A 128,144-nucleotide genomic window follows, 5' to 3' on the forward strand; every position below is an offset into this window, starting at 1 on the left:
ACAAAATACTTTTTTTGAGCATAGACGTAAATATTTTGCCAAATCGCAAAAACAAAAATATGGATATTCTTTAATTGCGGACGTAAGTATCACATCAAACCGCAAAAACAAAATACTAATATTCTTGCTAATTGCAAACGTAGGCATTTTGTCGAACCACCAAAAAAAAATATGGTTATTCTTTCTTATTGTAGACATAAAGGTTACGCTAAATCGCGAAAACAAAATATAATTATTCTCTTTGATTGTGTACGTAGTGGTTATGCTAAATCGCAAAAATATGGATATTCTTTCTTATTACAGACGTCACCCACAATTCCAGCAAACATAAACACATGAAACTGGGGAGCTGGGACATTATGATAAAAAGTCTCGTTGCCCTGCTCGTACCTTATCGCAAGCCATCCATCAACTATCTGCACGTGGGTCCCTAAATCCAGATCTGTCACTACGATCACCAAACCAGTAGTGCCGTCACGCTGTTAGGGTTCCTTATCCCGTCTCTACATCGGTTGTACCACCACCAGCTTATCAATCGATGTAACTCATATATGCCATCACTTGGCCATTTTCGGTTTCTTGTTTGACCCAATTTGTTGGATCCTTAATCTTTACATCTCATTACCGAGACACTAAATGATCCTCGAAAATACTTATCATTTGATCCTAACTCTTTAACCAGGCCATGTCACATCAGATTAATCATCCATGATTCGATCATCCTTGATAACCATAGTTATCCTATCATATCTTTCATGAATCCATAGTCATAGTTACCAAGTCAACCTTATACCCATATCATCGGTTCCTAACTTCAATAGCTCGATCATTGTACTAGCTTCTATCAGGATTTTACTATTCACCAAGAATAGTAATCGTATACTAGAATAGTTTATGTTCGTGAATAGTACACCAAGTAAGTTCCCAGGAAAGAGAGGTGGGTCACAAATGGACACACTTAAATACCAAGTCTTTCCTTAGCCAGAACTTGCCTAGACATGCACTTCCACTACTCAACACTGAAATCTAGTAACCACTAAGCCTTCAACCGACAATTCCTGAATCTCCTAAATAGGGGTTTCGTCTTACGAACCCTTGTCTCTTTTCCCTAAGCCTCTACTTGGGGTTCCTACTAACTGGTTCCATCAATACCGGATACCCTTAAGTCTCCAAATAGGGTTTAACTCTGATATCAACTATATCCGAGTCACTTAGGGCTTCCAATAATCTTAAGCTCTGATACCAACTGTAACACCCCGCTTTTCTGGGCGCGTTATAAATTGGGACAATTCCGGGACAATAAATTTTTTTTCTTCCAAGCACTAAAACTGAACCATATCATTCCTCGAATCCGTTCCAGAATTTCCATACATTAATCTCGAAAGAGAATCATTATACACATCAAATGTGGAAGCAAAGATCGAAACCTGATATCTTAATATTAATCATAAATAAATTCAACATTCCTCAAAACGTTCAGGATTCAAAGTAGCAGAACTTAAATATAGGGGTTACGTAACATACATTTCATACACTCTGCTAAATGCCATTTCATGCCTCATTTATCCTTGTATCTGCTACAATCTCCACCTGGAACGTTTGAATATTGCAGGGGGCAAAGCCCAAGTTAGATGATGAATCATCTAAGTAAAGGTACATAATGCTATATCATGTGTGTATGCAATCTCTTTCATCGTAGGTGTCAACTGCACCCCTCATGCTACCTACCATTTTTGCGGCCCCCTCTTTCGAAGCTGAGGTGCATGGGTGCACCCTTGGTAAAGCAGCGGTGCCAGTTCGTACTCCCTACGGCCACAAATGCACGTGATCGATGATATCAACGTGTATTTATGCATTTCATAGTCATGTATGCAGTCTACGTGATGGATATATATCAGGGCATGTCAATATGATGAAAACATTTTTGAGGAAGTACCACTCACCTTCTCAATCTTATCGAGCTACCTCGAAATTCGTGCATCGTCTCAATTTGCGCACATCGCCTCGATTTGCGTGCCAACCTCAAAATTCGCACAAGCTACTTCAATTCAAGCCTCAAAGCATCCTAATCACCATATTTATTTAAATAAACATTAAAACCTATTTTTTCATAATTTCCCCTGCTGCATGCGCTGCCATGTGCGCGCATGGCCGAGCTCCACCGGTCTTCCTTCCAACGCCCGTCGGCCGCCGCGATCGTCCTTGCCGGACCTCGGCGTTGCACGCACCAGCCGTTAGCTGCCGCTTGCGGCCGCGACTGGTTGCTGGTTTGGCCCAACTGCCTGCGGCCATGGCCGCACCAGCTCCCTTCGGCCATCTCTGAGCCTCTACTAGCACGCCTCATGCGCGTCTGGCCCCAGCTCGCAGCTCCGCCTTGCACTCAAGCTGCCATGGCAGCCCCTGCTCCACTCGAACTTGCGGCCATGGCCACTTGAAGTTTGCGGCTATGGCCGCTTGTTGCTTTGAAGCAGCCACCGATTGGCCTCCCTCTCACTTGCAACTCTCTCTCTCTCGGCTCTCCTCTTGGTGCTTCTCAATCAACCAAATCCCCTGCCTATTTATAGGCAGTCATTGCTTGCTCTCCAATGGCGTGTATGTATATATATATACATCACATTAATTGCACAATCTCACAAATTCGGCTACCATATCCCTTAAATCCAGCTGCAACTATCCTCCGCAAATCCGGCTGCCATTATCTTCCAATTTGTAGCCCAAAATTGTGGCCATTAAAGTTTCACAAAATCTGGCCATCACGCGCACTGCTATGCCACTTATATATACAACTATAATTATATACTACATATATATAGAAAATTGCATATTAATCCTTAATTTTCTCATAATATCACTAGGAAAATTCTTTTATTACAATTATGCCCTTAAACCTCAAATTAATTTGCATTACAATACTAAAAATTCACAGTTAATAATTTAAATTTTACTCGATATAGACGATTTTGCCTTTGCGTCCTCACCGGGCTATCGATTGATCCCAAAACCACTGAAAGGTTGATCCTTACGCAAAATCGGAGCCCCCTTAGGGTTCCGTTGATTTTTTGAGAGCCTCCTACAAATAGAGAAAAATAAAAGTCCTATTACCCTCCTTATAACCCGACAACAAGGAAGATAACAAACCCATTGCCTCGCACATGGCCTAGCAAAGAGGAGACAATGAAGCCCATTGCCTAGCCTATAGCCTAGCAACGAGGGAAATACAAAAGTCTCGTTGCTCTGCTCATAGCCTGACAACGAGCAAAACAAAAATGTTGTTGTCCCGCTTATGTCTCGATAACAAGGAGAAAGGTAGGCTCGTTGTCATGCTCAAGATAGCCCGACAAAGCAGTAAACACCCAAGGCTCGTTGTCTCGCTACTAGCCCGACAATGCGGTAAACACAACAAACCTGTTGTTTGCTAACAGCTCGGTAACACGACAAACACAACAAACCCATTATCCCACGTATATCCCAACAACGAGAAGGTATAAAATTATTGTCCCGTGAGTAGCTCAATAGCGACAAGGCATAATATCCGTTGCCTTAGGAGCGAGATACACCGTTTCTTCTAGTGATTGAATGATATAATATCTATTGTCCCATATAAAGCTCGACAACAAAGAGATGTCATATCCGTCGTAGCATAATATATGTTGTCCCACAAGAAGCTCGATAGCAAAGAGACGTCATATCCGTAGTCTCGCAAGTTCGTCCGCATGTTCACTATAATAACTGTGATACTGTCCGTTGGCCACGTATCCCCGACACAAGCAACAAGATAATCAATATACTTTTCCCTTTACCTTAGAGTCATAGGCAAGGGTGAGAAGCAATTGTTGTTTCATGGATAAAAACCCATTAAAAGACAAAAGAGAAAAAAAAAAAAAAAAACCCGAGAGCCCAAAATATTATTTTTGGGCTAAAAAGTGTAAATTTTTCATACGTCGGGGGGTCCCGCACAAACTCATAAACTAGATAATCCTAACATTAAAAAATCTCTCTGAATATTCCAAGAAAATGATAGATAATTATCCATAAAAAAATTCTAATTCTAAGATGATTTTGGAATATTAGAATAAACAATCATTCATAAGAAATTCTATTCACTAAGGGGCAAAATAAACATCATCTATAAAAGATAGATGTCATCTATGTCAATCCTGATTTCAATCAAATTAGGATTAATTAAGATGGGTATTATTTACAAGAATCCTAATCTTAGTCTACTTAGGATTAGTTCATATCCCCGTATAAATAGGCATGCACTCATTCATCAATAGTACATCTCTAATACTGGTTTTAATATAACTTTCATAATTTTCAATCTCTGACTTACGTATCGGAGTGTTCTTAGGGGAATCTCTCTGCGCTTTTTTATTATTTTACTTTTTGTAAATTTATGCGACTTGATGACGACGTTTTCATTTAAACAAATTTATTATTGTATCTACGTAACAATAATAATAATAATAAGTTATTATTATTATTATTATTGAATGGTTGAGCCAATTCATAAAGTTTACATAAAATTAAAAACGTGGCATCACGTGCATAAATTTAAAATGTAATTATCACATCAGTGCAGTCTGCAGCCCATGGTAGAGGAAGGCCGACTCTAGATGGTTGGTTGAGCCCAATTTATTCAATCTAATTGGGCCTTACAAGAATACTGAACATGAGATTGAGAGCCCAAGCTTCAGCCCGTCCATAGGTCTCGAGTCACCTCCATTTATATAAAATAAATTTTGATTTTATAAAATCAAATATATACTTGAATTTTTATAAGTACAGTAATTATATAACACTGTCAAATTAATTTTTTTTTAGTAATCCCATCACTTTTAAATAAATAATTAATCAAAATATCTTATAATTTTGATAACATTAACATGCACCTCCCCTTCACTAACCTCATTGGGCGAGTACTGAAGAGGAAGAAGATGTGACAAGAGATAAAGGAGGAGAATGGGAATTGGAATTGGAATTGGAATTGAACCATATGCTAAACCAAAAGAGGAGAGGGAGAGAGCAAAAGATAGATAATTGAGAAAAGAACCTTATTAGCGACCAAATTATTATACCATAACAACCCTCCATTAATATGGCCTTTTGCCCTACATCTAAACAAACAAAAAAGCTACAATTTTTTAAATAACAAAGACCTATCTGTAATGAACATATCCCATCAAATTAGTTTTTTTAACATTTGGAAGAAGGGGTTCGTTTTGATTTTATCAATTCAATTCAAACCCACCGCTAGAGCTAGCTAGTTCAAGATATCTTTCTATCATCCAAATTCGATGCAAACACCCTGAACGGATGGAAGCACCAACGAACTTCCCAACTTCCAACTCTTCTTCTTTCCCAAACATAAAGCAAAGTGCGTATGTACTGTACATCTTAACCACAAATACAATCACTCATTCATTAAGTTTAGTTATGCAGTAGAGAGAAAGAAAAGAGAAAAGAGAAAAGAGGCCATACAACAACAACAACAACAGCACAGAAAGGAGGAAGAAGAAGAAGAAGAAGGAGAGGGGGCCTCCACAGCCAGCCATTTACATTGGGAATTACAGTCATCGCATTTGCCAAACACCCCCCAAATCCCGGGGGAAATGACCTACTCACTCACTCCAACTCCATGTTTCCAACTCACCAAAGTTATGACTTTAAAATAAATTAAAGAAATAAACCAAAGAAAAAGACTAAAACATTAGAAAAACCCAAGAAAATAAAATTAAAACAATTAGCACTAACGCCCCTAAGACTAATCATCATTCAGACCCCTACCGGTGTGGCCACCGCCGGTTTCACCTTCGGCGGCCGCCCTCTCCCTCTCTTTACTCCGGTCAGCGGTGCTGTCGAATCGCTGCCACCAGCAGGAGTCGTAGTCTTGGCCTTCTTCGGTGGCCTCCCACGAGGGCGCCCAGTACTAATACCCGAAGTCGAAGTAGGTGACTTTGTCGGCGGTGGAGGAGCTGCAGGGTCTCTGGGCTTGGGAGGGCGGCCTCTGGGCCTCGGCGACGAAACCGCCGTGTCAGGCGGCTGCGGATCCTTGGGCTTCGGCGGACGGCCCCGGCCGCGGCGCGGTGGCCCATCAGGGTCAGGCTTCATGTAGTTGTTCTTGACCACGAGGAGCTGACCACTCTGCTTCATCTTGTTCAAATGGTGAGACAACAGCGTGGAGTGCGCCGGCGGGAGTTCGCCGTAGGTGGCCTCGATGTGCTTCGAGATGGAGGACTTGTTCGAGCCATTCTTGTCGTTGAGTGCTTCGATCGCAGCCAAAATCATCTGCAAAACCCCATCCACCAAAATCAGCGACTTCAACCCCAACTAAGCCAAACCCTAGCGGGGTCTTGGAAGAAAGAAAGCGAGAATTGAAAAGAAAACAAATTCCCAGAAAAATGCGTAAGCAGCACATACGTAATCGCCCACAAGCGGCAAGGATTCGGACTCAGAAAGCACAAAAGTAACAAGTAACACACTAACACTGGTAATCAACAAATTAAACACAGCTCAAATTAAACAAGCAACACGCAAAAACAGCAGGTGTAGAAATGACGGGGGAAAGCAAATTCCAAGAAAATCACTCAAAACTGCAGCTCAAATTAAGCTCGATCCTGTGAAAAAGAAAAACACTGCTCCTGCTTGGAACCGCATTCATATGTTTACCTCTGGGTACTGGGGCAAAGAGGCAGGTTGAGCTGGGGGGTTAGTGGACTCTTCAGCGGCCATGTCGGATAGAATCGGACAGACACAGATACAGAGAAGGAAGCCTGGGTCTGGTGGAGGAACAAAAGGGATTCGATTGATTCAATTTCTTTCAGACGCACAAGGGTTAATGGAGGATGGATGATGGCTGATGGATGGGATATAGCGAAAAAGAGAAGATTGTAGGTGATCTAACGGCTAGGGGTTATTCGTTGCTGCTGGTGATCGACGGCTGTATTTGCTCATTTCTCCGTCAAACACGGATCGATGACGTGACATAAATTATTATTATTATTATTGCATTATTACTACCAGTGTATAAATAAATATTTTATCTTCCTGAAATTACCACAGTATCCCCAGCAGCATTTGAAGCTAATTTCGATGATAGGGTCTTTACAGGAGACTTACAGGGCGTTGAAAAAATCATCTTGCCCTTTCCTTTTTCTCTCTTCCCTCTCTCACTTTTCCCTTGCTAACGATTTTACCCTTCCCTCCCCTCTCTTCTCTCTCTCCCGATCCCCTCCAGCAACCAGGCTCTTGCTGTCGCCGCCGACCGTTGCTGCCTCCTCGCCCTCGCCGCTGCCCCCTCGCCGACCGCCGCGGGCCGCCACCGTTTGAGTTATCCAATTTATCGCTACTTCAGTTTAGATCTAAAATATCTTCAATTTATCGCGATAATATCGCCCTGTAACCCAATTTGTAGAAGTCTCCATGTACAAATTAGCATGACCCGCCAAGTATTTATTAAGCCCCATCCGTCCATATTCTCACCTTTTTGTCGTTCAGTTGCTAGATTGGCATCTGCTTATAAGGTCAAGCGGCAGATCCAGATCCGAAAGTTACACCAAAAATCTTCCCCCAATTCTTCAGGTATGATTGCTTTTTGGCACTCTTCCTGGCTTCCATCCTTCTTGTTGTTTCTTTGGAACTTAATGGCCTACGTGTTAGAGAATGACAGTGCTACAAAATTTCTTTAGGAATTGGATTGTTCTATTTGATTTTAATTTTTTTTTTTGATAGAATGTTCAAAATCAAATCTCTCTCTAGGTGGCAAAGTCAACCATAAGGTTGGCACGGATAAGAGGGAACCATATGGATCTTCTGATGAAGAAGAGTTCGAAGTAAGCACTCATAATTTGCTCCAACATCAATAGGACCATATTTGTACCTTGCTTCTGGCAGTTTCAGTAATTTATGCAAATTCTTATCTATTTATGTTTACCATTTATTACTTACGGAAGTCTATTCTATGTTTCTGAAGGGAACTGTTCAGGCGGATTTTGCTTTCTTTGATCCAAAATCTGATGACTTCCACGGGGTGAAGGGTCTGCTGATGACATACCTTGATCATCAGGAATGGGATATAAGTGGTTTTGCGGACCTAATATTAAGCCAAACAACAGTAGGGACAATCATTAAAATAGAGGAAGATGATACACCATACTCTGTCGTTACCGCTCTTAACTTGGGAAGATATAAGGCAAACAACATATTCTCTTAAAAGTTTACATGTTATTGCTTCTTAGTTGCTTAACATGTCTATAAATTTGTGTAATGGCTAGTACGTGCCAATTTTACTTCAGAGAGTTGCATTTGTACCTTATATGAAGGAGCATAAAAGTCTCTACATAAGTTAAATGACACTTTCTTCCCCTTAAACGTCTAGCATGTCTTTGACATGTAGTCAATGTTAGGCTTCTGTTTGGAACATCCATGATCCATCATCCCACTTGTACATATTCAAATAGCATGGGTTTTTTTTACCAGGATCATAAATGTATTAAGGAACTCACAGACTTCTTGCTTAAAGCATGCAAGGACAAGGATATACTCGGTAACTTGAGATCCTTCTTCAAAGAGCAAATGCAGAATGTCGGGCTTTTGGTCTCTCAGCGTGTTGTCAATCTCCCTCCCCAGCTCCTGCCACCTCTTTATGATGCGCTCTTTGATGAAATCTCATGGGCGACAGAAGATGAGGTTAGTTAAGAAACTGTGCCAATGGGTGAACTTGACAGAAAATCTCCCGCTTCCCCCTCCGCCCCCATCCCCTTCTCTCTCTCTCTCTCTCTCCCTCCCTCCCTCCCTCATGTTTACTTGCTGTAATTTTATCAAAAAACTTATGTATTATTCTCCCTCTTCTTATAGCGGACGGAGGAGCTCAGGAGGTCCTTTTGCTTAAAGCACTATCTATTGCTAACTAGAATCTATGAGGTGCTTAAATGGGAATTTACCTGTTATCATTTTGATTTATAATTGCTTCCCGTATGATATGTTAGCTTCAACATTTTCCCCTTTTTTCTTTCTTTTCTGTTTCATTATTCAATCTACAGCATATGAATGGTGGAAAAAAAAAAGGCAGCAGTAAGGAGGCTACAATATTTATTAAGGCAGAGGATGAAATCTTTTACCAGGTACTTAGGGTTGTTTTTTAAGCATGTGCGTGGGTTTTCCTGGTCCACTGAATTTGTAACTTACCCACAATTACGCTCCTGATTGTGTCTTCAAATAATTTCAGCTCAGTTCCTGGTCCTTTAAGTTCCCATTGCGCATTGAGCAACTTGCAAACGAAGAGGTATTTTCCAGTTGATGGCATTAGTGTTATTAAAGCAACTATTATGATTCTACAATTACAATTTTTTTTAGTTTGTATAATATTTACTCTTTGTGTGACTCATTGAATGCACCATGAATCAAACTAGGCATGAATTCTTTTGCATCAAATTGGCATCTTTATTATTCTATTTTGTTTACTTTTAGATGCTCAATTTTTCTGAGCATGTGAGATTTTTGCATCTTTATTTTGGACAAGGGCAACAAGAAATTGTTCAAATCAACAAGTGTAAGTCAAAATTATGGGAAATTATTTCCTTATATTTAGAATGCATATCAGGCCAGCCAAGTGGTGGCTTGCTCAAGCATGTTCGAACTTTATATGTTCACTTTGTGAGTCAATATCAAAGGGCATTTAATGAGTAAATCAGAGTCAAACTTGAGTGGCATAGTTATTGTACGTGCTTAGTTGTAAGCTTAGCTTGCTGAGTTTGAGAAGAGCTCAAAAAGTTGATAAGCTCAAGGCAGGTCAAACATGGGATTATATAGATAAATGTGGCTTGGCTTGTTTAGATAATGAATTATGTCCAACTTAGACAATCTGAACAGCTCTGAAGCTCCAATAGCTTGCCTTATTCTTTGCATTTATTGTTCCAAGTCATTGCTGGAAAAATGGAATTAGTATAACTGTACTTGCAGCTGAAGAATTACAGGTTGATGGGTTTAGTCATGGTTGTTGAAGCAGAGAAGATTTCAATGTTCCGACAACAGTTGCATTCTTTGATAAGTGAATCGTGATGATACTAGAAGATGCACTGTCTCATCAATGAAGTGTGTTTGCTTCCGACATTTCTCAAATAATATAACAAGTAGAGCTGATCGTTGTTTTTTAGCTCACCTGTTACCTAATAGGGAAATCCTCATTAGAAAATCTTTTGTGATGTTGGTGGCACAAGTGCATTAATCTTATTCAAGACCTGCCAGTTCTTTGTGGGCGTTTTAGTAGTAATCACCAGCTATGGTTGTTATTTGTATTGGACCTCAGTGAGTAGCTACATAGACTTAAAGAGTTAATTTTATTGAACTTAATGCTAGAAATTTTGTTTTCCTATTGTGTTAAAAGAGCATTGTTTCATACACACTTATGCCTCGTTCTTCAGAGTTGGCCACTTGTTCTCTATAACTCCTGCCATTTCAAATCTCAAGCTTGTATCTGTGTTGTAATCTGGACATCTTCTGTAATGTAGTGCATGGCCAACTAATATGACTAGTTGAACGGATGCCATACTACTAATAATTTGGCCAATCCAATTCATTATCTGTGCATGGCTACTAAAAAGAAAATCAAAATATTGAACCCCTGACCTTAGGAAGGTTAGGGGTTGGTGTTTTACGAATTTCAATTTTAAATTTATTTTTAATTTTGTGCTTTAAGTGTTTATTTTAATATTATTGAAAATATTTTTTTTTGTCTGTAATACTTTTTTATATTTTTAAAATTTTAAACATATTTATAATCAAAATGACTTTTTATTGTTTGAGTTTTTTTTTTTAATAAAATTTTTATATTTTTAAAAATATAAAAATAAATATATTTTTACTATTTTAAAAAATTAAAAACAAAAAACGACTATTTAGACTGTTTTTGGTTGTCTGTGCATGGCTATTTAGGCAAAATTTCAGTAACACTCCTAGTATTTAGAACCTTTGGAACAACCAATTCCAAGGATGATGAATACCCAATCCAATCATGGAAATGAAACAAACTCTTTGCCCATTTCCAGAGGTTGCTAGAAAAGAATCTTTGGTATTTTTAGAGATTTCCATTCAAGATCCTCCACCAATAAAACTAGTATAAGATGGTATCCCAATCTCTTTCAATGCAATACATGATAAGCACATGTATGCGTCCAATTAATAGTATGGTATGTAATGTAGGCAATTATTGCTGGCATCAAGATTCCTAACTTAAATCTCAGTCATGCTTGCAATGGAATAGCCTAGAGTTCTCGGGCACGATTCAAAAAAGGTGCTTAGGACCATAGCTGAAACTACCCCAAAAAAAGGGCTAGATCATCCCTTAATAAAGCTAATCAAGAATTTCTTGACACGCAAAAACCACGTGTAAAACAGATTGTGTGAACAGGTTGTTGTTAACTTTTGCATACTAGTAATTGCATTGGGAGAGGGCACAAGCTCAAAATGGTATCCTCAAATACCGACCCAACCCGCCATAAAACCCAATCAAACAAACACTCCAAAGCAGACGCAGACAGAATGCTCCAAAACTGAAGCAACAAGGTACTTCACAATCATTATAACGTTCGTTCCAATGGGACTTAGCAGCATCAAAATTAAACTAAATCCAACAAATTTACAAAGGACTAGGTCCAAGGAAAACCATGCTCAGCATAAGATTGGTAGGATTTTTTCTATGTAGGAGAACATTCCTAATCATCATCAGCAGCAGCAGCAGCAGAAGCTACTGTCTCAACCTTTGTTTCCTTTTCCTCCGTACACTTTCCATCCTGCCAAACACAAAAAACACGAGGCCAACTTAAACCGCATCTGTGTAATTAAAAAAAGTAAAAAGAACAACTAAACAGATACTAATTTCAAAACATTTAAGCCATCATCCACCATCAAAGAACTTACATCTGCTGCACCTTGAGCGTTGTTCTCAGACTGTAAGGCCTTCTTATATTCCTCCTTGAGCTCTGCAGCTCTATCCATGTAAGGCTTTTCTCCTAACAAACGAATAGAGATAGAAGGGGTCAGAACAGTTGCAGCAAACAAAGGATCTTCTTGGCTCAGAAAATAATGCGACACTGGCACTCACCTCATCCGTCATAGACTTCCACTTCTCACCGCCTTCCTTGGCAACCTAATTTCAAACCAGAAAGATTAAGCCCCCTCCATTGACATTCAACAAACCCCATTAAAAGAAGAAAGTTTAAGAACTCAAATGGTACCTACCATCGAAACACTCTTGCAATCTGGGTTTGCTTCCTTGTAAGTTTTCCTAAATTCATCCCTGAAGCATAACATTTGATTTATCAGCATGAAAATGCGAAAGAATTCTAACAAAGGGAGGCATTTTATAATCTTACATGAAGAGGAAGAAAGCAGTTGGAGGACGTTTGGGAGCATTCGGATCTTTGCCCTTCTTTTCCTTCTTGGCTTTCTTTGGATTTGGCTCAGCAGTAGATTTTGCTCTTTTTCTGGACAAGCATTTTGGTTTAGCCAAACACTAACGCAAATTCCGCTATTTGTTTCCAAGAAGAAATCGGAAAAATACAGCCCCAATACCCACATCATAGGCGCACTCAGCGAGACAGATCATTAACATTAAGGACATACAGGAAAGGAGGAAAAGATGGGGAGGGGGGAGAAGAGAGAGGAAGTAATGCTTACTTTTCAGGTGCTACCGAATCAGATTGTTTTTCTTGATCTGCCATTTGTGTATCTGTATTAAGCATCATCAACATATAAAATACCAATTACATGATGTATCATGGGGACACAATAAGAGCAACGGAGGGAGGAAAAACAGAGTGGATTAAAAAGCCAATCATAAGTAAACGACAGTTTATGAGATATGGGTTCTTACCTAAAGTCCTCCGAATTTGAGCCTCCATTTGACAGTCATGCCAATCGATCAAAACGACGGGCACCTGTTTGTTGCACTTTTCACTGCGAAAAAGAAACCCTAAACCAATCACTATTATATGCACAGAGAGAGAGAGCGAGGGGGGGGGCATTGGTTTGATGGGGAATTACCAGGAAGTGAAAGCGCTGCCATCGCGGGCGCGCTTGAGCGTAGCATCGGAGACTTGGACCCTCTTGGTGTTGCGGCCTCTGGCTCTGGTTGCACTGCTGTTGTTCTCCTTCTTCCCTCTTCCTTCTCCCCCCATTTCCTCCCAATTCCAACCCAGCAAAGTTTGAAGAAAGAGAAGCAATCAATCACACGACGAGACGAGACGAGAGACGAAGATGAATTTGAGGCGGCAGCCAAGTGCCAAGCCCTAAGCATATAAATTGAAGAATTGCGAAAAACGAAACTTGTACATTTGGCGCCCCGCCCATGTTTTATCGACGGCGGGAAAATCAATCTTAAAAACATCAAAACTAAAAAAGAGGGAAAATCGTACTCACCGCCCCACTTTCATGCGGATTGCTGACGTGTCTCTCGTTTTGATGGGCCTGGGCCATGGGCCTTTGATAGCCCAGCCCAAGCTCATGCCCAAGCCCAAACCGTTTCTCCCATTATATTATATCCTTTGACATTATTTGCTAGATAAAAGTAGATAATTAGGGAGCAAATAAGATCATCTACAAAACCAGAGTATCAAGCTTGAGGATACTTGAACGGGCAACATTTTGAAACCAGGATTGGGATAATGGAATCAATTAAGATTTATTTTTTATTTAAGAATAAATGTCTGATAATTTAAATTTAAAAATAAAAAATAATAAAACCATAATCGATTTTTAAATTCTATCACCTTTGACCTTCCCCAAAAAATAATATATAAATAACTTATCAATTTCCATAAAAATAATATATAAATAACTTTCATTATCCTCTTGTTTCTCTCCTACTCCTTTTCTTTTCTGTCGGTGGTAGAGAAGAAGGTGAACTGCTAGCAAGAGCGACAAACCCAAAGAGTTCGCCAATAGAAACAAAAAATTCGGGATTTCAATGTGAACAAATTGTTTCAGGCAATTGAAGATATCAACAATCAAAAGCATAAATCAGCAAGAAGAAATTGAACAAACTACACCATAGATAGCCACAAATGTTGAAGATCAGCGACTTCAACACCGTAGGAACAAGGCTTTTTCACTTTTGGCCTTCAGACAGCTCTGCTCTTTTTGCATCTCTTTTTGCATCTTCATGGTAACACCTAAAGTAGTCAGTCATACACTGAGAATATGATGTCTACGCGGCATTTACCAATGAAATCAGTTAGTTCTTCGCTAAGCTGAGGGGAGGAGGAACCATGTTTAAAGCCTTCAATAAGAAAGCAAAAATGAAAGCATCTTCTTGGAGCTTCTCAAACCTGCATCAATAAAAAGGCCGCATTGATCAAAACAAGCATCTACTCACAAACTACTGTAGAGTATGCTATTTATTTTGCTTTTTTCCTTTTTGTAAAATTACACTAACCACTGTTACTGTCGGAAGATAAGGTTTTTCTCAGGTTTTATCAAGTTTATCCGATGGATTGTGTCTTATTAGTTTATCCTTCATTTGTTGGTTATTCTTATGTGGTAGTTATGGTCTATAGTGGATTGAGTCTTGGTCTTTTATCTATTTGTTTAGTTTCAGATTAGTGGGTTCGATAGTGTGTCCTATTTTTAAGGAAGGATTAACCCCCAAAACTATATATATTGAGTTCTATTTTGCTGAGAATGAGAGAGGTTTTTCTTGCTAAAGTCTTATCATGGTAATAGAGCTGTACTCAATTATTTTCCTGGAAACTAATTTTGCCATCCTCAATGTTCAGCCTTGCAAGATCGAACTCTAAACCCATTTTTTTACTCGAGAGATCAAGCGAGATCTATCTAGAAACCATGTCTAACGCAACAGAATCTAGTGGTGCATCTTAGGCACCAATTACAGTAGCTGTTAACGAAGAAAATAAAGGTACAAATCTAATAAGAGAATTACAAAATATCCAAGCAGCCTATAGGCTAAATGGTAAGAATTATCTGAAATGGTCTTAGCTGGTTCGTAAGTTCTTGAAAGGAAGAGGCAAGCTGAGCCATTTGCTCAACACTGGACCTAAAAAAGGGGATCCTATATTTGAAGCTTGGGATGAAGAACTCTATGGAAATGTCTTGGCTATGGAATTCGATGCTTCCGGAAATAAGTGACATTGTTATGCTTCTAAGCATAGCTCAAGAAATTTGAGATGCTGTCAAATAGACTTGCTCTAAAATTCGAGAGTCTAGATTTATGAGATTAAAACAAAAATCTCAGCCACAAAACAAGGAAGCTGATCAATCACTGAATACTCCAATCTCTTGCAAACTTCATGGTAGGATATAGATCATTATTAGTGTATCAAAATAACTTGCAGTGAGGATGCAACCCTTCTAAAAAGGTTTGTAGAAAAGAACAGGATTTATGAATTCCTTACTGGTTTAAATATTGAGTTTGATGCAATGAGGGTACAGATACTTGGGAAAGAAGACTTGTCATCCCTAAAACATATGCGACAAACACTTAGGAATCTAGGAAAAGGGATTCTCTAGAATCACTAACTGAATTAAACAAGAAAGAAATTGCAAAATTGAAACAGTTACTTGGATTCCTAGAGAAACCAACTAGATCAAGTACTTGTACCTTAACCTTTTCAGGTATTTCTTCCTACTCTTATGCTCTAAATGACTCAAATGCTACCCGAATCAAGTACCTGCACCTTAACCTTTTCAGGTATTTCTTCCTACTCTCATACTCTAAATTGCCTCAAATGCTACCCTTTCAAGTGTCTGGATCATTGATTCAAGGGCCACAGATGACATGACATGTTCCTCCCAAAAGTTATATTTCATATACTCGTTGTCCTAGCAATAGAAAGATTACTATAGCTAATGGTACAACAACTACGGTAGCCAACCAAGGAGATGTTTACATCAATCACTCTTATATTAAAAAATGCTTTGTCAGCACCTAAGTTGTTTACTAACATTGTTTCAATTCAAAAACTCACAACATATTCTAATTGTAGAGTGATTTTACATCCCTCTTATTGTGAAATTCAAGAACAGGACACGAGAAGGATAATTGGGTGTGCTAGAGAGAAAAAGGGTCTCTACTATCTTGAGGAGCAAAGTGGACAAGAGAATAGGGCAGCTAAGTCCTTTCCCACTATCTTTCTTGACCGAGTCCTCAAAATCACGTAAAGAGAAAATTTGGTTACAACGCTTGCGTTTTGGCCATCCATTTTTTAATGTTCTTAGATGTACGTATCATTTATTGTTCAAAGGATTAGTTAGAGAAGACTTTCAACGTGATATATGTGAATTTGAAAAACATAAGAGAACATCATTCCCAATTAATATGAATAGGAGTTCTTTTCCATTTGTTCTCATCCATAGTGACATATGGGGTTCCTCTCCTATTCCTAACATCAATGGGGCTCGGTGGTTTGTCTTTTACTGATAATTGTACTTGTGTCATCTAGGTTTATCTTTCAAAGAACAAATCTGAAGGGAGTTCTATATTTCTAATTTTCTATAATATGGTGAGAACCCAATTCAATGTTGAAATCAAGAGAATTCAGTCTGATAATGCTATGGACTATTCCTTACTTCCTATTTTCAAGCAAGAGGCATAGTTTATGAATTCTCTTGTATTAATACCCCACAACAAAATGGGGTAGCCAAGAGGAAGAATGGACACCTACTTACTATTACAAGGGTTCTCCAATTTCAGATAAATGTTCCAAAACAGTACCGGGGGAAAGCCATTTTAACTGCTACTCACCTTATGAACAGATTGCCTTCAAGAAACCTAAATTCCCAAAGGCCCACTTCAACTGTTGTCTCAACTCTCTCCACAAGTTTCAATTTCTAATGGTCTTATACCTAGAGTGTTTGGGTGTGTAGCATTTGTTCATTTACATTCTCAACACAAGGAAAAACTTGATCCCAGACTCTTAGATGCATCTTTGTGGGGTATTCACTTACTTAAAAAGGCTATAAGTGTTTCCATCTATCAACCAAAAAATTATTTATATCAGTGGATGTTACATTTGCTAAACAAAATCAGTAATTTGCTCAGCATTCTCTTCAGGGCGAGACCTCAATAATTGAGGATATGGATAGAGATCTATTTCTTCTTGAATTTCCATCCTCGTTAAATCCTTTTGTCCCACACTTACAACCTACTGTTTCAACCCCATAACTTGTATCTAATACTATTTCAAGAAAAAAAAACTTGTATCTAATACTCAGTCCAAAACTCAAGAACCTATACAAGATGGTCCAATCCAAGAACCTATACACTGTCCACTTCAAGTATACTCAAGAAGAAAGAGACCGGCTACTCATCGGCACCTGTTCAAGCATCTGAATCAACACCTGGTCCTGACATTGATCATAATGAGGTAATCACTTCTCCTTTTACCTCTCCTAATGAGATTGAACCTGTTGTTAACCCATCTAACTCAAGTGGCAATGAACTTCCTATCGTTAATCGTAGCATCCTCCACATCTATTCATGTCCTACAAAAATATGTCCCCTAGTCATAAAGCTTTTCTTACCAACATAAACTCTATTCCTATACCAAAAACAATATCTGAGGCATTAAGCAGTGAGAATTAAAGAAATGCTATGGGGGTAGAGATGCAGGCACTTGATCAAAATAGGACATGGGAACTTGTAAGGTTGCCTAAAAGGAAGAAACCAGTGAGGTGTAGTGTAGGTGGATATTCATAGTTAAATATAACTCAAATGGGTCAATAGAAAGATACAAAGCAAGATTGGTTGCTTAGGCCTATACCCAAACATATAGTGTAGATTATCTTGAAACCTTTGTTTCGGTTGCAAAAATGAACACTATAAGGATATTGTTATCTCTAGTAGCTAACATTAATTGGAAATTACAGCAATTTGATGTGAAAAAAATGCCTTTTTACATGGAGATCTCGAGGAAGAAATCTATATGGAAGTGCCACCAAGATTATGTTCAAAAGCAGGAAAAGATGTGGCATGCAAATTGAATAAAGCCCTATATCGTTTGAGGCAGTCTCCAAGAGCATGGTTTGGATTTACCAAAGCCATGCTAAGTTTGGGATACAAGCAAAGCTAAGGTGATCACACTCTATTTGTGAGACATTCTATATCCAAAAAGGTAGCTGTTTTATTGGCCTATAGATGACATTATAATGACAAGGGATAATCTAGAAGGAATTGGAAGTCTAAAGAAGTGTTTGATAAAAGAGTTTGAAATTAAGGAGTTAGGGAAACTGAAGTATTTCTTGGGTATTGAAGTGGCTCACTCCCAGCAAAGAATTTTCATATCACAACAGAAGTATATTCTTAATTTGTTAGCATATATAGGTATGCTAAGATGCAGACCTATTGAAAACCCAATTAAGCCTAATCATCGACTTAGTTACAGCCTAAAAGATGCAGCAACAGACAAGAGCATCTACCAAAGATTAGTTGGGAGGCTCATCTATTTGTCACATACTAGGACAGACATCGCATATGTTGTGGGAGTTGTTAGTCAATTCATGCACAATCCTAAGGAGGTACACCTGAAAGCAGTGCGTCGAATTTTGCATTACTAAAAGGGTACACCAGGTAAGGGAATTTTGTTCAAAAGAGGGCAAGAACTAACTCTTGAAGCCTATACAAATGCTGACTATGCAGGTCAGTGATTGACAAAAGGTCAACATCCAGGTACTGCACATTCCTAGAGGGAAATATTGTGACTTGGAGAAGTAAGAAGCAAAGTGTTGTAGCAAAGGTCTAATGCAGAGGCTAAATCTAGGTCAATGGCCCTTGGGATTTGTGAGTTATTACGGGTAAAAATAATTCTAGAGAACCTGAAAGTCAGGTGGAAAGCTCCTATAAAGCTATATTGTGATAATAAGTCAGTTATTAATATTGCACACAATCTAATGCAACATGACTAAACGTGTGGAAGTTGACAGGTATTTTATAAAAGAAAAACTTGAAAGTGGTCTAATTTGTACACCATTTGTGTCTACAGGAAATCAACTTTCAGATTTACTCACTAAAGGTCTTCCGGGTGCAGTTTTTCAAAGGATAACAAGCAAACTAGGAATGAAGGATATCCAGTCACCACGTTGAGGGGGAGTGTTGAAAGATAAGGTTTTTCTCAGGTTTATCCAATGGTTGTCTTATTATTTTATCCTCCATTTGTTGGTTGTTTTTTTGATTATTCTTATCTGGTAATTATGGTCAATAGTGGATTGAGTCTTGGTCTTTATCTGTTTATTTAGTTTTAGATTAGTGGGTTAGATAGCGTGTCCTATTTTTAAATGAGTGATTAACCCCTCAAAATTGTATATATTGAGTTCTATTTTGCTAAGAATGAATGAGATTTTTCTTGCTAAGGTCTTATCAGTTACCCCCGCCAAAGTTTTTCAGAGATGTTAGAAAATGTTAAAATAACTTTTGACTCTTACATGGAAACAGAAATATAGCCAAACAATTTAAGGAGTAGAAAGCTAACCCCAATTCCCCATTACACACCTTGATATTAGTCAACATCCAGTCTACCTCCATCTCTCTGTCCCCAAGGCAGAAAATCCTTTATTCTCTCTTGTTACCTTCTCGTGGCTCCCCATTAGCTAGCTCCACCAGTAGTTCATACTCTGTTTACTTTGTTTTAACCTCACACCACACCAATACCTGGCTCCACCCCAACTAAGGAACAAAAATTTCCTTTGCTTCCATTAAACAACCCAAACTTCCTTGAGACTTTTACTTGCTAAGCATATCCCATCAGCTCAAAATTCAAAGTATTGACAGGGGTTGGCATTTGGATATAACCTACCATCAGTGAAAATCCCTAGATAGTAGCCATCTTCATTCTTAAGATATAAGACCATGTTTATGTGCTTAAAAGATGGCCTTTAACACTGCCACCATTGCACCACACAATGACCCAGAATAGGCATTGCCAATTGGACTTTGTAAGCCCAAAGCCTGGCCTTGTCCAATTTTTCTGTCCTTAGCTTAATCAGTTGATGTTGTATGGAGATCTGTTGATGTTCTGCCCGAATCATTATGCTGGAAGTCTAGAGGAAATCAGAAGAGATTATGAGGAAGATCGAGTGGCAGTTAGATTGCAGGACTTAATTGTAATTAACTATAATTAGTAGGAGTAGTTTAGACTTTGTAATAGTCGGTTATTTTCCCCTAGAAAGGTCCACCCTTTTAGTTTATAAATAGGAGGGCGAGGAGGCCTAATCCGATCATCAATCGTTGTGTCATTCCATTCTCTCACTTCGAGTGCAATAAGAAAAGAGAGAGAGCTATAAGTATAGTTCTTGGAGTCTTTTCGTGTGAGAATTGTATTCGAGAGATAAGAGAAGACGAGTGAGGGATTCTTGTACTTCTAAGTTCTTAGTGGATTGTTCTCTTTTTGGAGTGCTGGATGTAGTGCCATTTCTATGGCACGAACTAGGGTAAATCAGGTGTGCTGCATTGTGGTTTGCTTTCTTGTTTCTCTTTTTAAATTCTGTCTATTAATTACTTTATGTTATTGTGAATGTATGTGATTGGTTTCGATTAAAGTATTTGAGTGATTATTGGGCCATAACAGTGTTCGGTTTTAACAAGATCAGTTAAAATTGTGCTCACAAATTTAAAATTGAGATAAAACTGAATTACACAAGGCTAAACCCAAACTTAGCTCAACAAAGATTACGTATTTATACCCAAGACACTTATGTTTTATCTATTCATACTTGTGCAAGCATAGGTAGCAACAGTAAGATTGCTTAATTTGTGATTGGAAGGCCACAGGTTTGAATTGTGAAATCAAACTATTTGCAAAATAAGGGTAAAGTAGCTTACACAAAGCAGGGAGCCTTTTGCACTAGGGACACCTTTTATACTTTATGTTAACCCTCCTTGAATTGGTAGATGTTGTCACGACCTGCTAATTAATTAGGGGCAGTTATAGTATTTTTACAGTTATATTCTAGGAGTAATTGGGTATTATTTACAATTAATTTACAATTATGAAAAGTTGGGAGGTAAAGGAGTGATTTAGAAGCAGATATTGGTAGTGGAAGATATGGTAACTACCACAAATAACTGTTAGTCAACTTTCTATATAAACCCGTAACCCCACAGTGCATATCAATGTATGAATTATCAAGTTTATTGAATTCTCTCTATTCTCCCTCAAGTTCTGTCTATTTTTCTCCCCCCCCCCCCCCCCCCTTCTCTTGGATTCTCCTCTCATTTCTGTTAGTTCTCCCTAATTTCAGTCTATTCCCCCTCAATTTCCAATTCTATCTTCTAAGGAAACATCAGTTAAGACTAGGGTCCTGACATTTGGTATCAGAACAGCGGTTTCTTGACTATGATTTAGGGTTCCTACCAGTTGATTTTCAATTCGAACAAGGTGCTTATTGCAGCAATGATATGCAATAGATTTTGAAGAATTTGGATTGTGCATATGGCTAAAGGAACTCTTGAGATAATTCAATCACCGGAGAAAGTAATCAAGGAAGAGTTAAATAAAAGTTGGACAACTTAATGATTATGATTTTAAAGAGGTTTCAGGTCAGTCTACCAATATAATTTCTTTCAAGTTCTACAGTAGAATCAATTCAAGTAGGAATTGGGGTCCTTCCTCAGATTTCTAACTTACAAGAAGCCGAGGAACATCCTGAATTAGATGCCAAGAAAGGAATGGAAGTTGCAAGAAAAATCAACGCAACACCATCGGAAGAAATATCGGTTGAAGATGGACCCTTGGGGTACACCAGCAAGCAAGCAACAAACGATGTTGTGCCGTTGGAGAAGGTTATGATTACATCAACTCCGAATATTGAAGATTTTAAGCCTGATATTCTTGATGAAAAGGGTACCCCTCCATTACCTGAGGTCAATGCAAAGATAGTAATGGAGGATTTACTACATAGAGCCAGAAAGGTGGAGGAAAAAAAAGTTAAACATTCGTCCTCGACTGGTATCAGACTTTGCTGATCGTTTAGGCACCATCAAGGATCTTGCACCTTATAGTCTAAGAAGGATGAATCAAATAGTAAAAGTAGGGATTGGATGAAGAAGTGAGGCCAAAAGCTAAGATTTCTAGGGGACAAGAAATCTTTTAAGGGAGAGGGAATGTCACGACCAGCTAATTAATTAGGGGCAGTTGTAGTATTTTTATTCAGTTGTAGTATTTTTACAGTTATGTTATGGGAGTAATTGGGTATTATTTACAATTATGGAAAGCGGGGAGACAGTGGAGTGATTTAGGAGTAGTTATTGGTAGTGGAGGTTATGGTAACTGCCACAAATAACTGTTAGTTGGTTTTCTATATAAACTCGTAACCCCACAGTGCAGATCAATATATGAATTATCAAGTTTATTGAATTCTCTATGTTCTCCCTCAAAATCTGTCTATTTTTCTCCCCCCATTCTCTTGGATTCTCCCCTCATTTCTATCTGTTCTGCCTAATTTCAGTATGTTCTGTTAGAGTTTTACATAGAGTCAAATTGGATCTAGAAGAAAGGATGCATGCAGTCCCGTGAAGGAGTTTTACATAGTGTAGGATGTTTTTTCTTATGTACATTATAAGGGGCATTTTAGACTTTTGTGTAGGTTTAAAATAAACCCTCATAGCCGGCGCCCCAAACCTCTATAAATAGAGGAGAAAGGCACAAGTCTCCAGCATCCAATTCATTCTAATCATTGAGAATCCCTTGAGCGCTTGAGTGTAGAGAAAAAGGGAGAGAGATTGTGAGAGTTGATCTTGGAGCGATCTTGTGTAATCTCTTGGGGAAGGTTGTACTTGGGAGCGTTGGAAAAGAGGGATTGTTGGGACTGTGTACTGCATTTGATTTGTTGGTTTCTAGTGGATTGTTGTGCGCATAGGGCGACTGGATGTAGGGCCAAATATTGGCCTGAACCAGTATAATTATTGGCCTTCTTGTGCGGTGTGTTTGTTCCTTTTAAATTCTGTTAATTTCTGTTTCTGTTGTTTATTTTTCTTGTTCTTATATTTCCATTGCATTCGTGAGTGTTGGAGAGGGCTTATGAGAGGGTTTTTCTCTCCTAAGGGTATAATCTAAGAGTCCTAAAGTTAACATGTTCCCCCTCAATTCTTGTTATTTCTCCCTCAATTTCCAATTCTATCTTCTAAGGAAACATCAGTTAGGACTAGGGTCCTAACACATGTCTCAAGAGTGATCCATGAAAAGAGCCATTTTGACTCGAGAGTGATTCATGAAAAGAGCCTTTAGAGCAGTCATTAGATCTTTGGTCTAACTCTCATTGCTTGGATGCATGTTCTTAAAAGATACAAGATCTATTTCTATTTATGAAGGATCAGTCTACTTGCACTCCAGAAATTGTAATCAAATTTATGTTGACCCCACATCACAGGCCAGTCAATTAGTTGTTCAGAAAGGAAACAGTAGATCTTAAATATGCTAACTTATCTGCTTCTCAGTACCAATTAATATTGAATCAAACACTAGGACAACTGGTGAGCTTATCTGTTTAGTTCAGAGTCCTAAGCCAAACTGATGTTCTTTCGACCTAGTTTGCCCCATTTTTCTCATCCAGGCAACTGGTGAGCTTATCTGTTTAGTTCAGAGTCCTAAGCCAAACTGATGTTCTTTTGACCTAGTTTGCCCCATTTTTCTCATCCAGGCAACTGGTGAGCTTATCTGTTTAGTTCAGAGTCCTAAGCCAAACTGATATTCTTTTGACCAAGTTTCCCCCATTTTTCTCATCCACTACTCCTGTTGATTGACTATATGGAGGGAGGAAAGTGCCACTTATTGACACGAGACAATTGAATATGAGTGAAACCAGTTGGTCAATATATTATAAACAGACCATGGAATAAGCAAAGGTTCATGTAAAGAGTTTAAGGTAATTAGCTTTTGACAAAACATAATGAATTTTCAACTAATTTGACATTTTGAGCCATAGAATATCTTTCTGAATTTGTTGACCAGTGAGAAGGAAATTGAGAATCTTAAGTCAACTAATCCACTCAAGGAATGCCAAGAATCCCATTATTGATCAAATCGGGGCATATAATGGGGGTTAAAAATGTCATAACACTTCACTCCATGTCCATCCATTAGTGACAAAATACTCTTTTTAAGAAACCAGATAAACAATTTTTACATATTCATTGAACCCTACCCTACCATGCAGTTCCAGATCCCAGGCCTCCTGATATGAATCAATGCCTGAAGTATATCACCTACCGTCTACTCTGGCAACAATGTATTCTTCAATCAATAGATGATAGTGGAGTAAATAATGAATGAAAGAAACAAAACATAACCTATGAAAGAACATTACCTCCCTGACTTTGCAAAGTGACCGGCACCAAATTCACATTTGAACAACAGCATATTATTGTCAGTTTTCATGTCTCTCAATTTTGCAACAAACTTGGCAGGTTCTGAATACATTACACGAGGATCTGTGGCATCATATGATATTGGATTAGATTGAAAAATGAATGAAAAGAATATAATACAACAAATATAAGTATAAATTCATGTTTAATGCAGGCCATGTTGGAAGGTCAGCAGCCACTTTCTATCAAAACTACAGCACAAATGCTAATTAGATTCACTAAACATGTCACCTGTTTCAACTACTAAGGAAATCATGCATGTTCAAACAATTTGCTAGCCTAGGAATTCACCAGTTGATTTGGGCAACTACACAAATATGAATTAAGATCCCTAAACCGTGTTTCCCTGTTAAAATTTGTATATTCGAAAGTTCAATGACAAAAAACAAAACAAGTGGTAAAATACACAAACCAGGTAACTTCTATTGAAATGGTAGCTTTGATTTAGAAAATAATCACAAATAAAATGAGTGTTAGAATGACACGGGGAGGTTTGAAAGCAAAGGAGAACATAAAGAACAGATGTTTCTGCCAACTGTATCTGTACACCCACAAGTAAGAACATACTGCTCCATTTGGACAGCAGGAATGGAAATTCCATAATCAATTATCTTATCATCTATGAAAAAGTTGTAGTTTGCTTAATACACCAACAATGTTAAGTCAAATAAAAATTGCAACTTAATCTGATGGAGGACACATTGGAAGCATCCTCTAAAGAATTTTAAGAAGCGTATTAACATTGGTTCTAAGGCCCAAGCATTTTTTAGGATGCTTTTATGAAGAAAAGCCCTCCTAGAAGCTTTGCTTAATTTTGATAATGTTTCCTAAAGTCTTTTTTGGTAAATTCTAATTGTGTTAGGGTTTTATTTATAGTCTTTTCCTAATCTTATTATTAATAGTTCTAGATTTTATTTAGTTTCCTAATAGAACAAGGAAGGATTTTCATTTTGTTTAGTTTCCTAATAGGAACAGATTTCCTAATCCTAGTAAGAATAGGGTTACAAAACTCTAATATACTATTGTAATCTCTCTTTCTCATTAGTGAATGAATCTTCAGTTTTTTTATTTTTTTAGTTGTGTGATGCCATTCTAACCCTAGAAGTGATGCCTAGAAGATATATCTCTTTCTCTTTGATCTTTTATTTTCAAATTCAGATTTGCATAAACCTACGTCCAGCCCTGTTCTCAGCCCCCAAATCTCATCTTTTGAGCTATATTTTGCCTCTAAATTGCCTATACCAACCTGTTACATTCCTAAACTTAGCTTTCTCAGCAATTTTCCCTAGCATTCTAACCCTAAACAAACCTTCAATCACTAGGTATTCACAAAATACCAGATCTGTCCAACATCAGCATCTTTGTCCAATTAATATGATATGGAAGTTCGTACCAAGATTTTAATATTTTGGATAAATTAAGATTGCACCCAATCTATAAACAGATTTATTTATTAGCTACCCTATCATTCTTGAATAATATTTCGCACTTGGTCCTGAAAGAATATTTTCCAATCAGTATGGCATAAGAAGTCTATGACCAAAAAATTAATATCAGCATGAGTTTTTCTCTCTGAGATTAGATTTTGTAATATAAGTACCTGCTAATTTTGATTTTGTACTTCTATACAGTTACCCCCCTCCCCCCCCCCCCCCGCCCCCTTTCTTTTTTTTGCTTAGTTGCATCAACTAAATGCTGACCATATAAAATCAAAGCCATTAGACATCTTCGAGTATTGATGTATTCATTCCCATGAATAAGGGAATAGGAATTGTTGCCACTTGTGTTTTGTTAAGACACCAACTGCTCGGGGATTATCACATTCCTGAAGGACATATTCTAATTAATAATAGTGTGTGATTCCAATTAGCAGGCAACTATCACATTATTTCCATTCTAGTCTTCCATAACTACTAACCTAATGTATTTAAAAAGAAAGAAAGAAAATTAAAATAACCACCCCTGAGGTTTTCCCTGCCCCCACATTTTAGATACGGCAGTGACCTCCCCTGCCATTTTAAAATGGGATAAAATGACCAAAATACCCCTAATCCCTCCCTCACTCTCTTCATGAAGTCATAGAAAAATAAAAAAAATTAAAAACATATTGGTGGGTTCCGGCTGCCACCATGGTTCAGCTAAGGTTCAGCAGACACTGAATCCAGAGATCGGGTGAGGATTCATGCAGCAAGGTTCTTTCTCCACTCTATTTCAAAGGTTTCTCCTCCCTCCAACCCACCCTCTGCTCAAACTAGATTAGGAACAAAACAGTTGATGAGCCTGAGAGACAGTAGATCGAAGAAACTAACACTTGTTGCACTATTGTATACCACCCTTGTTTTTCCTCTGTTATTGCTCTTGTTTTCCCACCTGGTGCACATACATATATCGGGATCACAAAGTATAATTCTTGATTAAGCGGGCCTGGAACTCCTTTTTTAAGGATGGGAGTTTGCCAATGAGCCTTCAGGAAAGAAACAAAGCACTTGTTAGCTAATATCAACAGAAGAAAAACCCTCACCACCATCACCAACCAGCTCAATATCTCCAACCAAGCAAAAAGGGCTGCAGGATTGAGTCGCCATTGCCATTGCCATTGCCAAGAGAAGGCTTAGACATTTTAGCAGCACTTACACAAGACAACTGGCATCTCTGCAGAATGAACTGTGCTTTTATTAGAGCTCACCTCACAATGACATCATCTACTGCATTCAGAACCATGTTAAGCGATTATCCATTGACCAGCCATTCCTAAGTCATAAGCTGGACTCTCCATGGACCACTAGTCTCAGAAAAGATAGTGAAGTTATTTGGGGTTTCTCTCTGTGGGAAGAAGAAACTGCAGAAGGAAGCGATTGATGAAGAGGAATTGGAATCTGCTTTGACCCTTGATTAGCTTCTCTTCCTAAATTTTTGGTTGTTTTCATGATTTACTAGCCAATTCTAACTAGAAAAGAGCACGTATACAAGGGCTGAGGTTTAATGAATATATGAAGTGGTTGTGGCTACTGTATTTTCTCAAATGGTGAGAGCACTAAAAACTGATAAGAAATCCAAGAACTAAGAGCAACTCTCCATTTAATAATTATGAAGAAAAGTAAAGGTCGGTTGCATTTGGGAAACATTGATTGTTCTTAATTTGTTGTGCAGCTGGCAACGATTTGAACCAATCAATGATGGGCGAACCCACATGAACTGTACAAGCAATGGCAAATATCTGGACTGTGAGAAAATTCTGATAACAAAGTTTCAATTTCACTATCTTTAGATCTTCAATGATTAGAACCCAGCATCATGGCTGGGTTCACTAACATCACTGGGTTGGAGGTGAGAGGGAGAGGAAGGTTCAGCCATGACTGAATCTGAACCAGACTGAGGGAGAGGAGAGAGGGAGAAGAGAATGGAGAGAGGGGGAGGGGGGAGGTATTTTAGTCATTTTAAAAAATTTAACTAGGGTTAAGTAATGGCGGGGGTTAGTGCAACACAGTTTGTAAAGTCAAGGGAGATTGTTGCTATTTTCAAACTCAAGAGTACCACCTGCTTTTAGACCAAACCTCAAGGGTACTGAATGTATTTTTCCCATAAATAAAAAGAAAACAAGTGACAACTGAATTTTTTCTTAACAGGATGAAAGTCCTATTCAGCTTTTTCCTTATGAAGCTTAATAATGTATGATATAGCAGACAGTCTACAAATGTCACCTCCAAATGATTGAACTCGGGGAGTTTCAATCTGGAAAAGTGCACATGGATAAAGAAATGGTTGATGGAAGTAAGCATGGTATGCAAATATAATACAAGCCTTCTAATTAAATATAATACAAGCCCTCTAATTACTTCACCTACAAATGCAACAAATTGAGAATGCAACTGAGAAGAAGTTACCTTACCCAGCAAATGTATGCAGAGTAGCACAACAATTTGCACTACCAAAGCAGCTAGGTGCCTTAAAAAGATTAAATCTACATTGACAGTGAAACTCAAAGATCAACTGAAAATTTATCAACTTACCATGTAAACCAGCTGTCACAATAATGGATGGATAATTCTGTGCAGCAATCTGTGCAAAATGAGACAATGATTCAGTTGCATATTGTAAAACTTATAGTGATCGAGACTAAGTCATAAATTCAGGAAGTGAAAAGTTTTTACTCTCTCTAGGTCTGCTGATTCGTGTGGCATTTGTAAGCTGGGAAGAACTAAAATGAATAGACTAAGCATAAACAGGTTGGAACAGCAATGATTATTTGGCACTCACATTATCAACAGGGGAATATGACTTCATGTAGAAGTAGAACTCTTCCTTACGAGGATCTCCCCATTCCTGCAGCAACAAAAGCAGATAAGCTACAATCTTATTTGTAAGTTCACCTAGTCATCAACATCACTTACTCTTAACTTCAATATAACATCTTTAGACCATTTTGGGTCAAAAGATGATGTGTCTTGTGACTCAATCATTTCCAAAATGATTAATATATTGCTTCAAAGTTACCCAACATTAGTTTTCTTTTAATTCCCTAAAGGTAATCTTAGAAAGAAAAAATGATACAATGAAATACAGTATAAGATAATAGAGTTTTGACGTGAAGAAATTAAATTGTTTCTCTGAAATAGAGCTTCCAGTTATGGTCAATTGGATTCCTAAAGGATTTTCTGCCAGTCCTATAGGGAATAAGCAGGGAGGCCCTACCTCTCCACTCCTTTTATTATTTTTATGGAAGAATTGAGGTGTTTTGATAGGAAGGGCAATGCAGTTGGCAGAGTAACTGGTTTTCCTATGGGTGGTAGAGAGGAAAGGGCAGTTATAAATCGAAGGACTCGTTCTTTCCAAGATAGTCATAATCCAAGGTAATGAATGGGAACAGTTTGCAACATGTCAAAGAATTCCATAGCTAGAACAACTTGGAAGTTGTCCATTGGCATGACAAAGAAGTCAATGTTGCCTACGCGCAATCCCACCTGCATCTATACCCCACATGCTATGCTATCCACAGGCTTTGCCACCAGATCAACCATTGAGGACCCTCTTTACTTGGAGAACAAAGTTCCAGTCTCAAGGCTTCTTAAATGGATATGAAATTGTGAGTGGCTCCTTGTCTAGCTAAACCTTGGTGTGCTTCCTAGCTAGTAGCAGTTCAACATACATGAGTCCTTTTGTTGTTAGGCCCTAGGGAGTCAATGTAAGAAAATGGAGTTTAGCAAATTATAGTGTCCCTATCTATGCTCAGACCTTGTCACACTCCATTTCTTCCCCCATAGCATTGAAAACATTCCTTTTAAGGCAATCCCACCTAAAACCAATGAACTCCCTCACAAAAGAAGTGATCAGTATTAGGCTTGGCATTATCTTGCCAGTCCTTCTGATCCCTTTAGTGATCATCCTTCCTGCCTCTGCATCCATCATCCTTCCAGCTCTTGTGCCCTTCCTTGCTGGTGGATGTTTCCTCATCTCCTTCCTTAGAACCATGTTGCTGGCCCCTGTTTCCACCACCTTGGCGCTGGTACTTTCTTGGCTTGAAGGTTTCCTTAGGCTGGAATAATCCATCATTGCCTTGGCAAGGGGAATATAGCAGAAATCAGATTTTACACCTTCTGTCTTAACAACTCCTATTGTGCCCACAACTGCAAACCATCCATGAAATTAAATATCAACTCAATTAGGGCCATATCAAGCAATCAAAGTCAAAGAGGTGAACCCCTAGTTGTACACTTTGATGCTCCCATTTATTTGCAATTTCTTTAGTTTCCTCTGAGATAGGAAATCTTCATCCTTCGAATAGAACTGCCTCTAGAGTTCTCTTTGAAACACCCTCCATTCTAGGATAGGGCTATCAGTTTGTCTCATGCACCACTATCAGCGTAGCATTGTCAGTAAGGCAGAGGGCAGTGGCTCGTACCTTAGCATCATCTACCACACCACCAGCTTATATTGTTCCATCTCCCATAGGAAATTGTTAATCTCCTTGGGCACTTTCTTCACCCTACAAATCAAGTACCACATGTGAGTGCCGCCTGCACATCACCCAATCTTGTTGCATCTCTTTCAACTGAGCTTCAAACTCTCTGAGTTTTTCCAACACCATCTTCATAAAGTCCTGGTGCTCATATAGTGATTGCCCGGTCAAATTGAGAACAATGGACAACATGGCTCCTCAAAATTCCAGAGCACTCACATTATTTCCTCCATGTCTCCCTCAAGGGTCATGAGACACCAAGGAGCATCTCTTGTAGCCACCTCCATCCTTATGAGCTGAGCTTCCATAGCCATAGTGCTTCTTCAAATGAGTGTGGGCATCCCTACCCCTTGGAGGTACTTGCTCATGTTTCTCAATATTGTTTTCTCTATCCAACATCATACCTATCCCCTCACCTTAGCTTCCTTCTAACACCAGCACAAGCCCTATTCATGACTATGCTCAGATACTGTCACAATTATATCACTTCCCCAAGTTGGTTGTGCACAAACCAAACCCCCTTGGTGGTTAACTTTTAACTTGCTTGTGACCTTGGAATGACCAAAGAAAGTAAGCAAGGCTTTCGAGAGAGAGAAAGTGATCACTTTATTATTTGTGAACTCTAGAGATGATTTACAAAATGAGGGAGGGGAGACATACATAGGCTACTACCCGAACAGAGGTGAGATTTAATTAATCTAATAGCTTAGAAAATGTGTCACTTCATTCACTAGGATTCTGACTTCCACATGACACGCCTTTTCATATTACAAGATAATTCTTCAATATTAAAGAGAATTCTTCAATGTAAAGTGCCATGCAGCTCTTCCAATTGTATCCTTTCCATGTTTGTGTGGCACCTGCATGGCATTCAGCCTCTATAATTTCAGTCCATGACATTATGGTGGAAGAGGAATAGGAATTTAACTTAAGGCACCAAATAGGTCGCTAAATAAAAAAGGATTGCCTGCAGTGTCATTTTACTTTTGGTCTCAGTCCTTGTCATTACTTTCATTTTTTTAGAATTTGGGAAGTTGTGTATTCTTCTAAATATAAAGGAGTTGCATGTGTACAGCTTTCTACACACTTTCAGGCTGAAAATCCAAAAGAACTGGACGAAAAGGAGAATACAGTCAAAATCGACATAAAATGTACAGCCACTGGAAGCTTAAATATTCAAAGAACAATAATCTGAAAATTGGAAACTCTGACCTCCCACTCTGACGTGGTAAGAGGAATGGTTGGATCAAGCATTGTAGTCAAAACATCCACGAAGGGTACTCCAGCAACAGCAGCCTTGAACAAATCAGGCCGCATGTTAAGAACAGCACCAATAAGCAATCCTCCAGCACTTCTACCATCAATACACAACTTTTCTTTTGTACAGTACTTATTTTCCATAAGATATTCAGCGCAGGCAATAAAATCCGTGAAAGTGTTTTTCTTCTTTAACAATTTCCCATTTTCATACCACTGCCTCCCCATTTCACCACCTCCACGAATATGAGCAATGCCAAAAATAAAACCACGGTCCAACAAAGAGAGATGTGATGCCCGGAAACTGGGGTTTGCACAATACTGTTGAAAACACAGCATTTGAAGCATGAACCAAATTAGTTGACAATCCAGAAATAGAAGCAGAATTTCATTACTTTCAAAATAAATAATTGAAATCTAGCAAATAATAACAATAATAATAATTGAAGCAAGACCCCTGTCTTAACATTTGTCTAAGCACTCAAGAGGACATCCATGGATAATAGGATTACTTAACAAAACAATTTAATTACAGGTAACTCTCATACTTAGAAAATAGTCACTAGATAGCCAAAATTGCACTCTTTGTGTACAAAAGTAAAGCAGATAGTCTGACAAACCATATTCTGAATTTGAACTCCAATAGTTGTGCATTAGATACATATTTATTTATATAATTAGAATTTTTTAAAGTGATTACGGCTTTTTGTGTATGAGATATAAATTTTCTTGTAAAATTGTGTATGAGACATAAATTAAAGTGATTATGGAAGATAGTTGTTGTCTTGTGTTAGCCGAGACTTTGAACACTCTCCAGCTGTTATACCTGTGGTAAGATCACAATTGTGTGTCTTTTCCTGTGCATTCTTGGGTATATGCTGGTTTGTATGTGTTTGTATTGGGTAAGACAAGTCATGCATGTGAATATAATATATATTGAGCATGTCATGATGCACGCAAACTTTTTGAGCTGAGACAAGTAAAACCAAGGCACGGTGAGTGCCTCTCCTTGTGGATGAAGTAGCTTGACCTTGAGCTGAGTGAGCTGAGGCAGGAACTAAATCTCCCAAAGGAGGAAGTGGCCCTGGCCTTGTGACTGTGGTGCCCAAGTGGTGTGAAGGTTGATTTCATGCATTTGGGGCATGGTTCCAAGTTTATGCATGCATGTGGTCTTACTGAGCTTGTGTCGCTCATTCCTTTGCATTTTTCTAACATGTTTGCAAAGGGGTTGTATGTTGCAGAGCAATTTATATATAAATGATGCCTAGAGTTTCACCCTATGGACGAATAGCCAAGTGAAGTTTGTGGACCTCTTGAAATATAAATTATTGCTGTAAACTGAAATGCAACGACTCTGTAATGATAAGCCAAGTGTTGTATAATGCTTTAAATTACTTACGCAATAGAAGTTTTGGAGATGGCTATGTATTTTTAAGGCCTATGATGTGATGGCTGAGACAAATATTAATGTTTTGTTTAAAGTTACAAAGACAGATAATTATATTTTGGAACAGGTACAGAATATGAATTCAAAAAAGAAAATGTATACCCTGATGAGTCTGGGGCTTTAATGATATGGGATTCTGACATGACCATTTGAGAACAGGTTGGGTTGTTATATGTGAAGTATGATAGCTAACAAATGGTTGAAGACAATTTTAAGTAGTCAGTCGACTGCAGGAGTCAACTGTGGAGTTCATTTTAGAACCCTAGTGAAACTGGAAGCTTGACTATGAAATTGAAGAGGATGTGTTGAATATTGAACCGAACGCTATACACACAATTCTCACACTCTCTCTCGAAAAAGAACAAAAAATACAAGGGGCAAAAGATTTATCTTGGTTCAGACTTTGAATAACTCAAAGCCCTACATCCAAACTGTAGGCGATACCAAGAAATCCACTATGGAACAGAAGGATATTCACATAGCCTTCTTACCCAGCTTCCCTCGTAGAGATTACAAAGTCTAAGAACCTAGGCTTTTCTCTCTCTTGTTTACCTAAAAAATGAAGAAGACCCTCTTAGAAACAAAGCTGACCCTCTATGTATAGAGGATAGAGGCAGCAATTACAAGACACTTCAAAGAAACAAAAATAAGTCGATACTAACCGTTACATGGTTAGTTACCGTTATAATGATTTAAAAAATAAAACATAAACTTTTGGTTTCTTTCATGCCTTTTGCTCTGAATTTAAGACTTAACTGTTGCAAATTTCAACAGAATGCCTAACAAATAGAGAAAGAGCACGCTAGTATTTATTTATAAGAACAAAAAAACATTCAAAATTGTGGAAAACAAAGGATTTAGCTAAAGAGCTACACTATGAAACTTTGGGAGAGGGAGATTGAGCAAAGGTTAAGAGGAGAAACCAAGGTGTCTGGAATAACCAATTTGGTTTCATGCCTGGTAGGGCAATCGTCAACAATGGAAGCTATATTCTTGCTAAGGTACCTAATAAAAAGACATAGAAATAAATAAAAGATTTACACGTCGCTTAGGGATTTTTTTTTTTTTTTTCCCCCGGGGGAGGGGGGGGGGGAGTACGACAAAAAGTAGAGGTTTATTAAAAAATGAATATAGAATGTACGTTTAGTAATAGTATAAATGCAGTGCAGCGTTGCTATGGTGAAACTATAAGATCAAGTCATCTAAAAAAAAATCCCTTCAAATATCTTAGATCAATCATACAAAAAAATGGAGAGATTAATGCAGGTGTTACCCATAGAATTAAGGTAAGATGGTAAGATGAAGAGATTAATGCAAGTGTTACCCATAGAATTAATGCTGGTTTTGGGTAGAAAATTCTGGAGAGTGAGGGCCTCTCGAATGCCCTGGATTGTTCTTGTTCCTTGTTGGTAATTACTGAAAGCTATTGATATTGGGTTACAAAATTGGATAACTATCAGGGATCTCATCAATTTGGTATCAGAGCACTGCAAATCCTCATGGTGAACTTAACGAAGCGAGTGGATGAATTGGAGTCGAAGATGGAGGGCATACAACGAGGAGTCGAAGCCATGAGAGGCGACATCCAGGCGATGAACGAAATGTGGCAATGATGGTCGAGCAATTTGCTTTCATGCGAACGAAATGGGACGAGCAGGAGCGAGAGAGCAAGAGCAAGTCTAAGGAGCGAGAAGGACCTTTGGAATTCACCATGGATTCCGAAATAATCCCAGGGATTGTGGGAGGCCGCAACTTTGAAGGAGGAATCGGAGGTGGGTACCGATCAGAAATACGGGGAAGGAGGCTAGAGATGCCCATATTCGAATGAGAGAATCCAGATGAGTGGATTTTTCGAGCCGAGGGGTATTTTGCGATTAATCAATTAACGGAGGAGGAGAAGATCGAATCTGTCGCACTGAGTTTTGAAGCTGCGGCCTTGGCTTGGTTTCAATGGGAGTCAAGGCGAAGAGGAATTTGGAGTTGGGAAGGCTTGAAGCAGGGAATTCTGGGCAGGTTTCACTCCACTCAAGAAGGGTCTTTGGAGGAGCGTTTCTTGGCTCTCCGGCAAGAGGGGACTGTTAAGAAGTATAGGTTGTTGTTTGAGACGTTGGCTGCATCCATGCCGGATGTTCTTGAGGCGTTTTTGGAAGGCCAATTCCTAAATGGTCTCAAACTGGAGATAAGAGCTGAGATTAGGGTGTTGCAACCTCGGGGGCTCGATTGGATCATGGTGGTGGCTCAAAGTATTGAGGACAAGAACGCAGCTCTTCAGAACTGTTATAAGGCAGCAAGGACCACCAAAGAGTGGCTACCCTTTGGCACCATCGGTCCCCAACCGAATGTCCCCTATACCAGTGAAGAGTGCGAGTTCCTCCCAAAAGTTCGTGACCCAAACAGGACCCCGATATCACACCTCTGGAAATGTCGAGAGTTTCCCTTTTAAACAACTTAGCGAGGCTGAACGGAAGGCCAAGCATGAGAAGGGCCTTTCCTTTCGTTGTGATGAAAAATATTCGATAGGTCATAGGTGTAAAAACAAGGAGCTCCAAGTTATGATAATCTATGATGAAGAAATAGGAGAGGCTATAAGAGAGGAGGAAACATTGGAGGGGGGCGAAGAAGAGTTGGGGTGTGGGGGTGAAGTGATCAAGCTATCCATGAATTTGGTTGTGGGATTAACTACACCACAAACGATGAAGCTAAGGGGACACATAGAAGGGCAGTCAGTAGTGGTTCTTGTGGATGGAAGAGCAACCCACAACTTCATAGCGTTCGAGTTGGCGCAACGTTTGACTTTGCCGAGAACAGAAACTGCTGGATATGGGGTGATAATGGGAACCAGGATGGCTGTGTAAGGAGCGAGAATTTGCAAGGGCGTGAAACTGATCCTTCATAACCTGCAAATAGTGGAAGATTTCCTTCCGCTAGAGTTAGGGAGTTCTGATGTCATCCTTGGCATGAAGTGGCTAGCTTCAGTGGGAAAAATGAGCATGAATTGGAGAAATCTGACCCTGAAGTTCTAGGTTGATGGAATGGCGGAGACTTTGCAGGGTGACCCTAGTTAAGTAAGACGTTAGTCTCCTTGAAGGCTATGATGAAGGCATTTAAAGAAAATGGGGAAGGAGTACTGCTGGAAATAGGAAAGGTGTCTACCGAGTTCAATGAATTGTAGGTGGGTCTACCTCGGGGTTTGGAGGAAGTGTTGGCTGAGTTCAAGGGGGTTTTTGCCAACTCGAAGGGACTACCACCCACCAGAAACAAGGACCATGCCATCAACCTCCTACCTGACACTTCTCTAGGTTAGTGTTCAGCCTATCTTCAAAAAAATGAGATTGAGAAAATGGTACATGAGATGTTAACAGCTGGGATTATAAAGCCAAGTGTCAGTCCCTATTCCATCCCAGTCCTGCTAGTGAAAAAGAAGGACGGGGGGTGGAGGTTTTGTGTAGATTACTGGGCCTTGAACAAGGTAACGGTCCCCGACAAGTTCCCAATTCCAGTCATTGACGAGCTACTAGATGAACTACATGGGGCTACGGTTTTCTCAAAGCTAGATCTCAAATCTGGTTATCATCAAATTCAAGTCAAGGCGGGGGGACGCGCCAAAGACTGCATTTTGAACACACGAGGGCCACTATAAATTCCTCGTTATGCCCTTCGGATTGACTGAATGCACTGGCCACCTTACAATCCTTAATAAATGACATATTCAGGAGTATTTGAGATGATTTGTGCTAGTATTTTTTGACGATATATTGATTTACAGCTGTGATTTTGAACAGCATGTGCAGCACTTGCGTTGTGTTCTGAAGGTGTTAGCTAAAAATCAATTGTTTGCAAACAAGAAAAAATACTCATTCAGGCAATTGGAGGTTGAGTATCTAGGCCACGTCATTTCCCAACAAGGTGTGTCGGCTGATCGCTGCAAGGTGCAAGCCATGATAGATTAGCCCACACCCACAACTTTGAAGGAATTGAGGGGGGTTCCTCAGTCTCACAAGATACTATCGGAGGTTTGTAAGAGATTATGGCAAGATGGCGTGGCCCCTCATGGAGAGATTAAGGAAGAATAATTTTTGGGGGGATATGGAAGCTGAGCAAGCCTTCCAGCAACTCAAGACAGCGATGGTATCTCTTCGTTTTTAGCATTACCAGATTTTGATCAGTCATTTATCATTGAATCTGATGCTTTAGGGTAAGGATTGGGGGCAGCGCTAATGCAGAATCACAGGCTCGTTGCGTACTTCAGCCACGCTCTTACGCAGTCGAAGAGAAAAAAATCAGTTTACGAAAGGGAGTATCATGGCTATGGTGGTTTGCAGTTCAAAAGTGGAGGCATTACCTTTTGGGAAGAAAGTTCATTGTGAGACAGATCAGAAAAGCTTGAAGTTTTTGTTGGAACAACGAATAGTGAGCCCGGAGTATCAAAGATGGATGATGAAGTTGATGGGGTTTCACTTCGAGATACACTATCACCCCGGGTTAGAAAATAAGGCAGCAGATAGTCTCTCGAGAATCAGTCACTCAGCAACCCTATTAGCCTTAATGGTTCCAAAGGTGGTTCAACTAGACTAGCTAGCCCAAGAAGTGGAAAAAGGACGCCTACCTACAAAGAATTATAAGGGAGCTACAACATGATCCTTCTTCCCAATCAAATTTCCAGCTAGTGGATGACCAGCTCCTCTACAAGAGGCGGTTGTTCCTGCCTAAGGGTTCTTCCCTAATTCCATTATTACTCCATGAGGGTCACGATGGAAGTGTTGGAGGCCATTCATGGTTCTTGAAAACGTATAAACGAATTGCAGTGAGTGTCAGGACTCGAGGATTGGGCCTGACTCGATTGGGAATTAGCAGCAAAGAGAGAAAGAGAGAGAACAAAAGTGAGAGAATTCTGGAATTACTTCTTCATTGATGCCTACTTCTTTACATGGGCAGTATTTATACAATCAATCCTAATAGAATAACCATAGTTGGTTATGGCTAACTTCCCGCCTTATAGCTCCTAACTAACATACAATGTAGGCTTATTCCCTAACTGCCCTTAGGATCGTGACAATTGCCCTCCCCTTCAATCAATTCTTGTCCTCAAGAATTATAAGAGTCCGGCAGCCCTGGGAAACTGCTGCAACAATTCTAGTAAATTTTCCCAAGTAGTATGCTCCGATGGTCGATTAGTCCACTGAACCAGTACTTGTGTAATCGGTAAACTGCCCCTGTATATGATCCTTCTCTCAACAATGGCGCAAGGCTCTACCTCCTCTTCCAGCTACTCAGCTATGGGAGGTAATTTTGTGCTGACATTAGCTAGGGGCCCTTTAACTGGCTTATGTAATGAAACATGAAAAACAGGGTGAACTTGCACCCCTTCTGGCAGCTGCAATCAATAAGCCACTGCTCCCACCTTGGCCACGATAGGAAATGGTCCAAAATACTTAGGACTCAGCTTGGAAACTAGAATTGTGGTGTAAGGCTATTGGAGGAAACGTCTGACCTTCAAATAGACCTGCTCCCCCACTTCAAATGACCTTTCAGTCCTCCTTTTATCCGCCATCTACTTCATTCGGTTTTGGGTAGTGGTTAACTCCTTCCTTAGGATAGTTATCAGCGACTACCTTTGTGAGAAATACTAGCCCACTGCTGCCATAGTAGGATTAGGGCCTGAGATTGCAGGTAGGAGGGTTGGTTTATACCCAAACATGGCCTCAAAAGGACTCATTTTAATGGTACTATGGTAGCTAGAATTGTACCACCATTGAGCTAGGCCTAACCACTTATTCCAGCTCCTGGGTTTTGTGAAACACATGCAGCGCAAATAGGCTTCAACACACTGATTTACCCGCTCCGTTCGTCCGTCCGTTTGGGGATGGTATGCAGTTGACATATGCAACCCGACACCTAATTTTTTGAATAATTCCTGCCAAAAGCGACAGGTAAAAATGGTATCCCTGTCAGATATTATGGATTTGGGCACCCCATGGATCTTGACCACCGAATCTAGGAAGACTCATGACACATCTACTGCTGTAAATAGGTGAGTTAAGCTGATAAAATGGCTGAATTTGGTCAACCGGTCTACTATCACTAATATCACATCCTTCCCTTCTGATCTAGATAGGCCTTTCACGAAATCCATTGATATCTCCTCCCATGCTTGCTCCGGAATTGCTAAAGGCTGCAACAACCCAGGGTAAGGGACCTGTTCATGTTTACACTACTGACAGATCTCACATGATAGCACCAATTGTACCATATCCCTTTTCAATCTTGGCCAAAAGAAGAGTTGCTTCACCTTTTGATAGGTGACCCTTACACCCGAATGTCCCCCTATTGGTGAGCAGTGTAAGGCCTTTATAATCTGCTCTTTAAGCGTTTGGTCTTCTCCAACTACCAATCTGCTTTTGTAACGAAGCACCCCTTGAGTTAAAGTATATCCCTTAGGATTTCCTTGTTGCCCTGCTGGTTGCACTGCTAATTGGGCTACCCTCTCCTTAATCCAATCCATGGTGTCATAACTTCGTACCAACTCCTGAATCGACATAGGCAGAACAGTAGATATTGCATGACAAGTGCCTTTCTCATCCCTCCTGGACAATGCATCTGCTACCAAGTTTTCTCTACCCTTCCGATATTGAATTGTGAAATCTAACCCCATCAGTTTGGAGATGCCTTTCCGCTGTAGTTGTGTGTGCAATCTTTGCTGTGACAAAAATTTAAGGCTTTGGTGGTCTATTTTTATCACAAACGGAAACCCTTCCAAGTAATGTTGCCATCTTTCTACTGCTGCAAATACTGCTAGTAGTTCTTTATCATAGACACTCAATCCCAGGTGTTTTGAGCTAAAGCCTGGCTAATGAATGTCACTGATCGTTCTCCTTGCATCAGCACAGCTCCTATTCCTTTGTCACAAGCATCCGTCTCCACTACAAAACCCTTTGTAAAATCCGGTAATGCCAACACCGGGGCCTCAGACATAGCCTTTTTAAGCTGAATAAAAGCAGTTTCAGCTTTAGGATTCCATTGGAAGGCATATTTCTTAAGTAATTCAGTTAGGGGTTTGCTTATTGTCCCATAATTTCGAATAAACTTTCTGTAATACCCCGTCAATCCCAGAAATCCTCTCAATTCTTTTACAGCCACTAGTCTTGGCCATTCTACCATGGCAGCCACTAGTCTTGGCCATTCTACCATGGCAGCCACTTTAGCCGGATCTGTCCTCACTCCTTCTCCCGACACAATATGTCCCAAGTATTCCACTTCAGTTTCAACAAAGGCACATTTAGATAACTTGACATACAATTGATGAATCCTAAGGACTTCAAAAGTAAGGTGAAGGTGAGTAACATGTTGTGTTAAATCAGGGCTATAGATGAGGATATCGTCAAAAAAAAACCAAGATGAACTTCCTCAAGTAAGGCTGGAAGATTTGGTTCATTAAAGCTTGAAAAGTTGCGGACGCATTGGTTAACCCAAAGGGCATGACAGTAAATTTGTACAGCCCTTGGTGTGTCCTAAAAGCGGTTTTGTGGATGTCATTAGGTGCCATACGGATTTGGTGGTAACCAGATCTGAGATCCAGTTTGGAAAAAACCTTGGATCCATGGAGTTCATCTAGTAAATCTTCAATTAAGGGTATAGGGAATTTATTTTTGACAGTGTGAAAGTTAAGCTGCCTATAATCAATACAAAATCTCATGTACCATCCTTTTTTTTAACAAGAAGTACAGGAGAGGCATATGGGCTTTGGCTGGGACGAATTATAAAGGTTTTCAACATAGAATTGACTTGTTTTTCTATTTCAGATTTTTGGATGGGAGAGTATCTATAAGGCCTAATGTTAATAGGGTCTGAATGTGGTTTCAAAGGAATGGAATGGTCCAAAGAACGTTGGGGTGGTAAGGAATGGGGCTCATCAAATAAGTCCTTAAAATCCATCAAAAGTAGGCGCAAGGTATCCGAATTATGTACCTTCCTAGAGATTTGAGCTTCAATGATCTGATCAGCTGGCTGTTGGCTATTTTGGGACTTGCCGTCCTCCTGCACTGCCATGGCTTGTATAGAATACAGCTGTGCTATTTGTCCTCCTTTAGTGAGCATCATCTTGTGCAGCTTGCTGCCCTTAATCATCCTGCATTCTCCTTGCTCCAGGCTGCCCAACAAGGTAAGCCTCCTACCTTCCACTTCCACAGTCACCTCTAACTTATTGAAATCAAAAGTTAAGGGACTAACCGTCTTCATCCAGTCAACACCGAGGACTATATTGCATCCTCCCAGCTCCAAAACTCTAAGGTCAGCCACAAATTCTTGATCCTGCATCACCCATTTATACCCTTTGCATTTGTAATTGACTGAACATCCTACTACCATTAGCCACTGTTACAGATAAGGGAGTAGTTGCCGTTAAGGCCCATTTCAAACTTTTGGCTGTAGTTTCACTAATAAAACTGTGGGTGCTCCCACTGTCAATCAATACCATTAGTCTTGTTTTCCCCACATGCCCTTTTACCTTAATAATTTGTCCCATGGGACTGCCTTTTAAGGCATGAAACGAAATCTTGCCCCCTTCCTCCTCTTGTAGTTCCTCTGGATTCCCTTCTTCTTCCTCTATCACTGCTTCTTCTTCTTCTTGATCCCCTTCCATTTGCATTATCTGTTTCTTGCATTGGTGTCCAAAGCTATACTTGTCCCCATACTTGAAGCAAAGCCCTAGCTGTCGCCTCTATTCCATAACCGTATTCTTGGGCTCATGAGGGTTGTAGGCCCCTTTAGATGTTCCTCGAGTCACTAATGGAGTCATGGTCTTGAAATTACCCCCACCCGATTGGCCATTTCCCAATCCTACTCTCAGGGGTACCCTGTGTTTCTTGAAAATTGCTTTCAATGTCAACTCTTGGAGCCTCGCTTTTTCTGCCGCTTGACTTACAGTCGCTAGCATCATCATCTTCACCATTGACCGAAGCTCATCCCTCAACCCACTAATGAAGGTCAAGACTAGATATTGCTCCGTTAAACCAGGTTGAGCCAAGCACACAATGGCTCTCAATTCTTCAAACCTTGTTTGATATTCCACCACTGACCCTTCTTGTTTTAGTTTACTGAACTCTTCAATTACATCCCCAATACTCCTTTCCCCAAATCTTGCACATAGCTTTTCTGCAAAAACACCCCAATTCCTTTCCTAGTCTTGATCTTGGGCCCACCCTTGGTACCAACAGTCAGCCATATCGTTTAGATAGGCTGTGGCCATCATAACCTTCTGCTCCTCGGGTACCTTATATAACTGGAAGAATCTCTCACAACACCTCACCCACTGTCATGTACCGTTGGAGATAAGGGTAGTTTTGCAATAAAATGTAATAGAAGGGCTGGATAAGAAAGGTTGGGCTGAGTTAGTTAGTTGTTGTGGGGGGTAGTACATAATCTGTTGCTACTTTATTAAGCTTGTACATTCCCTATAGCTGTAATCGGTTACAGCACGTGAGGAGAATCCCAGCTATATATGGGCTATCTCTCCCGATTGGATATTCATTGAGAAGTAATATCACTATTCTATCAATTTCTCCCTCTGTTCTTCCTTCCTCTCTCCTAATTCTCTCTATTTTCCCTCTCCCATTCTCTAAAATATCCAGTCAGTCCTCCAGGACCTGACATTCTGGTATCAGAGCCTCCTTCTTGGGCATCGGCGACCACCATGGCAGACAGAACAAGAATGAAGCAGATGGAATTGCAGCTACAACAAACGACGACAGCAATAACGAAGGTACAGAATTGAGTGGGATCACTGGAACTATCGATCGGAGTGGGAGTCGATTCCAGAATTGACCAGGCAATGGAACGTTGGAGGATGGAGAGTCGCGAGCAGAACACTCTCTTTCAAGAGCAAATGATGGAACAAATGCAAATGATTGTGCGAATGTTCACTCAACAGCAGCCATTGAGACTCTCTCCTGAGTTTCCTCCGAGAAACCGAACGGAACCCATTTTTCCAGGAGTAAGGCTAGAACCTCGACCAGGAGGAGCATCGGAGTTCGAGTTTGATACGGATACAGTGGGAGAAAATGTAAGGGAAAGGAGGCTGGGAGTGACGGCTAATCGACACCATCCGAATTACCCCACATTGAAGCTTGAGATTCCTTTATTTGAAGGAGAGAACCCGAGGTGGTGGTCGAGAAGATGCGAACGAGTATTTTCCTTATATCAAATTCTAGATCAGCAGAAGGTCACCATGGCTTCTGCTTATCTGAATGATACGGGAGATGCTTGATATCAAGGTTGGCTCGCGGCCAAGGAAGGGAGTCCTTGGAGTGTGTTTGTAGAAGATTTGTGTGTAAGGTTCGGAGATAAATGCATGCGAGACATCATTGAAGAGTTTAACAAACTTAAACAAGAAGGGACGATGCAGGTATATCAGCAAAAATTCAAGGAGCTTAGATCGCTGATGATGATACATAATCCCTAGCTATCCGAGGAGCATTATGTATCGAGCTTCATCAGTGGCTTAGGGGACGAGGTCAGACCCATGGTGAAGATGATGCAACCGCACTCGGTGAAACAGGTTGCCAAGAGCGCAAGGTTGCAAGAGATGATCGTTGATGCCATGGCTAAGAAACAAAGGAATTCGGCGAAAGGGGTGATCACGGGAGGTTGGCAAACTGGCAATAGGTTGCCACCCAGAGAAGGAGGGTTCCAAGGAAGAGGTGTATTGGCTCTACCGTCCACCAACCCTGCTTCCGCCCAGGGAGGAAGACTGATGGAACAGAGGCGAGTAGCTGATCTATGCTACAAGTGTGGTGACAAGTATTTCATGGGCCACAAGTGCAAGAGGCAACTACTGTTGCTGGAAGGGGAAGACGAGGACAAGGAGGAAGGAGAGGAACTCTCGGAGAATGAGAGGGAGGACCAAGGAGAGATTTCATTGCATGCCTTGAAAGGGGTTAACCATAGTAAGGTTATCAAGGTAGAAAGAAGGGTCAATAGCAATCCGATTATGGTTCTCATCGATAGTGGGAGTACTCACAGCTTCTTGGATGAAGCTGTGGCAAGAAAATTGGGATGTGAAGTTAGTCCTTCCCTGCCATTATCAGTCACAGTTGCGAACGGCAGCAAGGTGTTAAGTCAGTCAGCCTGTAGGGATTTCCATTGGGAGATGAATGGGAAAAATTTCTCAACTGACTTAAGGTTGCTTAAACTGGGAGGCTGTGATGTCGTGCTGGGAGTGGATTGGATGAAGGGAGTTAGTCCAATCAGTTTTGATTTCAACAAAATGGAAGTGACTTTTGAGAAAGATGGTAGTAAGAAGGTTCTAACGGGCAAACCAGAGGTGGGAGTATGCAAAATCATCTCGGGTAAGAAGTTACAAAGGATACTCAAGAGCAAGTTATCACAGGTGGCTCAACTATTTTCTATCCATACCAAGGATGTCACCATCGGGGAGCAAGGGGCAGAACTTCAACTGGCACACACAACGGGCAGTAACACTCATAGCTCGTGGCAGGTACATGAATTTGACTCTCTTAACATAATGTTAATTGATTATAAGGACCTCTTTTCCGAGCCAAGTTCCCTACCACCCCAGCGACCCTATGACCATGCTATTAATCTTAAGCCTAATGTAGAGCCAGTGAACCTAAGAGCCTATCAATACCCTCCCAGACAAAAGACTGAGATAGAAAAACTCATAACAGATATGCTAAAGAAGGCCATCATCCAACCCAGCCATAGCCCATTTGCATCACCGATATTGCTTGTTAAGAAAAAAGATGAGTCATGGAGGTTTTGTGTTGACTACCATCAACTTAATGTTATGACCATCAAGAACAAGTTTCCCATCCCAATTGTGGAAGATCTCCTTGATGAACTAAACAATGCTTCTGTTTTTACCAAGTTAGATCTCCGATCAGGCTACCATCAAATTAGGATGCGGCCTGAAGACATTCCTAAGACAGCTTTTACCACTCATCAAGGGCATTATGAATTTCTTGTAATGCCCTTTGGCCTAACTAATGCCCCCGCTACTTTTCAGGCGTTAATGAACAAAATTTTTGAACCATATTTGCGTCAATTCATCCTAGTATTCTTTGATGACATTTTAATTTACAGTCCCACCTTTGCTCAGCACCTAAACCACCTTTGAAGTCCTTAGAATCAATAAGTTATATGTTAAGGAGTCAAAGTGTACTTTTGCTAAGCAACAAGTTGAGTATCTTGGGCATATTATTTCCAGTTCAGGGGTAAGCACAGATCCAAGTAAGGTTACAGCCATGGTGTCTTGGCCTCGGCCGCAAAATGTGAAAGGGTTGAGAGGATTCCTAGGGTTAACCGGTTACTATCGCCGGTTCGTTAAAGGGTATGGCATAATTAGTCGGCCTCTCACTAATCTACTGAAGAAAGATGGATTCAGGTGGGATGCCACAGCCGAGGAGGCATTCTGCAAACTTAAGCAGGCTATGAGTGAAGTGCCCACTCTAGGATTACCTGACTTCAACAAACAGTTCATCTTAGAAATTGACGCCAGCAGCAATGGGATTGGAGCAGTCTTGGTTCAGGAAGGTAGACCCATAGCCTTCCTCAATCAAGCCCTTGCACCAAGACATCTCGGATTGAGCATATATGAGAAAGAACTTCTGGCAGTGCTGATGGCGGTAGAAAGATGGCGCCATTATCTTGAGGGAGGGAGTTTTGTAATCAAGACTGACCATGAGAGCCTCAAATTCTTGTTACAACAAAAGCTGCATACTCAACTACAACGCAAAGGTATGACTAAATTAATGGGTTTGAACTATGTGATCCAATATAGAAAGGGTAAAGAAAATCTTGCAACAAATGCTCTATCAAGATGTCTTGAAGAGGGAAGTGCAACTGCCATTTCAACCATTGTTCCAGAATGGTGCCAAGAGATCGCTGCTAGTTATCTCTCAAGTGACAAGACCCGAGAACTCTACAACAGTTGGTAGTCAATCCCTCATCCAAACCAGGATACACTTTGAGTAATGGGATGATTAGACACCGAGGGAAGCTAGTGATTGGGGAGGAGGAAGCGCTGAAGAGGAAAATTATAGAGGCACTGCATGCCTCCCCCATAGGGGGCCACTCGGGTATTGTAAACACCTATCATCGAGTTAAGCAACTCTTCCGATGGGCAGGACTCAAGAAGGATGTTATGGAATTTGTGATCAGGTGTGATACTTGCAGGCAGTGCAGACCAGAAAATGTGGCAACACCTGGGTTACTCCAACCTCTAAATATTCCTGGGGGTCCATGGGAAGATATTTCAATGGATTTTATAGAGAGGCTACCCAAATCAGAAGGTAGAGACTGCATTATGGTGGTCGTGGACCGTTTTACCAAATATGGGCACTTTATGGGATTGATTCACCCATACACTGCCCAGGAAATGGCCAGGATATTCCTCGACCAAGTAGTAAAACTACATGGAACACCCAAGGCCATAGTTTCCGATAGGGATAAGATCTTTACCAGTCGACTATGGAAGGAATTGATGGGGTTGTTGGGAGTGAAATTAAAGATGTCTAGTGCATACCACCCTGAATCGGATGGACAAACCGAAAGGGTTAACCAGTGCTTGGAAATGTATCTCAGGTGTACTTGTTTTCTGCAACCAAAGACATGGCATAAGTGGCTTCCGATGGCTCAATGATGGTATAATTCTACCCGCCATTCAGCCATAAAATTGTCCCCTTTTGAAACCCTTTATGGTTACAAACCCCCACTCCTATCGGCACTGGCGGATAATTCAACTGTGGCCTCTCTAGACGCATACCTACAGCAAAGGCAGCAAGCCTTGCAGGGAATTAAGGAGGAGCTAGCTACTTCCCAAAATAGAATGAAGCAATTTGTTGACAAGAAAAGAAGTGAAAGAGAATTCCAAGTTGGGGATATCGTGTATCTCAAATTGAAACCGGGACACCTAAGGACACTACTTCCCCATCCCAGTTCTAAATTACATCCGAAGTTCTATGGACCTTTTCCAGTTATTGCACGAATAGGATCAGTGGCATACCGTTTGGAATTGCCGGAAGGTACTAATATACATCCAGTTTTTCATGTTTCGCTTCTCAAGAAAGTAGTGGGTGCACAACCAGCAAGCTCCATCCTACCTAACCTCCCCCAAGCTGAAGCTCATCTCCGAGAACCTATAGCTATACTGGACAAAAGGGTGATTTATAGACAAGGTGCTCCAATCACTCAAGTTCTCATTAAATGGGCTGATCAACACTTCGAAGATAATACGTGGGAGTACCTCCCGAACATTTTGACCCAATTTCCGCGTGTGGCCAGCCTCCTCCATATTTCTTGTGGACAAGAAAAGTTTTGAAAGGCGGGGTAATTGTCATGTACCGTTGGGGATAAGGGTAGTTTTGCAATAAAATGTAATAAAAGGGCTGGATAAGAAAGGTTGGGCTGAGTTAGTTAGTTGCTATGGGAGGTAGTACATAATCTGTTGCTACTTTATTAAGCTTGTACATTCCCTATAGCTGTAATCGGTTACAACACGTGAGGAGAATCCCAGCTATATATGGGCTATCTCTCCCGATTGGATATTCATTGAGAAGTAATATCACTATTCTATCAATTTATCCCTCTATTCTTCCTTCCTCTCTCCTAATTCTCTCTATTTTCCCTCTCTCATTCTCTAAAATATCCCGTCAGTCCTCCGAGACCTGACACCCACCACCTCGGCTTAGTTCCTTCAAACATAGGGATTTCTAATCGTGGGCTAGGGGTATGGTTATGAGAATTATATAGAGGGTTTCGCACCTGAGTTTCTTGATTCGACCTCAACTCCTCCGCCCTTAGCTGGTCTCGATTGGGTACATGATCCTGGGTTGACAGTAAGGGTTCCGAGTTCCCCCTAGGAGGAAATTCTGGTGACAATCGGAATTGCGGCAAGGACGATAAGATGCCCAAGACGTTGTTCAGTCTTTGTCCGTATTGTTCTAAAGCTTCACGGGTTCTTTCCGCATCCCCTTTTATCTCGTCCTTCATCGCGACCAGTTCCTCTCGCATCTGCGTCATCGCTTCTTGAGTCTGGTGCACCTCAAATTCCATCGCCTCCATCCGCACTTCCATCTGCCGCGTCCGTGTTCCTTCGACCATTCTTTTCGATCCGTCGGTCGCAGGCCTCCGCCCACCCACAGTCGGTTCGACCGGCTCTGATACCACTATGTCAGGACCCGAGGATTGGGCCTGACTCGATTGGGAATTAGCAGCAAAGAGAGAGAACAAAAGTGAGAGAATTCTGGAATTACTTCTTCATTGATGCCTACTTCTTTACATGGGCAGTATTTATACAATCAATCCTAACAGAATAACCATAGTTGGTTATGGCTAACTTCCCGCCTTATAGCTCCTAACTAACATACAATGTAGGCTTATTCCCTAACTGCCCTTAGGGTCGTGACAGCGAGTGTGTATTGGCCCGGTATGAAGCATGACATACCTCAATATGTGAGCAGTTGTGACGTTTTCCAGCAAAATAAGTACAAATCCTTAATGCCGGGGGGACTTCTACAGCCTCTACCTAATCCAGATCAGATTTGGGATGATATAGCCATGGATTTTATTGAAGGTTTACCAAGGTCGAGCCATATGAATTCTATATTACTGGTGGTAAATAGACTCAGTAAATATGGACATTTCATTGGTCTCAAGCATCCATTCACAGCAAGAGTAATGGCAGGGATTTCGTCAAAGAAATAGTGAGGCTTCACGGCATGCCCCAGTCTATTATTTTGGACAGAGACAAGGTATTCATGAGCTGTTTTGGGGAGGAGTTGTTTCGACTCCAAGGTACTAAACTTAATCGCAGCACGACCTACTACCACCCACAAATGGACGGGCAAATAGAGGTCCTCCTCGATAGGACCTTAGAGACGTACGTACGTCATTTTGCATCATCGAGGCCTAAGGGATGGTATGTGTGGCTGCCATGGGTTGAATTATGGTATAACACCTCATACCACACTGCTTCAAAGGTAACTCCTTTTCAAGCAGTGTATGGGAGGGAACCGCCAACCTTGATCAGATTTGACAAGGGAACTACACTCGTGTCTGCAGTGGAACAACAACTGATGGAGCGGGATCAAGCCCTGGAAGAACTCAAGAACCAACTATCAAGAGCTCAAGCTATCATGAAAAGGGGAGCTGACCGGGAAAGAAGGGATGTTCAATTTGTTGTGGGTGACTTCACTTATTTGAAACTAAGGCCCTACCGAAGGAAGACCCTAGTTATCCACACTAATGAGAAGCTGGCTCCTAGGTTCTATGGGCCATTTGCAATTGTGCAAAGGGTTGGGCTAGTGGCTTACAAACTGGCACTACCAGCACACTGTCATATTCACCATGTTTTTCATGTGTCCCAGCTAAGGGAGGTAAAGAGAGAGGGGGGAGCAAGAGTGGAGAATTCTTACCAGCTGAATGCAGACCTAGAGATGAGGGTTGAACCAGAAGCGGTGCTGGGAGTTCAGCCTAGAAGGGGTACTAATTTGCGTGGGCTGGATGTCTTGGTCCAATGGAAGGGTTTACCCCCATTAGAGGCAACTTGGGAGCCCCACAACATGATTCAACAACAATTTCCTACTTTTCACCTTGAGGACAAGGTAAAAGTGCAGGAGGGGAGTAATGATAGGCCACTAGTGTACCAAACCTACCAAAGACGCCACAAGCAGCAACAGCAAGCATGAAGGTTAGAATAGGGAATGTGCGCATGGGGGTAGAATTGTAATCCACATGCTAAGGGAATAATCAACATGTGCAGGGGAATTCAGTTAGAGAGGAGCTGAGGAGAGGTATAAATAGCTGAGAAGAAGAGAGAGAGAGGATGGCTGGTTTTTGGATAGAAAATTCTGGAGAGTGAGGGTCTCTCGAATGCCCTGGATTATTCTTGTTCCTTGCTGGTAATTACTGAAAGCTATTGATATTGGGTTCCAAAATTGGATAACTATCAGGGATCTCATCAAAAAGATAGAATAAAAAATGAAGTTATTCAAAAAAAAGTTGGAGTGGCTCTTATTGAAGATAAGATGAGTGTGACCCAATTAAGATGGTTTGTCAAGTGAGAAAAAGACACCACAGAGCTTCCTTTGAGGAGAGTGGATGGAATGGAACAAGTCTTCAGCAAAAGAGGTAGATGAAGATCAAGTAAAGCTTGGTGGGAGACTCTAGAAGAATGATACAAGGGCCTTACAAGATATGACCATAGATAAATTAGCTAGATTCATATAACCAATCCCACCTAATGAGATTAAGACTTAGTATGTTGTTGTTGGTAATTAATGGAATTAATTATTAGGTACTCAAGGAGAAGGCACAGACAAGTAATGGTATCAAAGTGAAAAAAAATCAGTGAGCATGTTTAGGTCATCATCTCACCCTTACAATCTATTACCCTGGCTAAAAGGACAAAAAGTTAATGTTCAAAATTTGGTCCTTGAAGATGATAATGATGAAAAAAAATTAAGTAAAAAAACAATGGTTTAGAAGTAATATAGATAAAGTAATATCGTGGAACTGAACTTGAGCACCTAACTGGTGCCATGATTACCAGAACATTCAGAAGAAAACTTACAATTTTTTTAAAAATATCTATATCAGCAAGAGATGATAATGCACTTTTATAGGAAACAATCCCTATCACTAACAAGTGTAGAATTTCTGGCTCATACATGACAGTTATTTGAACAGTAAATCAGTATTACCTCATATGAACCATATCCATAAAGTAGGAATGGATCAGAGCCATCAAGTTTTGCAAGATCTTTTCGATAAACAATTGATATAGGAATATGAGTGCCATCTGGAGCAGTAGCCCATAGCCTTTTGGTTGTAAAATTTGAGGCTTCAAAATCTCCCAACACCTGATTGAAATAGTAAAGAAAAACAATTATAAATTTGGTAGATAGCTTAACACAGCACCAAGTAAAAACTTAAAAAAGTAGTGTAGAATGAATATTTAACATTAAAAAGACACAAATGCCTTAAACAATCTGGGCCTTGCATAGAATGCATCAAGGATAGGGCTTAAAAGTAGTATACAAATTGTCAAGATAATGTACATAGACAACAACAACAGTCCTGAAGAAACGAATACTTAGGGCGGTGAGACAATGTTGGTGTGTCATAATGTCCAACACAGCCCTGAATAAATACCACAAAAAAGCAACTTTTCATAAGAAAAAAGCAAAGCTCTGTGATTCTCACTAATATAAATTGGAAGTAAACAACCTTTAGTTTGAAAAAAACCTTATATTCATTTAAAGGTTGTTTGTTATTCAGATAAACGGTGATGTGATAAAGTTAAGGATGGAATAAAATAGTGATGGAATGGAACTAAATACTACTGTCCACATTTGGTAAAGGAGGTAATACCGGACGTTATAATTATGCCATGTTTGGTGTGTGAAAATGTAAATGAGGTACTTGGTATTAAATGGAAAATGAACAAAAATTGATTATGTGGAAAATGAAACAAGAAAAATTATCATACTAACACAGTTTAGTATCAAAAAAATCCCTAACATGTAATTTAAAATGTGCAAGTATGAGATACCACTATACATCATGTGCATAAGTCATGCTCATTGATGAGATTAAACAGTATGTGAATTACAAGATAGATGGATAACGTGGCATCCAATTTAAACTGCTAAAAAATTGATAGTAACTTCTCATATAACTTACCGTCTCAATTTTCTTCAGTACAGAAATCCCAGTGTTCATGTCATAATCATAAATTGAGTGGGGTGTCCTCAATGAACTATATGAAAAACGTAAAATGATGGAAGAAAATTGGGATTCTGATTGTCCCACTGAATATACAGGATCGATAAAGTCAACATTCCGTTTGCCTTGTAACCTACCAAGTGGTTCTCCAACAGGGGGAAGGCCATATATAGATATTTTATGAAGACCATTTTCACGCTCAAATACAACAAGATGATCAGAGAATAGTCGTACGTCCTCAATCTTTACACTGGATAAAAAGCAAAACTAGTTACACATTAATAATGAAAATGTCAGTACAAGAAAACGTCTGAGAGGGCATAGAAATTTTTTATAATAGGCATCTCCTAAATATGTGCAAACATATCAGACTAATCTGACCAATGATGACACAAATTAAATTAATCATTAAGCAAAAAATTCTCAAAAATTTACAGGGGCAGAGCTAGGATGATTTTTCATTTTTTTCCATCTTTTCTTTTTTTCTTTTTGTTTTATTGTGGTAGGAGAGTGGAGATTTGGGACTGGAAATATATGTTAGGGACTCATTGAAGATGGCCTATTACATTTGGGTCTAATAATAGAAGGTGCCAATTATTACAAATGCAAGCGTGTGTAGCACAGAGATGGAACATGAAAGTATAAAAAGATGAACTACCCCAATTGACGAGTAACAATCATTTTTCTTTTCCACCATAGCCCCAGTGACAAACAGCAGTAAGTAAAATAAGTCCAAGAAAATATCTAAAAGAAGATAATGCAACCATCCTATCTGTTCAATATACCTAGAACATTGAGTTGCTCTTTGAATTCTAGGAACTATTTCAGTATAGAAATGAGAAAGATGGAGTTTCAATTTCCTTTTTTTTTTTTCTTTCCAACAAGACAAGAGAAATCAAAATTATGAAGATGAACCTCCAAGCTTGTAGTTTCTTGAAGTTCTATTCCGTAAATAGGGAAAATTCATGAAAGGACCAAATTTTAGCAAGTAGATATCCAGGAAAACCGCTCTAGCAGATGATAATTGTTTAGTTATCCAAAAAACAATCATGTGAAGGAGTTTGGGGAAAGCAACTGATGTGCACCTCAACCAGTGACCAAGGGACAATATTTACTTCAAGGAGCAGAATATTTTTATTTCTCAAAAAAACTGAGATGAAATTTAGTGAAAAAATAAAGTCAAGTGTTTCTACTAGAAACATTTGAAGGAGCATTGAAGCAGAAAGAAAAGTCATATGACATCCGAGTTTTGTGGCAGTCTTAGAAATATGAATTTGAATAGTTTCCTTTTGACTCTTTTGTTTATGAGAGTATCCAAATTATCATAGAATCCATTAAAGCAGATGGAGAAAGAGACAGAGAGGTGAAGGGAAAACAAACATAGTTATATCACATATTTTATATCTTTATCATTATGGATAACCTTTTTTATAAATATAATTATCAGTAAGTTTTTTCATTCCTATTACAAGAATCTAGCAGTTTTATCCTTCCCTCCACCGTGGAAAACACCCTTACCTCCTGACTCTTTAAACCTTTTTGCTTATAATTTTAGTAATCAATAACAGTTAAACTAATCCTTAACATTCTTAAATAAAAAAAGATCAACCAAGATAGTGTCCTAAGGCCTCCTACACATAGGATAACCTTTGACCATTGGCAATAAGTTTACTACAGGCATTTTGATACGTACATAAACCTCATTTATTAGATACAAACACATCTTTTAGAATTATACTTGTGTGTGCACGATAACACTAGTTTGACAGTAAATTATGATTGTTGGCTTGCATTGACTTAACATTGAAATTATTCATAGGTACCCCTTTAATCGTTGACTTTACGTTCAAATTATTCATAGGTACCCCTTAAATAAAAAGACATATAGACCTCAAAGATAATCAGTTATTTAGCTATTGGCTTCTGCAAATATTGTGTCAAAAAGGTCCAAAGATAATCAGTCATTTCCATTTTTTTTTTTTATCATTTTCCTTGTTTTCAGAAACATTTTGAAATGAAAAGGTCAGAACAAAATATAAATCCTTGCCCATCCCCATATTAACATTGTGCTAAGGTTCCAATTCTCTATTTTGGTCAGAATGCCATTATGTAGATAAAATCTAATCCTGTGGTTTTCTTCCAACTAATAATCCATCTTACTTCGCATGCACGCGCGCACGCACCCCCTCCCAATATCATTTTTGGTCACATGTATACTGAGATTGGCCAAGATTTTAAACCACTTAAGGAGAAATAACCTACATGCATCCAGTAGACAACTAAGATCTCCAGGATGATAAATCATAAACGCATACCTTGACCTCACTTTCCTAAAAGCATAGAAAAACATCAAAAAATAATACCATGTGTGAGTGCCACAAACACAAAGATCAAAATATCCTATGTTTCAAATTCCACATCGCAGTCATAAGATCATAGCTCAACTAATAATACTAGTTCAAGTTAACCTTTGGACTTCCAAGACCAAGTAATATATCAAGACTTTTCCATTATTCTACCAATGTGAAAATGGGTCATGACTAACTCCCTTCTTTTCTGACTTGGCATCCTCACCATGCCAAAAATCTCATATATCATAAATCTACCCGTGAGCAGTCTCAAACTCTCTCTTTGATCAATTCCACAAACTAATAATTCTAAGTCAGCTTTGACACCACTCGTAACAGTACAAGTCCTCCCTAAAACTGCTTTTGAAGTTAAACTTTTAAGCCCATGGGACAAATACTATTCCTGATATAACATGTAGCTCGGAAAAAAACTAGTAGACTACTAATATAAAATTAGGTCATCACAAAATTTCATAACATTGCAGGCCCTCACCAAAAGATCTAACATTAATTTTTATGCCATGGACCAAGTAATGTTTCAAAACTTCCCTCCTTTGGCTATCAATGTGAACTTGGGTTATAGAAATAGTTGGTGCACCTTAAAATTTTTCTCAACTTGCTTCCATGAAACAACTTCAAAGAGAACGGGAAATATTCCCCAAACACAGCCTTTTACTAAGGTTTTTATGGATACTCACCCCAAACCACAACTCCAACACAGCACGTACTTCAGCAAGGACACATGAACCAAAACATACAAGAGTAATATGTACGTATATATATTTTTTCTGTAACTTGCCACACTCTTTTGAGCATCACAATACTCCTTGTGTTTTCAAGGCAGTTCCTTTCCAAGCTAAAAACCTTGTGCTAGCAAAAATACGTCACATCATTGTGTTTTTTGTGCACTGTATTCAATTTGAACCCTTGATGAAAAAATTAAGAATATCAGATTTCACCATATTATGCAGAACTAAGGTGCTAAAATGAACCACCACAAAGTTAAAACAAAGCAATGATTTAATATTACCTTTCCCGGTGAGGCAAAAGAACTGTGGTTGCAGATACATTGTCCACTGGACAGGCTACTAATTCTGAGTTAAAAAACTCATCACTTCTCCTTGTGATAAAAAAATGAGTACCACGATGGCTGACTGATGTGTCAATACCATCAAGGCGAGGCGTCAAAGGTACAAGCTGATTTCCAGGCTTTGAAATGTCAAAATAGAAGACAAACCTTGTAGTTTTACTTTCTGATGCAACAAACAAATATTGCTTGCTTTCAGAAGCCACAACATCAACAGAGAACATGTCATCTTTTTCATGATAGAGACACAAATCACATGATTGCTCTTCCCCCAATTTATGTAACCACACCTATTAAAATTAAGGTAAAACCATTAGAAAACCCGGTACCTAGGAGAGCAAAAGGATTTCAAAGAAGGAATGAGGGAGCAAATATTTGTTTCTAAAGAGTAAAGACGAGCAGAAAAAAATAAATATTTTCTTGGTTATTTTCATTGTCCCTTTGTGGAAAATACTTCAAAAGAACAAGGAAAAAAAACAAAAAAAGAAGGATTTTTTACTGCAAGATCTTTAAATTAAAATGTTCCTTAATCCACACTCCAATGTGTTGGGCTACTTTCCCAAAATAAGCACACTTAAGTTCAAGTCTCCATAAGTTACATATCCATGGAATCAAAGAAAAAATTTTAATTAAAACACACAATAAAATTGCAAGACTGGTTTAGTATTCAATTATATAATTCTAGCAATAAGTGAAGAGTGGTTTAGTATCCACAAATGCCATGCCAATCACAGTTTGCATAGAAGAAGAATATCCACAGATGCTTCCAAAGAAAGCGACATGGGGGACTAATCAAGTGAACATCTTATCATTTTCTGTCCGAAGAGTAAGGTAGGTACTTCCAGTTAAACGACTAAGGTAGGTAATTCCAGTTAAACTGTAACATCAAATGGGGAAAGCAGGAGACAGCTGTAAGTCATAATGTGTGTGTGTGAGAGAGAGGCAATAGTGAAGCAATCAGACAGTAGACAATCAACATAAAAGTTCAATTTTTTAAAAACACACCTTATCTGGCCGAAGAGTCGCATCCATTGTGACATAAAATAAAGCTTCATCACCAGCCCATTCAAGATTTGATGTTACACCAACTAAAGGCTTCTCCACATGTGTTCCACTTTCAACATCCATGACATAAACAGTGTAAATCTCATTTCCTTTAGTGTCTTCTGCATATGCTACTAATTTATTATTTGGACTAACCTGGAGATTAATAAAATTATAGGAAGAAAGGAAAGAGATACAAGCATTAAAGATTAACCTGAAAATGAATTTGGAAACCAAAACATTTACTCTCAAGGAAGCAAAAAAGAGTTGTTACCTTGAAAGCTCCAATACTATAATACGTGTGGCCTTGAGCCTGCACATTCTCATCCAGTATAACATGCTCAGGTGAACCAACTGGGCCAGTTGGCATGACATCATAAACAGAAGGTGGATCCTCATGGTTAAGGACAGGGCGCCGACAGTGCTGAGCATATTCCTTCCCCTCCAAGGTGCTTTTGTAGTAATAGAAAGGTCCTCTGCGAATTGGTGCAGAAATGTCATCCTCCTTGATTCTTCCTCTTATTTCAGCATAGATTTGATCTTCTAAGTGTTTCGTCCCTAAAATAGTGATGGAACTGCATCAAAACTAATCCATCTCACCAATAACAACAAGCTGAACTGAAATCATGACTTAAATAACTGTTCTAACACGAAACAACAACCATAAGCATAATGGCACTCCTCTTCCTGTATGAATGAATCCTTTTTAACAAACTGAAAAGAAATCACTGGTACCCTTAACTCTTGCAAGATGTAAAAATAATAATGCAACCAAAGTTTGAAGGGAGTATATATGAACAGGGGTCAAATTGCATAGATTTCCCGCTCTCAACTTCCTTACCCTCCTCCCCGGCACACAACCCCCCCCCCCCCCCCCAACAAAAAAAAAAAAAACCTTGTATTCTAGGTTTTGCACTTCTCTTCTCTTTCACGTGCGTTTAACCTTTATTTCCTTGATCTGTACTCTAAGAACAAGCACGATAAAGTATAAGAATAAACCTCATATGAAAAGAAGATTAGTTGATGGTCCAGAATATGCATGGTGGAATGGACAGAATCAAAGAACTGTAACGTGCAACAAAAAAATGGGTAATAGTAGCTCTGGTACCAACCGGACATGACAGAGTCAGTGTAAGCATTCTCTTCGCGGAGATAAGAGAGGACTTGGGGATCGGAACGAGAATCGTCGCGAAGCCAGTAGTAATTGTCGATTCTAATGTCTCCGAACATCTCCATTTCATGCATCACCTTCTTCGCCCTTGGCTTTTCTCCCGGAAAAGTAGAAGACGACATCGCGGGCGCTGCTGCTGTTGAGGCCGCGATCGGAGATGGCCTGGCAGGCCTGCTCGCCGTCAAAAAAAATCTTTTTAACGGAATGGAATGAAATGGGTTGAAAAGAGGCCGATGGAATTGGGATACCAGCATCGAACCGCCAATTGGAACACGCCTGAGGTTTAACCGAATAATACAGAGATTTCTATTATTTAAGAAGTAATGAAAAATCTCTTTTATTGTTTGAAAAAAATAAGGAGAAATATCATTTTACCCTTTTATCAATTAAAGAAAATATTTGTTATTTTTTAAATGTCAAGGGAATCTATGTATTTTTGTTAAACCACGAGCTGGTACCTATAAGATAAATTTATAGGAAATTTGCAACTATCTATTTTGCTCTCTATATAATTATCTTTTAATATATCCTAAATACTCTCATTTAAAAATTCAATTTTATCCTCACATGTCAATCACTTTTTCCTAATAGAAAAATAATGACAATGAATGCATACAGAGACACACACATATATACATATACATACACACATCCAAATGCATAAATAGATACATATATATATACACACATATATATATAAACATACAATTGACAATAACCATACCCACTAGCAGCGACCATCAAGTTCGCAGAGCCATGAAGGCTAGCCCCCGAACTTGTAATTTAGCCTGGCTCAAAATTTTAAGGCCAGGCTAATAAAGTGATTGGGCGCATGCCACAAACTCGTACCTAGCACTTACTGTAGAAGAAATACAACTAACACTAATTTCATCGCCTTTTAAAATTTATGAATTCCATATCTAAATATTAATTATATGGAGTTGACACGTGGTGCATTAGGGCAACAAGGACGATAGGGCATTACAGATTAGTTAGAACTTTAAATTTGAGATGACCATGTGTCAGCATGTATCCAACATCAAGTACCTCTAGCAATTAGTGTTAAGTACCTTATAGTGTATGTGTACCTTCTTAACGTGTGAGTCTTTGAATTTTGAAATTTAAAAATTGAAATCATGTTGTGCTTCCTACTCGAGGCTATTTTAACTTACAGGTGAGACCCACATAATACAATCCCACCATTTTTCTCCGAATGCATGGGCCATGTTGCACTTTCCAATTAACCCTATTTTTTACTTTCCCGAGCACACCCTCTTTTCACAATAGGCTTATTATAGTAAATGCGCAAATTTCACGTCAACTATACTCCAAACATGGCTTTTAGCCCCCCAATCATGGGTAAACATGTGGACCAACCGGCTCTCGCCACGTGGCGAACAAAAGGAATAGCAAAGGCTCTTGTAATATTAAAGGGCTTTTACAAATGGAACACTATAAAAGCGACACCAGTTACCACATTATAGAGACTTTTGGAGGGGAGGCCAATTAGTGTTACCTACTATTTACAGAAATGCCATGCGCCCCAAACCATTTTCGAATTAATTACAAAAATATTTTCCTCACTTACCCTCGGTGCTCACTATCAAAAGAAAATTGCCTCCAATAGGTTATTATTATCGAATACTCGATTAAACTCGTTTACATACGGGCTTGCGAAAAGGCACATGAAGATGACAGCCCTCACATTCACTGCCTTATTCAATTTGAGGTAAAATTCCAAACCATGAATCAGAAGTTCTTCGACCCTGTGTCACCGACGAGATCATCACACTTTTATCCCAACATACAGGTGGCTAAGTCTAGTTCGGCAATCCAGGCTTACATTGTCAAATGTGGCAATTACATCGACTGGGAGACATTCTAACCAGATGGCTAGAGCAATACTTTAGGCAAAAGATGTATAATGTCTACGAAACTACGCTTTCCACCAAAGATAAAGGGAAGATGTTGGAGGTCATCCAAAAAGACGATATAAAATGTTACTGTCTTAATTTGGATAAACTAAGTCATAATTTCGATAAGCATTTTAAGAAACCTACCCAAGTATATCAGCCCGAATTTTGTATTTTTCACACGTTCCAGTGGACATGCTTGAATAGGTTGCAAACAATATCAAGCCCGAATGAAGTAGACTTAGCAGACCCAAGAGTTTTATACTTGAAGGCTCATTAAGGACGGGCAAAACTTCGTGGGCAAAAAGTCTCGGGCCACATAATTATTACATGGGCCACTTTGACATGGGTTGACACAACGATGAGGCTTGATAAAGGGATGGTACAACGTCATTAACGACGTGGACCCACAATACTTGAAACACTAGAAAGAATTTATTAGAGCGCACAAAGATTGACAGTTCAGCTACAAATATGCCAAACTCAAGCAGATAAAGGGATGGATTCCCTACATCACTATATGCAACGAGGGCCCCAGGAGCAGCTATAAAGAGTTTCTCGACAAGGACGATAACTCATCCTCAAATATGTGGACTCTAAATAATGCAAAGTTATTATTCATTTCCGACCCCATCTTCTCGGGCGGAGACAACAAAGACACCATCGAGCGTGAAGGTTCAACATGCCATAGCCAAAAGGATAAGAAGGCGTAAGAAGTTCAAGCTGCAGTGCGAGTGCACCCTCTACCACGCTAATGGGTGCATATGACCCTACGTTGTTCCTACAACTGATGCGGTCAAGGGCCTACTCCGACACCCTGAACAGCCAACTCTATTTCAAGACGATGAAGAGATTCTACGACAACCAACACAAGATCATAATCAAATTCAACTACAACCTCCTCAAGGCATTCAAAGCCAAGTCTGGGATCATACACTTGATCATTTGGATGTCTAGCATGATTCGTAGTGATCTCCCAAAGCAGGTTGTGGATACGCGTATTTGGCAATGTATAATGATGAAGATAAATTCAATAGTTTGTATTTCCCCTTATTTAATTTTAATTTGTATTAAAGATGCCATGGATGAATGGCAACTATGTATGAATCACGAGGCTATGTATGATCATATTTTTTTCTACCAAGAGTACGACTAGAATTTATAAATATAAATAAAATTTTATTTATAAATCATAGTTGCACCGATATATTTTACATTCTACGCATGGGATGAAGATTGTGGGGTCGAAACAGGGCTGTTTTGAGCCTAAGTGGCATTTTCTCCCTCAACTACCTTGGGCTTCGTTACACAGCATGATAACTTCTTGAGGTCGTCAAAGATCACGAATTCCTCAAGGCCCAACCCATTAAGCCCTGGTGGTCATCGCTAGCGGGTATAGAATTTTCCAATTGTGTATGTATACATGTGTGTGTTTGCATGTGTATATATATGTGTGTGTCTGCGTGTGTATATATAGTGTATATATACATGTGTGTGTGTGTGTGCATTGTTTAATCAATAAAGTCAGGGGGTTATGAAGGTGCGATTGTCGCAGGAGGGTATGGTTACCCCATCGAGCCCATAACCCTGAGTTGCGGCCATGATGGTGGTGGCGGCTGGTAGCGGCAACGATGCAGGCTTTGATTTTGTAAAGGTAGCCCACACCTACATCCACACAGCATACCTCTGATTTTACAGTATTCGACCTCTTATGAAGCTCGTATTCGTTGCAAACACCAACTAATGATTTGAGTTGTTGGGGTTTGAGGATATGCTTCAAGATTACTGTGTGTATAGGGATGGCTATGGTTGTGTACGATGATTATATAAGAGGGTATTTTTAAAAAATATTGACTATAAAGAGTTGTTAACGTGGCTGCAAAGAATAACAAAGTAAAAGAAAAATAAATTTCTACTAATTGAAAAGCAAAAACAATGAATACAAATAAAATCTCTTTAAATTTATAGTTTAAAGACTGGTGATTCTTGTTGCAAGACTTAATTACATGAATTGCCCATTTATTTTAAAAAATTTCAATAACTCTTTAAACCATTAAAAACTTATAATAAAATAATAAATTTTCCCCAAACTTTCAAACTATTTCATTTTCTATTTTGTACTCCTATCAGCCCTATCAATAAGTCTTCACTTGGTTAATTCTCCCTCCCGATTCTTTTATTTGTTTCCTTTATTTTCCAACTCTATTGAAAAAAAAAGGGGGTTATATTAATGATTTTTGAAATTTTATGTAATTAGAGATGGGGAGATAGAAAGAGATTATAAATAGTGAATTTGAGAAGACAAAAGTTAAATTTTATGTAATTTTATCTTATTTATTGACGGGTGAGTTGGGTTGCTTTATAATTGTTGAAAATAAAGATAGGATTAATAAATAAAAGACATAATCAACCCACTCACCTTTAATCATTTAGCCTTCTTAATTTAAACAAGGACTATTAGGTATCTCAACTTCCAATTTTGAACTGGTAAATACTTAGGTTAGTGTGTGTGTTACACATGCGATTTAGGTGCGTCCAGCACCTTTATCTTCCTCTTCATTCTTTCTCGTCATTAGTGACCACCGTAGAACCATCTTCTTCATTTTCTTCTTCCTTCATTCTCGTCGCCAGCAACCGTCGCAACACTATCATTTTCTTCTTCCTTCCTTCTCGCCAACCACTTGCCGCTCGCTGCCTTTCTCTTGCTCTTGCTCTCTCTATCGATGGTCGTCAACGGCGTGGGAGGCGTCGACCGGGGTCGGGGGGCCGTCGATAGCAGTGGTTGGGCATAGGGAGGGCAGATCTGAGTCGACGGCGTGGGAGGCGAGCGGTCGCTCGCTTGCATTTCTCGTGTGGGTGGCCAGCTATGACGTCGGGGGGGTGCGGCGGAGTAGACGTTGATTTGGGTCAGGGGGCCGATGATGGCATCGATACGCGGCCAGGGCGCTAGGCGCGCGCCCCTGGCCGTGCTGCGTGGGTGGCCATGCGCCACCCACCCCTTATCCCTTGCTGCCACGTGGCAGCATGCAAGAGGCCCTAACAACTTTATTCCTTTACCCCTTCGCTAATTCCTCATCTTCTAGCGCTTATAAATAGCGCTGTTTCGTAGTTGTGAACGCTCCATAATTTTTAACGCGTCGAAACTCTACCCGTGTGTGTACGCGAGGTATAAAACTGTTTTAAATCTATTGAATAGTGTTGTTTATGAATCAGTCGCATGTTTAACTAAATTAATTAGCGATGTATTGGCGATAATTAAAATTGACTGCGCGTTTAATTAAATTATTTTTATTTTACGATTGTATAGGAAATTGGAACGTGAAACCAACGCGCAACACGAGATTAACGCATGGTAAGGTTTAATATGATTTGCGTGTAAATTTATTTTGGCATAGCTTGTAATAGACTGTGGGAGAAGTGTCTAAGCATGAGACTATAGATTTGGGCAGTGTAAGTCTCGAGATGGGGTCCTAAATAAAATCAGTGGGGCCACCAAAATCCGGTTTAGGGTTAGGTGGACAGGCCATCATGCATGATGCACTTCACATTATTCTATAATTGTCATGCATTATAATTTATCGCAACTCATATTACCCTTACTGAGTCCCCGGGACTCACATCTGTATTTTCCCACTAACCCAATAGGTGGCTCAGGATCCGAGAAAGGAAAGGCGGTGCTGATAGATGAGTCGTCAGTTGGTAGCGACTGTAAACCGTGGGGGTGTGAGTTAACCCCGAATGTTAATAATGTAATATAACTACTGTGTGTTAACTACGAGTGTCGGATATGGCTTAACTTGAAGTAAACCAGAACCAAGTTAAGGTTCCCACTATGAGCAAACCCAATAGGGTAGGGTATTTGTACCTGTCGGCCACGGCCGAAAACTGAGTTATGTTTAATTATGTTTGATGGTTGAAGTAATTTATTGAGATTGTGATATTTGTTTGAAATTGGATTTATGCTCCAAGGGCCTAATCAGGCACGAGGCTTGGGTGAGTTTCCGCTGCCCTTGCAATTTACTCCTGAGCTCTCGTTCGGCTGAAGGTGGCGAAGCCTGGACTCCACTCAGGGCGCCCATATTATTTTAAAATTTTATTTTGGTAGGGGCATAACCGTTATTCGGGCAGGCCGAGATTGTAATGTAGGTTATGATGACACTCGATAGTGAGGTCGGTGCGTCACAGTTCCTATTGGCTTGGTTAATATTGGGCCTACATCAGACCGCATGTGTAACTTATGCGCAATACTTGTTGCCTTGAGGCATGTAGCTGTTATAAAATACATAATAGGTTTAAAATTAGAACTTGAATGGCCTATAGGTCTAGTTTTAACTTTAAGTTATGGGAGTAAAATGGTTAAATGGTGAGGGAGGGGGAAATAAAATAAGGCGGTTCGGCGCACCCACACACATACACGCGCGCGCACACGCACATACACATGCACTCAACCCATGGAGGACCGCTAGCTCCCCAGACTTCTGCCCTTGAATTGATCTGTTGCCAGAGGAAAGGAAGAGAGTTAAATTAAATTTGTTGCTGGGTTTTGCATAGGTTAGGGTTAGGTAAATTGGGAACGGGAAGCAACAAATGGGTACAGATTCGACTTCGGCAGAGGCTGAGGCCGCTGATTCACCCATCGCCTCATCTAATATTGGCTACAAGGTTTCTTCGCAATCCCTTTGACTTGCTTGTCTTTAATTAGCTTCCCTACCTCTCCCTCTCCTTTTAACTCACGGTTCTTTTCGCATCTAAAAGGGCTAATTTCATTTTATTTCTTTAGAATTTGGAATTAAATTAATCTATTATTTATTTTTTGCAGCTCCTGAAGAAGCATGGCTGGAAGGAAGGCACTGGCCTCGGTATCTCTGAGCAGGTTCTGTTCGTTTCTTTAATCGGTTTATTTCATATGTACTAATTAATTCTTTAAGTAATATTGTGTCCATTTTTACTAGACTTTTGTATGCCTATCATTGATTGTTCAATATTTGTTGGGGCATAACCCTTCATAGCAACGCGTTGCATTGCTCGATTGTAGTGAAAAAAGAATGAGCTTGGGCTCCTGAATTGACACTTGAATCTAGTGTTAAACCTGCAAGGGTTTTTATAGACAGATGCCAATAAAAAAGTTAGTCCAACATCATAGATTAAGCTCAAAAGTAATTTGAAGATCTGATCTCTAAAATGCACAAGTCCACTCTTTTTAACAGCTCTATTGATCTTCAAAATTGCTGGTATTTATAGACTCGAACATCCTTGGAAGATTTCTAGCCATTGGAGATCAAAATGGCAAAGGATCAGTCTGCAGAAAACTAGCTTAGTGATTTTCCAAGCAGAAAAGAAACTCTTGACAGTTTTAGTAGGTAGTGGACAGTTTATTATGAAATTTGAAAAATCCATAGACAATTTTTCCAAGTTTAGAAAACAGTCGACTATTTAATCATGAAACATTGACCAGAAGGTATGCACTAAAACTGGTCGACTTGATTTTGGAAGCAATCAACAGTTTATCTTAACCGGTCAGCAATCTTGAAAAGGAAGTCGACAGTTTATGTTAACTTTGAAGAACCAATTGACATTTTTAGAAAATGAGTCGTCAGTTTTGCCACTGGATTCATTATTTAAATAATTTTTCTTCTACTTTAAGCTATTTTCTTTTCGTTTTAAAACTTTGAAAATATTTCAAAATTCACAAGATTTCATTGATTTAAAAGATAAGGGCCTGTTCTCTTTGCTGTTTTCGACCCGTTTTCTGTTTTCAGTTTTTCAAAATACTCAAAACATGTTCTCTTTGTTATTTTCAAAAACAAGAAAAAAAATTGTGAAGAAAACGCAAAACATGAAAAAATCGTTTTGGCCATTTTCAAGCCAAAACACGGTGGAAATTAAAAACACAGAAAACGCCTCATCTTCCTTCTCACGCAGGCCTTCTCTCCCAGACTCCATCTCTCTTCCTTCTTCCTGAAACTCGAGCACTCCTTCTTCCTTTTCTCTTCCAAGCTTCACTCTCTTTTCCGACCAGCAACCCATATCTTCCTCGCCGTCGATCCCGCCAGCCATGGCCATCACCGCCGCCAGCGGTCGTCGACTGCCATCTCTTTCCCTATTCCAGATCTGACTCCATCTCGCCTGTCAATCGCGCTTGCCACGACCATCACCACTGGGAGCAGTCGTTGGCCGCCATCTGTCTCTCTTCCAATCGTCGTCGACTTCCTCTCTTCCTTGTTGGCCATCGCAGCGCTTGCCACCGCCATCGCCACCGCCACACGTCGTTGTGACCAGCAACTCAGATTTGCCGCGCCTTGCCTTCACCCAGGTCGGTTGTTTCTTCTTCCCGTTGGCCGTTCGCTTATGCCGGTTGTGTCTTCTTCCTCGTCGCTGGTCGCCGCGCCTTGTCTTCGCTTAATTTGATTTGTATTCTGATTTCAGTAATTCTTTGTATTCTGATTTCATTAATTTTGTTTCAGTGATTTCATTAAGATGTTTAAATCTGGATCTCTGTTTGTAATTTGATGCTTAAATTTGAATCTATGTTTGTAATTTGATGCTTAAATTTGAATCTATGTTTGTAATTTTTGGATTATGAATCTGTTTTGGTGAGGAAATAGGGTTTTAGATTTCAAAAATATGATGTGTTCCTTGATTCTTTTAAAGATTTTTGGAATGGTTCTTGGATTTCAGATTTCAAAAATATGTTGGGTTGATTGAGTTTGTTTGGTGATTGTTGGTATGATAAATGAGATTTTTATTGGCGATTTTTTTTAGTGTAATTTTGTGTCTTTAGTTTTGAAAGATGGCAGTGGCCTAATTCATTATAACTGATTACATGTGCTTGTTGTGAATAGATGCACAAGAATTTTAGATGCACAAGCGCATTATAACTAATTATGTGTCTTTGTGTGTGTCAAATGAATAGATGGATTCAAAATGTATGATGAAAGTGAATAACTATATATGGCATTATAACTAATTATTTTGTTCTTGTTGAGTTATGTTAAATTGTATATATATATTTTTTGTTGAAAATGTAATATATAGGTACATATATATATCATTGTCACCATACAATTAAACATTTTTTTGTTAAAGTTAATTTATTTTTTGTTTGTATTTTTTTTTAATGAGAAAAAAATATTACAAATTTACTAACTTCAAAATATATATTATTAATAATATACTACTATTAAATTATTTTAATTTAATAAATAATAAAAAAATTTAAAATTTTAAAGTAAACGCGTTTTCTAATTTTTAATTTTGAGAAACAGTTTTTCAGAATGACAAAAAGAACGCGTTTTCAAAAATTTCAAAACAGACACTCAAAACACAAAACTGAAAATGAATTTAAAACTCAAAACTCAAAACTGAAACACGAAGAGAACACCACCTAAGTTTTTCAAGAAGTGTTCAAGTTCAAACCTTAAAGCCCAAAACCTTCAAATTCAAATCACTTATTTCAAAGTCATTTGAGCAACATTTATTAAAGTTTCATGTTAAGATAGTCATCATCAAAACCTCATCAAAATCAAGGCAACACTGGGAAAATAAACTATGAATATTGTTTGTACATATGCATTGCAAGTTATATAGGAGAAAAGATGGACAAAATTTTGGGAATATTTAGAGGGTTTGGTACAAGAAATACCTAAAGAAAAGAGATAATTATAGGAGGCAACTTAAATGGTAATGTGTATAGAGAAAGGACTGGGTATATAGATGTAAATGGAGGTCATGGATTTGGAGAAAGAAATAGTGAGGGTAACGGTGTTTTGGATTTTGCCACTGTATATAACCTCATGATAGCCAATACTAGGTTCAAGAAATGATCACATATAAAAATGACTTGTCAATTATCCAAATATACTACTTTCTTATAAGACAAGACCATCACTTATTTTGTAAGGAATATAAAACCATATTGGTAGAATGTTTGACCAGTCAACCTAGACTTATGGTCATTGATATCCATGTCAAAAGATGGAGGAGAAAAAATAATACAAAACGAATCCAAAGAATCAGATGGTGCTATTTAGAAGGAGGAAAACTAACTATTTTCAAGAAAAAAGTGTGTCAAAAGAGATTGAACTCTAAAATGATAGGCAAACCAAATATGGATTAAAGTGACTATTGCCATTCGAAGTATTGCAAAAATGGTTCTAGGAGAGTTAGGTCTTGGTTGGCATTAAGATTTTACCTCTTTTCCCTACTATGAATGAACTCACTAACATATCCAGGTATAGCTGCCTTGGTGTATGTTATTTGTAGACAACATTCTGTTTGTGGATGAGAGTCATGAGACAAAAGAAGACTTCAATACTACATGGAGGGACACTTTAGAATTTAGAGGTTTTAAGTTAAGCAAATTGAGAGCTGAATATTTAAAATATCAGTTCAGTAAAAATATAAGTATAGATGATATTATTGTAAAACTTAAAGATTAAGTCACACCAAAAAAGATCAATTTAGTTATTTTGGATAAATCATCTAAAAAGATGATGAGATTAATGAGAATGTTGGCCATAGAATTAAGACAAGATGGTTAAAATGAAATAGTGTATCCAAAGTTTTACGTGAGAGTGAGATTTTGTCAAGGCTAAAAGGAAAATCTATAAGCCAATTATATAACCAACTTTGTTGTATAACACAAAATGTTAGGTAGTAAAGCACTAATATTTGCAAAATATGAGCGTAATGCATATGAGGATGTTAAGATGGATGTTAATGACGCAGCGTGTAGCGCGAGTGTGAAGAAAACACACCAAAATAAACCCTTGAAAGAGCAAACTTCAATGGCCGAAGCTTGGCTTTCAAGAAGATGCAAAAACAAGACTGTTTTGCTAAGAAAACCTAAATAGGTTGCTGAAATTTGATTAAGAAAAACTTGATTACAAACTCTAGATCCTAGGCATATTTATAGTATTTGGCTAATCCAAATCCATCTAATATTTGGAAAACAAAATCCAACTAGAATCCTAATAGAAATAAATCTTAATCCAACATGAAGTAGAATCCTAAATCAAGTAGAAATATGAAATTGAATCCTAAATCAAGTAGAATTCTAAAAACTTAAGAAGTATTAAAATATTGTTCCGGCGTGGTCGAGAGTCAGCTTTGGGTCGGGTCTTGATTGGTGACCGCATCATTCACCTCCACTTGAGAAGAATTCGTCCTCGAATTATGATCTGGGTATGACAACTCAACGTCCGGCAAATACAAAGAAAGATCAGCAACATTGAATGTTTTGGAAATACCCATATGATTTGGCAAATCCACAACATAAGCATTATCATTGATCTTCTTTGTAATCTTGTAAGGACCATACTTCTTTGGCTTGAGCTTGTTCTGTTGTCCTGTAGGAATCCGTTCCTTTTTCAAGAATATCATGACTTCATCTCCAACCGCAAATACCTTGTGCTTCCTATGCTTGTCAGCTGCTGCCTTGTACTTCTTATTCGCCTCGTGCAACTTTTGCCTGACATCTTCCTGAACTGCTTGAACGTGTTCGGCTAAGTCACTGGCTGCAACACTAAAACCTGGTACCTTTGGCAATTTTACCAAATCCAATGCATGATTAGGAACTTTCATGTATACGATAGAGAATGGTGATCTTTCTGTTGAGCTATGTACGACATTGTTGTAGGCAAATTCTGCTTGAGCTATGACTAGGTCCCATTGTCTTGGCTTGTCTTTGCAAACACTGCGAATCAGATTTCCTAAGGTACGATTCACCACCTCTGTTTGTCCATCAGTCTGGGGATGTGCTGTGCTACTGAAATTCAAAGATGAATCGAACATTCTCCACAAGGTAATCCAGAAGTGACTCAAAAACCTTGTATCACGATCCGAAGTAATAGTTTTAGGGACTCCATGTAGTCTAACAATCTCCTTGAAAAACAGTTTGGCTGTAGCTACTGCATCTGCCGTCTTCTTGCATGGGAGAAAGTGCGCCATCTTGGAAAACCTGTCAACCACTACAAAAACAAAATCCAACTAGAATCCTTCTTTGATACCACCTGACGCAGCGTGTAGCGCGAGTGTGAAGAAAACACACCAAAATAAACCCTTGAAAGAGCAAACTTCAATGGCCGAAGCTTGGCTTTCAAGAAGACGCAAAAACAAGACTGTTTTGCTAAGAAAACCTAAATAGGTTGCTGAAATTTGATTAAGAAAAACTTGATTACAAACTCTAGATCCTAGGCATATTTATAGTATTTGGCTAATCCAAATCCATCTAATATTTGGAAAACAAAATCCAACTAGAATCCTAATAGAAATAAATCTTAATCCAACATGAAGTAGAATCCTAAATCAAGTAGAAATATGAAATTGAATCCTAAATCAAGTAGAATTCTAAAAACTTAAGAAGTATTAAAATATTGTTCCGGCGTGGTCGAGAGTCAGCTTTGGGTCGGGTCTTGATTGGTGACCGCATCAGTTAACCATAAAGAAAAGATCAAATTAAAAGTGAGATTATTCGTGTTAAGGTTGGTGTGGCTCTTATTAAAGATAAAATGCGTGAAACACAATTAAGATTATTTGGTCATGTAAGTAGAAGACCAATAGAGGCTCTTGCTAGGAGAGTAGATGAAATTGAACAAGTATTTAGGAAAATAGGTGGAAGAAGACTGACAAAATTTGATGGGAGACTCTTAGTTATAAGCGCTTTATAGAAGATAAAGTCATATATTGAAATAACTTGCAAACTAAAATCGTTATGTAGCTGATCCCACGTAGTGGGATTAAGGCTTGATATGTTGATGATGGTGGTGGTGCAAAAGAGACTAAATTTGGTAGATGTTGGCTGCACAAGCATACTATAAATTGAGCAATAAAGACCCTAATTACCATTCAATTGTAACAGTATTGGATGTAAAATATAATAGGATGATGCTGCTAGATGCTTATATTAATTAGTTGATATTAATGCTATTTGTGCAAGGAGTTTGTATACTCCATTGCACACTCAGCTTCACTGCGTTGAGCATTTTATTGAACCAAGAGTGCAGCAGTACTTATAACAATGGAATGTACCACCAGTGAAGCTGAGTGTACAAACTCCATGCACAAATAGCATTGTGGTTTGTTTTATCTTTCTCCTCAATTTATAGAGAAATGGGCTTGGGTAACAAAGACTTCAACTACCATTCAATTGTCTGAACCGTTTGAATTCCTCTGAACCCATTCAAACTCACTGCCATAGAATTGAATCTGAACTTTGTATATTCGACCTACAGTTGTTCATGAATCAATCACAAGATGTGCACGTGTGTGCTCATTATCAAGATGCTACTACAATCATTTTTGCAGCAAGATTCACTAAATACCAGTAATTAAATTGTCTTAGCAACCCTAGCAAATGCTCATACCAAGCTAGCTTCATGCCCTTAATTATTCAGTGGAATCCTGTGGTGATAAATTCATTTGGATGGTTACGCTGGAAGCATACAGGTACAATCTCCTATATGGTTAAAAAATGTGAAAATATTTGATCAAGTATTTTTTTCTGTTAACATTAAGGCATGGTTAATGAATATCAGGATCATGCTGATCGGAGAATATGGAGTTGTCATGACCCTTGGGTATTATAGGGGCAAAGCTGTAATTGAGTTACAATTATAGTTAGGGGGTATTATTGTAATAGGGTATAATAGTTTGTTAGGGATATTTGACTGTTTGTTAGGAGCACATGGGTGCTGTTAGAAATTTGTTAAGAAACTAGCTATGCCTATAAAAAGGTCAATTGTAAGAGGAGAGGATTATGTTTTTGAATTGATAAACAAGAATTGATTTCTCTCTAAAATTCTCTTGCATTCTCCCTCTCATTTCTCCCTACTTCCTCCCTAATTCTGTTCAATCTTCCCCTTCAATTCTTCTCTATTCTTCCCCTAATTCCTTCTAAGACCCTAGCTAAATCCTAGGACCATGACAAATGGTATCAGAGCAATCGTTTCTCGGCTATGAGTTCTGAAATTTAGTGGTTGTCCTTGTCTGATTTGATTATGAAGTAATCAAGCCGATTCGAAGCAGAGTTGTACTTTTTCGGCTGTGGTTCATACAATTGTGGGTAAATTGATTCTGATGACTTTTGCCATAATTGATTGAGCAGTGAATTCTGCGAGTGGTGCAGAGAAATGGTTGGTGATTGGGTAAGCAGAAGACAAGTTGCGAGAGATCCATCAGAGTGACGACATGTGTGATGAAGGTTGTCACAGCCAGGTCAAGCAGAGTCGTGATTGCAACTTCGATTCAAGCGAGACAATTCCAATTAATTCCAGTAAGTGATTTCGATGATTTTTGGCTAAGGATTTGAGAGTTTTGTTATCAATGCGTAAGATCTAAATTGTGAAGGCGTGCGATTGAGACTAGTCCAGCTTCTTGGGCGATTGATGATCAATGGCAATTTTGATCTAGTAGCAAAGCAACATTCGACCAATTCTCAAGGAGTTACGCGATTGAGGCAGTGGGGCTTGAGGCGATTCAAGTGGTCTGGTGAATTCAACAGAATTGGTAGTCCTAACCATTGACCAAGCAACTTCCAGGAACGAATCAGGTCGAGCGCTTGAATTCTAGAAGCAACGGTTGAATCAAGGCAATCGCATGTGGCATCCAAAGTATTGGCGGTTTAGTGGGTGTCACAATTTGGACTGGGGAGTGTTGTGATGCAATGGGTTGGACTTGGGAGTGGGTGTAGCTATTGAACCAGTAGTGAGTTCTGGTGATTTTGGAATCAGAGGCTATCACAATTGGGTTGGGAACCTTGGGCGGTGATTGGGTTGAGGAGAACTGCCATTAATTTCTTTAGACGCAGATGCCTGGGGTGATAGATGGTTGTCGTAGTGCTGAGGATTGGAGTTCGAGAGGCGGCGGATTTCGTCGGCAAGCTAGCCAGGTGAATTTCGATCCGTTTAGGCTATTACCGATCAACCTGGTTCCCAGTGAATCAGTGATAGAGCAGTCCCCAGTTCAGACATGTGAATTTGGGAGGCGAAGCAAGGTGGAAGGAGTTCCAGTTTCTTGGCCTATGGCTGGTTTTGCCTGTGAAAGTTCTGCCAAGACAAACAGTACATATGTGAGGCCATGGGAGACTCAAGTGCAGTAGAATAATGCTTTATTTTCAATTGGAATGGAGCCTCAATGCAGCCAAAGAAGGCTGCATTTTCAGCTGGCAACAACAAGAATCAGGAGCAGTTTATTCAGAAGAATCAGGCTTGGGAAAGGTTGGATAATGTGCCTAACCGAATTGACAAGGGAGCAAGCAGTGGGATTCATGAAACGTGTGAGGAATTTGGTTGTATGTTTCGCGAGAAGTTGCAGGAGTTTGCGATGATGCTAGTTAAGAAGTATCTAATAGGAACCCCGATAGAAATCCAAACAACAATCAAATATCAATAGCTATCAATACTTTTCAGCAAGAAAACAAGAACAATCCAGGGCATTCGAGAGGCCCTTACTCTCCCAATTATTCTATAAAAACTAGCTACCCTCTCCCTCTTTTTCTCAGCTATTTATACCTCTCCTCTGCCCCCTTTCTAACCAAATTCCCTTGTACATGCAGATTATCCCCTCAGCATGTGGATTACAAAACTACCCCCCATGCGCACATGCTGGTTGTAACAACCTGCATGTATTAATTCCCTATTCTAACATTCATGCATGTTGCTGTGTTTGTGGCGTCTTTGGTAGGTTCGGTACACCAGTGGCCTATTAGTATCATTATAACTTCCCAGTGTAATACTTCGATGATTATCGATGAAGTTTTAACAATGAGGAATTCCTTAAAATGGAGCAGCCGAAGGAGGACAGCCTTGTTGAAAGTAAATCCTTGGTGTACTCCAACCACCAGCAAGTAAAAGTATTTTCACTTGAGGAGGCTCCTACTGAAGATATGGAAGGGTCTAAACATACTGCTCCCTTGGTCTTGGTTGTGGAGAGGGCTAAGGAGTACATGGAAGAAGAGATTGGGGAGGAGGAAGTGGAGGATGACACTCAATCAGTTGGTAGCCTCTCAAGCATTGTCATTGGTGTTGAGACTCCTGATGCCATTGATCTTCTGAAACAACAAAATAAAGAGTCTAAAGAGAAAGAACAAAGGATTGCATCAGGCACCTAGCTGGAACATCTCACATGTATGTCATTGGCATGGGCACACAAGACAAAGCAAAGTTAACATTGCAGCCAGAAGAGTCGGAGGATGGGGTTGTAGGACTGACGACACATTTGGAATCATTTTTAACGGCAATAAGGAAGAGGTGGATGGCTGAAATTGGTGTTGCAACAAGTCATAATGATGTTACTGTTGAGGAAAAAGAAAAGAGGAAGCGAGAGACAAGGGAAATTGGAGATAAGATCAATAAAAGACGAAGAAAAAACCAGTGGATGAAGATGGGCATTGAATAAAGAAGCAACGGCTACGTGGTAATAAGTTTCTTGGGAATAAGAAACATTCAAGGAGGGAAAATTGTCACGACCTTTGGGTATTATAGGGGCGAAGCTGTAATTGAGTTACAATTACAATTAGGGGGTATTATTGTAATAGGGTATAATTGTTTGTTAGGGATATTTGGCTGTTTGTTAAGAGCATATGGGTGCCGTTAGAAATTTGTTAAGAAGCTAGCTATGCCTATAAAAAGGCCAATTGTAAGAGGAGAGGATTATGTTTTTGAATTGATAAACAAGAACTGATTTCTCTCTAAAATTCTCTTGCATTCTCCCTCTCATTTCTCCCTTCTTCCTCCCTAATTCTGTTCAATCTTCCCCTTCAATTCTTCTATGTTCTTCCCCTAATTCCTTCCAATTCCTTCTAAGACCCTAACTAAATCCTAGGGTCATGACAGAAGTTTTGCTGCCTCTTTTTGTTTTTGGGGTGGGGATGGGGGGATAATTTTTATTTTATGATTGTAATGCATCAATCTGAAGCTGGATTCTTTTCAACCTCAGTACGCATATCTCTAAGTGAAAGTGATAAATGAATTATTGTACAGGGCAGATTGGAGCCTGTACAGGCTTATTTGAAGAAGAATAAGCGAGGGTTGGGAGCAGAAAAGGTTAAGAAGAAACCACCAAATTCAGAAAGTTCTGGAAAACTTGCTTCTGATGGGAAAGCTGAAAGGTGGGTTCTATTTTACCTTCAGTTTTATCTATTGGGTAAAAAGTTTCATTTATTTAGTTTGCTTGTTGGGTAAATATTCCTTTCGTTCATTGTTAAAATAAGAAAAATTTATTCCAGAACATATGAAATCAATAGCTTAACTTTCCCCTTAAGGGAAAAAGGAAGAATACAGAGTGAAGATGGCTTAGGCTGCTTATAAAGAGTCTTGTGGAACCATGATATAATACCATCAACATGGTGCTTATAAGCAGTACTGGTTTGGAGGCATTCGTTCATGGCCAATGTCATATAAAACTAAAACTTAATGATTCCTACCCCTCAAACAAGGGGAAAAAGTAAACAAACATAACAAAGAAGTCTCATTTCCGTCATTTGGCTAATCATTGGGACATGTCTGGTGGTTGGTCCATTGGTAGTTCCAAAGCTCAGGACCTTCACTTCCTAATGGCTTCTAGGCCATCCCAGAGGTCTAGAGTTTTCCATATTTTCCCTACATCTTCTTGGTCAGTTACCTTGGATGAAACCCATTGCCAAAAGAGGAGGAAAATGTTGCATATTAATGTGAGAATTTAGTATTGATGATTATAAATACCAGCAGAAGAACCAAACAAATTGTTTGATGTATTAATTTATTATTGCCTTTAATTTACATTCCAAGTATGGAGATCTTATATTATTGGGGGGCAATGTTCGGACAAATTTTGAGGCTGAAGAAACAGGGACAATGTTCTGTTGCTTTCTCTTGTTTGTATTATATTCTTTGATATTTGAGATCTCTCATCAATACCTGCTATGACACTGCTGTTTCCATTCATATATACACGCATATACTCATATACTAAAGAGAGTGCCATAGTTCACCTTATAATTTCTTCTTCTTTTGGACACTAGTTCACATTTAAAGATGGAACTTGAGTGCCATCCTTCACTAGGTTGAGTTTTATTTTCCACATCATAGGCAGAATAAAACAAACCTTGAATAGGTTCTTGCTTCTGAATAATATTTGCATAAAGATGAACAATGGTTAGTAGACTTGCATAGCAAACCAAAGTAACCTTTTTGTATGTCAAAAATTTTCAATCGGCACTTTCACGGGGAGATAGCAGACAATTATTCAGGCTTGAGTGCCATAAAACACTGGTTTTAGTTTAGTTTCTACTTGTGCTTAAATTACATTGAAGAGATGTATCATGAACTAAGCTAGACCACATAAGGTAGACGTGGTTATTATAACTTATGGTGTCACGACCCAATCCTATATCGGTGGAGGTCTTAGATATATTACTAGGTTAAATGAACTGATAAGTCACCTTCAGTCAGCATCTTGGGTGAAGACTTGTGGCTTTAGAAGTGGTATTAGAGCCAACCTAAAACCACTACGGTGTGGGTTTTGGCTAGTAAGTATTATAATTTGTAAGACTAATTCAGGTCTGATTGACAATATGAAAATCTGAATTGGCAAGGACTTTCGGAATTAAAATGAGGAGACTTCAGACCCAATCCCGCATTGATAGTTGGGAGCTTGAATCTCCTATCTATAGGTAAAGACTGGCAGCGGTAGATGAGCGCTGTCATGCAGATAGGAAAGGATAGAGCTAAGGATTGCGGGGTTTCTCGGTTGCACTAACTAGCTTGTGGGTGGAACTCCCCAGTTGATGAAAAACTTAGAAAGAAAATACCAGAGAATGGGCATCAGGCAGTGGCCCAGGTGTTTGGTCAAAGGGTCTGCTGTCATCATGCTGATGCTAATGCGACATATTTACTTAGTCATATGTACCCTTAAGTTCCATTCATCAACTAATACATTTAGGGAGGACACATGGCTTTACATATATGGCTTTTGACGTAGCGTGTAGCGTGTGTGTAAAAAACTAACACACGAATGATACTCTCAAAGCAACAAGTTTCAATCACCGAAACTTACCCTCGAGTAAGAGAAGAAAACCGAATAGGTCTTGCTGAAGAATTGAATCGAAAAAAAACTATGTACAAACCCTAACTAATGAATATTTATAGTGTTTGGCCACCCCATGGCATTGTTGTAAATAAAAACTAATTAAAATCCTGATAGAATAGAAGCCCTAAAAATTATGAAGTCGTTTGGACCGGCTCTTGAACAGATGCCCTCCATCTTGTCTCTGACCCAGTTTTAGGACCGGTTGGAAACAGTGACCGCACCAGCTTTTATTTGTACCTCTTAATCCAATTTATTAGGATACATTTTGAAATTCATTCATTAATGAACTTGGTGGATTGGATGGGCATTTTTAAGTTATTGATATTAGTTTGCTGAAGTTGCTGCTATGAGAGCATTATTGCTAATCATTACCAGTATTTTTTGTTATAGGTGTCTTCCAAAAAGAAAGGGAAAGGCCATCTCTAAAAGGATGAAGAAAATGTTGGAGTTTGAGAAGCACTTGCAGGAGAAGGAGTTCGAACGAGCCTTCTTCAGGGAGTTTTGGCCGGACAATGTTTGACGATTTCATTTTCTATTCACCTGCTTGTTTCCAAAGTATTAATCCTCATCCCTTGAAAAGCCTTTTCGTTACTCATCAATATATTTGATGGATGGATATGGATGCCCTGGAGGAGAGAATTGACTAAGCTCCCTCACTTTCAAAAGTATATAGCCTTCCAATTCCAAATGTTCCAAGGGTTCGGGGATGTATATGGAGTGATATGTGAAGTATTAAATTAAATTGATCGCAATTTATCATCAAATTTTCCTTAATTTTTGAGTGAAAATCCTTCATTTGTAATTTGAAAAAAAAATAAAAATAAAATAAAGAATACTAAATGTTAAATTGACTAATTTTCGTGAATTATATATACCAAATGTTATATATATATAAGGAGCATGTGGGGGAGTTGATTATAAAAGGATAACCTCCGTCCATTTCCCTGCCCCAATCTTCTTCAGCTAGGGAGTTTCAATCCAGGCGAGCAGAAATGCAATTGCAATGCCACCTCTAATACTAATTAAAATGGTAACCTTACTACATTAATTTAGTGCTACAGTATTAACCTCTTTTTTTTTTTTTTTTTTATGAGCATTCGTTAAAAACTATTATAAAAAAAAAGAAAGGAGACTCACAGATACTGATAATTATATGTTATTGTCACAGTACACATTGTTTTATAATTTTTCTGTGTGAAATTAAATCCTAGCTATATATGTAGATATCATTTTGCTACAGGAAGTAACATGCATGGAAAAAGAAAAGAATATGTAGGGAAACAAACATGAAGCACATGCTAGGGGCCGGGTGGGTTGGAGTCTGTTCTGTGGCCCCAAATCCAGTTCTGATGGAGCTTTTAAAAAAGTGAAATTGGAATCATGAAAGGATAAAAAAATGGAGAGCACAAGGGTTCCTTGAGATGGACCATGCATATATGGTTTTATCTTTCTTCGAGATTTTCTCTCTCTTTTTTTTTAATTTGTACAAATTCAATTAACATAAAAGGGCAGTTCCCCAGTTCTGCATGCCCTAATACATGCAGAACTCCTTTAATACATCCAGAGCCTTAAATTCTGGATGCTCCATCCCTCCTTTAATTAAGATACCACCCCAACTCATAATTTAAGATGCACGTGGAGCAAATTACATTATCTAAATTGTTTATTTGCCTTCGTTCCTATTTCCTATACATACATATATATATATATATATATACTCTAGCTAGCTAGCTTCTAAGGTACACACAGACCTTATTAAGATATGCAAAGCAAATTCATCTGTGGGTGGGTTAACATATATATATATATATGAATTTGCTTTGCATATCTTAAGGTCTGTGTGTACCTTAGAAGCTAGCTAGCTAGAGTATATATATATATATATATATATATATACATACAATCTTATGAACATATAATTGAAACACAGCTACCATTTACGTACAGATTATCAATAACCTGCTGCTCAGGAGCATTTATGAATAGTTATTTCTTCAATTTGATAGATAAGTGAGCTTCTTAAGTACATTTGAGTGCAAAGTGTACTAATTAAGAGGATCCAAGCTTAAAAAAAGACAAATTAAAATTGGGATATATAGCGATCGATGTTCTTTGATATATATGTTGTTAAATTAAGACAATCAACTGCTGAGGGAGCAAGAATTTTTCATTTGTTTGTTTGGTTAGATTATATATATATAGTACCATTCCATTAGTTTCTAATAATGGATATATAGGAGGATTGTACGTAGTCTAAATATAGCAAATTTAAAAACATATATGCATGCATCAACTAAAAAAATTGAAATATTTGGACGTACACTCCACCATATATATTGATCTTAATTTGCTTTCAACACTTAAAACAACAGTACTCATACTAACTAACTGATAATAAATACATTATAATTTTAAATATTTTACCAACTAAATATGAAAGTTTGGATGTACATTGAAAATAAAATACACACCTTAATTAACAAAAACCCAATTAGTAATTATAATTAATACTACATATATATATATATATATGAATTTGAGAATATATATATAGGGTACGTAGGTAAGGCTTGGTGGGATATATATATATATATATATATTCATGAGGTTGTATATATGGCAACCAATTGGGTCCTATAAATATTAGTGGGGGCTGGAGCTTACAGTTTCAACTACATGCAAATCCTTTTGGATGCATTAATAATCCTTAAAAACCATTGCATGCATGTTTCATGCATATGCAACCTTATAATGTGCTTACATACGTAGTATTTATCCAATTAATTAATGTTAATTATTAGCTAGCTAGCTGGTGCGCTCTCTCTCTCTCTCTCTCTCTCTCTCTCTCTCTAGATAGATAGATAGATAGATAGATAGATAGATAACTCATGCACGCACCTGAACTATATATATATATATATATATATGTGCACATATATACATGCCTTAGATGAGAGTAGTCCCTTTGGCTTTAATTAATTGTTTATGTTACTACATATCATGTATTATTATAGCTGTCCACATCCTGCAGGCAGCCGGCACGCCCACTTGAACAAAGAAAGTTTAAAAAAAATGAAAATAGTTAATTACCACTAAGCCAGAGTTGAGTTTAGTGCTCAAAGCTAGCTTTGGTGGCTTATTCTAAAGTCACTTACAGCGCGTCCCATTATGTAGTAGAAAAGATGCAATTTCAACATCACCATTTTAATTAATTAAACAAAATAATTAAAAGAAAAAAAAAGGAATACATATATATATATATATATATAGAGAGAGAGAGAGAGAGAGAGAGAGGTTGTCGATTAATTATATATATAGGTAGCTAGTTCATAAATAATTATAATTAAGAATGCCATTTTTACATCATGGTTCAGTTCAGTGTAAGAATAAATTGGTTGGGGCACTATAATAGAATAGAATAGAATAGAATGGATGTGACGCTGACCTATATATATATATATATATCTTTAATTATTGGTTATTAGTAATTTTCAATTTTCTATATGCAATATTGCAAGTGTATCGTGGAAAAGGAAAGAATGGGTGGGGAGATGGATATTTATTTATTTGATTAAGGAGACGGTGGCGTGTGGGACATGCTAATAATAATAATAATGCATATACACATTCATTAATCCATCTTTTTAATTGATGATGGATGGGATGTGTGACATTAATTGACAGTGACACACATACATATATATTTATTTATATAGAAGATTAATTTTATTTTATTTTTTTATAAAAAAAAAAAAAGGGTATGTGTATGCATGTCAAATGGGAGCTCAGCTCAGCTCAGCTGAGGTAAATAGCTTAGCTAATTAATGATTGTTTAATCTTCTGAATCATATATATAATTAATTAGGAAGCAAGGCAAAGGCATTTAGCATTAATCTTAATTCGTTGATGGTGGGTGATGCAGATTGCAGTTTTGAACCAAATTATCAATTAAATTTCTAAATCCAGCTGAGAATGAGAATTGAGAATGAGATGCCCAGTTGCAGTTGTTGTACTGCATGCACACGTACGTGGCTGGCTGGCTGGCTGGCTGGACGCGGCCGGAAACGGAAGGATCATTAAGGGAGAAGAAGTTGCGTTGACGATTGATTTTCCTTTATTTAATTAGAAGCAATTAACAGCAACCGTTAAGTGTAACTGAACAAAAAGTTTTTTTAATTACTTATAATTATTATTATATGTATTAATAATAATTACACAAAGTTAACAACAATACAATACAATACAACATATATATATTTGTGTATGTCGACGTTTGATTTCGGCCGACCGTGATTCGTTTTGGGTCGCGGTGAGTCAATCCAAAAATATCGAGAAGGAAGGAAGAAAACCCCTCCCCCCGACGTTCCAAGCGTGTACACCAGAATCTTTTACGTGGTTCGGCCAGAACGATGCCTAGTCCACGGCCGCCATCTGATCATTCTCCCAGAGTGGCAGTATCTGATTATATTTTTCTTGTCCTTCTTCCTTGCCCCTCATGGCCTCCTTTATTTCCATTTTTCTTGAGGGACTTTTACAATCTAGATAATATATAAAAATACAGTGTTTGTATAATGGGGGATAAATAGTTCTTACCGCCTTCGCAAGACCGGGAGTGGGATTCTCATTACGAGGGGCATGGGCTGTTACAGATAAAGTGATCGGACCCTACCTCTGACTTCTCAGCAGCTTTGCCGCTCATGCGAGCTGGAGGTTCTAGGCGAGCGACCTGGATGGTCCAGCGATCTGGAGGATATTTCAGGAGCTCGTTAGTCGATTGCTCCGAGCTCGTTGGGGGATTGCCGGGAGCTCGCCATACGCTCGCTTTACGAGTTCCGGATCTTTGGTGGAGGCTGGACCTTCCCTGATGAGGTCGTCCGGGCCTTCTTGGCCTTGGGTGATTGGGCCGGTCTATCGGACCAAGTCTGGCCCATGCGGGGTGATGCGGGAAATACATATAACATAAGCCCCCCAGTTCGCGGCACGATCTTCGTGCTGGGAACTGACGCGTGCCAACTGTTCTTCCATCCCTCCGACTTCTGTCCAATCACCTTAAGTCTCGTTGTTCCACGCAGCACGCTTTGTCGGCAGCGCATTTAATGCGCGCCCCTCCCCATTTCTGCGCATGATTACACTCGTGGGACCCACAAGCTGTTGTGCGGCCGCTGGATGCGGAGCATGTGATAAGTCGTCATTCGATCCGACGGTTGGGATGGACCAGGCCGTCAGTATAAATAGTGGGGAGTGTCCACCCGCTTCTTCTTTCACACTATTTTGAAACTCCCTCAAACCTTTGCCTCCCTGCTTTCTTTCTTTTTTCTCTCTCGAGGCCTCCGTTATCGCCGTGCTTTCAGACGTCTGCCGTTCTCGTTCGGTGCTTGGTACGAGTCCCCGTTCAGTCGTCAAGCGCAGCTTTTAGGTAAGTTTGTCGTGACTTTCTTCTTCTTCTTGTGAGGCCGTCCACCGTTGGTTAGCCGTCGGTGGTTTCTCTGGCTTCGTCGATCGATGTCGTTCTCATTTTTGGAGAAACGACACGATTCGGTTTGTCGTTTGCTGGGCCTTTGGGTCCAATGACCTTAGGATTAGCTTTTCATGGAACACCGGGCTTGCGGCTGCAGCCCCTCCGCCCTAGGCGACACCCCTTTTGCGAAGCGCTCGGCCTGGAAGACCTAGGGGACGTTTTAGGGTTTTTCTTCTAGTTTCTTGAGGTCTGGTTCGCGACTTGCGACCTGACTGTTCTCTCTTTTCCTTTGTAGATGTCCGACCAACACCGTGGAAATTCAGGTCAAAAGCGCTGCAATTATATCGTAGGAGAAAACGACACTTCGAGCTCCGAAGATTGTCTCATTATGGAGGGCCAAAATCTTGGGGGTGCGAGCTCGGGGTGCAGGGAGGTCGCCGTCCCGACCTCTCGGGAAACCGAGCTGAAGGTTCAAGATCAGATCGCTGGTGGGAGTGCTGATCTTGCGGTCTTCAAGAGATTCTCGTCCAAGGCCAAGCTTCACGAGGTGATGACTTGTGCTCAGGAGTTTCGTCTCCCCAGGACCTGCCGAGTATACATCCCTGCATCGAGCTCCCATGCAGCCTACCCGCCAGCCAATTTCATAGCTATTAGCCCCCAACACCTCGAGTCTGGCTTTAGGTTCCCAATAGCCCCATACCTTATCGCCCTCTTGAACGACGTCAAGCTCGCCCCCTTCCAACTAACATCGAATTCGTATGCCCAACTTACTTCTTTGGCTGTTTTATTCCTTATAAACAAACTTCCTCTCCCTTCGCCAAAACTGATAAGATTTTTATTTTCTTTCAAAAATGCCAAGGACGGGCTGTATTACCTGGCGGCTCGTCCTTCTCCGTACAAGGCCTCCCTTCCTCAGGGTAAAGCAAAGGGGAAGTCCAACGTGGGCGATTACAAGTCCAGTTGGTTCTTCATGTCTTGCCCTTCCCTTTCTCTACTTAGGAATTGTAGCTTCGCACTGACCCCTGGTAAGAGAATATGAGCTCTCACAAATCTTTCCTTTGTTCCGAGAGTGCTTGTTTTAACTTGCTCATGCTTTGATGCAGATTTTGGGGGGAAGAAACCGATTTTATCGGCCGAGGAGACTGATATCCTTGGCAAACTTGTGGCTGCGGAGTCGAGCTCGGAGATTCTTGAACTTTCGGACGAGCTACTTCGCGAATACGAGCTTGCCCCTCCTCTTGGCACCGAGACTATCGAGGGAGATCATTTCAGGGACTTGGGTGCGGAGGTTCTCCCTTCCGGCTTACAGCTCGCTGAGACGAACAGTTCAAGAGGGGAAGCCGACCAAGACGATAATATGGTTGATCTCGAGCTCCTCCAACCGAAGCGTCATAGGGCGAGGTCGAGCACTACGTCCTCCATAACCCCGAGCTATAGCTCGCGGGATGGCAGGTCGGAGCAACCGCAGCCGCAATCACGCCCCCAGCAGCAGCAAACCCAACAGTCGCCGGGGGGGGGCAGCAGGAGCAGCGGCAAAGAACACTGCCCCGTCAGCCCCAACAGTCAAAGCAAGCTCATCTGCAGCTGGGGCATCGGCCCCCTGCCTCCCGAGACCATGGTTCGAGTGGAGCCCGTGGGAAGGAGGTCGCAGTGGAGGTTCGAGACGCTCCTGCTGCCAGCTCGAAACGGAGATCGGACCAGCTGCAACAGGGGGAGGATATCAGGGCCAAACGGGTCAGGGTCCGTGAGAAGGAGCTGGCCGTGGAGGCCCTGCCAGGAGGGGTCTTTGTTGGTCCCCTCCTGGATTCCGTGCCCGATTTCCTGGGTCCGAACTCGAAGCCCCTCGACGACCCGAAGTTAAAGGGAATCCCCCTTTGTGATTTTGTCGCCCGTCACAGCCTGGTGGTAAGTAGGAATTCTTCGTACCTTGGTTTCTTAACCTACTTTTTTAATGAGCTAACATTTCTTCTTTTGCAGACTTCTCTTGCTGCCGTGAAGCTCCGAGCTCAGTACAAAGATTTTGAGGAGCAGCTTCAGTCGGTGAGCATGTCCCGTCAGGCCGAAATTGCGAAGCTTGAGGACGAGAAGAACACCCAAAAGGCCGAAATAACGAAGCTCTCGGACGAGAAGAGAGATCTCCAGGTCGAGCTTCTTGCCACTCAAAAGGAGGTGGAGGGTTGCTTGACGCGTCTGAGGATGGAGATCTAGAAGAATAAAGATCTCGACGAGGAGCTTCGCAGGTCGAAGAACATGTGGGAGCAAGCCAACTCCGGGCTCACCGGCGAGCTAAATGGAGCGAAGGCGGAGTTGCGGAGGGCTGGGGAGCGACTCAAATCAACCGAGGCAGAGCTTAGGGCGGCGAAGGAGGAGCGGACACGGGCGGATGATCGTGCCGTCCGATGCGAGGAGCTTGCCAAGAGGACCATTGACGATATAAGGGCGGAGGTCGGAGAGCGGATGGACGTGGCTCGTAGGGAGACCAGATCCGACACCTGCTCGGCATTTCTGTACACCCTTTGGGTGAACCATCCTGAGATGGATTTCTCCTTCTTCGGTGCGCAGGCTGTCGAGGAGGTGGCTCGGTATGCTGCCGAGGCCGCGGAGGATGCTGACGATGCCAGTCCCCTTGACTCGTTTTTGGTCGCAGCGCAAGCTCTTCAGGTCGGGGCCGAGCTATCCGGGGTCGCCGCGGCTCAGCCTGGTGAGACTGCCAAGGAGCCTCCTGTGGAGGTTGCCGAGGTTTGCCCAGCCGGGACTGTCGAGGTCGATCTCCAGCCGACCATACCTACTGAAGCTCGCCCTGTCGAGGTTGATTCTGCAGAACCGAACGCCTCTCTTAGCTAGGATTCCCACATGCATTTTTTTTTTTTTGTAATGTGAGCTTCATCTCATAATAAAAATTGGCATTTTGTGCACGTTGCCTCAGATTTCTTCGCGAATTCAAGTTATCTCTGACGAGGTTTTGGCATGACGATTCTTGAATCATGACTTGAAAGTAACTTCTTCATGGTATAACTTGAAAATTTCTTCAACAAAGCTCCCGTATTTTTGAAAGGTCCATTAATAAGGAACTTTTGAGTATGTAACTTGATAATAAACTGTTCGAACATAGGTCCAGGTAGATCCGGAGTTTTATCAGCTCGTAGACTAACGCTCTTTAACTAGCTCGTTGATGATAGTTGTAATAATCAGCGCGAACACTCATACTTAGGCAATTTCCAGGAAACCCCGTTCGGCATATTTTGACGAAATAACGAGAGCCTTCCCGAGATATATGTAAAGTCGGACGGCCTTGTGATCATGTCTAACATGTGGTGGCTGAGAAGCTCGTTATAGGGCGTGTGCCTGATAGGTCGCGAATGCTTTATTTTTAGCCAAGTTAAGACGGACCTCAGCTGATAGGGTCCAATACGCAAAGTTTGCTAGGGTATGAGATTATGCCACGGCCTCGGCCGGCATGTTGAGGCTTTAATAAGTTTTCAATAAATTGGGAGCGAACACTCAGGTAGGTCGCAGACCATGGCTTTAAGCCAAGATAGGAGGACCCCAGCTAGTGAAAGCGCAGCCTGTACCACCAAGTTATATGTTCAGGCGGGTCATAGAGTGACCCCAGCTAACACACCATGGCTTGTTATTTCGTTTGACTTGTACGGCCGGGATATGTGTCCAGGTAGGTTGCGTTACGTCCTCAGCTAACACCCAGTGGCTTCTACAAGTTTTATTTGAACTGAGAGGGAACACCCAGGTAGGTCGCAGACCATGGCTTTAAGCCAAGATAAAAGGACCTCGGCTAGCGAACCCAAGCTCGGGGTTACTTGTGGAAGTGGTTGCTCAGTAGGTTCCAAACCATGACATAAAGTCAAGATGATTGGTTCTCAGCTCGCAAACCACGACCTGAGGGAGGGACCAAGGTGAATGCTCGGTTAAGCCATTGACCGTAGCGCCGAGGCTAGGTTATTTAGGCCTCAGCTCGCAAACCATGGCTTCTCGACCCCTCGTTACGGGGGCATTCAATCGAATACCAATAAGAATAAAGTGCAATGAAAGTTCATAAATTCTGACCAGAATCATGAAAGTCATTCGTAATGAAAAAGACGGAGCATAGGCAAGAACGATTACATTTATCTAAAGTAAGGACGAAGGTGTTCTGCGTTCCAAGCTCGTGGGAGAGGGAGACCGTCCATATTTGCCAGATGATATGCTCCGTTATTCAAATTTTCTTTGATGATAAATGGACCTTCCCAGTTAGGACCTAAGGTGCCATCGCTTGCCGCCCGTGCTCCAGGCAGTACTAGGCGTAGTACCGGATCTCCGACGTTGTAACGTCAGATTCGGACCTTCCTGTTATAGTATCGTGCCACTCTTTGTTGATAAATGGCGATCCTCACGCGAGCTACATCTCTTGATTCCTCGAGCAGGTCCAGATTAGCCGCCAGTAGCTCGTTATTGCGATCTGAGCTGAAGGTGGCCCTTCAGTGGCTGGCCACTTTATTCTCAGCGGGGATCATAGCCTCCGACCCATACGCCATTGAGAATGGGGTTTCTCCAGTGCTGCTTCGGGCCGTTGTTCGATAGGTCCATAGCACTGTTTGCAGTTCATCCACCCAGGCCCCCTTTCTAGCCTCAAGCTTTGTCTTCAGGGTCTGCTTGATTATTTTGTTGACTGCTTCGACCTGCCCATTGGCCTGGGGGTGATCAACGGCGGTGAAACTCTTTTGAATCCCCATTGACTCGCAGAATTGGATGAATTGCTCGCTGGTAAATTGGGTTCCGTTGTCCGTTACTATTTACTGTGGCACTCCGAATCTGCAGATTATGTTATCCCATGTAAAAGCTTGTGTCTTCGCACTGGTGATCTGTGCGAGCTCTTTGGCCTCTGCCCATTTGGTGAAGTAGTCAACTGCCACTATGGCATGTTTGCATCCTCCGCGAGCCGTGGGCAGCGGCCCGATTAGATCCATGCCCCAAATGGCAAAGGGCCAAGGGCTGCTCATCTGCTGCAGGTAAGCCGGCGGAGCTCGCGGAACCTTGGCGAACCTTTGGCACTTCTCGCATTTCTTGACCGTCTCTATGGCATCTTGCTTCACGGTGGGCCAATAAAACCCTTGTCGGAGGGCCTTTTGTGCCAGAGAGAGTGCCCCTGCATGATTACCGCAGTGGCCTGCATGAATTTCTTCTAGCACAGACTGGCAATCGGTGCCGTCAATGCACCTTAGGAGTGGGGCTGAGAATCCCCTCTTGTACAGTCTTTCATCGTAGATGCAATATCGGGCGGGTTGAGCTCGCAGGCGACGTGCTTCCAGCTTGTCTTCCGGTAGTTTCCCGTCTTGCAGATATTCCAAGATGGGGGTCATCCATGAGTTTTGGGGCACCGTGATCAGTAGCGTTTCATCTCGTTGTTCTGTGCTCGGGGTGGCCAAAAAATCGACAGGTATGTCCCCCAAGAATTCTGCGTCCCGGGCAGTTGCTAGGCGAGCCAGAGCGTCCGCATGAGAGTTCTGGGAACGGGGGATTTGATGCATTTCATATTTTTCGAAAGTGGCTAAAAGTTCGCGTGCCTTCTGTAAGTATGCTGCCATCTTCGTGTCTCTAGCCTGGTATTCTCCCCGCACCTGGTTGACAACTAGTTGAGAGTCGCTGAAGATCTCCAAGAATTCAGCTCGTATTTCCTTTGCCAGGCGGAGTCCTGCTAATAAGGCTTCATACTCGGATTCATTATTGATGGCTAAAAAACCGAACCTCAGGGCGCAGAGGATTTTGTGACCTTCGGGGCTTATTAGCATAACCCCGGCTCCCGCTCCTTGTTCGTTCGATGATCCATCGACGTATAGTTCCCAGGACGGTCCTTTCAGGTTTCCCGGCTCTTCGTCAATTGGCCCAGTAAACTCGGCAATGAAGTCTGCCAATGCTTGACCCTTTATCGCCGTCCTTGGTTTGTACTTTATGTCGAACTGAGCGAGCTCAATAGACCATTTTAGTAAACGGCCTGAGGTATCCGGTTTTTGGAGGATTTGTTTCAATGGGTATTTGGTCAGGACTTCGATCTCATGAGCTTGAAAATAGGGTCGCAGCTTCCTTGATGCCACTATTAGACAGTAAGCTAATTTTTCGATTGGTGCGTACCTTGTTTCTGCATCGATTAGGCTTTTGGAGACGTAATAAATGGGGTGCTGCACCCCTTCTTCCCCCCGAACGAGGGCCGCGCTGAGAGCCTGTTGGGATACTCCTAAGTACAAGGTCAACCTCTCTCCCTCCTTAGGTTTGGCGAGTAGTGGGGCCCGTCCCATGTACTCCTTTAGTTGTTGGAATGCGAACTCGCATTCTTCTGTCCATCTGAAGTCTTTCTCCTTTTTTAGAAGCTCGAAGAACGGGGCACACTTGTCAGTTGCCTTTGAAGTGAAACGGCTCAGAGCCGCGACCTGACCATTGAGGCTTTGCACCTCCTTCTTTCTTATGGGCGACCTCATGTCGAGCAGAGCCTTAATTTTGTCTGGGTTGGCTTCAATGCCTCTGTTGTTTACCATAAACCCAAGAAATTTTCCAGAGGCTACACCGAAGGAGCACTTGAGCGGGTTGAGCTTCATCTGATATTTCCTGAGGACTCCAAACGTTTCTCTTAGATCGGAAACGTGGTCCGTCACTTGCTCGAATTTTACCAGCATGTCGTCAACGTATACTTCCATGGTTTTTCCGATCAGTGTTTCGAACATCGTATTGACCAGCCTCTGGTAGGTCGCTCCAGCATTCTTCAATCCAAAGGGCATGACCTTGTAACAATAGAGCCCCCGGTCGGTTATGAACGAGGTGTGCTCTTGGTCCGTGGGGTTCATGGGGATTTGGTTGTAGCCTGAATAGGCATCCATGAAACTGAGGAGGCGGTGACCAGCCGTTGCATCCACGAGCTGATCGATTCTGGGGAGGGGAAAGCTGTCTTTAGGACAGGCCTTGTTCAGGTCGGTGAAGTCGATGCAGGTCCTCCACTTCCCGTTTTTCTTTTTTACTAGGACCGGGTTGGCCACCCAGACCGGATAGTGGGCTTCCTTGATGAAATTATTCGCCAAGAGTTTGTCCATTTCTTCTTTAAGAGCGGTATAACGCTCCGGAGTCATCGGCCTCCTCTTCTGGCGCACTGGCCTGTAGCCTGGATCTACGTTGAGCCTGTGTGACATGACTTCTGGGGCGATTCCCACCATATCTTCGTGGTTCCATGCGAATACATCAAGGTTAGCTTTAAGGAAATCTGTAAGTTGGGATTTTACCTCGGGGGCTAGACTCTTGCCTAGCTTGAGGTGCCTTTCCTCGTCTGCCTCGCCAACTGAGATATCTTCGAGCTCTTCCATGGGACCGGTGGGCTTTTCGCAGTCGACCTCGCGTGGATCCAGGTCCTCCCATCGGCCGGTTGATCGTGGGCCGACTTTTGCGATGATATTTACTTTCTTTCCCTTTGCTCCCATTTTCAAGGCGTCCTCATAGCAACGTCTTGCGAGGTGCTTCTCGCCTCGTACACACCCTACACCGTCGGGGGTCGGGAATTTCACCGTAAGCGACCTGGTTGAGGTCACTAGATCCAGGTCGTTCATCGCCGGCCTTCCGAGTACGACGTTGTATGTTGAGGGGCAGTCAATTATTAGGAATTCTGCCAAAGTAGTGGCCTGGCGGTTCGCATCCCCGATGGTGAGGAGAAGGCTGATCCGACCGACGGGAATCACTGCGTCTCCCGTGAACCCATAGAGTGGCTCTGGGGACGAACTCAACTGTTCCGGTCCCAAACCCATCTGATCGAAGCATGCTCTGTACATTACATTTACCGAGCTGCCCGTGTCCACCATTATCCTCCGCACTTCGGAGTTGCCGACCTGGGCTCGTATAACGAGTGCGTCGTTGTGCGGCCAATGGACGTCTCTGGCGTCTTCTTCCGAGAAAAACATCTTCTCTGGGATTGGGTTACCCCTAGGCCGCTTCGCGGGAACCGGCTGTTCGCCCGATCTCGCTAGCAAGACATGGTTGGCCTCTCGTATGTATTTGTCGCGGGATTTGTGGGAGGAACCAGCGAGGTGGGGCCCGCCTTGGATCGTGTAGATGGTTCGTACAGCCGGTGATTGGTCGTCATCGGTGGGAGGCTGCTGCTGTACCGGCGGCTGGCTTGGTTGATTAGTCGGCCGTACCACGTAATCTTTCAAGCGACCTCTTCTTATCAGATCTTCGATGGCGTCCCTTAGGGCCCAGCATTCCGAGGTGTTGTGACCCGCCTCGTTGTGGTACGTGCAAAATTTTTCTTTGTTTCGGAATTTGTTTGGGGTTCTTAACGGGTTGGGCTTCCCAAATTCCTCTTTGTTCCTTTCGATGGCGAAGATCCTTTCTTGGGGGTCTGACAGGGCACAGTAGCTGTCAAAGCGCTGTGATCTATGAGATCGCTCATCTCCCTCTGCCTTCCGAGCTCGCTTGAACACTTCATTGCTCGAACGCTCCCCCCGAGCTTCTCTTCCGTCTTCTCCGTTGTGCCTTCTCTTATTCTGGCTGGAGCCCCCAACTTCTTCTCTCGACCCGACGGGCTTCTTCGTCCCGAAGGCGTCTTCCCATCGGATTTCCTTGGAAGCTCGTTCATAGAATTCCCCCAGGTCTTTGACCGGGGTTCGGTAGATGCTCTCGTAGAGCTTTCCGTCTTTTCGGAGGCCGGCGGAGATCGCCGTTAGGATACTTTCATCCGAGGGATCCTCGACGTTGCTCACCTCGCGCCTGAACCTGGCGATGTAATCCCTTAATGGTTCGTTTGCTTTCTGGAATACGGTGGCGAGGTGGTAAGGTGGCGCGAGCTGCCTCCTTAGAGCCCTGTATTGGTTAAGGAACCTCTGTTGGCACTCCTCCCAGCTGTTGATGCTACGAGGCGGAAGGCTCCTGAACCAAGCTCGGGGGATGTCTCCTAAGATTGCTGGGAAGGCGCGACATTTAGCCAGCGAGCTGGTTGTCTGTAGATCCATTTGCACGTTGTACGCATCCAGGTAATCATAGGGGTCGCTGTCCCCATTATATTGTGGCATGCTCGGGACCTTAAACCTCCGGGGCAGGGGTTCGAGCTCAATTTCTCTGGCGAACGGCGTCCTATCCCCACGGCCATTATTCTGGCTGCGGACTCCTTGTCGTTCCTCCAGCTGTCGCACCCTCTGATACAGCTCTTCCACAGTTGAGTCCGGTCCTACTGATTGCTGGGCTTGCGATCGCCTGCTTCTTTCTCGGACTGGAGAGCGGTGAATTGGGGACGGATAGTTATCCCCGATATCTTCTTCCGCGGGTGGGTGTCTCTCCTCCCGCGGTTGGCGGACCCTGCGAGGCGACGCCGGTGGGTCGTGGACAGCCCGTGCTTGAGCTTGGGCCAGAATTCTAACCGCGTCAGCGAGTTGCATTACCGTATTCTCCAATGCTTCCTGGCGCTGCTGCCAGTCCCGGATCGTCCCTGTCCCAGTGATTTGGACAGTAGGCTGGACAGGACCCGTGGTGGTATGCCGGGAGCGTCTTCGGCGGGCGGCGGCAAAGGAGTATCGGCTGTCGGGGCAATGGGTCCTCCATTTGGTGGTAAGTCTCGTGGTCGGTCGTGGTGATTTTCAGGTGGGTCGACGCCGCCTCGGAACTTCTAGTATTCCTTCCTCTAGCCATGGCTATTGATCAGAGCGGCCCCTTCCTCTAGCGCCAAAATGTCGACGTTTGATTTTGGCCGACCGTGATTCGTTTTGGGCCGCGGTGAGTCAATCCAAAAATATCGAGAAGGAAGGAAGAAAACCCCTCCCCCCGACGTTCCAAGTGTGTACACCAGAATCTTTTACGTGGTTCGGCCAGAACGATGCCTAATCCACGGCCGCCATCTGATCATTCTCCTAGAGTGGCGGTATCTGATTATATTTTTCTTGTCCTTCTTCCTTGCCCCTCATGGCCTCCTTTATTTCCATTTATCTTGAGGGGCTTTTACAATCTAGATAATATATAAAAATACAGTGTTTGTATAATGGGGGACAAACAGTTCTTACCGCCTTCGCAAGACCGGGAGTGGGATCCTCATTACGAGGGGCATGGGCTGTTACAGATAAAGTGATCGGACCCTACCTCTGACTTCTCAGCAGCTTTGCCGCTCATGCGAGCTGGAGGTTCTAGGCGAGCGACCTGGATGGTCCAGCGATCTGGAGGATATTTCAGGAACTCGTTAGTCGATTGCTCCGAGCTCGTTGGGGGATTGCCGGGAGCTCGCTATACGCTCGCTTTACGAGTTCCGGATCTTTGGTGGAGGCTGAACCTTCTCTGATGAGGTCGTCCGGGCCTTCTTGGCCTTGGGTGATTGGGCCGGTCTATCGGACCGAATCTGGCCCATGCGGGGTGATGCGAGAAATACATATAACAGTGTATATGTAAAAAAAAAAAAAAAAAAAAAAAAAAACACAAACAAACAACCTACATGCATGCACATATATATATATATTATATGTATAATATGGTGATGGTGATGGGGCTGGGGCGGGTTGCACGAGATGAGATTTTAATTTACTTACTGCTTTATTATTCTTTTACTTTAGGAGGCCTTTTAAGTTTATATCCATATCCAACCACGTATACTAACTTTAATTAATTAATAATAATAATAATGTAATATGAAAGGAAGAGCAGTTAGTTAAAAGGAGGGAAAGCAGCTAGCATGCATGAGCATATTGTAATGTAAAAGCGGCCTCCTTTCTCCTTAATAATATTAATGTTTTGTTTGATTTGATTATTATTATATATATATATATATAGCAGCATATATAGGTGGAGGGGGAGACAGCTAGCTAGCTATTGCTTGCTACATATATATATATATATATATGATGGATGGCTCATCATGGCTGCACGGCGATGGTGTGGCACCAAGTTAATTGGCCAAAAATGTTGCTGCAGGTCAGGTGCCCCACAACCCAACTCTATGTATGTATGTATGTATGTATCATTTTTTATTATATTTTCTTCTCCAATAATTCTCGTGTATGATCCGTCTGTCTGTTGCAACAAATTAACAAACATCAGTATTTTGCATCCATCATGCTCATGCACCTCCCCAAAATAGCGAAATTAACAATCGATCGGCAGCATGCATGCTTACCCTACTCCCTTCTCCACGCCCGCTTGGACCCACCCAATCCAATTATCGCCCACCACCTCCTCAAGTCACGTGCACACTATATATAACTTAAAAAGCGTGTCATGAATCTTCGGCAATTTTTATATAATAATATTAATATACATACATATATATGTATGTGTTTATGTCAGTTAATTATAAATGTAAATACACACCATGCACCTTTTACATGCAAAATTAATTAATTTATATTATTTATGCTGGTTGCTAGCTAGCTGATAAATAATAAAATTGAGCCCACCCTGCCTTCAACGTTCAGAAAAGGAGACCCCGTGAGTGACAGAGGAAGGGCGGTGGCGCTGTGGCTGACCTGTGTCAATCAGTCTGTTGGGCTAGCTGTTCCTAATTCCCTTCCCCTTTCTGGTTTCTAGGCACACGTCACCTTCGAAAAAATATATAAGTAAAATAATCTATTCTATCTATACATGAGTAAGTATATATATGATATATCATCATCATGTTCATGTTCATGTTCTGTTCATTCATGTATTTAATTTAAATTATATACACACACACACGTACGCCACCAGATGCCACGTAACTTGGCTACTGCCGTGTGGAATTCATTTTTGAATGCTTTTTTATTTTTTCTTCTTTTTCTTTTCAAATTTCTAGCCATGCCATGCCATGCTCTCTGTATGTATGATATCGGTAGCTACTAATTAATTATTTAACTATGCTATTGTTATATGTATTTCTCGTATCACCCCGCATGGGCCAGACTCGGTCTGATAGACCGGCCCAATCATCCAAGGCCAAGAAGGCCCGGACGACCTCGTCAAGGAAGGTCCAACCTCCACCAAAGATCCGGAACTCGTAAAGCGAGCATATAGCGAGCTCCCGGTAATCCCCCAACGAGCTCGGAGCAATCGACTAACGAGCTCCTGAAATATCCTCCAGATCGCTGGCCCATCCAGGTCGCTGGCCTAAAACCTCCAGCTCGCATGAGCGGCAAAGCTACTGAGAAGTCAGAGGTAGGGTCCGGTCACTTTATCTGTAACAGCCCATGCCCCTCGTAATGAGGATCCCACTCCCGGTCTTGCGAAGGCGGTAAGAACTGTTTGTCCCCCATTATACAAACACTGTATTTTTATATATTATCTAGATTGTAAAAGCCCCTCAAGATAAATGAGAATCAAAGAGACCATGAGAGACAAGGAGGACAAGAAAAATAATAATCAGATACCGCCACTCTGGGAGAATAATCAGATGGCGGCCGTGGACTAAGCATCGTTCTGGCCGAACAACGTAAAAGATTCTGGTGTACACGCTTGGAATTTGAGGGGGAGGGGTTTTCTTCCTTCCTTCTCGGTATCTTTGGATTGACTCATCGCGGCCCAAAACGAATTACGGTCGACCGAAATCAAACGTCGACAGCTATGTTATTATATACGTACGTACGTACCTACATGCATCAATTATGTGTACAAATAAGATATACATGTTCTTATAACATTATTATTTTTACTGTTTAACTCTTTGTATTTCAATTTAATTCAGAATTTAAACCACAATTGGGTTTAGATTTAAGAAATTCGTTTATATTTCTCTCTCTCTCTATATATATATCTTGTAAAACATAGGCAGATCAGCATTGATTAAAGTTTAGGTAACTAAATAAAAGCTAGAATTAATTAATGTCATGGTCCCAAGAGGAAACTACGAGGTCACCTTAAAAATAGTAATACAAAAAAAAAAAAAAATTATTAATGCTAGTTAGCACATTTTTATTGAAAAAAAAAAGAGAGATACAAATGTGTAACTTTCTAATAAAAATGTGTCAATTAAATTGAAGATGAATCTTCAATCTAAATAAATAACATTATTAAAAAAAAAAAATTTGTCATGTATATGATTACAGATTTGAACTAAAGTTAATTACAACATAATAGTAATTTAATAAAAACTTTTTATTAAAAAACTAATATACTTATTAATAATTATATACTAAAAATGGCTGTTTATATTATTTCGATAATATTTAAAAAAATGAATTATTGGGTATGAATTTGGCTGGGCGATGTTACAATTAATTGTATATATAGAAGCTAGCTACTTAATAATAATTCAAACTATCACGAGTGTATTGATGGCTTTTATATGGTTGGTAACACTTTATCCATACAAATACGAAGTGTAGGTTAACCAAATTAATAAATGGTGCTCACTTCTAGACTCTAGTCTACTCTCCTCCTCCTCCTCCTCCTCCTCTAATTAAATGGGCAGAATCATCAGCACTGCCAATTCCTATATGTATACATATATATAGTGCTACGAATTTCTAATTAGATCAATTTTTTTGTTTTTGTTTTTGTAAGGTATTTAATAGAAAGATAAATGGTAGTGGTTATGTTTCCAAGAAATTATATATGTTTAGAAAAATAAAATAAAAATTTGACATATTCAGTTCAATTTGAAGGCAAGGCAAGGAAAGGAAGATCATGAATTGGGTAGGTTTACTAAAGAGAGAGATGCAAAGAAGGGTGTGCATGGGAAGCGTATGCCATGCCATGCCATGCCATGCCTAGGGGTGTTAATAATGACATTTATTTATTAATTTGTACTAGGAGAGTAACAATGCGTTAGCATTTCCTATTCCATTAGACATTGAAACCAAGTCAAGTTCCCATCTAACCTTTGATTACATTATTATTATTATTATTATTTTCAAGTCGGCAAACCAATTATCCAAAGATTCTTTTGGACTTGGAAGAATCAATTTTAAATTTTATTGAGAGATTCTCTAACAACTATAATTAACTAAAACCCACACCCACATCCACGCAAATAAATAAATAAATAAATAGATAGATATAGTAGTAGTAGGCTATGTTGGCTTAGAAAGTGAAAGTATATATTTACCATATTTGAAAATGAAAATCTACTTAAAAAGAGTACCACAGAAGGACAGTCATGCGAATACGACTGGATCATGTCAATTTTTATATTTAATTTTATAAAAAATATAATTTTATCTTTTCATTTATTATTATAATTATTAACTGGGAAAAGAAAAAAAAAAAAAAAAAGAGTGGATTGTGCCTATCTTATCTGGAAGAGGAGAGCAGCTGTGGTATGTGGTCTGTGGTTGTGGTTGTGGTTGTGGTGGCGGTGTTTGTTGTTTGCCTGTTGGGGTCATTGGAGATCGCGCCCCGTCACGAGCCTTTCTTATTTCTCTCCCTTCCCTCCCTATCTTTTTCTTATTGTTATTGTTGTTATTATTATTATTATTATTATTTTCTTACCAACTCTCTCTCTCGCTGCCTCTGCAACTGCAACTCTCAGAGCGTAGTGAAAATCCAAGCACAGCTCGTCCAATCTCCAATGCCCAGATTCATCGTCTTCTTCAACCATTGAATCCCTCCTTCCTCCGTTGGTTTCCGACTCCCCCAGCCCCCAGGAACTCCCACTTCTTCCAATACCCATATCCAAAATCGTGCCTGCTGATTCAACTATGAAGCGCGACCGCCGCAACCCACTTCCTCCGCCGCACCAGGGCAATTTCTGCGGCGGCGCTATTGGCAGTTCATCCGGCGGAGGCTACTCCGTGACCTCCTCCAGTGCCAAAGGCAAGATTTGGGATGAGACCGAACAGGACGCCGGAGATGATGAGCTACTGGCCGTGTTGGGTTACAAGGTGAAGGCCACCGACATGGCCGAAGTTGCCCAGAAGCTCGAACAGCTCGAAGAAGTGATGGGCCATGCTCAGGAAGATGGGCTATCTCACCTCGCTTCCGACACAGTACACTACAACCCATCTGATCTATTTTCGTGGCTCGAATCCATGATCTCCGAGCTCAAGCCTCTTCCCAATTTCGACGCTTCTTCCTCCTCCTCCCTTCCGCCGATTGACGATCCCTTTCTCGCTCCGGCTGAATCCTCCAGGTCCAGGGGGGCCACATTCCAACAAGATCGTCGAGTATTCGACGAGTCTTCATCGGATTACGATCTGAAAGCTATTCCAGGGAAAGCCTGCATCTATCCCCAAACTCAGCCTCCCCCCAGCAAACGCCTCAAACCCTCGTCCCAATCGTCTTCCTCAACTGCCGCGTCCCCGCAAGTTGACATTTGGAGCCTTCCGAACGATTCTGCTCCGACGGGTTCGGGTTCCGTTGAGCCAACTCGTCCTGTGGTCCTGGTCGACTCTCAGGAGAACGGCATCAGACTGGTGCACGCGCTCATGGCCTGCGCCGAGGCCGTCCAACAAGACAATCTGAAGCTCGCCGATGCTCTAGTCAAGAAAATCGGCTTCCTCGCCGTGTCCCAGGCCGGAGCGATGCGAAAGGTCGCCACCTACTTCGCTGAGGCTCTCGCCCGCCGAATCTATCGATTGTACCCGGAGAATCCCCAGGACTCGGCCTTCTCCGACCTGCTCCAAATGCATTTCTACGAGAGCTGTCCCTACCTGAAATTCGCTCACTTCACGGCAAATCAAGCCATCCTTGAGGCTTTTGCGAGCAAGAGGCACGTTCACGTTATCGATTTCAGCATGAAACAGGGGATGCAGTGGCCGGCACTGATGCAGGCGCTGGCCCTCCGGCCCGGCGGCCCGCCTACTTTCCGGTTAACGGGAATTGGGCCGCCGTCGCACGACAACACGGACCATTTGCAAGAAGTTGGGTGGAAACTGGCTCAGTTGGCGGAGTCGATCCACGTGAAGTTCGAGTACAGAGGATTTGTGGCCAACAGCCTGGCGGATCTGGATGCGTCAATGCTGGATCTTCGAGAGGGAGAGGCGGTGGCGGTGAATTCGGTGTTCGAGTTGCATCGATTGTTGGGTCGTACTGGGGCGATGGAGAAGGTGTTATTGGCGGTGAAGGAGATGAAGCCGGAAATATTGACGGTGGTGGAGCAGGAGGCCAACCACAACGGAGGGGTGTTCTTGGAGCGATTCACGGAATCGCTGCATTACTATTCGACGATGTTCGACTCGTTAGAGGGGGGCGGCGGGGGGGTAACGAACCAGGATAAGGTGATGTCGGAGATATACTTGGGGCGGCAGATATGCAACGTGGTGGCATGCGAGGGGGCGGAGCGGGTGGAGCGCCATGAGAGCCTGGGGCAGTGGCGAGGACGGTTGGGGGCGGCGGGGTTCGAAGCGGTTCACCTGGGCTCCAACGCTTTCAATCAGGCGAGCATGCTGCTGGCGCTGTTCAACGGCGGGGAGGGCTACCGGGTGGAAGAGAACGGGGGGTGCCTCATGCTGGGCTGGCATACACGCCCCCTCATCGCTACCTCGGCCTGGAGACCGAGCAGCAGCCAGATCCAGACCCACCAGAGGTGATGAGCAAGCCCAACCCATTAGCAGCAGCCGCCCACCTCCGCCAAACAAACCTGGTGCCAGTGGAAGAATTGCAACGTGCAGTGCAGCTGAGTTGTGGTGGATTTAGTGAGAGTGAGACCCTACCATTTTGCAAAGTGGCTTCTTCACTCTTGCTGCTTTTTTTTTTTTTTTTTTCTTCTTCCTCACTTCCCCCACCTTTTATTTACCGCCCACCCCTTTGTTTAGGTAAAAAAATTCCTATTATGGTTTTGTTTATCTTGTTTTTTTTTTTTTTATGGTTTTGATTGGGATGGAACGTTGTAATTGGTTTTTTTTGAGGTTGAATCGATCTGACATGGTCGATGTGTATTTTGCTATATGTAGCTGTTGCCTTGTTGGAGAGAGAGAGAGAGAGAGAGAGAGAGAGAGAGAGAGAGATTGATTGTACCTCTAGGCATAGGGGGAGGACGACGATGACTAGACTTTTTGGGAGAATTTGAAGAAGCAGTGAATTTTTTTTTTTTCGTGGGTTTTTGTTATTGTATGAAAAATAGTGGAAATTGATATGATGTATATGGGGGATGGGAAAGTGGAAAACGGGGCCTTTTGGGTTGGTGGCGCATATGATAATTGGGGAAGAAAGATGAAGTTCAAAGGAAGCAACAACAGCCAACAAGCGCGCTATGCCTTTCTCTTGTTATGTCTCTCTTTAGGAAGAACGGCGATCAGTTGATGAGATGGAGATCTCATAGATTGTCAAGTCAGCGACTCGCATCCATCCATCCATCCATCACTTGAAAATAAAATCAAGTAAATGATAAACAAAGCAAACATTACTGCAATTAATTAAAGCGCGTGTTTAGGTCATGTTGTTTTGACTGCCAAGCCAATCCAAGCGTGATCTGGTTTGTTGGACCGGAAGGAAGAAAAGGGGCAAATTCAAAATCAAAAAGCAGTGTCATTGACTTCAGTACAGAGCTGTGGGAGGGAAGGAGGTGCAGTCATTAATTAAAGGAAAGGAAAGGAAAAAGCTTGTGGTTTTTCAGATCTAAAATTTTTATCTTTTTATAATATATTTAATATATATATATACAAAAATCATTCGCAAATTATTACTACTACACTGAATGTTTAAAATCAATAAAATTTCCCAAGCAGCGGCAAGGGAAGGAAGGGAAATGTGAAGTCATGGAATCATTATTCATTACCAGTAATACCATGTAGTTGTAGTAGTAATGTGCACGCAGGTGGAGCTGAACTTGGGTGGGTACGGACTGACGCAGACACGCCAGTCATGAGTCATGAGCCACCTCCTGCTCCTGCTGCGGCTGCTAATGCTTTGCCCTCTCATCACCATCTATGCTAATGCTTTGCTTTTTTCCGTCTAAAATGTGAAATTGGTCGTTTCAGGCGCCCCACACCTGATCTGATAGAACGTGGGAGGAGATTAATTATGATAACTTAATTGAATGTAGTGGTTAGACCCGGCTCACCGCACACAAGGAGTCCTCCTCACTTTGAAGAGAGGTACCTTCACACTATCGTTTGCGAGACTTGATCATTGGTCTTGGTCCAAGATTCACAACGAAAGGCATTTTGTACCCATTTTCTTGACCAATTGGGCTGCCCATGCAGGCTGCTTTGCTTTTTTATTTGGTACAAAGGTAAATGTATTAAGAACAAAGAAATTGTACAAGAAGATTGGGCATACCCAGTCAAAAAATGAAAGAAAAACAATCACTTACCCAAAGTGAGGGTTTCAAAATGAATCAAAACATGCTAATGCTTTGCTTTGCCCTCTCGTCACCATCTTATCTTTTCTTTTCTTTTCTTTTTTCTCTCAAGAGTTGATACCCAATTTTAAGGCAAGCAGGACAACGGTAATAGTCCACTGACCATGTACGCGCTCGCTACTTCCATCTAAATTAATTATTTTCCTAGGACATTAAAGTATGAACTTTTAACTTTTTATATATGTGATGGGCATTTTTTGGATTGTTTTGGGCTATTGACTGGATCGCTTTGGGTTGGGAATAGTCCAAAGATTGGGCCCAACTTCTTGAAATCCAATGAACTTAAGGTCGGAGACATCTCAACAAGGTAACTGTCGACGTTTGATTTCGGCCGACCGTGATTCGTTTTGGGCCGCGGTGAGTCAATCCAAAAAAAATACCGAGAAGGAAGGAAGAAAAACGCCCCCCTCCCCCCAAAGTTCCAAGCGTGTACACCAGAATCTTTTACGTGGTTCAGCCAGAACGATGCCTAGTCCACGGCCGCCATCTCCTTATTCTCCCAGAGTGGCGGTATTTGATTATTCTTTTCTGTCCCTTCTCTTTGCTCCTCATGGCCCCCTTTATTTCCATTTTTCTTGAGGGACTTTTATAATCTAGATAATATATAAAAATACAGTGTTTGTATAATGGGGGACAAATAGTTCTTACCGCCTTCGCAAGACCGGGAGTGGGATCCTCATTACGAGGGGCATGGGCTGTTACAGATAAAGTGATCGGACCCTACCTCTGACTTCTCAGCAGCTTTGCCGCTCATGCGAGCTGGAGGTTTTAGGCGAGCGACCTGGATGGCCCAGCGATCTGGAGGATATTTCAGGAGCTCGTTAGTCGATTGCTCCGAGCTCGTTGGGGGATTACCGGGAGCTCGCCATACGCTCGCTTTACGAGTTCCGGGTCTTTGATGGAGGCTGGACCTTCCTTGACGAGGTCGTCCGGGCCTTCTTGGCCTTGGATGATTGGGCCGGTCTATCGGACCGAGTCTGGCCCATGCGGGGTGATGCGGGAAATACATATAACATAAGCCCCCCAGTTCGTGGTACGATCTTCGTGCTGGGAACTGACGCGTGCCAGCTGTTCTTCCATCCCTCCAACTTCTGTCCAATCACCTTAAGTCTCGTCGTTCCACGCAGCACGCTTTATCGGCAGCGCATTTAATGCGCGCCCCCTCCCCATTTCTGCGCATGATTAAACTCGTGGGACCCACAAGCTGTTGTGCGGCCGCTAGATGCCGAGCATGTGATAAGTCGTCATTCGATCCGACGGTTGGGATGGATCAGGCCGTCAGTATAAATAGTGGGGAGTGTCCACCCGCTTCTTCTTTCACGCTATTTTGAAACTCCCTCAAACCTTTGCCTCCCTGCTTTCTTGTTTTTTCTCTCTCGAGGCCTCCGTTATCGCCGTGCTTTCAGACCTCTGCCGTTCTCGTCCGGTGCTTGGTACGAGTCCCCATTCAGTCGTCAAGCGCAGCTTTTAGGTAAGTTTGTCGTGACTTTCTTCTTCTTCTAGTGAGGCCGTCCACCGTTGGTTAGCCGTCGGTGGTATCTCTGGCTTCGTCGATCGATGTCGTTCTCATTTTTGGAGAAACGGCACGATTCGGTTTGTCGTTTGCTGGGCCTTTGGGTCCAATGACCTTAGGATTGGCTTTTCATGGAACACCGGGCTTGCGGCTGCAGCCCCTCCGCCCTAGGCGGTACCCCTTTTGCGAAGCGCTCGGCCTGGAAGACCTAGGGGACGTTTTAGGGTTTTTCTTCTAGTTTCTTGAGGTCTGGTTCGCGACTTGCGACCTAACTGTTCTCTCTTTTCCTTTGTAGATGTCCGACCAACACCATGGAAATTCAGGTCAAAAGCGCTGCAATTATATCGTAGGAGAAAACGACACTTCGAGCTCCGAAGATTGTCTCATTATGGAGGGCCAAAATCTTGGGGGTGCGAGCTCGGGGTGCAGGGAGGTCGCCGTCCCGACCTCTCGGGAAACCGAGCTGAAGGTTCAAGATCAGATCGCTGCTGATCTTGCGGTCTTCAAGAGATTCTCGTCCAAGGCCAAGCTTCACGAGGTGATGACTTGTGCTCAGGAGTTTCGTCTCCCCAGGACCTGCCGAGTATACATCCCTGCATCGAGCTCCCATGCAGCCTACCCGCCAGCCAATTTCGTAGCTATTAGCCCCCAACACCTCGAGTCTGGCTTTAGGTTCCCAATAGCCCCGTACCTTATCGCCCTCTTGAACGACGTCAAGCTCGCCCCCTTCCAACTAACACCGAATTCGTATGCCCAACTTACTTCTTTGGCCGTTTTATTCCTTATAAACAAACTTCCTCTCCCTTCCCCAAAACTGATAAGATTTTTATTTTCTTTCAAAAATGCCAAGGACGGGCTGTATTACCTGGCGGCCCGTCCTTCTCCGTACAAGGTCGCCCTTCCTCAGGGTAAAGCAAAGGGGAAGTCCAACGTGGGCGATTACAAGTCCAGTTGGTTCTTCGTGTCTTGCCCTTCCCTTTCTCTACTTAGGAATTGTAGCTTCGCACTGACCCCTGGTAAGAGAAGATGAGCTCTCACGAATCTTTCCTTTGTTCCGAGAGTGTTTGTTTTAACTTGCTCATGTTTTGATGCAGATTTTGGGGGGAAGAAACCGATTTTATCGGCCGAGGAGACTGATATCCTTGGCAAACTTGTGGCTGCGGAGTCGAGCTCGGAGATTCTTGAACTTTCGGACGAGCTACTTCGCGAATACGAGCTCGCCCCTCCTCTTGGCACCGAGACTGTCGAGGGAGATCATTTCAGGGACTTGGGTGCGGAGGTTCTCTCTTCCGGCTTACAGCTCGCTGAGACGAACAGTTCAAGAGGGGAAGCCGACCAAGACGATAATATGGTTGATCTCGAGCTCCTCCAACCGAAGCGTCATAGGGCGAGGTCGAGCACTACGTCTTCCATAACCCCGAGCTATAGCTCGCGGGATGGCAGGTCGGAGCAGCCGCAGCCGCAGTCATGCCCCCAGCAGCAGCAAACCCAGCAGTCGCCGGGGGGGGGGCAGCAGGAGCAGCGGTAAAGAACACTGCCCCGTCAGCCCCAACAATCAAAGCAAGCTCATCTGCAGTTGGGGCATCGGCCTCCTGCCTCCCGAGACCATGGTTCGAGCGGAGCCCGTGGGAAGGAGGTTGCGGTGGAGGTTCGAGACGCTCCTGCTGCCAGCTCGAAACGGAGATCGGACCAGCTGCAACAGGGGGAGGATATCAGGGCCAAACGGGTCAGGGTCCGTGAGAAGGAGCTGGCCGTGGAGGCCCTGCCAGGAGGGGTCTTTGTTGGTCCCCTCCTGGATTCCGTGCCCGATTTCCTGGGTCCGAACTCTAAGCCCCTTGACGACCCGAAGTTAAAGGGAATCCCCCTTTGTGATTTTGTCGCCCGTCACAGCCTGGTGGTAAGTAGGAATTCTTCGTACCTTGGTTTCTTAACCTACCCCTTTGGTTTTTTTTAATGAGCTAACATTTCTTCTTTTGCAGACTTCTCTTGCTGCCGTGAAGCTCCGAGCTCAGTACAAAGATTTTGAGGAGCAGCTTCAGTCGGTGAGCATGTCCCGTCAGGCCGAAATCGCGAAGCTTGAGGACGAGAAGAACGCCCAAAAGGCCGAAATAACGAAGCTCTCGGACGAGAAGAAAGATCTCCAGGTCGAGCTTCTTGCCACTCAAAAGGAGGTGGAGGGTTGCTTGACGCGTCTGAGGATGGAGATCCAGAAGAATAAAGATCTCGACGAGGAGCTTCGCAGATCGAAGAACATGTGGGAGCAAGCCAACTCCGGGCTCACCGGCGAGCTAAATGGAGCGAAGGCGGAGTTGCGGAGGGCTGAGGAGCGACTCAGATCAACCGAGGCCGAGCTTAGGGAGGCGAAGGAGGAGCGGACACGGGCGGATGATCGTGCCGTCCGATGCGAGGAGCTTGCCAAGAGGACCATTGACGATATAAGGGCGGAGGTCGGAGAGCGGATGGACGCGGCTCGTAGGGAGACCAGATCCGACACCTGCTCGGCATTTCTGTACACCCTTTGGGTGAACCATCCTGAGATGGATTTCTCCTTTTTCGGTGCGCAGGCTGTCGAGGAGGTGGCTCGGTATGCTGCCGAGGCCGCGGAAGATGCTGATGATGCCAATACCCTTGACTCGTTTTTGGTCGCAGTGCAAGCTCCTCAGGTCGGGGCCGAGCTATCCGGGGTCGCCGCGGCTCAGCCTGGTGAGACTGCCAAGGAGCCTCCTGTGGAGGTTGCCGAGGTTTTCCCAGCCGGGATTGTCGAGGTCGATCTCCAGCCGACCATACCTACTGAAGCTCGCCCTGTCGAGGTTGATTCTGCAGAACCAAACGCCCCTCTTAGCTAGGATTCCCACATGTATTTTTTTTTTTTTATATATTTTTTTTTTGTAATGTGACCTTCATCTCATAATAAAAAATTGGCATTTTGTGCACGTTGCCTCAGATTTCTTCGCGAATTCAAGTTATCTCTGATGACGATTCTTGAATCACGACTTGAAAGTAACTTCTTCACGGTATAACTTGAAATTTCTTCAACAAAGCCCCCGTATTTTTGAAAGGTCCACTGATAAGGAACTTTTGAGTATGTAACTTGATAATAAACTGTTCGAAAATAGGTCCAGGTAGATCCGGAGTTTTATCAGCTCGTAAACTAACGCTCTTTAACCAGCTCGTTGATGATAGTTGTAATAATCAGCGCGAACACTCATACCTAGGCAATTTCCAGGAAACCCCGTTCGGCATGTTTTGACGAAATAACGAGAGCCTTCCCGAGATATATGTAAAGTCGGACGGCCTTGTGATCTTGTCTAACATGCGGTGGCTGAGAAGCTCGTTATAGGGCGTGTGCCTGATAGGTCGCGAATGCTTTATTTTTAGCCAAGTTAAGACGGACCTCAGCTGATAGGGTCCAATACGCAAAGTTTGCTAGGGTATGAGCTTATGCCATGGCCTCGGCCGGCATGTTGAGGCTTTAATAAGTTTTCAATAAATTGGGAGCGAACACTCAGGTAGGTCGCAGACCATGGCTTTAAGCCAAGATAGGAGGACCCCAGCTAGTGAAAGCGCAGCCTGTAGCACCAAGTTATATGTTCAGGCGGGTCATAGAGTGACCCCAGCTAACACACCATGGCTTGTTATTTCGTTTGACTTGTACGGCCGGGATATGTGTCCAGGTAGGTCGCGTTACGTCCTCAGCTAACACCCAGTGGCTTCTACAAGTTTTATTTGAACTGAGAGGGAACACCCAGGTAGGTCGCAGACCATGGCTTTAAGCCAAGATAAAAGGACCTCGGCTAGCGAACCCAAGCTCGGGGTTACTTGTGGAAGTGGTTGCTCAGTAGGTTCCGAACCATGACATAAAGTCAAGATGACTGGTTCTCAGCTCGCAAACCACGACCTGATGGAGGGACCGAGGTAAATGCTCGGTTAAGCCGTTGACCGTAGCGCCGTGGCTAGGTTATTTAGGCATCAGCTCGCAAACCATGGCTTCTCGACCCCTCGTTACGGGGGCATTCAATCGAATACCAATAAGAGTAAAGTGTAATGAAAGTTCATAAATTCTGACCAGAATCATGAAAGTCATTCGTAATGAAAAAGACGGAGCATAGGCAAGAACGATTACATTTATCTGAAGTAAGGACGAAGATGTTCTGCGTTCCAAGCTCGTGGGAGAGGGAGACCGTCCATGTTTGCCAGATGGTATGCTCCGTTATTCAAATTTTCTTTGATGATAAATGGACCTTCCCAGTTAGGCCCTAAGGTGCCATCGCTTGCCGCCCGTGCTCCTGGTAGTACTAGGCGTAGTACCGGATCTCCGACGTTGTAACGTCGGATTCGGACCTTCCTGTTATAGTATCGTGCCACTCTTTGTTGATAAATTGCGATCCTCACGCGAGCTACATCTCTTGATTCCTCGAGCAGGTCCAGATTAGCCGCCAGTAGCTCGTTATTGCGATCTGAGCTGAAGGTGGCCCTTCGGTGGCTGGCCACTTTATTCTCAGCGGGGATCATAGCCTCCGACCCATACGCCATTGAGAATGGGGTTTCTCCAGTGCTGCTTCGGGCTGTTGTTCGATAGGTCCATAGCACTGTTTGCAGTTCATCCACCCAGGCCCCCTTTCTAGCCTCAAGCTTTGTCTTCAGGGTCTGCTTGATTATTTTGTTGACTGCTTCGACCTGCCCATTGGCCTGGGGGTGATCAACGGCGGTGAAACTCTTTTGAATCCCCATTGACTCGCAGAATTGGATGAATTGCTCGCTGGTGAATTGGGTTCCGTTGTCCGTTACTATTTGCTGTGGCACTCCAAATCTGCAGATTATGTTATCCCATGTAAAAGCTTGTGTCTTCGCACTGGTGATCTGTGCGAGCTCTTTGGCCTCTGCCCATTTGGTGAAGTAGTCAACTGCCACTATGGCATGTTTGCATCCTCCGCGAGCCGTGGGCAGCGGCCCGATTAGATCCATGCCCCAAATGGCAAAGGGCCAAGGGCTGCTCATCTGCTGCAGGTAAGCCGGCGGGGCTCGCGGAACCTTGGCGAACCTTTGGCACTTCTCGCATTTCTTGACCGTCTCTATGGCATCTTGCTTCACGGTGGGCCAATAAAACCCTTGTCGGAGGGCCTTTTGTGCCAGAGAGAGTGCCCCTGCATGATTACCGCAGTGGCCTGCATGAATTTCTTCTAGCACAGACTGGCAATCGGTGCCGTCAATGCACCTCAGGAGTGGGGCTGAGAATCCCCTCTTGTACAGTCTTTCATCGTAGATGCAATATCGGGCGGCTTGAGCTCGCAGGTGACGTGCTTCCAGCTTGTCTTCCGGTAGTTTCCCGTCTTGCAGATATTCCAAGATGGGGGTCATCCATGAGTTTTGGGGCACCGTGATCAGTAGCGTTTCATCTCGTTGTTCTGTGCTCGGGGTGGCCAAAAAATCGACAGGTATGTCCCCCAAGAATTCTGCGTCCCGGGCAGTTGCTAGGCGAGCCAGAGCGTCCGCATGAGAGTTCTGGGAACGGGGGATTTGATGCATTTCATATTTTTCGAAAGTGGCTAAAAGTTCGCGTGCCTTCTGTAAGTATGCTGCCATCTTCGTGTCTCTGGCCTGGTATTCTCCCCGCACCTGGTTGACAACTAGTTGAGAGTCGCTGAAGATCTCCAAGAATTCAGCTCGTATTTCCTTTGCCAGGCGGAGTCCTGCTAGTAAGGCTTCATACTCGGATTCATTATTGGTGGCTAAAAAACCGAACCTCAGGGCGCAGAGGATTTTATGACCTTCGGGGCTTATTAGCATAACCCCGGCTCCCGCTCCTTGTTCGTTCGATGATCCATCGACGTATAGTTCCCAGGATGGTCCTTTCAGGTTTTCCGGCTCTTCGTCAATTGGCCCAGTAAACTCGGCAATGAAGTCTGCCAACGCTTGACCCTTTATCGCCGTCCTTGGTTTGTACTTTATGTCGAACTGAGCGAGCTCAATAGACCATTTTAGTAAACGACCTGAGGTATCCGATTTTTGGAGGATTTGTTTCAATGGGTATTTGGTCAGGACTTCGATCTCATGAGCTTGAAAATAGGGTCGCAGCTTCCTCGACGCCACTATTAGACAGTAAGCTAATTTTTCGATTGGTGCGTACCTTGTTTCTGCATCGATTAGGCTTTTGGAGACGTAATAAATGGGGTGCTGCACCCCTTCTTCCCCCCGAACGAGGGCCGCGCTGAGAGCCTGTTGGGATACTCCTAAGTACAAGGTCAACCTCTCTCCCTCCTTAGGTTTGGCGAGCAGCGGGGCCCGTCCCATGTACTCCTTTAGTTGTTGGAATGCGAACTCGCATTCTTCTGTCCATCTGAAGTCTTTCTCCTTTTTTAGAAGCTCGAAGAAAGGGGCACACTTGTCAGTTGCCTTTGAAATGAAACGGCTCAGAGCCGCGACCTGACCATTGAGGCTTTGCACCTCCTTCTTTCTTATGGGCGACCTCATGTCGAGCAGAGCCTTAATTTTGTCTGGGTTGGCTTCAATGCCTCTGTTGTTTACCATAAACCCAAGAAATTTTCCAGAGGCTACACCGAAGGCGCACTTGAGCGGGTTGAGCTTCATCCGATATTTCCTGAGGACTCCAAACGTTTCTCTTAGATCGGAAACGTGGTCCGTCACTTGCTCGGATTTTACCAGCATGTCGTCAACGTATACTTCCATGGTTTTTCCGATCAGTGTTTCGCACATCGTATTGACCAGCCTCTGGTAGGTCGCGCCAGCATTCTTCAATCCAAAGGGCATGACCTTGTAACAATAGAGCCCCCGGTCGGTTATGAACGAGGTGTGCTCTTGGTCCGTTGGGTTCATGGGGATTTGGTTGTAGCCTGAATAGGCATCCATGAAACTGAGGAGGCGGTGACCAGCCGTTGCATCTACGAGTTGATCGATTCTGGGGAGGGGAAAGCTGTCTTTAGGACAGGCCTTGTTCAGGTCGGTGAAGTCGATGCAGGTCCTCCACTTCCCGTTTTTCTTTTTTACTAGGACCGGGTTGGCGACCCAGACCGGATAGTGGGCTTCCTTGATGAAATTATTCGCCAAGAGTTTGTCCACTTCTTCTTTAAGAGCGGTATAACGCTCCGGAGTCATTGGCCTCCTCTTCTGGCGTACTGGCCTGTAGCCTGGATCTACGTTGAGCCTGTGTGACATGACTTCTGGGGCGATTCCCACCATATCTTCGTGGTTCCATGCGAATACATCAAGGTTAGCTTTAAGGAAATCTGTAAGTTGGGATTTTACCTCGGGGGCTAGACTCTTGCCTAGCTTGAGGTGCCTTTCCTCGTCTGCCTCGCCGACTGAGATATCTTCGAGCTCTTCCATGGGACCGGTGGGCTTTTCGCAGTCGACCTCGCGTGGATCCAGGTCCTCCCATCGGCCGGTTGATCGCGGGCCGACTTTTGCGATGATATTTACTTTCTTTCCCTTTGCTCCCATTTTCAGGGCGTCCTCATAGCAACGTCTTGCGAGGTGCTGCTCGCCTCGTACACACCCTACACCGTCAGGGGTCGGGAATTTCACCGTAAGCGACCTGGTTGAGGTCACTAGATCCAGGTCGTTCATCGCCGGCCTTCCGAGTACGACGTTGTATGCTGAGGGGCAGTCAATTATGAGGAATTCTGCCAAAGTAGTGGCCTGGCGGTTCGCATCCCCGATGGTGAGGGGAAGGCTGATCCGACCGACGGGAATCACTGCGTCTCCCGTGAAACCATAGAGTGGCTCTGGGGACGAACCCAACTGTTCCGGTCCCAAACCCATCTGATCGAAGCATGCTCTGTACATTACATTTACCGAGCTGCCCGTGTCCACCATTATCCTCCGCACTTCGGAATTGCCGACCTGGGCTCGTATAACGAGTGCGTCGTTGTGCGGCCAATGGACGTCTCTGGCGTCTTCTTCCGAGAAAAACATCTTCTCTGGGATTGGGTTACCCCTAGGCCGCTTCGCGGGAACCGGCTGTTCGCCCGATCTCGCTAGCAAGACATGGTTGGCCTCTCGTATGTATTTGTCGCGGGATTTGTGGGAGGAACCAGCGAGGTGGGGCCCGCCATGGATCGTGTAGATGGTTCGTACAGCCGGTGCTTGGTCGTCGTCGGTGGGAGGCTGCTGCTGTACCGGCGGCTGGCTTGGTTGATTAGTCGGCCGCACCACGTATTCTTTCAAGCGACCTCTTCTTATCAGATCTTCGATGGCGTCCCTTAGGGCCCAGCATTCCGAGGTGTTGTGACCCGCCTCGTTGTGGTACGCGCAAAATTTTTCTTTGTTTCAGAATTTGTTTGGGGTTCTTAACGGGTTGGGCTTCCCGAATTCCTCTTTGTTCCTTTCGATGGCGAAGATCCTTTCTTGGGGGTCTGACAGGGCACAGTAGCTGTCAAAGCGCTGTGATCTATGAGGTCTCTCATCTCCCTCTGCCTTCCGAGCTCGCTTGAACACTTCATTGCTCGAGCGCTCCCCCCGAGCTTCTCTTCCGGCGTCTCCGTTGTGCCTTTTCTTATTCTGGCTGGAGCCCCCAACTTCTTCTCTCGACCCGACGGGCTTCTTCGTCCCGAAGGCGTCTTCCCATCGGATTTCCTTGGAAGCTCGTTCATAGAATTCCCCCAGGTCTTTGACCGGGGTTCGGTAGATGCTCTCGTAGAGCTTTCCGTCTTTTCGGAGGCCGGCGGAGATCGCCGTTAGGATACTTTCATCCGAGGGATCCTCGACGTTGCTCACCTCGCGCCTGAACCTGGCGATGTAATCCCTTAATGGTTCGTTTGCTTTCTGGAATACGGTGGCGAGGTGGCAAGGTGGCGCGAGCTGTCTCCTTAGAGCCCTGTATTGGTTAAGGAATCTCTGTTGCCACTCCTCCCAGCTGTTGATGCTACGAGGCGGAAGGCTCCTGAACCAAGCTCGGGGGATGTCTCCTAAGATTGCTGGGAAGGCGCGACATTTAGCCAGCGAGCTGGTTGTCTGTAGATCCATTTGCACGTTGTACGCATCCAGGTAATCATAGGGGTCGCTGTCCCCATTATATTGCGGCATGCTCGGGACCTTAAACCTCCGGGGCAGGGGTTCGAGCTCAATTTCTCTGGCGAACGGCGTCCTATCCCCACGACCATTATTCTGGCTGCGGACTCCTTGTCGTTCCTCCAGCTGTCGCACCCTCTGATACAGCTCTTCCACAGTTGAGTCCGGTCCTACTGATTGCTGGGCTTGCGATCGCCTGCTTCTTTCTCAGACTGGGGAGCGGTGAATTGGGGACGGGTAGTTATCCCCGATATCTTCTTCCGCGGGTGGGTGTCTCTCCTCCCGCGGTTGGCGGACCCTGCGAGGCGACGCCGGTGGGTCGTGGACAGCCCGTGCTTGAGCTTGGGCCAGAATTCTGACCGCGTCAGCGAGTTGCATTACCGTATTCTCCAATGCTTCCTGGCGCTGTTGCCAGTCCCGGATCGTCCCTGTCCCAGTGATTTGGACAGTAGGCTGGACAGGGATCCGTGGTGGTATGCCGGGAGCGTCTCCGGCGGGCGGCGGCAAAGGAGTATCGGCTGTCGGGGCAATGGGTCCTCCATTTAGTGGTAAGTCTCGTGGTCGGTCGTGGTGATTTTCAGGCGGGTCGACCGCCGCCTCGGAACTTCTAGTATTCCTTCCTCTAGCCATGGCTATTGATCAGAGCGGCCCCTTCCTCTAGCGCCAAAATGTCGACGTTTGATTTCGGCCGACCGTGATTCGTTTTGGGCCGCGGTGAGTCAATCCAAAAAAAATACCGAGAAGGAAGGAAGAAAAACGCCCCCCTCCCCCCAAAGTTCCAAGCGTGTACACCAGAATCTTTTACGTGGTTCAGCCAGAACGATGCCTAGTCCACGGCCGCCATCTCCTTATTCTCCCAGAGTGGCGGTATCTGATTATTCTTTTCTGTCCCTTCTCTTTGCTCCTCATGGCCCCCTTTATTTCCATTTTTCTTGAGGGACTTTTACAATCTAGATAATATATAAAAATACAGTGTTTGTATAATGGGGGACAAATAGTTCTTACCGCCTTCGCAAGACCGGGAGTGGGATCCTCATTACGAGGGGCATGGGCTGTTACAGATAAAGTGATCGGACCCTACCTCTGACTTCTCAGCAGCTTTGCCGCTCATGCGAGCTGGAGGTTTTAGGCGAGCGACCTGGATGGCCCAGCGATCTGGAGGATATTTCAGGAGCTCGTTAGTCGATTGCTCCGAGCTCGTTGGGGGATTACCGGGAGCTCGCCATACGCTCGCTTTACGAGTTCCGGGTCTTTGATGGAGGCTGGACCTTCCTTGACGAGGTCGTCCGGGCCTTCTTGGCCTTGGGTGATTGGGCCGGTCTATCGGACCGAGTCTGGCCCATGCGGGGTGATGCGGGAAATACATATAACAGTAACATAATTACTAAAGCGCGAGCTCCAACCTCGATGGCAAGCGAGCTCATAGCAATGCCTCTAACTCGCTGGTTGATCTAGTCAGCTCGCAAAGAAGACCACAAAATAGAATAACCGGAGATAATGTCTACCTGTCCTTATCAGTGGTAAATCAATCCCTAGATAGTACGGAACTTTTTCTTTCCCGATTTTATGGAGATAATGACATATTGTCCCTCACGATGTGGCCCCACTACTTGAAACTTTGTGTAAACTGTAATAAATAGGGGGTCAAAAAATTATTGCAAGGACATGATGATAACAAATACATACTGTCACTCTGCCAAAAGGATAAGAAAGCAGTCGTGGACTAGGCTTCATTATGGCTGAATCACGTAAAAATTCATGTGCATTGTCTGATTGATTGTGCCATTACTTCCACCCCCTTACGCTTGGGACATTTTATCAGTACTAGTCGACGAATCACAGTCAACCAAATTTGAACGTTGACAATATATATATATATATATATATATTGGACACTTCAAATTGTTTGGAATTTCATTAAATTAATTATCAGTCAATTCACTCTTAGGGGGTGTTTGTTAATCAAGATAAGAGGGAGAAAATGTCAGATATGGGAAACATTCCAGATGTTTGGTTTTTCCAACGTGTTTGTTAAATTTATCTGACCATTTCTCGAAAAACCTCACGTGATCTCTTATCTCCCCATTTCAAGATAAATTTATCTGTCCTCTCCCTTCGGAGAAATTTACCTGGCTCTTTTAAGATAAGGCTCAATTACTTATATGTCTCTTGTAGGATAGTTAATACCATTTAATGCATTTGAAAGATTTAAATTTATTAAAAAACTTATTTGTTTAAGTCTTATAATTAATATTATTTAATATATTTTTAAATTGTTATATGTTTTGACAATTTTTAAAATTTAAATGACATTATTCATTTCATTGATTTTTAAAATTTAAATTTCACTCTCTATATATATATATATTTTATTAACTAATATAATTCATTTAACTAATTTTTAAATTATTTTATTTAATTTTATATTTTATTATCTATTATGAAAATATGTTTTGGCCATTTTTAATTATCTAGGTGGAATTATTGTAATTCTAATAATAATTATTTAAACTTTTCAACTCCTTTTAAATTTATTTTTGAACATGAATTTAGAAAATATAATTTAATTTTTATTTTTTTGACAATTCATATTAATCATAAATTTAATAATAGGAATATTTTGGTAAAAAAACTCTTATTTTGGTACTTATCAATGCATTAACAAACACATAAAAAGAAAAATACAATTATCAATGGATTCCAAAAAATTTAACAAACACTCTGATAGAAATCTTGGAATATTTTTCAGTCTTATCTTGATCATTCTATATCTTAATCCGGAATGCATTCTAGGCTTATCTTGATATCTCTTATTTTGCTCATTTTAACAAACGCCCCCTCATTAAACACACAAGCTAGTTTGGAATGTGATTGTTAAGTCGATAATTGTTATCTTGACCTTAAATTATTAACATAAAGACATATATATATATATATATATATACCCGAGTGAAACTTAAATTACCAACCCTATTTTCCATAACCATAATTAGGCTAGGCCTATTGTATGATAGACAAAAAACAATAACATACTATTACTCAGAGAAACAGTCACGAACTAAATATCGTTCGGGTCGAATCACGTAAAAACTCTCCTATGTATTTTCTCTTTCTTTTTTTTTTCTTTGAAATCATGTTTTACCTTTCCAATGCAGGCAAACAAACCACAATCGATCGATTCTAACACCGATAGTAATATTATTATTATTATTACTATTGCTAGTAGTAAGAAAGGAGGTCAACAAAATATCGAGTGCGATTTTGTTCACCCCCTTTAACGGGGGTAACCATCACCCTCACTGATTTTGTAAGGGTGAAAAATAACGGGACAACAATTAAATTTTACCCTTATGCCGTCCCGTTATTTTTCATCCTCACAAAATCAGTGAGGGTGATGGTCACACTCGGTAAAGGGGGTAAACAAAACTGCACTCCGAAATATCATCAAATCAAATCACTAGAGGGGGACTCGCGCCTCTTAACTCTTTCGTTTCCAAATTTCAAAATATCAAAATTAATCATATGGTGATAGGGGCAAACAAAAAGAAAGAAGCCCTAACTCTGTTTTTAATTCCTTTTACTTCCACAGACCACCACCCTTTTTTTTTTTTTTTGTTTGCTAATCGAAAATCAAACTCCCACTTTCACTTTGGCTGTGGAATGGCTAGGTAGATATGTCAAGGTGGTTTGAGAGACTACTTGTTGTTGAAGCTGAACCATGCCTTCCAACCATTGTTATTGTTCCCTTTCTGACCAACCTCAAGTTGTTTGCCCTCCCTCTCGGCAGCCTTCTGATTCTTGCACAGCATGAAATTCCTGGCGCCCATCGACCCAATTCTCTCCCATGGACTCAAGGCTGCACCCACCCAACCCCCCCAAGTTTATTTGAAAACAACTTGTAGGAGACACGCAGCTGGTTTAATAAATACAAAAAAATTGTTGAAAGAAATAAATTCCAAACACTACTACCTACCTCTACCTTCAGTTCCGGCAACGGTGCAATATAGATCAAAATCGTTCAGATCGGAGCCCAGCACTGGCAGGCGGCCCTCCCGAGAGTACGATTTGAGGGCGGTGCCGATGACGCCGGCGACGAGCCCATCCTCATGGACGACCAAGCGGATGGGGCCGGCGCTTGCCGCCCTTACCAGCCTGGTTCTTCTTCGGCTTGTACAGCAACATGGTCGAGCTATATATGTATATAGATATATATCGTATCGTACGCGTTTTTATTGGATTGTTAATCAAGGTATATATGGGGAGATGAATGAATTTGGCGATGGGATTGGTGGCGGCGGCGGCTTCTCAAGGGTCGGTCGAGGCCGACGACGCAGCTAGCGGTGGTGCCAGCCTTGCATGCAAGATCCGAAAGAGAAAGGAGATGCGACGTCGGAGACCTCCCGTACGTGAACTCCTCAAGGTCAAGGGGGAGATCATGGACAAGCCGCAGCTCAATTAAGATTTCCACCATTCACAAAAAGAGAAAAACAGTTGCAGATCAAAAGAGATGAAAGAGAAAGGAGCGGTATATATTCCATTCCATTTATATATATATATATATATATATAGGGCACAGCACAGGTTGATCGGAGGAGGAGAGCTAGTAAAGAAACCCCACCAATTCCTTCCGATTATTAATTAATTAATTATTGCCATTGCCATGCCAATGTGGCCCATGCGGATCCGGTACTGGTGCCACTTTTGTGGGGATATATAATTAAGGTTTCAGTACTAAAGCAAGCCAGCCAGCCAGCCAGCCAGCCCCGTCCTTATTTTCTTCATTCATTCCTTCCTTCCAATATTGCTTCCTCTTGTTCATTTTTCTTTTCTCACTTAATTTGTTCCGTATCTTTTCTCTCTCTTTCATATATATCCCTAGCTAGCTAGCTAGGTGCGACTCCAGAACAAACAAAAATCAACAGGCACCAGTGCCTAAAGTAAGTTTCAAGCATATACATTAATTTGATAATAATGAACATGTACAACTTTGTATTTTTATAATCTTTAAAGTGATTTTATTAAACATTAATTTTTTAATTTATATTTGTTAAAAAATTAAAATTAAAATTAAATTTGACCCCTCTAAATTAATACATTTTCTGGTTCAGCCCATGCATGATTTGGTCAAATACAAAATGAATTATTGAAGAATCAAGGACGTAGCTAGCTAGCTTGATGGTTTATATATATTCTTCGATCTTCACAATTTAATTACCCAACTTTCACTTCGTCAAGTAATTAACAAACCCAAAATAATAATGCATATTTAATTAGGCTTGTCCTAAATGTGGACCATAAGAAAGCAACCAGATTGAAACTACAACTTGCTAAAAATGAAAAACAAACCACATTGAGACTAATTAATGGGGCCATCAAAATTTTACGAATCTTATCTTATTAATATATATATATATATATATATATTAAAATCTGTCTAACTATTTTATCAAGTGGCAATCAATGATGAATTATTTTTCCTTAATTCAAAACTTGCATCAAATTAAAGAAATATTTAATTTATTATATTATAGTCTTGAAAATATGATATCTTAGCAAATCCATAAAAAAAAATTAATATTTAAGTTAGTTAAAAGCATGGGTTAATTTTTCAATGCTAATTAAGATTTAATATAATCATATATATTTTTAATACTATGGAATAAAATTAATGCATAGTGAAATAAAAATAAGTCAAAATTCATATTCTCAATAAAACTTCATATTATCAATGTTTTGTTATCATTATAGAAATTAAATTTCAAGATCAAAAATTAAGAATTTCAAGAGAAATTTTAATTAGCATTGAAAACCTCTGCTTCATCACTTTTAGAAATTTTAATTTTAATTTATAATTTATAAATAAATATATAATATAATAAATAATTTTATTTTAATAATTAATTAATCACTATCTTTAATTTAATATTGTAAGACTAATGCACAAGTTTTCAGCTAATTAAGATTTAGGATAACACATTTTCAAAACTAATGCATGGATTTTTCAATACTAATTAAGATTTAATATATCATATTTTCAAAACTATAAATTAAGATATCACATTTTCAAGACTATGGAAGAAAATTAGTGCATAGTGAAAGAAAAATAAATCAAAATCTATATTTTTAAAGTTTTATTATCATTGCAGAAATTAAATTTTAAAATCAGAAATTAAAAAAATTTAAGAGAATTTTTAATTAGTATTGAAAAATCCATACTTCCTCACAATTCACTACAAGAGGTTTGATTTTTTCCGGCGGTTAAAAAACTGCCGGAAAAAGTAAAAAAATCGCCGGTAAAATTTTTACCGGCGGTAATTTCATCTGTCGGAAATACGTCCGTCGGAAAATATTACCGGCGGTTTTCAACCGCCGGGAAAAAAAATTACCGACGGTTTCTTTAAACCGCCGGTAAAAATAAGAATTCCCGACGGTTACTAAAATTTGCCGGCAAAGTTGTTTCTTTACCGGCGGTTTAAAACCGCCGGTAAAACATCATTACCGGCGGTTTAAAACCGCCGGTAAAAGTCGCCTATTAAAAAACTTTTCCGGCGGTTCGAAACCGCCGGTAAAACATAATTACCGGCGGTTTAAAACCGCCGGTAACGGTATAAACCGGCGGTTTAAAACCGCTGGTAACGGTTTTATACCGGCGGTTTAGAACCGCCGGTAAAATCCGGCTATTTTAAAAAATTTGCCGGCGGTTCAAAACCGCCGGTGAAACATAATTACCGGCGGTTTAAAACCGCCGGTAAAATCCGGCTATTTAAAAAAAATTGCCGACGGTTTAAAACCGCCGGTAATAATATCATTACCGGCGGTTTTTAAACCGCCGGCAAAGGTATTCACGGCGAAAACCAAAAACGCACCAACAATACTAAATTTTTTTTTTTTTAAAACCTGTATACCTGTATAACATTAATCAAATGCAATCCTGTATAACAAAAAATCACGAACAATTTTAAAAAATTCACCCACTACACACAACTAGTATAACAATTGTATAATAAATCTATTTAAATACCATTACAATTTTAAAAGATCAATCTTGTCACATCTCATTACACAATACCATTTTGTACATACAAATCAACCCCTTAAACTAAAACATGTCCGAGTGACCTCAAATAACCCTTGACTACACCACCATACTGCTCCAACCAAAATTGCATATTATATTTTTTCGATCTGCATTGAAAAACAATATATCTATAAGTATGTGCATTAACTATGAAATTACATAAAACATGTTCAAAATTGCATAACTATATACAAAAACACTTACATCTGAGACCCTCCATGGTATTGTAGTTTTACTGTTATTAGCATCCCTCAAGACACGCATCCCAGAAAATTGTCGAGGCAATGGATACAAAGGTTTCAGCACTTTCTGAATACTAATTTCAACAAATTCATTACCTAGCTCTACTCCCCCTACAGATTTGGTCGGATCAATGGATACAATAATTGCCTCAGCAACAATATGGCGAGGTATTCGTCCATTCATCAAGTGAACAAATTCACTAATCTGTTATATCATACAAAATAATAAAAATTACTTAGCATATAATATCATGAGTATCCATACATACATACAATTTAAGCTTCCAAAGCACACAGAATGATAAGCAATCACTAGCCTTAGTCCCAGTAGATGTGGCCAAAGCACACATTAACAAACTAAAGAAAAGAATAAAGAAACTTTTGGCAAGTGGATGCCCACTCACAATGATACCCTTTCCAGGTACATGCAGACATAATTTGCACTTCTATGCAATGTCAGTGTAGTAAAATCTTGCGGATCTGACCTTAAAAGAGAAGAGTTAGACCAAAGACATATTTCCAGGAGATGGATGCCAAGCCATTTTTTCTCTCTCAGGCCAAGCATGTAATAACAGTCAGAATTAAAACATGTTCTTTTTAAATCCCCTGTTTTTTCTTTCTTGTTTATAAACAACAAAATAAATGAATATTTTGAACTTGGTTTGTTACGGTGCTTTTCCTTTTCGTTTTTGTTTTGTTTTGTTACGTTTGTTTGTTTGTTTTTAGAACCACAAAACAATTAATTTTGCTTAAAACTAACAGCTATTAGTTATTCTTAAAACCAACTAGTAAAAACAATTAATTTTGCTTCTCTAAAATAAGTCTAAAACTAAGCGAGGGAGGGAGAGGCTCATGCCTGGTCCAATAATAAAGAGCATGTTTTTTGAGGGAGAAGCTGCAAAAGATGAGACATCAAAAGGTGGGACTCCAAAAGAGCATTTCAAAGAATTTGAGGAAAAAGAGCTAGAAATTTGTGTCCTAAAGCCTCTTTAAGCCTCCTTGTTCTTCAGCCCCTCCATCCAAACCAAAATGAAAGCGAAATCCAATCCAAGCATCCGAAGTTAAAAACAAACAGACCAGAGAGGGTTAAAAAGGCTTTCTTTCATCGTCGATCACATATTATCATGATTCATAAAGGTCACGATCAATTGCCAAATAAGCAAATCAAAATTCCCAAATTTCCACAAGCACATATTATCAAAGCATGATTAAAGTGCGACAATCATGAAAGTTCTTCCCACACATTGGCAGGTCCACAAATTTCAAGCATCTAATCTATTTGATAGCGAATTACCTCTAAATGATGATCATATTCTGGTATTGATAATCCAGCACATTCAGCTTCGGGTGATGGTGTGCTTGCATGTGTAGCAGAAGCACTAGCATATGATGATGGCTATATTTCAAAATAGTTTAGTTAATATATATAGTAAACATGTAATTTTAAATCAAATGCACTAATGAACGACATACCTGTCTCGGTTGTGGTATATTGTCTGGAGCTGGTGGTATATGTCCCATTGCCTCAAGTATTGCACGAACTTGCATTTGAACTTGACTTTGGATTTGAACTTGAAATTTTTCTTCTAGCTCGGCAGTAATTTGCGCACGCATTTGGTCATACTGCTCTTGAGGCACTTGATATTGTTGTCTTTGTCTAACCTTAGTTGGGCATGTTCCAAGTCCTCCCATCCTTACCCTGCCATGCCCATCTTTGCCTAGTATTTGAGTAAAGACATCCTCTAGCGAATCTGGAGTTTGTTCATCTGTGGGTATTTGTGACAACCTTTCATCCATTTGTTCCTCAAAAAACATTTCACAAGTTAGTTACATAAGTCGACAAGTAAAAGAAACAAAATATATCTACAACTTTCAAATTTTAGAAATACATACGATTACATATGAAGATGTAGAATCTACTATCTCTCCACTCTTTTTGGTGTGTGTCTTTTTAAAAAGGTTGATTCTATCTGGCTCATCTCCACTTTCAATAGTCATCTAAAAACATATATAAGATATGAAATATATTAAATATTTAAAGTTTAGGCATTACTAATTAAATTATCAATAAATATATATAACTAATATCCATTCTATTCTTACCTGGTGTCTAACCTGAGGATGTGATCGCCTACCGCTTGTGTGACCCATCTTTTGCTTATCTCGATTGGCACGATTTGTCACACTACGTTCCTACTTGTAATATGATATTAGAACTAAGCATAGATAATCCATCTGATATATCTACCCATACATAAATCATACATACCTGTGTTTGCTCACATCCCCAATACTCCACAAGAATCTTCCACTGTTCTGGGTCCACCCCAGGCGGTATTTTTGACAAACGAGCTGCATCTGTCTCATGGCAATCATAATGCCTCTTCAATGTGGCTTTGTATTCTCTCCATTTCTTGGAAGCATGTTGCAAGCAAATTGATTTCCATGTTGTGGGTACATCAGTGTTATCCTGCAATGATATCCTTATTAGAGTATAAAAGTTTAGAGTCAGATAACTAAGAATCAGAGATGTTATTTACTTACCAAGACCTCTTGCCAGATGCGCTCCTTATATGGTTCCATCCCCGGTGATCTCCAATCAGTAAATGTAAGGGGAGCAATACTCCTTACCATCACACCTAGTTGGGTTTCCAACTTAGTTGCCATCTCCCCAACTGGTTGTCCTTCAGCATCAAATTCAATATGAATCTTCTCCTTTCCCCACTTTGAAATTTGTCTTGATATTCCTCTTCCTTTCTTGGCAGTAGATGACATAGAGCTTGTACCTGCTAAAACATAATACCACAATAAATTCAAATTGAATTAGGAAAGAATAATAATTTTTGGTATTTACCTTGCTGACTATGTGAGTTTTGGGGGTTGGATTGTGAGTGGATCAAGTCCTCTTCGGGATGATGTAGATGTGGCGGGACTGGGTTTGGGTTTGGATGATGGGATGGAACTGATTGTGAATCATCGTGGTGTGAATCTATACTACGTGACATGGATCCAAATGGCCAACGAGTCTGCCTCTTAGGTGCCATCAATGTAATTGCCTATTATTGATTTGAATGTAAAAAACAATCTGTTAGCATATCAATTTAGGTTAAACAAAAATAACAAATCAAAACATAAAAAGCTAAAAACATAAACATATATACATACCACATCATTAAATATTATGCAAGGAAGACATATATATGCCACTTCAATATTAGAAATCATTATCATCACTGTGTGCAGTATAAGGAATGGAATTGTCGTCATCATCTGATATATCGACTAGCATACCATCCTCATCAGATTCTCCAGAAGAGTAGTCTTCATCAGATTCTCCTAACTCTGCATGTAAGGACTGATCATTGTTGATTTCAACATGATTACTAATTAAAGCATCTTCCTCGTCACAGCTCCCTACCACATTTCTTTTACCCATGTTATACAAATCTCTAGGTGTCATCTTCATGACAACGTACCATTCTTCATCAAGAGGATCAGCCACATACCACACTTGTGATGCTTGACTTGCAAGTATAAAAGGTTCGTCTGTTGGTTTATTCTCTTGATACATTAAACAATTAAAATTTACAGTTATGAAATTCAAACTGTCAACCTTCATCCCTCTGTTATTGTCAACCCAATCACACTTAAACAAAACAAATTTGAATTCGTTAGAGTATCGTATCTCAACAACATCTGTTAGGACTCCATAAAAGGTAACATCACCTATGATAGGACGTTTATCTTTTGAACTAGCATAACTTTCAGTATTTGCATTTAATAATACTCCACTGTTTTGAGTCATTCTTCTCCTTTCTCGACGCCTCGTGTGGAATTTGAATCCATTTACGATGTACCCAGAATACTTCCATGCCCATGAGTGAGGCCCAGCAGCTAATGTTTTCACTTCATTGGGTACATTGTGACCACTTACTTGCAATTCATAAACCTGTTTTGTAACATGTTTATAATTCATTACGCAAATAAATATATGCAAATTCTAAAATGAGTAGATATGGATGTTTAGGGTGTGGTGGCAGCATGTTAAGACTTACATGTTTTTGAAACCATGATGGGAAGTTTTCATGGTGTTTTTGTGTAATTTCACGATTGCTAGCACATCTTCTTTCCAATCTAATGGATTGTAAGTGTGTCCTGCATTGTATGCAAATGATAAGAATTATGAAATTAAAGTACACATTTTTTTTATTATGAAATAAAATTGATTAACCAGATTAAGTTATAATAATCTTACTCTCGATAAGATGAAATTGTACTACAATTTGCTAGCACATAACGATGGGCTTGTTGCAATGAAATCTCATCCAATGTGACTAATTTCCCCTTTTTTGGGATAGGTTGACCATGTGCACCCTCATAATTTCGAACCGGCCTATTAAACTTTGTTTCCACATCATCCAAATACCTTGCACAAAAAGTCAAACACTCTTCTGCCAAGTAACCTTCAGCAATAGATCCTTCTGGATGACTTCTAGTCCTTACATCCAACCCAAGTCTAACATTGCGACTATCTTCAGCGAATTTTGGATGTTGTTCATCAAAAGATTGCCAAGCTAATGAATCAGCAGGGTGCCTCATTATACCATCCTTTGTTCTACCTTCTTCATGCCACCTCATTAACGATGCTGTTTTGTTAGACATAAACAATCTTTGCAGTCTCGAAATCAAAGGAAAGTGTCGTACTTGTTTAGAAGCGACTTTTTTCATCTTCGTTATATCGTCGTCCACGTGCACCTCGTATTCTTTATACCTTGACTCTCCACAAAAAGTACATCTATCCAACTTTGATGCATCTTTCCAAAAGAGCATACAATTGTTAGGGCATGCATCGTACTTATAGTACTTAAAACCTAAATCCTCACTCAATTTCTTAGCCTCCCGATACGATCGTGGCAATGACACTCCTTCTGGAAATGCCTCATTCAACAACTCAAGCAACATATCAAATATTTTATCCGACAACCCACCCAATACCTTCAAGTGTTGTAAACGAACAATAAATGATAATGTCGTGAAGTTCTTACAACCAGGCCATAACTCTGTTTCTGCCTTCTCCAACAATTCATAGAATCTCGTAGCTTCTTCACTACTTCCAGCATTGTTTATGGGAACTCCATGTGCATCATGTATCATTCCCACCATATCATCTCCAATATTACATTCCTGATCTTGAAATTCTTCTCGACTATGACGAGGCACATATAACTCTCCATGAACCGTCCATATTATGTAATTAGTGTCAAACCCATTCAAAATGAGATGTTCCTCCACAACATCTCGTTTATGAAAATATCTGTTAACACATTTAATACACGGACAATATATGCTTGCCCCAGGAGACTTATGTCTATAGGCAAACTGAATAAACTCCTGAATTCCTTGTTCGTATCGAGGATCTAGCCTGTTTGATATGTTAATCCAACTCTTATTCAGCTCCATTAAAATAATTTATATATCAAACCTGCTAAAAATAAGGATTCAAAGATTGAATTATGCAACTTTTATAAGAATAATATAGAAAATATATACAAAATATTAGCACAGACAATTTCCCTCATCAAAAAATGAACGTGCCATATACAAAGATCTCTCTTGTGACAAAGACCATCAAGAGAATCAATAGCCATCTGTTAATCATGTCTTCTAATAGTGGAAATGGCAACCGATTCAAATCCCCTAGCTATATATATATATATATATATATATATTAATGGAAATGGTTCTAAGTTTGGTTCAAAGAACCCATTTCGTGGAAGCTGCGTACATTCATTGGGTCACAATTTCAATTTAATTGATACATTATTATTAAAAATTAAAGAGTTGTAGGTGTTTATGTCTACACGTGTATTTTTTAATTTTTTAATAAAAAAATAATAATTAAATTAAAATTTTATCTCTAATTTAGATAAATAATAGTACTCTTAAATATATTTATGTATGTATACAATTTTTGTATAAAATTACATAACTTATCTTTGTTCGGATGTTGAAATTATTATTGACATATTATTTTATTACATAATTCTATAAATAAAAAGAGTGAAAGCCATAGGGATATGAAAAAGAGTGAAAGCCATAGGGATATGAATCTAATTGCCATTACTTTCTTTCTCTTTGCTGCTTCTATGCTTTTCTTCAGAAATGAATATATCTAAAACTTCTTCTAGCCTCAGGTTTTTTCTAAGAGGGTGGGGTGTTTGAATTGTCTAAAGCACATCTGATGGGGACAAGCAAGTAAATTTTTGGGTAATTATTATTGTAGGATAAAATATAAAAAATAAAAACGTAATATATTTATTTTAGAAGATTTATTTCCTTCTCCATTTATTTATTTCCTAAGTAGCTCTAGAGAGATTGTGTTTTCATGCTAGTTAAGATATAATTCTCTTTTTAATATATTTCTTAGTTAGTCAAAATTTTTAATTTATGTAAATCTTTTAAAAATGTATTATTCAAAAGATCTAATCATTTGAATTTGAATATTAAGAATTGATTTGAGTTTTCGAGAATAAATATTTCTCTTATTCTTCTTTTTAAGTTTTATGTACCAACATTTGTGTATAATGTAAGGATGAATAAACAAACAAATACATAGAGAAAGAATTAAAAATCATCAATATACAATTAAAGACAAATTAATGAAGGAGGTTGGGCTGATAAGCTAAGTTAGTTGACTTTTTTGTCGACTAGTTGAACCATCGAGTATATGCATTATAAATCAAGTGACATAAGAGTTTCAAGTGTTAAGGAAAAAGCTTGATGTTTAAAGTTATCCCGCATGTGAGTGTAGTTTCCACCTGTTGCTTGGCTGGGAGGTGATTACAAGAGTGGAAGAGATCCCTACCATGCATACCCCCAAACCAATTCTTATATAAAATAAACCATACCTAAATAAGCCACCACCCCTCACTTCACACTAAATAAACCATACCTAAATATAAGGACTGAGAAATAATATATATATATATATATTATATATTATATAAAATTGGAGTTGTATGTTTATATAATATACTAAAGGAGTGGACTGTTAAAAAAATAATAAATAAGTAAATAAAATTCATTAAGTAATATTTAATAGTTACAGTTTAGTTTTTAAACAAACTACTGAATATATTTAATAGGCCTAAAACATGCATAAGCCACCAAATAAGAAACTAGCTGTTACAGAGGATATATAAGTTGGATAAGAAACTACTGCAAACGTATTTTTCATTGGATATATAAGTTGACATGATCTGTATATGATTATATAAAATTACCAGTTTATTGAGAAGCTAGCTGTTACCTAATACCTGAAAAAATAAACTAATCCTCACTAAAGAATTAATTGAATTGACTAAATCTTCGTGGGATCGATTAAAAAAAAAGTGTGAACAGGAGTTGATTTAACAATTTAAAATAGTATCCAAGCAACCAAAAGTCTTGAGTTCAGATTTAATTAATCTCACCACCCAATTAATTAACTATTTAATTGTGAACAGGAAAGTACTTAATTAACTAGAATCTCTTAATTTTTAATGAACCCGATTAAAAATTGTGGCTGGCCAGGTATAACAGTGGCAAAGTCTCATTCTTGTTTTGCCCAAGTCCAAGGTAGCTCATCATCGCTAATTGCATCTATAAATACAGACACCAACTTAGCCTATAAATGCAACCAAAATCAAAGCACAAAGCACAAGCATATCATAGCATCACCACTAACTGGTAAAACAAAATCAAAGCACAAAGCACAAGCATATCATAGCATCACCACTAACTGGTAAAACAAAATCAAAGCACAAAGCACAATCAAATCATAACATAGATGATGCTACTGATCTGGAACGGAGAAACAGAGGATCTGGGATAACACGCAAGATTCATACGTATAGAGATACATTATACACAAGCTGGAGACAAACCTGATCAAGGAAGAACAACTATCGCGGAGCAATCGAACTGTAATTTACCCCAATTCCAATCACCACTTCTCTGGTTGCATGTGCGACTGATCAGTGAGCGAGGGAGGGCGAGGCCGAGGGCGATAGCGCCTGAGAGTGAGCGAGGGAGGGCGAGGCCGAGAGCGATAGCGACTGAGAGTGAGCGAGGGAGGGCGAGGCCGACTGAGAGTGAGCGAGGGAAGGCGAGCCGAGGCGAGCGAGCGAGGGAGGGCGAGCCGAGGCGAGCGAGAGAGCGAGGGAGGGCGAGGCGAGGCGAGCGAGGGAGGGAAGGCGAGGCGAGCGAGGGTGATCGAGGGAGGCAGCGAGGCGCGAGGGTGATCGAAGGAGAGAACCGGTTAGGGTTTGCAGGGGGGGATTTTGGAAGAAATCGAAGGGGTTAAAGGACGCGCGCGGGGATTATATAGATACTATCCCCGGCGGTTTTATAACCGCCGGTGAAGGGAAAACATAACCGGCGGTTTAAAAACCGCCGGTTATGGTCAAAATCACCGGCGGTTTTATAAAACCGCCGGAGATGTGTATTCTATAACCGGCGGTTTTATAAACCGCCGGTCATGTTGACTCCATAACCGGCGGTTCTAAAAACCGCCGGTAATTCTAACGTTTTACCAGCGGTTTTTAAAACCGCCAGTAATGGTGATGTTTTCCCGACAGTTCATAAAACCGCCGGGAAAACTTCGCCGGCAATACCACTTTCCCTTGTAGTGATTAGAGTTTAATTTATATTATATTTATAATTTAAACATAAATATATAATATATTATATAGTTTTACTTTAATAATTAATTAATCACTACCTTTAATTTAATACAAGACTAATGTGTGAGTTTTTCAATATTAATTAAGATTTAATATATTATATTTTCAAGACTATGGAATAAAATTAATGCATAGTGAAATAATAATAAGTTAAAATTTATATTTTCAATGTTTTGTTATCATTTAAGGAATTAAATTTCAAGAGAATTTTTAATTAGTATTGAAAAACCCATGCTTGCTCATGTTTAGAAGTTTTAATTTATATTTATATTTATAATTTATAAATAAATATATAGTATAATAAATAGTTTATTTTAATAATTAATTAATTAATCACTATTTTTAATTTAATACAAGATTAATGCATGAATTTTTCAATACTAATTTATATATATATAAAAATAAGATAGTCATTGCATATAATTGACTCACATAGTTTATTGCCTAAATTGTTCTATTTTTTTTTTCTAAGCTATTGCTCTGCTTACATTCAATTTATTGAATATAGCAGATTCTATTGCATCAAAAAATAAATTATTCAATTTATTGAATATAATAGATAAATATTTAGGAATCTTTATCTTTATATATATATATATATATATATATATAAGTAAGATAGTCATTGCACAAAGTTGACTTACACAGTTTCTTGTTTAAAGATTTGTGGAATTAATAAAATTTGCATTAAATCTGTCAAAACTGTTATTTGCTTCTAAAATTTGCATTAAATTTATATGGATTTTTCAATGCTATTAATTAATCAAAAATAAATATTTTATGTTATATCTTCTCATCAATTAACAAAACAAGGAAATATGTTTAAAGATTAGTCACACTTAATTTAAAATAAATTTACTTTTTTGCATGAGAAATCAAGATTTGAAAATTCAAATATAAACTTTTGAGATATAAATGATTAAAACAAGGAAACATGTTTAAAAGTAATTCTCTTTTAATTCAAAATAAATTTACTTTTTACATAAGAAAGAAATACATATATCAAAATATAAAAATTTAAATTAAGTTTTTGAGACATAAATGATTAAAACAAGAAAATATGTTTAAAAGTAATTCACCTTTAATTCAAAATAAATTTAATTTTTGTATAAGAGATGAATACATTTATCAAGATATGAAAATTTAAATATAAACTTTTGAGATATAAATGATTAGAACAAGAAAATATGTTTAAAAATAATTCACCTTTAATTCAAAATAAATTTATTTTTTACATGAGTAGAAAATATATTTATATCATAAAAATATTTTTGTTAATCATCAAAATTTAATTAATATGAGCAAGTTGGCTCAACAATAACTTTTTTAGATGTTAAACGATAATTTTATTTGCATATACTATAATAATTTTTTTAATATGCTTCATTCATCAATCTTGTTCATGAGGACCTAGAGTATGTTTTACCCTTAATTTTTTTTATTTAAATGATAATTTTATCTGCGTATAGTAATATGTGGATTTTGGATTATTAA

General features: G+C 40.8%; 7 protein-coding genes across 18 annotated transcripts; 3 read left to right on the top strand and 4 right to left on the bottom strand.

Moving 5' to 3' along the window:
* Window positions 1-5,520: 5,520 nt before the first annotated feature.
* On the bottom strand, window positions 5,521-6,860 carry LOC127797668 (HMG-Y-related protein B-like). The gene is made up of 2 exons (XM_052330766.1): window positions 6,670-6,860; window positions 5,521-6,288 (listed from the first exon to the last, which is right to left on the bottom strand). The coding sequence occupies exons 1-2, from the start codon at window positions 6,730-6,732 to the stop codon at window positions 5,776-5,778; spliced, it is 576 nt and encodes a 191-aa protein (XP_052186726.1). The 5' UTR covers window positions 6,733-6,860; the 3' UTR covers window positions 5,521-5,775.
* Window positions 6,861-7,098: 238 nt separating this feature from the next.
* On the top strand, window positions 7,099-10,400 carry LOC127797666 (protein BCCIP homolog). 6 transcript variants are annotated; one of them, XM_052330763.1, is made up of 8 exons: window positions 7,099-7,581; window positions 7,732-7,832; window positions 7,973-8,191; window positions 8,479-8,688; window positions 8,857-8,922; window positions 9,042-9,122; window positions 9,232-9,283; window positions 9,961-10,400. In XM_052330763.1, exons 1-7 carry the CDS (start codon window positions 7,437-7,439, stop codon window positions 9,244-9,246), a joined length of 837 nt encoding a protein of 278 aa, XP_052186723.1. In that variant the 5' UTR covers window positions 7,099-7,436; the 3' UTR covers window positions 9,247-9,283; window positions 9,961-10,400. The 6 variants fall into 6 exon arrangements, with proteins under 6 accessions (XP_052186723.1, XP_052186724.1, XP_052186722.1 ...); XM_052330764.1 differs by having other exon boundaries at window positions 9,975-10,400; XM_052330761.1 differs by having other exon boundaries at window positions 7,100-7,581; window positions 9,227-9,283; window positions 9,975-10,400.
* Window positions 10,401-11,530: 1,130 nt separating this feature from the next.
* Window positions 11,531-14,145, bottom strand: LOC127797177 (HMG1/2-like protein). Of its 2 annotated transcripts, XM_052329800.1 has the most exons (9): window positions 13,417-14,145; window positions 13,042-13,286; window positions 12,872-12,954; window positions 12,676-12,727; window positions 12,372-12,482; window positions 12,238-12,295; window positions 12,097-12,145; window positions 11,917-12,005; window positions 11,531-11,789 (listed from the first exon to the last, which is right to left on the bottom strand). In XM_052329800.1, exons 2-9 carry the CDS (start codon window positions 13,173-13,175, stop codon window positions 11,712-11,714), a joined length of 654 nt encoding a protein of 217 aa, XP_052185760.1. In that variant the 5' UTR covers window positions 13,176-13,286; window positions 13,417-14,145; the 3' UTR covers window positions 11,531-11,711. The 2 variants fall into 2 exon arrangements, with proteins under 2 accessions (XP_052185760.1, XP_052185759.1); XM_052329799.1 differs by lacking the exon at window positions 13,417-14,145 and having other exon boundaries at window positions 12,872-12,970; window positions 13,042-13,400.
* Window positions 14,146-14,147: 2 nt separating this feature from the next.
* Window positions 14,148-57,698, bottom strand: LOC127797176 (uncharacterized). 4 transcript variants are annotated; one of them, XR_008022146.1, is made up of 12 exons: window positions 57,360-57,698; window positions 56,522-56,805; window positions 56,209-56,403; window positions 55,147-55,493; window positions 51,727-52,018; window positions 50,745-50,903; window positions 31,539-31,904; window positions 28,628-28,693; window positions 28,381-28,429; window positions 24,310-24,433; window positions 24,153-24,215; window positions 14,179-14,324 (listed from the first exon to the last, which is right to left on the bottom strand). XR_008022146.1 is itself a non-coding variant. In XM_052329798.1 (11 exons), exons 1-11 carry the CDS (start codon window positions 57,670-57,672, stop codon window positions 14,231-14,233), a joined length of 2,289 nt encoding a protein of 762 aa, XP_052185758.1. In that variant the 5' UTR covers window positions 57,673-57,698; the 3' UTR covers window positions 14,148-14,230. The 4 variants fall into 4 exon arrangements, 1 of the variants encoding a protein (XP_052185758.1); XR_008022144.1 differs by having other exon boundaries at window positions 24,153-24,220; XR_008022145.1 differs by lacking the exon at window positions 24,153-24,215 and adding an exon at window positions 20,828-20,909 and having other exon boundaries at window positions 14,184-14,324.
* A 6,016-nt stretch (window positions 57,699-63,714) lies between these two features.
* LOC127797779 (uncharacterized) lies at window positions 63,715-77,169 on the top strand. Of its 2 annotated transcripts, none has more exons than XM_052330921.1 (4): window positions 63,715-63,993; window positions 64,151-64,204; window positions 74,310-74,437; window positions 76,786-77,169. In XM_052330921.1, the coding sequence occupies exons 1-4, from the start codon at window positions 63,919-63,921 to the stop codon at window positions 76,913-76,915; spliced, it is 387 nt and encodes a 128-aa protein (XP_052186881.1). In that variant the 5' UTR covers window positions 63,715-63,918; the 3' UTR covers window positions 76,916-77,169. The 2 variants fall into 2 exon arrangements, with proteins under 2 accessions (XP_052186881.1, XP_052186880.1); XM_052330920.1 differs by having other exon boundaries at window positions 63,715-63,992; window positions 64,147-64,204.
* An 18,941-nt stretch (window positions 77,170-96,110) lies between these two features.
* On the top strand, window positions 96,111-98,843 carry LOC127798216 (DELLA protein GAI1-like). The gene has a single exon (XM_052331605.1). The coding sequence runs from the start codon at window positions 96,466-96,468 to the stop codon at window positions 98,293-98,295; it is 1,830 nt and encodes a 609-aa protein (XP_052187565.1). The 5' UTR covers window positions 96,111-96,465; the 3' UTR covers window positions 98,296-98,843.
* A 21,562-nt stretch (window positions 98,844-120,405) lies between these two features.
* On the bottom strand, window positions 120,406-125,987 carry LOC127798281 (uncharacterized). Of its 2 annotated transcripts, XM_052331740.1 has the most exons (3): window positions 125,853-125,987; window positions 120,782-120,983; window positions 120,406-120,713 (listed from the first exon to the last, which is right to left on the bottom strand). In XM_052331740.1, exons 2-3 carry the CDS (start codon window positions 120,969-120,971, stop codon window positions 120,460-120,462), a joined length of 444 nt encoding a protein of 147 aa, XP_052187700.1. In that variant the 5' UTR covers window positions 120,972-120,983; window positions 125,853-125,987; the 3' UTR covers window positions 120,406-120,459. The 2 variants fall into 2 exon arrangements, with proteins under 2 accessions (XP_052187700.1, XP_052187701.1); XM_052331741.1 differs by lacking the exon at window positions 125,853-125,987 and having other exon boundaries at window positions 120,782-121,109.
* Window positions 125,988-128,144: the final 2,157 nt, after the last annotated feature.

The sequence above is a fragment of the Diospyros lotus genome, chromosome 3 (assembly GCF_014633365.1).
Source record: "Diospyros lotus cultivar Yz01 chromosome 3, ASM1463336v1, whole genome shotgun sequence".
Classification (NCBI taxonomy): domain Eukaryota; kingdom Viridiplantae; phylum Streptophyta; class Magnoliopsida; order Ericales; family Ebenaceae; genus Diospyros; species Diospyros lotus.

Excerpts from the sequence above, each read along its gene's own strand:
- LOC127797668 (XM_052330766.1), bottom strand. The coding sequence starts at position 6,732 with ATGGCCGCTGAAGAGTCCACTAACCCCCCAGCTCAACCTGCCTCTTTG. Across the intron at positions 6,289-6,669 it reads CTTTGCCCCAGTACCCAGAG|ATGATTTTGGCTGCGATCGA; the intron begins GTAAACATATGA and ends GGGGTTTTGCAG.
- LOC127797666 (XM_052330759.1), top strand. The coding sequence starts at position 7,437 with ATGACCCGCCAAGTATTTATTAAGCCCCATCCGTCCATATTCTCACCT. Across the intron at positions 7,833-7,972 it reads CTGATGAAGAAGAGTTCGAA|GGAACTGTTCAGGCGGATTT; the intron begins GTAAGCACTCAT and ends ATGTTTCTGAAG. Across the intron at positions 8,689-8,856 it reads CATGGGCGACAGAAGATGAG|CGGACGGAGGAGCTCAGGAG; the intron begins GTTAGTTAAGAA and ends CTCTTCTTATAG.
- LOC127797177 (XM_052329799.1), bottom strand. The coding sequence starts at position 13,384 with ATGTTTTTAAGATTGATTTTCCCGCCGTCGATAAAACATGGGCGGGGC. Across the intron at positions 12,296-12,371 it reads ACTGCTTTCTTCCTCTTCAT|GGATGAATTTAGGAAAACTT; the intron begins GTAAGATTATAA and ends GTTATGCTTCAG. Across the intron at positions 12,146-12,237 it reads ATTGCAAGAGTGTTTCGATG|GTTGCCAAGGAAGGCGGTGA; the intron begins GTAGGTACCATT and ends GTTTGAAATTAG.
- LOC127797176 (XM_052329798.1), bottom strand. The coding sequence starts at position 57,672 with ATGCTGGTATCCCAATTCCATCGGCCTCTTTTCAACCCATTTCATTCC. Across the intron at positions 55,494-56,208 it reads CGACTCTTCGGCCAGATAAG|GTGTGGTTACATAAATTGGG; the intron begins GTGTGTTTTTAA and ends TAATTTTAATAG. Across the intron at positions 28,430-28,627 it reads CATATTCCCCTGTTGATAAT|ATTGCTGCACAGAATTATCC; the intron begins GTGAGTGCCAAA and ends CATTTTGCACAG.
- LOC127797779 (XM_052330920.1), top strand. The coding sequence starts at position 63,919 with ATGGGTACAGATTCGACTTCGGCAGAGGCTGAGGCCGCTGATTCACCC. Across the intron at positions 63,993-64,146 it reads TCATCTAATATTGGCTACAA|GCAGCTCCTGAAGAAGCATG; the intron begins GGTTTCTTCGCA and ends TATTTATTTTTT. Across the intron at positions 74,438-76,785 it reads TCTGATGGGAAAGCTGAAAG|GTGTCTTCCAAAAAGAAAGG; the intron begins GTGGGTTCTATT and ends TTTTTGTTATAG.
- LOC127798216 (XM_052331605.1), top strand. The coding sequence starts at position 96,466 with ATGAAGCGCGACCGCCGCAACCCACTTCCTCCGCCGCACCAGGGCAAT.
- LOC127798281 (XM_052331740.1), bottom strand. The coding sequence starts at position 120,971 with ATGGCACCTAAGAGGCAGACTCGTTGGCCATTTGGATCCATGTCACGT. Across the intron at positions 120,714-120,781 it reads AAACTCACATAGTCAGCAAG|GTACAAGCTCTATGTCATCT; the intron begins GTAAATACCAAA and ends ATGTTTTAGCAG.